The sequence below is a fragment of the Lemur catta genome, chromosome 3, assembly GCF_020740605.2.
Source record: "Lemur catta isolate mLemCat1 chromosome 3, mLemCat1.pri, whole genome shotgun sequence".
NCBI lineage: Eukaryota > Metazoa > Chordata > Mammalia > Primates > Lemuridae > Lemur > Lemur catta.
In genome coordinates, this window is record NC_059130.1 from 15,435,668 (window position 1) to 15,561,401 (window position 125,734).

General features: G+C 39.6%; 3 protein-coding genes across 17 annotated transcripts; 1 reads left to right on the top strand and 2 right to left on the bottom strand.

Annotated features, from left to right (window-relative positions):
* Positions 1-15,875: 15,875 nt before the first annotated feature.
* On the bottom strand, positions 15,876-34,547 carry DRAM2 (DNA damage regulated autophagy modulator 2). 11 transcript variants are annotated; one of them, XM_045546773.1, is made up of 11 exons: positions 34,426-34,547; positions 33,905-33,942; positions 33,202-33,331; positions 32,104-32,167; positions 28,386-28,530; positions 24,577-24,644; positions 23,091-23,230; positions 18,434-18,611; positions 17,824-17,906; positions 16,747-16,839; positions 15,876-16,235 (listed from the first exon to the last, which is right to left on the bottom strand). In XM_045546773.1, exons 5-11 carry the CDS (start codon positions 28,514-28,516, stop codon positions 16,128-16,130), a joined length of 801 nt encoding a protein of 266 aa, XP_045402729.1. In that variant the 5' UTR covers positions 28,517-28,530; positions 32,104-32,167; positions 33,202-33,331; positions 33,905-33,942; positions 34,426-34,547; the 3' UTR covers positions 15,876-16,127. The 11 variants fall into 11 exon arrangements, with proteins under 11 accessions (XP_045402729.1, XP_045402725.1, XP_045402733.1 ...); XM_045546769.1 differs by having other exon boundaries at positions 33,202-33,334; XM_045546777.1 differs by having other exon boundaries at positions 33,202-33,334; positions 33,900-33,942.
* Positions 34,548-34,584: 37 nt separating this feature from the next.
* CEPT1 (choline/ethanolamine phosphotransferase 1) lies at positions 34,585-83,339 on the top strand. 4 transcript variants are annotated; one of them, XM_045546785.1, is made up of 9 exons: positions 34,585-34,646; positions 41,542-41,951; positions 50,681-50,828; positions 52,437-52,578; positions 66,044-66,128; positions 80,654-80,785; positions 81,248-81,406; positions 81,830-81,955; positions 82,570-83,339. In XM_045546785.1, exons 2-9 carry the CDS (start codon positions 41,613-41,615, stop codon positions 82,687-82,689), a joined length of 1,251 nt encoding a protein of 416 aa, XP_045402741.1. In that variant the 5' UTR covers positions 34,585-34,646; positions 41,542-41,612; the 3' UTR covers positions 82,690-83,339. The 4 variants fall into 4 exon arrangements, with proteins under 4 accessions (XP_045402741.1, XP_045402742.1, XP_045402740.1 ...); XM_045546786.1 differs by lacking the exon at positions 34,585-34,646 and adding an exon at positions 35,113-35,141; XM_045546784.1 differs by lacking the exons at positions 34,585-34,646; positions 66,044-66,128 and adding exons at positions 36,222-36,373; positions 58,695-58,779.
* Positions 83,340-85,494: 2,155 nt separating this feature from the next.
* DENND2D (DENN domain containing 2D) lies at positions 85,495-103,227 on the bottom strand. 2 transcript variants are annotated; one of them, XM_045546782.1, is made up of 12 exons: positions 102,994-103,227; positions 98,192-98,367; positions 97,177-97,289; positions 96,441-96,510; positions 95,618-95,695; positions 94,345-94,485; positions 93,006-93,154; positions 90,602-90,779; positions 87,545-87,586; positions 87,053-87,137; positions 86,470-86,709; positions 85,495-86,007 (listed from the first exon to the last, which is right to left on the bottom strand). In XM_045546782.1, the coding sequence occupies exons 1-12, from the start codon at positions 103,049-103,051 to the stop codon at positions 85,919-85,921; spliced, it is 1,419 nt and encodes a 472-aa protein (XP_045402738.1). In that variant the 5' UTR covers positions 103,052-103,227; the 3' UTR covers positions 85,495-85,918. The 2 variants fall into 2 exon arrangements, with proteins under 2 accessions (XP_045402738.1, XP_045402737.1); XM_045546781.1 differs by lacking the exon at positions 102,994-103,227 and adding an exon at positions 98,944-99,241.
* Between the last annotated feature and the right edge of the window lie 22,507 nt (positions 103,228-125,734).

Sequence of the window (125,734 nt, forward strand, 5' to 3'; positions counted from 1 at the left end):
TTAGTCTAGCCAGAGGTGTGTCTATTTTGTTTATCTTTTCAAAGAACCAACTTTTTGTTTTATTAATCTCCCTTGTGGTTTTTTTGTTGTCCTGATTTGATCTTAATAATTTGTCTCCTTCGCTGGGTTTGAGGTCGGTCTGTTCTTCTTTCTCCAGCTCTTTGAGCCTATTCATTAGGTTGTCTATTTGTAAGTTTCCTGTCTTTTTGATATAGGCATTTATGGAAATAAGGCTTCCACTCAGGACTGCTTTAGCTGTGTCCCACAGATTTTGATAAGTTGTGTCTCCTTTGTCATTTAATTCAAAGAATCTTTTGATTTCCATCTTGATTTCTTCATTTATAAAATAATCATTCAGGAGAACGTTGTTTAGCTTCCATGACTTTGAGTAGGAATGAGAATTTCTGTTAGGGTTCATTATTACTTTTATTCCATTGTGATCTGAGAAGACGCATGGTATAATTTCTATTTTTTAAAAGTTTTTAAGACATGTTTTATGTCCTAGAATATGGTCAATCCTGGAGAATGTCCCATGAGCTGATGAGAAGAAAGTATATTCAGTGGATTTTGCACAGAATGTCCTGTAGATATCAGTCAAGCACATTTGTTCTAGCATTCTATTTAAGTCCATTATTTCTTTGTTTACTTTTTGTTTGGAGGATCTGTTCTGTACTGTCAGTGGTGTGTTAAAGTCTGCAGCTATTATAGTATTGTTATCTATCATTTGGTTCAAATCAAGTAGGGTTTGTTTTATGAATCTGGGTCCACCTAAGTTGGGTGCATATATATTAAGTATAGTTATGTCTTTTTGTTGAATTGTACCCTTCACCAGTATATAGAAACCATCTTTGTCTTTCATTACTTTTGTTGATTTAAAAACTAAGTTTTTGGAGATTAAAACCACCATGCCAGCTTTCTTTTGTCTTGCATTTGCTTGAAATATCGATTTCCACTTTTTTATTTTCAGTCTAAATGCATCCTTGCAGGTTAGATGAGTTTCCAGAAGACAGCAGATACTTGGCTTATATTTTTTTATCCATTGGGCCAGTCTATGTCTCTTGAGTGGGGAATTCAATCCATTCACATTTAATGAGAGAACTGATAAGTGAGACAGATTTTTGTTCATTTTGTTGGGTAGAACTTGATTGTTATGTTTTCTCTCTTGAGCCATTGTGATAACTGAGTTTGGATCTTTATCTCTTGAGTAGTTTTGCATTCATGGGTCTTTCTTGTGCTGGTCCATGTGTAACTCAGTTTTGAGTACTTCTTGGAGAGCTGGTCTTATCTTGGTGAATTCTCTGAGTTTTTGTTTATCTGAGAATATCTTAATTTCTCCTTTGTATATAAAACTTAGCTTAGCTGGGTACAAGATTCAACGCTGGGCATTATTCTGTTTCAGAAGAGTGAGAATGGGGCCCCAATCTCTTCTTGCTTGTAAGGTTTCAGATGAGAAATCTGGCATAATTCAGATGGATTTTCTTTGCATGTTACTTCTTTCTTTCTCCTTACAGCTCGAAGAAGGGCCTCTTTAGTGGATATTTTGGTCAGTCTGATGACTGCATGATATGATGTCTTCATATTTGGTATGAATCTCCCAGGGTTTCTTTGAGTTTCTTGAACCTGTATATCTAGAGTTTTGGCAAAGCCTGGGAAATTTTCCTCAATTATGTCTTCAAATAGCTTATCCAACCTTTGCTTATTGTCTTCTTCACCCTCAGGAATGCCGATAACTCTCACGTTAGGCTTCTTCACATAATCCCACATTTCTTGTAGACTCTGGCCTTTTCTTTTATTTCTTTGCTCCATCTCTGTGACTGACTTATTTAGTTGGAAAATGTTATCTTTGATCTCTGAGATTATTTCTTCTGTTTGATCTACCCTGCTCTTGAAACTTTCCACTGTGTTTTGTAGCTACCTGAATAAATTCTTCATTTCCAGGAGTTCAGTTTGAGTTTTCTTCAATATTTCGATTTCTTTAGTGAATTTTTCTTCCAAGTCCTGGATCTTTTTTGTGGTTTCTTTGTGTTGGTTATCCATTTTTTCTTGCATAATATTCAGCTTATTTATGATCCATGTTTGAAATTCTTCCTGTGACATGTTGCTATTTTGAATATGGTTTGTATCAATTCATAGAGAGCTGGTAATCCTCTTTGGGGACAAGATTCCAGTTTGATTCTTTATACTCCCAGAGTTCTTTCTCTGAGCCCTTCCCATCTGGATCAATCGTTAGATCCCTTCTTTCAGCTTCTTTCAGCTTTAGTCTGGATAGAGGCATGCCGTGCATGCCGTTCTTAGGCTGTGTAGCAGCCCAGGTGAGCTGCCTCCTCTGTCACTAGGGGGAACCCATCACGTGTTGTTCAGGATTTTGCTACCTCAGCTGGGGGGCTGCTCCTGTTGGGTCCAGCCCCAGAGAATTAATTTGACCCAAAACCAGTTTGAGAGTCAATTCACTGGGCTGTTCTGATTGCAGACAGAAAGCGTTTTTTTCTTGCCTCTTCCTCTCCAGAGGTGGTTTCTGCCTGTCTCCATGCGAAAGACAGTGGCTATGGAGAGGGGGCAGTCCCTTCGTTCACCCAGTGCCCCAGCTGCTGCAGCTCCTGCGTGCGATGGTCTGCCTCACCCCAATGTCCGCAAGGTCCACGCTCCACTCTCTCATGACTGGCAAAGCACTCAGTGTTCACAGAAAGGTGGATGTCCTAGTGGGAGTCCGTGGACTAGGGGAAGGAGCCATCTGGTACCCAATCGCTCCGCAGCGGCTAGGCTGTGGACCCCGACAATGGCACCTGCCTCTTCGCAGATCGCTGGCGCTGGGGGTGAATGTTCAGGGTCTCACAGGGGCCAGAGGAGCCAGGGATTGAGAAAGCCCAGCCGCCTGCAGTCTCCAGGCTAGAATTCCACTGAGAAAACGAGACAGTTCAGCATCTCCTAGCTGCCTTTCACTGAAGCCTAGAGTAAACCCTCCCCTATCAGGCGCAGATGAGGCCCAGATTTCCGGGATCCAAAATGCCTCCCACTAATGTCTCCTCTCCGCAGAGCCCGATGTCTCCCATGATGATTCTGCACCGGCTTCAGGCAGATCCCTAATTGAGTGGGTGTGTGGAGGTCAGTGGGGAAACAAGCTGCTTTCCTGTGGGGCTGAACCCACTTCACTTGCTAGTGAGGTGGGTACAGCTGTCCCATGTTCCCCTTTCTATTGTCCATCCCACACTCTCCAGATTTTCACGATCTTATTTCCCGTTCACCTCAGTCTTTTCCTGCTTTCTGTGTCCCACACTGAGTCTCCATGGATTCACACTGCTGTTCTTGTGGGAGAGCGATCCTCTAGAGTTGTGGCAGACCGAGATCCATGCCTTCCTCTCCAGGGGCATGAATCCAGGAGGTCACCTCCACTCCGCCATCTTCCTGCTTTTTCCGATGGAATTTTCTATTTGGCCACCTTACTGCACCTTCCACCCATGATTTTGGATATATTAGTCATGTTTTCTTTTATTGAGTAGCATTTGATTCTATGGATACAGCACATTGTGTTTATCTGATAACTCACTCATAGGCACTTGTTTATTTCCAGTTTGGGGCTATTGAGATGTTAGGAGATTTCAGGGACAAGTCTGTGTGGACAACTGTTTTCATTTTTCTTGGGTAAAAACCTACCTTGAGGAATTGCTGGTTCATTTAGTAATTGTAAAATCACATTACTACAAAACCTGCCAAACAATTTTTCAATGTGGTGGTATGATTTTACACTAACCTGAAATGTATAATAATTCCAAGTCATGTTTCTTAAAAAAAGAATATCAATTGACAATGTAGCATTTGTCTATTTCAGGACTCTACTGTTTCATTGGTCTATTTGTCTATCTTCAGGGTGGGAACCTTTTCACGTTGGAAGGCTGCATTAATTTAGCTGTAATCAAATAAGGCCACATTCAAGAAATGTCAATTAGATATACTTAAAAATGCACATTATTTTGTAAAAGTCTAACCACTACATACTTAATAATTTCAAAACTGAGGACTATTTATTAATTTTAAAGCTAACTTTTTTTTTTAGACAGAGTCTTACTCTGTTGCCCAGGCTAGAGTGCCATGGTGTCAGCCTAACTCACAGCAACCTCAAATTCCTGGGCTTAAGCAATCCTTCTGCCTCAGCCTCCTGAGTAGCTGAGACGACAGTCATGCACCATGATGCCCGGCTAATTTTTTCTATATATTTTTAGTTGTCCAGATAATTTCTTTCTATTTTTCAATAGGGACGGGTTCTCGCTCTTGCTTAGGCTGGTCTCAAACTCCTGACCTCAAGCAATCCTCCCACCTCAGCCTCCCAGAGTGCTAGGATTACAGGCGTGAGCCACTGCGCCTGGCCTAAAGTTAACTTTTTAATGACTTTGTTGTATCTTTTTGTTGGAAAACATTTTAATATTTAGTTTACAGCATGGTGGCCCGCAGTTACCATTGAACCTCCATATTGATATCAGTCATTTGTGATTTTAGGGGCATCATGATTTGGATTAGGTAGGAGGATGTAGATTCCCAGCAATGTGTGGTTGAAAAGCAAGAATGCATTTTGGGGGGCATGTCACCAAAGGTGTGGGTATTCTAGTGCATTTTTTCGATATTTCAATTGGATCTTTCTTAGCATCAAACAATGACTTTAAAATGTCATCTACTGAGGGCATCAATTCCATCTGTAGCTCTTTAGGTGCCTTGGTGATATCAAATAGGTGAGGCTGAAATGCTAACTTGAGTGTGATGTCATGATTCTCAAAGTCAGTGAACCTTCATTGTATTGTTCAATTAATAGGTCTCTAACAGCTGCATATTCAAATGGTTAGCATATATCACACTGCTCATCAACGTCCTTTGCTAACTGAAGAAAATGTTCATGCAAAAGTTCCTTTTGAAGAAGAAACGTTTTCCATAATAGCTGGAGACTTCAACACCCCACTGATGGCACAGGAGAGATCCTCCAAACAGAAAACAAACAAAGAAATAATGGACTTAAACAGAATGCTAGAACAAATGGGCCTTACTGACATTTACAGGAACTTCTATCCAAAATCCATGGAATATACGTACTTCTCATCAGCTCATGGGACATTCTCTAAGACTGACCATATCCTAGAACACAAAGCATGTGTTAAAAAATTTAAAAAGACAGAAATTATACCATGCATCTTCTCACATCACAGTGGAATAAAAGTAGAAATCAACCCTAACAGAAATTCTCATTCCTACTCAAAGTCATGGAAGCTAAAAAACCTTCTCCTGAACGATTATTTTATAAATGGGGAAATCAAGATGGAAATCAAAAGATTCTTTGAACTAAATGACAAAGGAGACACAAGTTATCAAAATCTGTGTGACACAGCTAAAGCAGTCCTGAGAGGAAACTTTATTTCTATAAATGCCTACATCCAAAAGACAGAAAATTTATAAAAAGACAACCTAATGAATAGACTCAAAGAGCTGGAGAAAGAAGAACAGACTGACCCCAAACCCAGTAGAAGGAGTAAAATTAATAAGATCAAATCAGAACTAAATGAAATAGACAACAGGAAATCTATACGAGAGATTAATAAAACAAAAAGTTGGTTCTTTTAAAAGAGAAACAAAATTGACACGCCTTTTGCTAGACTGACTAACAGGAGAAAAGAAAAATCTCTAATAACCTCCATCAGGAACATGAAAGGAGAAATTACAACTGATGCCACAGAGATATAAGATATCATGTATGAATGCTACAAAACCCTTTATGTACACAAACTGGTAAATGTGGAGAAAATCGACAAATTTTTAGAAACACACAGCCTCTCTAGGCTCAACAAGGAAGAAATAGAATTCCTGAACAGACCAATATCAAGAACTGAAATCGAAACAGCAATAATAAAAACCTTCCCAAAAAGAAAAGCCCTGGATCAGATGGTTTCACACCTGAATTTTAACACACCTACGAAGAAGAACTGGTGCCTATCCTACAAAAGTTATTCTACAACATCAAGAAGGACAGAATTCTCCCCAACACATTTTATGTGGGCAACATAACTCTGATACCAAAACCAAGACAGGATGGAACAGAAAAACTACGGACCAATATCCTTTATGAATGTAGATGCAAAAATTCTCAATAAAATCCTATCAAATAAAATCCCGGTGCTTATCAAGAAAATAATCCATAACGACCAAGTGGGCTTCATCCCAGAGATGCAGGGATGGTTCAACACACACAAATCTATAAATGTAATTCACCACATAAATAGAAGCAAAAACAAAGACAATATCATCCTCTCAATAGATGCAGAAAAAGTATTTGACAAAATTCAACACCCTTTTATGATAAGAATGCTTAACAAAATAGGCATAGATGGGGACTACCTAAAAATGATACAAGCCATATATGACAAACCCACAGCCAACATCATACTGAATGGGGAAAAACTGAAAGCATTCCCACTTAGAATTGGAACCAGATAAGGTTGTCCACTGTCCCCACTGGTATTCAACATAGTTTTGGAAGTCCTTGCAAGAGCTATCAGGCAAGAGAGCAGAATCAAGGTGTCCAAATGGGGACAGAAGAGATCAAACTTTTACTCTTTGCTGATGATATGATATTATATCTAGAAAACCCTAAGGATTCAATCAAGAGACTCCTGGAATTGATCAATGAATTCAGTAAAGTCTCAGGATATAAAACCAATACACACAAATCAGAGGCATTCATATTTGCCAGTAACAGTCAAACTGAGAACCAAATCAAAGACTCAATACCCTTCACAATAGCAACAAAGAAAATAAAGTACCTAGGAATATATTTAACTAAGGAGATAAAAGACCTCTACAGAGAGAACTATGAAACACTGAGGAAGGAAATTGCAGAACATGTACACAGGTGGAAAAACCATACCATGTGCCTGGATCTGAAGAATCAACATTGTTAAAATGTCTATACTACCCAAAGTGATCTATATATTCAATGCAATCCCTATTAAATTACCAACATCATTTTTCACAGATATAGAAAAAATAATTTTACACTTTGTATGGAATCAGAGAAGAGCTCGTTTAGCAAAAGCAACTTTAGGCAATAAGAACAAAATCAGAGGTATTAATTTACCAGACTTCAAACTATACCACAAGGCTGTGGTTATTAAATCAGCTAGGTATTGGCATAAGAACTGAAACAGAGACCAGTGGAACAGAACTGAGAATCCAGATATAAAACCATCCTCATATGGCCATCTAATCTTTGATAAAGCATACAAAAACATACTCTGGGGAAAAGATTCCTTATTCAATAAACGGTGCTGGGAAAACTGGATAGCCACATGTAGAAGACTGAAACAAGACCCGCATCTTTCACCTCTCACAAAAATCAAATCATGGTGGATAACAGATTTAAACCTAAGATGTGAAACTATTAGAATTCTAGAAAAAAATGTGGGAAAAACCCTTATAGACATTGGCCTAGGCAAAGAATTTATGAAGAAGACCCCAAAGGCAATCACAGCAACAACAAAAATAAATAAATGGGACCTGATCAAATTAAAAAGCTTCTGCACAGCCAAAGAAACTGTCACAAGAGCAAACAGACAACCTACAGAATGGGAAAATTTTTTTGCATGTTACACATCTGATAAAGGGTTGATAACTAGAATCTATTTAGAACTCAGGAAAATCAGGAAGAAAAAAAATCAAACAAACCTATCAAAAAGTGGGCAAAGGACAATTACAGAAACTTTTCAAAAGAAGACAGAACAATGGCCAACAAACATGAAAAAATGTTCAACATCTCTAATCATCAGGGAAATGTAAATCAAAACCACAATGAGATATCACTTATCTCCGGTGAGAATAGCCTTTATCAAAAAGTCCCCAAACAATAAATGTTGGCGTGGATGTGGAGAGACAGGAACACTCATACACTGCTGGTGGGACTGCAAACTAGTGCAACCTCTGTGGAAAGCAATATGGAGATATCTTAAAGAGATACAAATAGACCTACCATTTGATCCAGCAATCCCATTAGTGAGCATCTGCCCAAAAGAACAGAAGACATTATATAATAAAGACATCTGCACTCGAATGTTTATATCAGCATAATTCACAATTACAAAGATGTGGAAACAACCCAAGTGCCCACCAATACATGAGTGGATTAATAAAATGTGGCATATGTATACCATAGAGTGCTACTCAGCTATAAGAAACAATGGTGATATAGCACCTCTTATATTTTCCTGGATAGAGCTGGAACCCATTCTAATAAGTGAAGCATCCCAAGAATGGAAAAGTAAGCACTACATGGACTCACCATCAGATTTGTTTCACTGATCATCACCTAAGAGCACACTTAGGAATAACATTAATCAGGTGTCAGGCAGATGTGGGGAGGGGATGGGTGTATACATACATAATGAGTGTGATGTGCACTGTCTATGGGATGGACATGCTTGAAGCTCTGAGTCCAGTGGGGAGGGGGTGAAGGGCAATATACATAACCTAAGCTTTTGCACCCCCATAATATGCTGAAATAAAAAAAAAAGAAGAAATGTTTAGTAAAAAGGTAGCTTTCTTTGAAATGCTTGGATTTTTTGCCACATACCACATATAGACTTAGTTTTACCTTGCAAAGAAATATTCAAATCATTTTGATTTGACAAGATATCACACAGAAATGTTACATTCCTATAGAAATCTTATTTCAATAATTCACATTACTGATTCTGTTTTTCATAAATTTAACTATCTGTTCTTGCAGAAATAAAATTTTGGCTAACACCTGTCCCTGGGATAGTCAACACACTTTAGAATGATACAGCATATCCACACTGAATACCTCATTGTTCGACGTTATCATGTTATGAATCTGAGGACGCTGTGTGGCACTTGTACAAATATAGTTAATATTTATCACTTGTTGCAAAGTGTCACTTAAAACAGTAGCTGACACACAGAGATTTTGTGGATGCAAGATATAATGGAAAGAAATGAGAACATCTGGATCTGTTAGTACTTTGTTTTAATCTGTGTAACAAACCCTTCATGTTTTCCTGCCATGGAAGGTGCACCATCTGTATACACACTCACTAAATTTACAAAATTCAGTCCAACTTCACATTTATCTTGAAAGTTGTTGAAGATATTTATTCCCTGTGTTCTGTTCACAAGAGTTCCCAAAGCAAGTAACTCTTCATAACAAAAAAAAAAAAAAAAAAAAAAAAAAAAATCTTCTTTATCTCTAGGTCATGAAAAAAAAGAGAAAATCTTCTGTTATGACCCAAATGAAATATAAAACCTGAGCAAAGTCAGTAGTATCAGTTGATTCATACAAAGCAATTTAATAACATTATATATATTTTCCCTTTGAAGTACTGCATGAAGTTATTCTGTTAACTTGGACATTAATTCATGCTGCCAATCAGTTATTGTTTTCCTTGAAAGAGGAAGTTGTTTGTACTTTGAAACGTTATTGGGGTCTACGCAACCTACAACTTTGACAATGCATTCTTTCACAATTTCTACATCACTGAATGGCTTCCCTTTTTTCCTGAGTATAGAAGCTACTTTATAAGTTACTTCAGTGGCATTATTTCCAGGTCTTATTGCTGCTTGAAAGAACTGTCTTTGCTTATGCTTTTCACCTTTTAATTTCTGCAATACACGCTTTCATGCCTCTCCCTCTGATTTAAATCTTGTAGTCCTTATGAGGGTTATTAATGCTGATGAGCACTGAATTTCTTTAATGTTGATATTGCAGTATTACAAAGGAAGCAAATCATTGTATCTTCAGCAGAAACAAGATATTGCAATTTCCAATTCTCATTTTAAAAAATCTGTTTTTGGCTTTCAGTGTTCTCTTGGTCTTCTTTGACATGATAGGCTGTTAAGCAGACAAAATTAAAAAATACTGTCGAGCTGTGCAAACTATTCACGAATTCCACTTCAAAGAGAAACAGTGCACCATTGTCAAAGCTGATAACAGGGCCAGGTGTGGTGGCTCGTGCCTGTAATCCTAGCACTCTGGGAGGCTGAGGTGGGAGTATTACTTGAGCTCATGAGTTCAAGACCAGCCTGAGCAAGAATGAGACCCTGCCTCTACTAAAAAAAAAAAAAAAAAAAAAAATAGAAAAAAATAGGCAGTCAACTAAAAATAGAAACAAAAAATTAGCCGGGCATGGTGGCTCACACCTGTAGTCTCAGCTACTTAGGAGGCTGAGGCAGTAGGATCATTTGAGCCTAGGCGTTTGAGAGGTGGCTGTGAGCTAGGCTGAAACCACAGCACTCACTGTAGCCTGGGCAACAAAGCAAGACTCTGTCTCAAAAAAAAAAAAAAAAAAAAAGCTGGTAACAGACTGGCATACTTGACCCCCATAAACTCGCCAACCAGCCTTGTGCAGTATTGGCACCACTCATGAAGAAGTTAGAACTAAATCATGAGTGTAACAGCTGTCAATTTAGCCTTTATGGCTTACTAATATTCTAATTGTGCCAATCAATCTGGGAGGATTATTTTGTTGAAACTTATTTTATTCTTTGGTATATATTCATTTTAAAAATAAAATTAAAATATAAAAGATGAACAAAAATGTGTTAATAAAAGTAGAAGGATTTGTTCTGTAAAATTTGGATTCAGTCAAACAGCCTCGCTTAAGGACCTAGAAGGCCACAGGTTCCCCACCCATGGTCTATCCTATGGCAATATTATATTATCTTAATTACTGTAACATCATAACACATCTTGAAACCAGATACTGTAAGTCCACCAACATTTTCAAGATTTCTCTGGCTATTCTACATACTTTGAATTTCTAGATTTTAGAATCAACTTGTCAGTTTCTTTAAAATATACTGCTGGAATTTTGCTGGGGTTATACTGAATTCATAAATCACCAAGCAGACATTTGAGCAAATTAACAATACTTAATTTTGCAATACATATATGAGACATCTTTCCACTGATTTCAAATTTCTTCTCAGCAATATTTATCTTTCAGTGTAAAGGTCTTGCATATATGTCATTTGCATTGTTCTAATGACTATTTTATGCTATTGTAAATAGTATTTTGTTTCACTTTCCAATTGTTCATTGTTAATACTGGAATGCAGCTTATCAATTCTGGCAAATTATTTTTACATCTGTTGATATAATGACATAGTTTTTCTCACTTTCATAATGTGATAAATCACACTGCTGGGTTAAGCTTCACTTAGTAATAACATCCTTTTCACATTGCTAAATTCTATTTCCTTTTATCTTAAGCATTTTCACATCCATATTCACATGGATACTGATTTTTAATTTCCTTTTAATATTTTTGTCAGGTTTTGTTATTGGAGTTATACTAGCCTCATAAAAGAAGTTGAAAATTTTCTCCTCTACTTTTTAAGAGTTTGTATAGAGTTTTGCATTTCTTCTAAACTAAATATTTGATACAATTCTTCAGTGAAGTAACCAGGGATTGGAGTTTTCTTTTTGGCAAGGTTTGTAATTACCATCTAATACTTTAATATAGAGTTAATTTTAGATTTTTGTATTTCTTCTTCCATAATTTTGACAAGCTGTTTCAAAAGTTGTTTTAAAAGATGAAATCTATCAATTTCATCTACACTACTAAATTTATTGCCATAAAGTTATTTATAACATACCCTTATTGTCTTTACTGTCAATAGGCTATGTAGTGACACTCCCTTTTCATTTTCAACATTTGTTGTTTTCTTTTTTTAATTTGATCAGTTTTTTTAGTTTCCTAGGCTGCTATAACAAATTAGTATAAACTGGGTGGCTTGAAACAATAGGACCGTATTGTCTCACAGTTGTGCAGGCTACAAGTCTGAGATCAAGGCTTCCTCTGAAGGCTCTGCAGGAGGATTCTTCTTCACCTCTCCCTTACTTCTGGTTGCAGCCTCTTTGACATTGCTTGGGTTGCAATTGCATCATTCCACACTCTGCCTCCCCCATGGCCTTCTCTCTATGCAACGCCTTCTTATAACAACAGTCATTGGATTTAAGGCCCACCCTAATCTATTAACAGTATTATCTTATCATAACTATTTACATCTGCAGAGACCCTATTTCCAATAAAGTCACATTTTGAAGTTCCAGGTGGACGTGAATTTTGGGGGGGATACTATTCAACTCAGTGTATCAGTCTTGCTAGGTGTTTCTCAATTTTAATTACTTCAAGAAAAACTCTTGACTTTGTTGATTTTCTAATTTCCATCAACTTTGAAAAGGTTCTTAGTTAATATCTCTTCAAACATTTCGTCTATAGCATTCTCTCAATCTTCTCTGAGACTTAATTGTAAAGATGCTAAGCTATTTCATTTTGCCTTCAAAGTCTCAGACACTCTATTACTTTTACTCCTTCTCTTTGATTTTCAGTTTGTATTCTTTCGGTTCCCTGTCTTAAAATTTATTGATCCTTTCCTCCATGTACAGTCTTAGATCATATTCATTTCGAGATTTGTGTTTTTTTACGTTTCCATGCCGTCACTGAAATTCTCTCTCTATATATACGTTTTCCACTTTGTTTTAGTACATCTTTAGGCATTTTTATCACATTATCCACCCCTGATAACTCAAACATCTGAGAAATCTTCAAGTTTCCTTCCATTGACTGTTTCCTCTCTGGATCAAATTTTTCTGCTCCTTTGCATGTCTTACAATTTTTTACTGTGTGCTGGATATTTTATATAAAAGGGTAGCAGGTATTTAAGAAATAAGTTACCTCCAGAAAACAGCATGGCTCTTCTTTTGCCAGGCTCACACAGTATGAGGCTGAATTAATCTGATCTACAGCTGAGCTATAATTTGGTTTACTTTATCACTCCTTTCAAATATTTTGAGTGGATGGACAGGATTTCCTTTCAGCAGGAATTGAGACTTGAGCATCAGTGAGATTCTAGTGCTTTTTCAGCTGACCTGTTAGTTTCCTAAACAATAGGACATTTTTCTCCGCACTAATCACAATTCCATACTTTAGAATTTCTGGGGCATTCTCTTTGTAATCTACTCATGTACATGGCTTTCTGTGCTTTGGGTGAACTCTTGGTCACATTATCAAATCCCTTGGAGGATAAAGTTGTTACACTGTTAAACAACCCATAATGCCTCAGAAAAACTTTTCCTTTGTTTTAGGTCTGTTTTATCTTCTTAATTTCCTAAAAATGAGTACATCTTTTCTAAAACCAGCATTCTTGTTATTTGAAAACAGGAAAGACGTACATAATGAGACTTAGAAGGGTACTAATAAGCCAGTATTTACTGAGCTTTTATTTTGCAGTGAGTCTCTTCAATAAATTCTTTGAGCACTTAGAATATATAACACCTTTTAAGAAATATACAATGTAATCTTAGTAGCTTGAATGAATAAAAACTAAGTTCCTAAATTACATTAGATCTCAGTTTTGATTTTCTAAAATCTGATTAAAGGTGGACTAGTTCAGGTTCCCTCTACCTTGTGATAATGCCATCTCCTACAATCTTGTCATCAATATCCAATTGGTACAAACAGAAAAAATAGGAGTATTCCTATTAATATGAAAATAGCAAACACATCCACTCTAATTTCTAAAATTCAGTCTTATGCCTGTATCTACTTACAAGAGAAGCTAAAAACTGTAGTCTTGTTGTATACCCAGGGCAGAAAAGATACAGATTTTCACTGTCACTTCACAGCATCTGTCAATTCTGTGAGTCTAAGTCCCCTTACTCTGAAAGCTAAACGTTCAACACAAAAATGTTGACTGAATTAAAGAGAAAAATGCCTTGTCCATTCATCTAAGTTACTGTATCTGACAGTACAGACAAGGCATGTTTTGAAGGAGAGCATGGTTGCCACCTTCTGCTATTTCAGCTGCAAGGTTAGGAATGAACTTACATTCTAAATTTCTCTTTACTTATAATTCCATCTTATATCGACAGTAGCCGCCACCCCCCACCATCTATGGGGATATGTTCCAAGACCCCCAGTAGACATCTAAAACCACAGATAGTACCAAACCCTATACATGCTGTTTTTTCCTATACATACAAATATACCTATGATAGTTTAATTCCTAAATTAGGCACAGGGAAAGATTGATATCAATAACTAATAATAAAATAGAACAATTATAATAATAATATGCCAGGATCGCTACCCTTGTGCTTTTGGGCATTATTAAGTAAAATAAGAGTTACTTGAATACAAGTTCTGCAATACCTCACCAGTTGATCTGATAACTGAGATGGCTACTAAGTAACTATCAGTCAGGTGGCATATACAGCATGGATATACTAGACAAGGGATGATTCATATCCCAGGTGGGAGGGCATGATCTTTCATCATGCTACTGAGAATAGCATGCAATTTAAAATATACGAATTATTTATTTATGGAATTTTATATTTAATATTTTCATATCACAGCTGAGTATAAATAACTGAAACTGTAGAAAGCAAAACTGTGGAAAAGGGAAGAATACTGTATTAATCTATTTAGCCTCTGCTGTTTCCAAGGATAAGAGTTATACTTTGATGAACTTTGATTCTATCAATCTCTTTTTCACTATACTTCATAACTTAAATCATAGTTTCTTTGATAAAACAATCAGGACTGGATGATATTTCCTGGGTGTGCTTACACCAGGATTTTCAAAGACATAATACTTTTATGATTTGCATCGAAATTTCTTCTAGTCAATCAATGTTTATTAAATGTCTTCCATGTTCACTGTCGCTTGATACAGGCGTAGTATTTCATTCCATTCTCTGTCTTATGAGTCCAGAAGTCTTCAGAAATATTATTTACTGATTCCTATATCTAGCAACTGATTTATAACTGAGGTCTCCACCATATAAGTATTTTCCCTTAAATTGCTCCTTCTTACATTTTAAAATTTTTTCCACCACATTTTCTTCTGGCCATGGAACTATCTCTTCTAAAAAGATAAATCTTGTTAATCTTATTCAAATATTCTTTTGCAAACCAGTTTTCCACTGAGCACTTTCTAAATGAGCATTTTCTTCTTTTTAATTTCATCAGAGATCTGTAAACCATTCTTTATTTGCACAGATACAGATCCAAGGAGAAACTACTCAAACACTTGCATGGCCAGAAAAAGAGACAATTATTTGGTAGATGCACATATTACAATTATTTTATGTATAGTTTTTATAGGATTGCTGATTTTGTTCTTTAGAATTTGTGCCTTACAAAGATTACAGCCCATTAAAAAGGCGCAATACTTACCTGTTCAAGGACTACTTTTATAAGTAATTATACTTTGCCATAAATGAAAATCTAACAAGCTCTTGACTGCAGTTGACTTTTGTTTGATATTAATCATATCTGCTGTTATTAACAAACTTCTCAGCCTTATGTATTAATACTAACCCTTGTTTTATATAAAACATAACTGGTGTAAATTTACCTACAGGAACCGCTCTTGTTCCTTGGTGATTAAAATCTCGTAACAGAGACTGAGCTTCATGAAAGTAGTGCAAGCATGTGTGATAGACCAGATAGCATAGTACCTGGCGTGGTAGCCAGAAGAAAAATCAATACCCACACAATCTCTTCAGCAGAGCTTAAGCCATGAAAGAGCTCACATGAATTCAGGTTTGCTTTCCTTTATAGGTAGATTCCAAAACCAAAAAATTTTAAAGTCTATAAGAAATGTATTAATATGGTAAAATTCCTACTTCAAAACCTAATTCCAAAGGATTTAATGACCAATACTGATTATTTGGAGTTGTGGAAAATGTCTCCCATAAAACTGCTCCCAAAAAAACATGCTTTATGATGACTTACAAAATGTGAAAGGCTGGGTTGTGCAGACTGCTTGGTGTACTTAAAAGCTGTTTCTCTTAAATAAAGTATAAAAAAACTACAATGTTATAGTCCTTTGGTTTTATTTTCTGGGATAAAAAAGTATAGGCATAAATGTTTTTAAAGTCATCTTGATGATATCCTTTAAAACAACTCATCAAATGGCTTAGTTCATGTTTCCTGATTATCAGTATTCACCAATGTCACTGTCAGCCTTGATTAACCGGTTGAAAATTTCAGAGCAGAATAAGCAACTTTTGTGAACCTTTCCCCAATCCCTGAGAATCATAATCGTTATAGAAATATTTTATCCTTTCATCAAAAATCTCTGGAAAGTAGTCGTGTTCGTTCATTATTAATAGGGCAAGGAGCAGTGTCATAGAGGGTTAATCCATGTAAATTGGCTTCCACCCGTAAAGAAATTTTCTGGAACAGAAAAGAAAATTATATATAGAAGTTTTCTTCTTCAAGAGAGATCACCTCTTCAACATGTTCTGTAACCTATATTTTGTGATTAGGAATGTAAATCAATTCTAATGGGTAGTAAGAGTGAGATAGCTGTTGTACTGCCAAAGGGATCACCTTTATTACCAATTAATTCAGGAAAATCAAGCTTCTCTATTTAGAAAGTTCCTTTTCTTTGGTTTCTACTAAGAATCAGTAAAACTACATGTTAAGAATGGCCTATCCAAATGTACACAGACTTGATGAAAATTCTATGAAAGAATTTCTTGAAATTGGTTTTACAACCCCATTTCCAAGGCTGGATCTTACTAGCAAAATAGTACTTCTCCAAACACAAAAACAATTTACCTGAAAAGTTACCTGTTTATTATGTCTAATTATTAAGCACTTAATTTTCGAAAAGGTTGGAGACTTGCCTATGGAAAGTTCTCTTATTCCATAACTGCATAAATCTAATACTGAGTTTTCTTACCTGAAAATCACGAATGTAAGTCAGGAAAAAACCAAAGAAGGAAAATGACATAGACCATTCTGCTGCAGTGGTGATCATGTGAATCACATAACCCTTGAATGATGGGGGTAAAAAGAATAGTTTTGTGAAATTTCATTCAAATGATCTATACTACTTCTCAAATTAAAAAAAAAAACATAATTCTTATAAACCAATCTGCCTTCTGAAAATCAACACTTGATTTGTTGAACATATCTGGAGAATTAAAGAGCAGACATTAGGAAGTCCTCATAAATGATATTACCTATCTTTGTTCTACCTAGAGCAAATAAAATTTCCACTTAAATAAGACAGAACAAGTGTTTCTAGTCCATAATCAAGAAGTTATGACTGTCTTTCCCAATACCATAAGATTCATAAAATGCCACTAAGAAAAGATTAATAATGCTTAGGATAAACTTAGTAAGTGCTATTTTTAGAGTATTAAATAATATATGGGCTATAATTAGGAGAATTTAGTAAATTATTTCATTTATTCATTTTCACATGTCCTATTCAGGGCTAATTCTCAAAAAATAACTTAAATTGAAATGCCACTGAGTGGTTTGTGAAAACAGATGAACTCATTTTATTATCTGTTAATATTTAATACATGTCCTTCCTCTTATTCTCAGGATCAAAGATGCTATCTCCATGCAAATATCCACCATATGGAAACCCAAATGCAGAGTCCATAATATATTTTCAGATAAAAGTAGGAGAATACATCTTTTCAATTCAGAAATCAAGTATTCTAAAAACAAAAGCTCTCAGTTAGGTACATTGTATACTATATCCACATTTAGGAGAGTCAATTTCTGAGAAAACCCTTTTGCCATCACAATTCTCTTCATGTCTTGAAAATATCCACAGATCACAAGTGACAGGAGAATATGGATGGCTCTACATAAATTCTACCATATCTAGAAAATAATCCTGATATGTAACTGATTATACTACTAATATAGTTTGTAAGTGCTAAAATGAAAAATACATCAAAATCAATGAAAATAGCCATCCTTAATATAAAACTAAGTTTTATAGACTCTAAATTCTTACTTTGTCCTCAGGGTTCCAATGGAGTTTCAGTACTAAATCAGTCCCAAAATTGCCACTGTACAAAATTGATGAGCAAGTCAGCACTATAAAAAATAAGTCAAGGAAGAATCTCAGAGAAGATCTGTAAGTTTAAATTAGATTCCAAACAAAAATCACTTTAATGGCCCCAAAGGATTACTCGTACATTTATTGCCAAGGTCCAAACCCATTTTCTTGAAGACTTAATGTTATATAGCAATAGTACTATAAAAATAAAACTGTGCCCAGAAGACCTCTACAAAATGGGTCTCATAGTCAATCCCCTTCTTTGCTCAGAAAATTAGCAGTTCAATCATAAACTTCTGCTACATAATTGTTCTTAAGGAGGGGATTCACTCTTCTACTTCTTTGAAGTGAGAATGATCAGGCCTTAAACATTATCTGCTCCTGGCTCAATTACTGAGGTCCTATGTACAATCTGAATTTCATGTTTCAAATCCTTTAATGTAGGGTTATGAACCTAAGAATCTCTCCTACAAATAAAACTGCATAAAACACGTCAGTAGTGTTCACTTAAATTCTGTTATTCAATTCCTTCCCAAGCACAGCCACATTTTACAGTGAAGGATACTGCTAAATGCACTTACTCCACACCAAATAACGAACAGTAGTCTGATCCAGAAGACTTGTTTGCCATGAATTTTGGGCTGCATTTGGTAGGAAAGGATGGTCTGAACAAACATATATAATGAGCCCATACCAAAAGTGAGCACAGCTCCACTTACATGTGCAACAAAAAGTGTTGTTTTCTAAGAGGCAGAAGAAGAAATAAGTCAATAAAAGAAACTCAGAACACATTGGCAATATAATATCTAGAAGCACAAACCAGAGATTTCAGTAGGACATTCACTGAGAAGAGAAGCTCTGTAGATTCTACAAATTACTTTCTGAAGTAATTTTCTCTCACACTACTCAGCATAAACCTGAGGATTATAGTAATACCAAACTGTTTCATATGCCACCATTGAAAATATGACAGTAATTATTCATTTATTCTTTTACTCATTTAATAATATGTTTATTGGGTGCCTATTAGGTGCCAGGCACTGTTCTAAGTCTTCAGATACATTATAGTGAATAAAACAGACAAAAATCCAGCCCTCATAGAATTTAGTGAAGGTACACAAACAATAAATAATAAACTTTAGAAATAAGGAAATTTCACAGGATGTTAGATGGTGATAAGGGTTATAGAAAAAGTGTAGTGGCAAGGTAAAGAAGATTAGGATGGCCTGGAATACTGGGAATAGGGAGTTTCAATTTAAATCCAATCTAAATTTAAATACAATTAATAAAAATAGCTAGAAGAGAATAATTTGAATATCTCTAGCATAAAGAAAAGACAAATATTTAAGGTGATAGATATCCCATGACATTGATTTGATCTTTACGAATTACCCCCAAAATATGTGCATCTATTATGTATCAAAAGATAAAATTTTTAAAAAAAAAGTAAAAATATATCCCTTAACAAAACAAAGACAAACAAGAGAAATTACATAGGTTATGGGTGGTCAGAAGCAAATCTTTGATATAGAATTTACATATTACATATTGATTGATCTGTAATCTTTACTTTAAAGCAGTAAGTGAAACTTAGGAACTAATCTGCTTACTTATGTCTCCTTGAGGATAAATTTTCTAGGAAGGGAGAATGCCACGTCACAACACAGGCATAAATTACAGACTTATGCTGCCACAAACCAAGGAACACAAAGGATTACTGGCAACTGCCAGAAGCTAGAAACAGATTCTTCGTCTGAGTCCCCAAGAGAGAACCAACCCTACCAACACTGTGATTTCAGACTTCTGGCCTCCTGAACTTTTGGAGAACAAATTTCTGCTGTGTTAAGCTACCCAGTCTGTGGTATTTTGTCATAGCATCCCTAGGAAACCAATACAGATTTCTGGTTACAAATCCCTTTCAAGTCTCCTTAAGGATAAATTTTCTAGGGAGGAAAAAATTCCACTAAGTGGACACTGAGGACATTCACCATGTATTTGTTTTGTTGAACACTATATACACACTTGTTTTTAAAGAAATTCTATTTATATTTTTTAAGTTAGATTTTTCAAATACCACATTAAAATGATTAGTAGGCATTTCTTTAAATGCAAAGACAGAATTTTTTCCAATCCTGCTTAGTCCCTTTAACCTCTCTAAGTTCCTAAATAATTAACAAGAGCATGTTTGTGCTAAGTACTATGCTAGGTGCCAGAGATACATTGGTGAACAAAACTATGGTGGTTATAATTAGTGGAGAAATACATCAACTAAAAAAAAATCAAAATATAAATTTAAACAACCCTGGATATAAAATTAGATTGTAATAAGAGCTATGAAGAATCAGTTTTTGGAGGCTTGGAGAACACAAAAAAGAAAACAAAATATATTGCAGCAAGAGCTGACAGAAAAGACTTCCCTGAGGAAGTATGCTCTGTGCTGAGATCTTAAAGATGCCTAAGTTTATACAGGCTTGGGGGTCAGGGCATACCAAACAGAGGAAATAGAATATAAAAAGGACTTAAATAAGCCTCTTATTTCGGGAACAAAAAAACGTCAGTGCTATATACAATGAAGACATTAAGAAGGCAAATGATGCAGAATGAGACTAGAGAGGTAGATATGAGCCCAATCATATAAGATCTTTGAGTTGATTAGGTAGTTTAGCAGTTTATCAAATTACTTTTTTCCTCTCTGGATTATATCTCCTTTCATGCAATTTTGGAACCTGTTGAACTTTAGACAAGGGTACAGGGAAACAAAAAGTGAGATGTATACATTTCCAAAAGACCACTTTGGCTCCAGTCTGAAGAAATGCTTAAAGGATTGTAAGAGTGAATGCGGAGGAAACACTGAGGAGGCTATGGCAGCAGATTAGATGAGAAATAATGAAATCTGTATCAGTAGAGAAAACAAGAGTAGGCAGGGAAGTAAATACGGAAAAGAAGAGAAGTAGATGCATTCAAGAGAGATTCAAGAGGCAAAACCAGTAAGTTCCTATTCCATTCAAAACACAGTGCTAACCTCTCTTCCAAGCCAAGATCTGTAATGGCAAACCATTTATAATCTCTTTTGTGTACAATTTTTCTTGTATAAATCAACTGGAGTTTGCCTCTGTAAAAGAAAAGAGGGAAGAGGAGGAGCTGGCAATGCACTCACCACTTTAAATAAGTAGTGAAAGTTTACATTAGAAAGGAAGAAGAGTCATAAAGGTCTGCTTATAAACAGGGCCCAGCGATGAAGCCATCACTGAAAGATGAAGAGGACATCCAAAGTTGCACGAAGAAATGTAGTCAAGAGAGAAAAAGTAATTTCATTCAAAATTACAAGGCCAAAGGGACTCCTGCGGTAAAGATAAATTAGAATGAAAGCTGAAAACAATACAACAAAGAAAGTACATAAGCTGTCTTAAGTGAATGAGATAAGGTGGAAAGGGCAGTTTGTGTGGGTGCTATGAGGAGCTGCTATTGGAATTTACTGGGTTGTGCAAACAAATGTTTGAGATTCATCTTTACCATATGGGTGATGATACTGTTAAATTGATCATGAGAAAACTGGAGCAAAGAATCACTATCCATAAACTGAAAATTCCCCAAAACATTTTTAACACTGAGCTACAGAAACTTATTAGGAAAGGCAGGATCCTATTTGTGGCATCGACAGCCAGCTAGCTGTCCACCAAAATTTTTGTTTTCCTTCCATAGTACAGAGTTGCTCCTGGGAACTAATGCCCAGCAAAACTACATTTTTTTCCAGGGCTCCAGCCTGCCTGCACTCTCCCTCCACCCACCGCCATGCCCCTGCATCTAGCAAATGAATGTCAGTGCAATGATGTGAGTCACTGTGGGTTGACAAAAATTCTCTCCTTGACCAACTCTACTCAGGTTCACTGAACTCTTTTCCCCACTAGGGCATGATTTCTGGGTTTCTGTGTTGGTCTCTGCAGTGTTCAATTTTAGCAAGAATCCTATTAAGTCAGTTTAGCCAAAATTTCTGTCCTCGATATCTCATCACCTTCAGTATCTGGGTTCCTCAACTTCCACCATCCCCTAGGTGATGTCTTATCATCCTGGCCTCCCTTCTAGCAAGAATCCTGTTAGGTCAGTGCTATAATTTGGATGTTTGCCCCCTTCAAATATCATGTTGAAATCTGACCCCCAATTTTGGAGGAAGGGGCCTAATGAGAGGTGTTTGGGTCACAGAGGTGGCTCTCTCATGATTAGATTAATGATTAGATTAGATGAAGGGGTGGAGGGGTATGAATTCTTGCTCTATTAGTTCTTATGAGAGCTGGTTGTTCAAAAGAGCCTGGCACTTTCCTGCTTGCTCTCTTGCTTCCTCACTCGCCATGTGATCTCTGTACACACAGGCTCCCCTTCACCTCCTGCCATGAGTGCACGCAGTCTGAAGCCCTCACCAGAAAAAGATGCTGCTGCCATGCTTCTTGTATAGCCTGCAGAACCATGAGCCAAATAAAACTCTTTTCTTTATAAATTACCCAGCCCCAAGTATACTCCTTTATGGCAACACAAATGAACTAAGACAGTCAGTCACTTTAGCCAGAGTCCCTCATAACCATTACCCCTCATGTTTTCAGACTAGTAATTTACCATACACCAACCTCTGCCCTGCTCCTTAGCTATAAATTCCCATTTAGCCCAATCTATCTTCCCTACTGCTCTCTGTGCAGAGTTTACAAATATTTGGGGAAGGCTGACTGCTACTTTTAAGTATTTAACATTATTTCTCCTTGAGAAAAAGCTAAAAGAGCTACAGATCTTCCCTTTATCTCCTCATATACAAGGATAGGCATCTAGGAATGCAGGCAATCAATCAAACATCTAAACAAGTACATAAAATAGGTAAATAACTGTACCTTGTAAGTCATATTAAAAACAAAGCAATTGTTTAAATCTGTAATTGTGTCACTTATAATTTATACCAATTCTGTTTGGTCTTGAAGTAATCTCCAACTAAGTAATAATATAAGTCTAATAATTGTCTTATGGATCTTAAAAAAAGATTGTTTAAATTATTAAATATGAATTTTTCTAATTGTGAATGTAGCTATTTCTAAAATGGTCAAATAATTTAAAGGCCATGAACTCTATTTTGTTAAGGTAAAGAAACAATACCAGCATATAACTCAATGTTTCAGGTTTCTTTTTTAATAAGTATATTTATGTACTTCAGGAAAATACCTATGCTGGGCTAAAACACAAACCTGGAAGTTTGCCACAATAGAAAGTCCTAAACAACTCAGTATTCCAAGTACAAGGCCAGCCTTGTTTAATTTGATGATATGGTTCTCTTCAGGATTCAGAGCATGAACTTGCTTATAACGAACATAAATGGTAGCAATGCCTGGGAAGAGATAATCCGAAAAACAACAAAGTAATAAATAACCAAGAAATAAAGATGACGACGAAGAGTTCACAAAAGTCACTGCTGGGATTTTCAAAATTAATCTTACAGAAGAAAAAACAGCTGTAGGTTTTCTTGGTTTTGTTTTTTTACAGAGACGGGGGTCTTGCTATGTTGCCCAGGCTAGATTCAGACTCCTGGGCTCAACCGATCTTCCTGTTTCAGACTCTTGAGTAGGTGGGACTTACTGTAGATTTTTTTAAAAAATCTTAAGATTGCATATGGCACTGCTAATCTCTCCATGTGACTGTGCAAATCATTTGCTTTCCATGGGTCTCATATTTACAAATATTTAGGATAAAACTTAGATCTTAAGTTTAATGTCTTCTGAAAATTTCTAATGACAAGAGTTACACAAAACACAAAGCATTTTTATGATAAACACCAAATCAAAAGTAAGTAGTTCTAGAATATGGATGGGCATGCGAAAAACAACAAACCAAAAGTTTATTTGCCTCACTTTCATATCATTTTATTTCAAATTACAACTTAATCAGATATAGTAGCCAAGTATAAAGGAAAAAAAAGCCTACTTTGCCATATCTGTTAGTCAAGAATAGGCCAAATTGAATTTTCTATTGCAGAAATATTGCCAAAGAACTCAGCAGTGTAGAAAACATAATGGAGATATGCTTTTATAGACATGTTTCTGAAGAGTTTAGTCGCAAAGATGAATTCCTGTAAATTGAATCATCTTCCTTTCTATTTTTGACCCAAGCAAATATCACATGGAAGAATGCAAATATTTAAAACAATCACACTTGATAGGAAAAATATTATTTTAGTAAACCATTAATAAAAATTTGGTTCAAAATAAACAAACAGGAATGTAAAATACCAGAGTAGCAACTTTATCCATTGGCATTACCATATCACTCAAATATCAAAACATGGTTCCATCTCTATTCTGCAACATCTAAACTGTTTATTCCAAAGGAATTTAGGTGGGATTAGTTGTGGTCAATTGTGTCTACAGCCCTTTGTTCCCTACTGGTTGCTTAAGAAGTCCACTTAAGGCCTCAAGAAATATTTGGTTATACTTAACTTCCATTTGAATCAGTAGTCAAACAGCTCTCTCTCTCTATTTTTTTAAAGATTTCCATAATTTAGGATTTCTAGAAAAGTGTTTTTCTTTTAAAACGAACATAATGCTGATCAATAATTTACTGACATTTCCTCAAGTATAACTAGAAAGTAAAACAAGTAAAACAATAGTGTTTAAAGAAGAAAATACGGTAGCAATTTAGCTATTAATTTTCATTGTTAAAACCACTCTCATTACTTACCTAAAACTGCAGCAATATTTAGCATTACACCAAACAAGCATTTTTCTGGAGCTACGGTACCAGTGTCACTGAAAGAAAAACAGGAGGTATACAGATTTCTCACATTAGATATACACATGTATTTTTTCTCAGGGATAAAGAGTAACAGGAGTTACTTGAAACCCTTTATCTTTTGTAAGTCTATGAGCTCAACTCTTATATCACTTTATAAGGAGAACATGACAATCTGAGCTCACAAATATTTGCCTACTTCACTTTCTACTTATTTCAGATTATTTCTTTTCCACACAATAGAAATCAATATACATTAATTTTAAAAAAGCTATCCTTGGTATGTTAAGACTGTGTTATTTACTTACCATCAATCAGGCAGACGAGTTTATCCATCCCACCAGAATATCCCCTAAACACCAAAGGCACTTTCATAACTCTGTCTTTCTGTACCTGTTGTTGACTCTGACTATAATTCAATTAATACCTTTTCATCTATTAATCAATTTAAAAAGTATTTACCAAGCACTTACCATGTGTCAGACATGATTTCAGGGATAGGAATATAGCAGTACATAAAACAGACAAAGCCCCTGACCTCAGGTAGCTTCCATTCAAGATCAGTTTTGAGCCCTCTCCTCTCTACAGCCTTGGACAACTCCTCTAGTAGATAGTGACTCACATAGCACACTGTCCAGACTTTTATTAAAATCATTTACTTACACTGCATTGCAATGTATCTGTTTATACTTCTTTCTTCCATGGTAATATGGAATACAAAGACCCAGATTAAAAAATAACCATTTTTTTGCAAGACCTTAGGTATAGTCTTTTATCTCCCTAAGACTGTTCCTTCATCTGTAAAATGGGGCTATTCATTCCCTCCCAGCTTCATCAGATCAATACAAGGATGAAATAAAAAGTGGTAATGCATGTTAAGTATTTAGCATAGTAGCATAGCAGGCTCATGGGAGACAGCCATTAAATATGAGTTATTTTCTCTTCCCTCAAACTACTATAAAGATTAAAAGGACAAAGTCTTTGGCCTTGAATTGAAGCCCTGTAGGAAAGAGAGAATCAGGATCTCAAAAATGCCAATGCAATGGGAATAAAAAAGAAATAGAAAGTCATGTCTGAAAAGGAATCAATAAGATTTGGTGACCATTTGGATTTGGGGAGTTAGGAAAAGGAAAGTATCAAACACGAATTGTAAGGATTGGTCCTTCTAACTTTACAATTCCATGAGTTTTTCTCTTAAAAAATAAAAATCTGCAATGAAAATGGAGAAACAAAAAATAATGTACTTGTAAAGAAACAATTATAAAATAATAAAATGTAGTTTTACATACAAAAGATTTTGTTACTTTTGATCATCTTCAGGAATTGGGGAATAGAGAGGTTTTTTTTGTTAATTCTACCTTTCAAATTTTCTACAATGTATAAGATATGTATTGTTCTTAGAAAACAAAATATAACTATAAATAGTTATATTCCAAATGATGCTCCTGTTTTGGACTACCCCATAAGTAAACAAATGCATGCATTTCCAAGAAGGTTGGCTAAGGGTGTTCCTTGTTTTGGCAGAGGAACAGAATGACATTAAGTAACCTAAAATGAAAACAGCTATGCCATCACCTCATTAGCATAGTACGACACCCCAGTGGTCACCAAACCATTTTGATCCCACGCCATCACAAAAACAGTCTGACCATGTAACTTCAAAATACTTATATTATTGTTCCACATTAAACTCCAGTAAAGTTTAAATATTTTTAGATTAAAAAATACACTGCTGTTATAACATTTTCTTCCCATATCCCAGTGGGTGGCACCCCACTTGGGTATCCACTACTTGAACCAACTAAGAGAACACATGAAGCTCACTTGCAGTGAAATTTCTTTTGAAATGGAATTTACATTTGGTTACATCCTTTGGGGCTATAATAACTAAACCTTTTGGATTGCATCTATGTATCAAAACAAAATTTGCAGAGTATCTAGTTTAACTTAATCATTCTGTGGATGAAGGAAATGAGCCTAAGAGAAATAAAAATAAGTACTAGAGTTTAACATATATTAGAATGTTGGAGAAAGACCCCAGGGTAATACTAAGTTCATCAGCAGAAAAATAGAAAAGCAGAAGGAAAGGACAGAAAAGGAAGTGACTAGGGTTCTATTAAGAAAATCACATGCAGTACCATCAGAGAACTGAAACTCCGAAAAAGAACTCAGTGGCCTCTTAAATTATAGTTGTCCCTTGGTATGGGTGGGGGACTGGCTCTAGGATCCCCCTTAGATACCAAAATCCAGGGATGCTCAAGTTCCATACATAAAATAGCACAGTATTTGCACATAACCCATGAACATCCTGTCATATACTTCAAATCATCTCTGGAATACCTAATACAATACCTACACATCACTTCATTCGTGTGGCTTCAATGCAGTACTTGGCAAATGGCAAATTCAAGTTTTGCATTTTGGAACTTTATGGAATTTTCTTTTCCAGGATATTTTCAATCTGTGATCACTTGAATGTATGACTGTGGAACCTATGGAGGGCTGACTGTGGTAAAAGTTCTTTAAAAGGAAAGTAGACAAGTTCTAAGAAGAAAAAAAAAATATTATGAAGGGCCCTCATCAATTTTAAATATGTATTTTCTCTTGGAGTTACTAAAAAATGGTCAGGCTCCTTAAGCCACATGTTCCTTTAGCAGAATGTAAAGTTATAATGTTATGAGATCTTCATTAAAGCATTATTTGTAACAGCCAAAGAAGGTGGGGGGGAGAAGAAATAAGCAATTTATATATCAACATGCTATCAATTTTTATAAATGAAACAAAATGAAAAACCCAAAAAATGTTAAAAGTACGAAAGGAAAGAGGAAAGAAGGAGAGAGAAAGAGTTTTATATAAACATAGATAAGACAAAACAAACCAAACTCTGGAAGGAAAACTACCAAACCATGAGTCACCCCCACTGGTGGGGGTCAGGAAGAGACTTTCACTTTTTATTTTTATAATCATTCTGATATTCTTCAAAATTTTGCTGTAATAATTACTTATTGCTTTTGCAATTGACAAAAAGGGTTATAGACATAGCATATGCAATTGAGTATCCCTCATTACATCATTATTAGTTGTGAGATTTCAAAAATATTGATAAATTTTCATAGTTCATGTGTCAAATATCTAGGCAGCATGTCATAAAGAGTAAGAGCATAGCCCCTAGTGTCAAATTGCCCAGGTTTAAATCTTAGTTCCAACACTTCCCGAGTTATGTGCCCTTGAGCAAATAACTTAATCTCCCCAGACCTCATTTCTTCCTCTCTCTAATGAGGATAACAGTTCCTACCTCCTATAGTTGCTGTAAGGATTCAATTAAGACATAGAGAATGCTTAGAACATTACCTTGTACATTATAAGTAGATCAATAAATGTTTGTCATTACTACTATCTTTTCACATTACTGTTGTTGTTTCTAGTGTGTTTGAATTTTAAGGGGAGAATAATTCCAATTCCATCTTCTGAGATAACTTCAAGTCCTTATTTGGAACACAAGATACTAAGGAATCACAATTCACTAACCAATTCACTAACTGAATCTTACCCTGCTCTCTCTACATTAGTCTGTCACATAGAAAAAGCCAAATTCAAGTTTCTTTTTATGTTCCCTTTATTGTTGTAATGCCAATGTAAAACCTGATTTCTAAAAGGTTGACATTAAATGTTGATTTCACATAAAAAGGTTAACATTAAATGTTAAAATAAGAATGAGACATAAAGATTCTTCTATACAAAGAATATATTCCACTGACCTGATGTAAGGCAAAGCAGGGTCTACGTGGTGGAGTGTTACTGCAGTAATGTATGAAAATATGAAAGCAGCAGATGTCCAAATTACAAGAGCTGAAGGAAGGAAACTGAGGCCTTGCTGAAACCACCACATTTCCAACAGGTCTTCTGAAGTAAAAAAAATATATATATTAGAGAAGTTAATTCACAGGTTTTCCTCCATCCTACTTTAGCTATTCACGCCCACGACCTTGTACTTACCACGCTGAGCTGTTCCACTTTTCAAATCAGCCCCCACAACATCCCTCAACACCTGCTCTTCTTCCCTTTCTCAGTGAATGGAACCAAGATTCATCCGCTTGACGTAGCCAGAAACTTTCTTTCTGTCCCATATTCCCACACATAATCAAGTATCAAGTACTGTTTATTCTACCTCCTAAATTTCTATCAAATCTACCCCTACTCTCCATCTTTATTGCCACTACTCTACCTAAACCACCATCACCTCTTGGCTAGATTATTATAATAACTTCCTAAGGGGTCCTTGTGATATTGTGAAATATATATTTATTTGTTCTTTCTTCATCCCACTTCCAGGCAAAAAGTTCTCAAAACCCTTGGAATTTGCAGAGTGATAACAGTGTCTTTTATATGCTAATGAGATGACTGGGGGCTTGTAGCCCCTAGGTAGCTTCAGGATGGGAGCTGGTTACAGGAAAGATCAAGGCATGATTAGAGGGTTGGGACTTTCAGCCCCACCCCAACCCCCCGAACTCTGGGTAGAGGCGAGGGGATGAAGGTTAAGTTGATCACCAACAGCCAGTGATTTAATCAACCATGGCTACCTAATAAGGCTTTCGTAAAAACCCAAAAGGACTGGGATTAGAGAGCTTCCAGATAGATAGCTAAACATATGGAGGTTCCTGAGGGTGGCACACCTGGAGAGGGTGTAGAAGCTCTGTACTCCTTCCCACATGCCTTGCCCTATGCATCTCTTTGTCTGTATTCTTTGCAATAAACTGGTAAATGTGTTTCCCTGTGTTCTGTGAGCCAGTCTAGCAAATTAATTGAACCCAAGGAGGGGATGACGAGAACCCTATTTTATAGCCGGTCAGCACAGGTAAAACCACCTGGGGTGCACGATTGGCATCTGAGGTGAGGGGCAGTCTTGTGGGACTGAGCCCTCAATCGGTGAGATCTGACACTATCTCCAAATGGATTTTGCCACAATTGAATTGAATTAAGGACCATCCATCTGCTGTCTGTTGCAGAACTCATTTGATTGCTTGCTGGTGGTGTCAACAGAAAAGAAGCCAAACTCTATAAAATAATTTAAATAAGTTTATTCTGAACCAAATTTGAGGACCATGCCTGGAGCCATGCCCAAGAAGCCTTGAGGAAGTAGACTCACTGTAACTGGGTTATAGTTTGGTTTTATACATTTCAGGGACACAGGAATTACAGGAAAAGTCATAACTCAACACGTGGAAGGCATATATTGGTTTGGCCCAAAAAGGTGGGACATCTCAAAGCGGGGCCTCACAAATTATAGGTGGGTTTAGGGATTCTTTAGTTGACAATTGGCTGAAAGTGTTAGGTTTCAAAAAGACCAGGAATCAGCGGAAAGGAGTTAATAAGATAAAGGTCTTCTATCTTTCACGTGATGCTATACTGCAATCAGGTTGGGAATAAACCACATTATAATGGGTTAACAAGACCTGTTTTGTGAGATTTTATCATTTGTAGGCATGACTCTCCAAGACCCCTTAGAAGGGAATTCAGTCCTCGGTAGGAAGAAATCCCCACACACTTCTTGGTGACTAGAGAAGTATTCTGCATTGATTATTGAGTGAGAGAATAGGAAAAACACTTTTGTTTTTCCTATATTACCCATTCCTCCTCCAGGCTTGACCACAACCAATCTATTATAAATTCCACTCTAAAGCCAAAGTGATCCTTCTAATTTTAAAATACCCAATCTGAAAAAAAAATACCCAATCTGACTACCTAATGCTCCTATAAAGAATCCTTCAATGGTTTCTCCGGTGCCCTTACAAACTGTCTTTCCTCCTTAACATAAGGTCTTTGCCTCATATCTCTACTTAACTTTCTACATTCACTCCTGGCCACTCTTTGCTGCCAATTCCTTACTCCAGCTACCATCAATGCAAAAGCAAACAGGGTTTACTACGCCTTAGTAACATTTACTAAACACCTTAAATACATGATCTCATTTACTCTCAACAGAATTGGAAATTAAGAGAATTGCCCAGGGTCACAGACCTGGACCCTGGTAGCGAAGATTCACATTAAACCAATTTCATTCTAACACCAAATCGTGTTTGAAGGAGAATCTTAAAACAGTGTGATAACCTAAAAAAAATTTAGTATTTCCCATGAAATTTGTAAATACTTACCGCTTCCTCATCTCAGACTGAACTTCCAAAGAATGAAATCTCAGCCACTTTTGACTTGTATTTGTCATTTACTCTGGTCATCTGACTTATTGCTAAATATGTATATTTACATATTGCTACATAGGTTTTTATTTTATCCCTAAAGTCACCATTATAAGGTTGATTTAATTTCCTGCCTGAATTACCATGATCTCCTCTTTTCTGTTCTTTTTTCCTTATCAGTCCTTAACATTCCACCCACATTTTTTTTCCTCCCTTTATTTAGTTAATTATGACAATTCCTTGCCAAAATCCTATAGGTGCTTTCCCCAGCACAGGCTTCTGGGACAATAATTTGCAATTTGTATACATTTTGAATCACTTCTAAAATGTTTAATTTTTCATCTTTCATCTCTTTAAATGTTATTTTGTTCCTGATAAATCCTATCTAAAGTTCTTAGGAGTCTCTGCTGTTCAGCTGACTCTTGCACATATGCTTTATGGTTTTTGACTGTGAGCTTGTATTTGGATGATCTTAAAATCTGGGAGTATTCTAAAAGGCTTAAATTAAGGGTGAATCATTAGGAAAGGGTATTTGTTTTTGCCAGGTACTCTGTCACATTACCAACCTGCGCCAGCTTTCTGTTATTTTCTTGGCTTCCAGTTTTTTAGACCACGAAGACACATAAATTTGAACCTTGTATCTGAGTGATGGTAGACTCCATAGTTTTTAAGTTTTCAGGTGGTATCTTTATTCCCCCACCTGAAGCTGTGGTACAAATGAACAAATTTCTTTGTGCTCTCCCTTTGCTAGGGGGTAGATATTTTTCTGGCCCACTTTCCACTGAGTGTGTGGACTTTTGTATGTTCTAGCTGAATCTACGGGGAATGGTTCTTCAAAGCTACAAGTTATACACTTTCAAGTGGAAATATTTAAATTATATTTTATGAATATGTCACCCCCTGAAACATAGGCACCAATTACACCAACTACTATGGAACAGTGCCTGTTTAAGTTGTGTACCTAGGAAGTCACAGGGGTATGAATTCAATCCTTCTACCTTGGGTAGGAAGCAGGGGAAGTCTATCAGCAGTCCCTAGTTGTGCTTTATTTCCACTATTAGCCAAATGCCCTGAAAGGAGGCACTGCTACTTTACTATTATGGTTTCAGCTCTCTTGACTTTTTAGCATAATAAATGGTAGCTTTTAGTATTGTGTGTTAAATGGTCTAAAATTATACCTGCTTCATAGAGGTTTATTCAAGTACTAAGTAAGATACATAATGCACTATCACAGACACTCAATAAATATTTGTTTTTCTTTTAGAATGTGCAAGAAAATTACCTGTTTTACAAATTCACAAACTGTCAGTCTTCAGATCTGCCCAAATCTGCACCTTCTGTAAATCCTAAGAGCAACATACAGAGAAAATAAGAGGTTGCTCTTTCAATCCACATGATTTTAAACGTGCAATTTCAAGTCAACACATTGAGATTGTTCATGGGCAGAACACTAGGCTACATAGCATTATTAATAGGTTATTTTTCTTTAAAAAATTGATACTTGGGCACTACAAGGATTTGGTGAACCATTCACAGCTCTTAAGAAAGAGAAAATAAATTTAAAAAAATGAAAAAAATAACAAGTTGACACTTGACTTTTTATAATGATGTCCCATCTGGAATTAAATAATGTTTTAATTCTAGGATATCCATTTTCTTATCCTTTCTCACATCATACATCTTTTACTGGCCTCAGAAAAGGATAAAATAAAAGGGAAAACACTGGGTTTCCTCCTATAAAAAGAGAGACAAAATAAGGAAAGAATGATAGCTTACTATCAAGCAAAATAAAGCACTTACTAGTCCATGTGATACAATGTAAAGACAGCTGTGGGATCAGATTGAAGTAAGTGCAAATACTACCTTTACCACTTCCCAGCTACATGATTTCAAGCAAGTACTTAGCTTCTGAGTTACAGTATTCTAATTTGTAAAACAGCCAAACTCTCAAAGGGAATCACTGGAATGGAACAGAGTAAGCATACAATAATGATAGCTGATTTATTAATTCTGTACAATTATAACTAGCCACAGGTATGGGGAGCAACTGCTATGTATGGTATGAATTCTTTCTATTTCCTTAGGCTCTGAGAGTTCTAGTTGTTTAAAATGACAATTTAGAGGACAAGTAGGACTTGAAATGGTTTACTAGGTTGCTAGTAACAACTGAGAAATTTAAGCACATGCACTAGATGAGGAACATTACTAATTGCCCACGTATTTTCAGCTTGGACCTGAAAGCATCTGGGTAATTGCCAACTGAGTAAAACTAGAATTTTAATAGTTACTAATTCAAGAAACCTTTTGTAATTGAAAATATACAGGGATAAACTTCACAAAGCAGTGAAAGTGTTTAACGAAATGTTCTTGCATCTCTTACCTATCTTCTCTGCTTTCTTTGAGGTTCCATGAATCAAAACTGCAGGTTTTGTTTTTTTGTTTTTTCCCACAAATATTTAACTGCCACTGGTAACGAGATGAATTTCTTGTGCTGTCTCCTCTAGTGGTAACTGCTAAAAAATAATAAGAAAGTCAATTCTGGATGTTCCAAGTGAATAGACAGAAAGTCCTAAGCTGCTTTTAGGGTTACACAGAACCATCAAGACCAAGGCAAAGTATAATTAAAAAAAATTATTTCTCTACACTTTAACCCGGCCTCCTGACAAATGTAATATTCTAACAGTTATATCCTAAAAAGTCTAGAAGATTAAGGAATGTTTTTATAAGTTGGATCAACTATTACATGGAGAGAAATGAGAATCTGATGATGTAACACAAAATACAAAGTTGCATTTGGGTACTGATTCATAAATTAAAATTTGGGAAAGCTGTAAAGATTATTTCTATGGTGTATTTCCAGTGGTTTTCAAATGTATCCTACTGTAAAGCATGGTTGTGGGGATACCCAGGACTGGCAATTTTCTTTCTGTATGGGGCCCACTCTTGCGATAGAGTTTTGAGTAGCTGACTGAGCTCCACGTACGAACGAGGTCACCACGGATCTCAATTTCAAACATAGCCCCGACCGGTCCAACCACCAAGGTATCTGAGCCCAGAAGTGACAATAGGAACGCGTACTCAACTGTAGTTTTTGTGGGACTGGGGCGAAGGTTCTCGGTAACTGCTTAAACAAAACCAGAAGAATTAATTAGTCATCTGCTTTTATCCAGAGGCGCGAAACACTAAGGCCTTTAAAGATCTCGACTCCGTTTTCCCCGGGGCCAGGGAAAAATGCAAGACAGAGCTTGGCACTAGGCACCGCTTGGGGCATGCAGGGAGGTGGGACAGCGGCGGGAGACAACAAGGAAGGGGACACAAAGGTGGAGCCCGGAGCCTGCACTTACCCCCGACACACCCTACTCCCCGGGTCCCAGGAAGCCCGCCCGCGGCTCCCGCCCCCAGCTGCTTTCCCCAGCGCCTCGCACAGCGTAGCCCCTGGAAGCAGGGGGAGCCGCCTCTAGTCTCGCGCGCCCGACACGCGGGTTGGGGGCTACAGGCTGCGCCCACTTCCCCGACCCGCCAGCTGCCATGCTCTGACGCACCCTTCTAGCGCGGGTGGGCTCCCGGCGCCAGTCCTTCTCCCCCTGCTTTCTGCTTCCCTTACCAGGCCGACCCTGCCAGTGCGGGCCGCTACGTCGGAAGGGCACCCGGCGGATGGAGGCAGGGTGGGGCCCGGCGCGCGCTCCCGAGCAGCCAGGCCCGCCCGGGGCTGTGAGCGCGCCCGCGCCGCCGCCCGTTCCGATCCTGTCTCCCTTTACGGCACTCGCGGAAGTGTCGCGAAGGTGCTGCTGCCGATCAGAGTCACCCAGTCGGCCGGAGCCGGAGGTGTTATTACTAGGGGTGTGCTGGTAGGGGTCGGGGTAAGGCTGCGGGGCTCGGTTACAGGGGGTGAAGGATGTTGGGGGGTGCGCTTCTGGACGCCCTGGGACGGGGCACTAGGCCATAGCTGTGATGGACGCGCGCGAGGCGATCGCCGTCCTTCTTCCCGGCGCAGGGTGGCCTCGCGCGCGGAGTTGTGGGGACGGCGAGGGGCGACTGCGCCTCTGACCCGGTGTGGGGACGCGGGGTGACGGAGCGCCGGCGCGGGGGACGGGGACTGTTGTGCGGGAGCCGAGGATAGGGATGGGGAGCATCGCTGCGACTGACGCCGAGCGGGCCGCGGGCGGGGGGCGCTGCCAGCTCGGAGCCGACCTTGCCTGTCAGGTCCACGCCCTCCGGCCCGGATGCTGCCGAGTGCGCAAACCGTGCGGCATCCTGGGCCGGGTTCGCCTTCCCTAGGGAACGCAGTGCTGGGGTTCCGTGGCTGGGCCTTGATTCGTGGTCAGCAACTTTTCTAGAAATTTCAGCCTATCTCGACAAGCTCTGAGATTGCCAGCTAGAGTTTTTTTTTTTTTTTTTTTTTTTTTAGCAGTATTCTTGGAAGGAGAAGGGACAGTTGTGTTGCTAGTGTTTGCCGGTATTCCTAGGAGCACTGGATGAATGGGATCTTTACATTTAGCCGTGTTTAACTTGTTTTCTCCAATTCAGTGCTTGGCATTTTTTGTGTCGTTTTGCCATTTTGCGTCATTGGTATTGAATATATAATTTCGTTTGAAATCTTTTAGTTCATCAGCGAGTCCATGTTACAATAGTGAGCAAATTCTTAGTTGTCTTTTAACAAATATTAGTGTCTTATCTTGTATGTGGACAAAGAATAAAGATTGAGCTCCTACTCTAGAACTAAGGAATGTGTTCAAATCGTGTATATTGTACTGACTGACTTGCAACACAAGTTAGACTGTGATAAGGGCATTTAAAGCATTACTAATTTAAAACGATTGGCGTTCACATAAGATATGAGATTGATGTGTTCTAAGAGCATTTTGCTGTGTATGCTGTGCTGAGAAAAACTAGTTAAAGCCTCTTGTACAACTTGTCTTTACAATCCTTCTATTTAAGAAATAAGTAAATCTGCCTCTCTTATTAAAGCCAATTACACTTTATTGCACAATTTCTTTGTATTTTAGGCTGCAGATTTGTTCTTTAAGCTGACTAAGGGTGCTGGTGATGTTTTTTCTGAGGATCATGCTGTGCTATTTTTTTTAAGGGACTGGGAAAATCTATAAAATGCCAAACTTTTGCTGTTTTTTAGGGGGCAGAAAGTTATTTCCTTCTTTAAGGAATGCAAGATTTCACTTCAGCAAAACACTATGTCTAAGTTGTATTACGCAGTACTGTTTTTGCTTCCAAGTCTAGTGAAAAGGCTTTTGTTTTTGTAAACTTGCTGTATGTATCACTTGTTAAATAGTGCCGGACTTGATCCTGTGAGCCTATTAATTTTCTTTTTCTCTTTTTTTCCCTTTTTTCTTTTTTTCCTTATTCTTTATAATTTGCCCTGCCTCCCTAATAGTGTCAGTCATGACTATTTTTCTTTAGTAGTGCCATAAAGGTGGGAAAGAGAATTCCCTGTGAAAGGACCATAAATGTACTGCTGGATCAGTGCAGATCAAAACTTGGCACCCTTAGACATGGGGGGATGGAAATTCTGGAATTTCACACAAGTTGGATATTGTGTAAGCTTACCTTATGCTCTGCTCAGCAGTTGGAGATTTTTTTTTTTAATATGATACTTGTCAGATGTTCCCCATGCTGAAGTTCTTACAGTAATAAAGTAGGCAATATGCCATTATCCTCAGCTGCTATAAGTGCAAGTGTTTTACATGATAGACTTTTTAAGGCCCACAAATTGTGTATAATTTTAGTACAAGTATTAAATATCCCTAATTATATTTTTGTGCCTTTATTGGGCTTTTCACATAAATATCCATGCCTGCACAGAGAAAATTCTTTGTCAGACCATATGTGTTCTCATCCTTTGACTTACAAAACACTTTGTTGACAGCATATATAACTTGCATATAACTTAGCTATTTGCAAGACTCTCCCATTATTGAGCTTCTCTGGGTATGGAATGGTATATTTCAATCCTTCTGTTTCCTCAGTGTCTAGAACAAACTAAATGTTTGTTAAATACTAGATGAGTTATTTGTTCATTGTTCGGTAAGTACTGATTACCTACTTAGTATGATATGAGATTGTGAGAAAAGAACATTAACAGGACTGGCATGGCCCCTACACTCATGGAGCATACAGAGCAGTGTGGGGAAAAGACAAAAAAAAAAAAAAAAGTCAAACAAAAAAGTTAAAAAATGTGATAAATGATATGAAGGGAGCAGAGAACCAGAGCCAGGCTATAACAGAGAGGGGAATTTACTAATTACAAGTGGAAAGGTTACAATAGCTATAGGACTGTGGTCAGTATTATCATAAACTGAATTACAGGTGTTGAGAGTTTTATATAGTTCAAAATATTCACTTTTACTGCTATGACTTATGAAAACATCTTCAGTTAACATAATTTTGGCTGTGCTCCAAAATTATAGGTTTCTTAAAAGCTCATTGGTTGCTTTTCATGACATCAGAATAAAATCTCAGCTCTTGCCATGGTCTATAAACCTTTGCATTATCTGACTCTTCAAACTTGCTTGTATTATGCTTTCCATCTGGTTTACTCCTGTGCATCCACAGTGATCTCTCAGGTACCTGAACAAAGTAAGTGAACTCTTTTCTGCCTCAGGGCCTGTTCCACTTTTTCTGGACTATTCTTCCCACTGCTGTTAAAATGTCTGGCTCCTCCTTTTCCTCTAAGTTTGGTGTAAAAACTACTTCAGAGACTTCAACCACCCTATTTAAAATGCATACCCCAAATATTTCTGGCTCAGAACTTATTTTTCTTCATAATACTTATCACAATATGTAGTGCTATTTGCTTATTTATAAGTTTTTAGTTATTCTCCCACTGTACAGGAGAGCAGGGACCTTTTCTGTCTTGTTCATTCAGATATTGGAACTTGTAGTCTATTTTCTCATAAAAACTGTTATGACTGGTGTCTAGGTTTCTAGGCTAGCTAGCAATAATTTAATATATTTATTTATTTTACTTTTTTTCTCTTTTTGTTCCTTGTACTGTGGTAAGAAAAGGACATTTTCTGCTCACTCTTTTGAGCATAGACCTGACTCCATATAAAAATCTCAAATGGCTAAAATAACTTTTGTAATATTTGTACCTCCTTTACTTATTTCCATCCTACATCTTTTTTTTTCTTTCTCTCCACTAACCTTATCCTACTCCCTTGAGATATGCTTGCTTTTCATTTGTTAAAATTCAGACACTCCTGTTTTTTCTGAAATGGTTTTAATGGCACTAGCCCCAATCTCAGATATGATGGGTTAAAGGAAGAATGGAACCAGACCTGTGGCAGTGACATCAACCTCTGTGGCCGTTTGTGTGTGTTGAAAATAAAGTAGCCATCTGTATGTCAGGGGCTACATGTATCTGAATTTATATTGGCAATATTGTTGCTAATAGCTTTATAGAGACAGTGTTGCCAAACTGAAATGTTGGCAGTGTTGGCAAAGAAAACTCACTGCCTCTTTTCATGTATGAATTATACAATGGCTACATTTTGTCAAAATGTAGATTTTTCTAAAAGAGAAATAGAAGGTTTAAAATAAATGTAGGTCACAGGGGAAAAACACTCAGAAGGAAAGTATCAGTTTATCAACTAGTCCTGCCAAATGCTCAAACTTAAAACCATTAGGATCAGTTGCTTATAACTGTTTAGTGCCAAAAGCAGGCTAGCATCCTCAATATATTTTTGGGTTTTTTTTCTTACACTGGGAAGTGGAACATTGCAATAATAAAATACAAATGGAATTGACTAAACTTTTAGTTCTTATTTCAAGTAAAATTCCATAAGAGTTGATTATAGCTTACCAAATATAAAAATGCATCATTCAGTTTGATTATAGAAAATTTGGCTGCTATAAAGCTAAGTATTTTGGTGATTATCAGTCTGTCATTTGATCTCAGGTGATCTTGTCACCAGTTACTTAACATTATATAACCATTGCTTAAAAACAGTTTTAATAAATAGCTGTGTGATACAGTAGTGTGGAAAAATTCTTAGAAATAGGAAAAAAATAGCTTTGATTTGCCTTCTTGGTTTGAAATACTAAATATTTTCATTTCAGGGTACCTCAGTTAAATTGTGACACTGATGATTCTTTGAGATTTTTGAAAATTTATTTAAGGACATTAACTTGATTATAATGACTATTTTCTGAACCAAATATTGAGATACATGATTGACAGAGGCTTTGCGTGCCACTTTAGGTCATTAGTGACATTGAAATTTTGGAATTTGATATTTATGGGGGATATAGGGAAGGAGTCCTGGGTCTGTATGTGACACCAATATTGTGTTTACACATCCAGCCTGGCATTGGCTGGGTGTCCCTTTGGCCTGCGCCTACTTGTCTGTGTACTTATTCATGAGCCATATACCTATATTTTATGTTCCCTGTCATATGACCCTGCGCCCTGCTTCTCAGAGTGCCCATGTGGTATGGGTTCAGAGTCGTATAGCCATGACGAAGTCCCAGGCTGATTCTTTATACCTTGGGGGACAGTGGCACCCCCCTTGGGCCTATCACAGCTGCCTCCAGGCTTTGGTCTGGCTTCACTGCATTCCAGGGGCTACATGCTACCCTGCTTCTCCCACCACTGGCCCTCAGGCCCTCTCTCTACCTGGGACAGGGTAGAACCTTCCACTCTCGGGACCACCTTGCCAAGGCAAAATAAACTGATCCTGTCGCAGCAAAATAAAAAAGTACAACTGGGCATATTTTGTTACTAGGTCATTATTGAGATGTCCAAGACCCTATATCACATTATGTATTTCCAAAAGTGCACCATTTCTGGAAATTTAATCTTGCTTTCTGGGTAGTTTTCAACCAGAAGATCAAAACATATGTATGCCACTGCCCTTTTATATTAATAAAATAGTTTCTAAGACGCTTCCACCTCACACCTGTAATCCTAGCACTCTGGGAGGCCGAGGTGGGCAGATCCCTCGAGGTCAGGAGTTCGAGACCAGCCTGAGCAAGAGTGAGACCCCCGTCTCTACTAAAAATAGAAAGAAATTATCTGGCCAACTAAAAATATATCTAGAAAAAATTAGCCAGGCATGGTGGCACATGCCTGTAGTCCCAGCTACTCGGGAGGCTGAGGCAGTAGGATCGCTTAAGCCGAGGAGTTTGAGGTTGCTGTGAGCTAGGCTGATGCCACGGCACTCACTCCAACCCGGGCAACAAAGCGAGACTCTGTCTCAAAAAAAAAAAAAAAAGGAACCCTCTTTCCTCCCTCCCTCCCTCTCTTTCTCTTCCTCTTCTTGCTCACTACATATGGGTTTCTCACAATGTTCTTTATTCTTTTCCTTTTCAGTTCATACTTAATTCCTTTGATAACTTTTCTACTTTCTAGTTTTTAACTAGACTTTAGCTTTTAAGTGGATGACTTGAAATTTTCATCTCTTACACAAACTCCAGTCTTGTGATTTTTGTCTAAAACATCTCTACTTAAAAGTTGCATGTATATCTCCCTTCCTACCTGATCCCCAGTTCCTCTCTTACCTGCCAACCCAAAAGCCAAAAAATAACAAACTGATTTTCTTCCCATCTTGCCCCTTTGACAGCAGTACCACTAGCCTCTAGCTGTTGACTCCTTTTTTCTTGTGCGTTTTCACCTTTCATCTCTAATTCTAAGTACTTTCTGCTGATTCTGCGTTCTAAATAGAAATTACTTATAAAAAGAAATTGTTGTCTTTCATCCTTCCATTTTTAAACACCCTACTTTAGGCCCTCACCACTTCAAACCATTGAGATCACCATACTCATTTTTGATTGTTCTCGTTACTTTCTCCATTCTGATAAATATATATAGCTACCCTATTAATCTTGAAAATACTTTTGTAATTAATTTCTTATGCTGCTTAATTGTTTATTATGTTATCACTAATCTTTTCTAAATCAAGTACAAACACTTCATGGATTAAACTTAAAGTCCTTTATCAACATCATTACTTAAGACATTTATTTATACTTTTTTTCCTTATTGCTTCCTCAGTTCATCAGGTCAATCTGCTAATACATATATACTGTCTTCTTAAAGTTATTTTTTTCATTGCTATTTACCCCGACCTAGAATACTATCTATATACTTTTCCACCAATAAGAAGTTTTCTCTTTTGATTTAATATAAACGAAACCCCTGTGTTGTTTGAATACCAAGTGGTATTCAAACTGTGTAGCTGTGTGATTTGAACAAGTTAATTAGCCTCACTGAGCTTTAGTTTCTTTTTTCTGTTAAAAAAAATGGGGATAATTAATAGTCCCTACTTTGCAGGGTTATTGTGAGGATTAAATAAGTTAACATGTAAAAAGTGCTTAAAGTTTTTGATATAAAGTATAGAAAGTGCTCAATAAATATTGTTATCATTAAATAAAAATGTAGCTTAAGATTCATTTTATTCAGGTCATTCCTTTGATATTAATACTAATTTGCCAGCCTTGGGACCTCAATTTCCACATATGTGACATGATTGTGAGCTTCAAAGTCATACAAACAGGAAGCACATTTCTATTGAAGTCCCTTAATATTTCTCATTTAAAGGTGAGGTTATATAGCTTGAATAGGAACTAGAACCAAAATCTGGTTCCTGGTTCTGATCTTATTTGATATTTATTATTTTATTAGCAGTTTAATGTTTTTTTTTTTTTTTGTTTACTGCTACTGGTATAAGATATAAGTAGTGGCTGACATATGTATCTTGTTTTTCAGGTAAGCACCAACCACAGAAAGCTACAAAACAAGGTAAATTACTGTCTCCAAATACAAGAAAACTAAGATCCATGAGTGGGCATCGGTCAACAAGGAAACGATGTGGAGATTCTCACCCGGAGTCCCCTGTGGGCTTCGGGCATATGAGTGCTACAGGGTGTGTATTAAATAAATTGTTTCAATTACCCACACCACCATTGTCAAGGCACCAACTAAAGCGATTAGAAGAACACAGATACCAGAGTGCTGGACGGTCCCTGCTTGAGCCCTTAATGCAAGGATACTGGGAATGGCTAGTTGGAAGAGTTCCCTCCTGGATTGCCCCAAATCTTATTACCATCATTGGACTGTCAATAAACATCTGTACAACTATTTTATTAGTCTTCTACTGCCCTACAGCTACAGAGCAGGTAAGAGGAATTTCTTAGCAAATCTCAATGTTTGTTATATACCAGAAACACTGTAATTTTGGCCGTCATTTTAACTAAAGATAAAATAGTCTGACAGCTATCAACTATTTTAAAATACCTATCACACCTAGTGTGATAAAGCTCATTACGTACAACCTAGTTTATACACTATTGCTTATTAGAAACCAGAAGCAAGGGTAGATTCTGATCCTAGTAGGTAATTAATGTTAGCAGGCATTAACATGTAAAATGTTTCTTTTAAAGTCACAAAATCTCAATTCTTTACAGAAGAGTTTTATCTCATTTATTAAAATGGCTGAATAAGATCTAAGAAAAATTTAAAATGATTAGAGAGAAACGCCTGGTATTTGAGATGACATGACTGTAAACCAGTCTTATCAAAAGTGTTTTCCTCTTCATTCCACTGAGAATTGTTAAATTTCCCTTTTCTCTTCCTGTAAACATGTGTGGCTGATAGACTTCAGGTATGTTGTTATAGTTCTAACAACTGCGGCAAAGGAAGTATAAGAAAAAGTCGATATAATGTATTTCCTTTTCCATATCCTGCTCTGGCTGCTATTAAGAAAGGAAGCATGGTATTGCTTACGCAGACTCTCTCCCCAGGCCTTCTCAGATCCAAGCCTGTCTTCTGCTTTTATCCTCTATTACCCTCTGTACCCATTACTTGAAACCGTAACTAGAACTCTTCATCGCAATGGGTAAATTGATGTTTATTTCTTTTGTTTTAAAATCTTCTTATCAAAACTGAAGTACGGTGGTTAGGCAGATGAAAGAGAATCAGAAACATTTATTCTGCCTGGATTAGTCAGACTCATCAGTCTGAGGTAACCCAAGAAGATAAAAGGTGATCCTCAACTAAAGATGTCAAAATGACTCTGAACTATATGAAATCATAATGGCCACAACAATCCTTATCTTGATTTAAGCTTGAAGTAATATATTTTTTTTTTTTAGAAAGTAGCCTTTTCAAATGATTTGTCCTTTGAGATAAAATTACCACCACCCAATTCATTATCCCTTTCTGTTTTCATCAATTCATTTGTTTTCGCATGTATTTCTTAAAGTGAATAGCTGTTGAGGGTCACAGTTACCTATAAAATATGTGATTCGTTTTACAGGTGCCCATTTTCCTCCACCGTTGAATACCTTTAATTTCTCTTGCTATATGAATACAGTTAATACAGATTTTACGGATGTATTTCTGGTTTTTCCTCATTTTAACTATCTTGCTGTACCTCAATCAGGATGCTTAAAAAACAAAAACCAGTATGGTTGTTTAAATATGTCCTGAGATCTTTTATCACATATCTGTTGCTGTTTCACCTCGGGCTTACTTGACAACCTAACTGCTATTTCCAGAGAAGTTTGCTCCAGATAGCATGTATCCTCAGGGATATAATAGGACAACAAGGAGGTGACTTGATTCCAGTGGAAGATGTACAGTAGTCCTAAGCTAGTTCTGGGATAGGGATGAGGGAGTGAGAGCAGATTCAAAGGTAGCTCAGCCACTAATAGTCATTTATTGAATGCCTCAGTATACCAGGTGCCATGTTCCCCTAAAATACTTTTCCTTGGCCTCTGTTCTTAAGTGATTTGGAATTACTAGAGTAACCCTAGAATTAGTTAAACCTTTGGAGAAACTTCTAGAATGGGAACTACTCTAATCATAGGGAACTTTTCAGAATTGCTGCTGGGAGGAATCAAGGTGGAATATGACTGAGCTGCTGTTTGTTGCTTTTCAAGGGAAGGTAATGTTCTACAAAGGATACACCTGGATGCATGCATAGCTGCATGGTAGAAATCCTTGTTAGGTTCAGATCAGAATGTATTTTTTTTTTATAGCAGCATATTATGGGGGTACAAAAGTTTAGGTTACGTATATTGCCCTTGCTCCCTTCCCCCCCACCCCCCGAATCAGAGCTTCAAGCGTGTCCATCCCCTAGACAGTGTGTATCACACTCATTATGTAGGTATACACCCATCACCCCCCCCACATCTGCCCGACACCCGATTAATGTTGTTCCTAAATATGCACTTAGGTGATGATCAGTGAAACCAATTTGATGGTGAGTACATGTGGTGCTTATTTTTCCATTCTTGGGATACTTCACTTAGTAGAATGGGTTCCAGCTCTATCCAGGAAAATACCCCGTTTAGCAAAAGCAATTTTAGGCAATAAGAACAAAATGGTAGGTATTAATTTACCAGACTTCAAACTATACTACAAGGCTGTGGTTATTAAATCAGCTTGGTACTGGCACAAGAACAGAGACACAGACCAGTGGAACAGAACTGAGAATCCAGATATAAAACCATCCTCATATAGCCATCTAATCTTTGACAAAGCAGACAAAAACATACTCTGGGGAAAAGATTCCTTATTCAATAAATGGTGCTGGGAAAACTGGATAGCTACACGTAGAAGACTGAAACAAGACCCACACCTTTCACCTCTCACAAAAATCAAATCACAGGCTGAGCGCAGTGGCTCACGCCTGTAATCCTAGCACTCTGGGAGGCCGAGGCGGGTGGATTGCTCGAGGTCAGGAGTTCGAGACCAGCCTGAGCAAGAGCGAGACCCCGTCTCTACTAAAAATAGAAAGAAATTATATGGCCAACTAAAAGTCTATATAGAAAAAAAATTAGCCGGGCATAGTGGCGCATGCCTGTAGTCCCAACTACTCGGGAGGCTGAGGCAGTAGGATCGCTTAAGCCGAGGAGTCTGAGGTTGCTGTGAGCTAGGCTGACGCCATGGCGCTCATTCTAGCCTGAGCAACAAAGCGAGACTCTGTCTCAAAAAAAAAAAAAAAAAAAAAAAATCAAATGATAGTGGATAACAGACTTAAACCTAAGGTGTGAAACTATTAGAATTCTAGAAGAAAATGTGGGAAAAACTCTTATAGACATTGGCCTAGGCAAAAAATTTATGAAGACCCCAAAGGCAATCACAGCAACAACAAAAATAAATAAATGGGACCTGATTAAATTAAAAGCTTCTGCCCAGCCAAAGAAACTGTCACGAGAGCAAACAATGTATTAAAATAGGTCATGGCTGTCTTGCATGATAGGCTCTTACCTCTGTGATCTTCAGTAAGATCTGTAAATTCATTAAGTCACACTTTATCTTTTTAAATCTTATTTTATGGTATTATGGGGATTAAGTAAGATCATGCATTCAGGGTTCCTAGCATATAATGCTCAAAATGGTAGATGGTTATTGTTTCATTGTTCAAAAAGATAAAGTATATAACCTATTCTTCTTTCCCACAACCTCCCTCCCATTCCTGATAGCCTCTAATAATATATAATACATGGAGTCACAAATTTATCTAAGTTCTTAATGAATTTCTTACATTTTTTCTGTATCAGCATTTTAGAGTCAAAGAGTTCCATAAATTTTTCACCCAGGGAAATTCTTATTGGTTATATCTTCAGTTCTTTTGGGCCTTATACCAGTGAGTGATTACTAAGTTGCATGTCTCTATGTACAGTATTATGAACTTTTCATATATTTTTTTATGTTACAAATTTTTTTGAATGGATCAGAATCTCAGATATCAGTCTTTCTGGTGGAAAAGAAGGTCATTATTGTAATAGTTTCAGCTGAGTTTGTTTCTTAGTAGATAAAAAAGGAAAATTCTTATTTTTCAAATTCTCAGAGTAGAAATCTAGACTTCTTTTATACAGTTCCAAAATTTCCCCTTACTAAATACTTAGTAACAAATGGGCTTGTTACTTCATTAACTAGTAGCTTTGGTTTTAGTATCATAAATTAATGTGGAATTTGTCTTGCAGTTTCATATATGTTAATATGCTTGAGTTACCCTTGCCAGAGTTCTATCAAATTTAAATGTCTTTTTGAAATATGATCATAAGAGTTTTTTTGTTTAAATCCTCATTTGTTTTTGTTTTTATATTGCTGGGTTTAATGCTTTTTATTTAACTTACTAAAAAATAACTTTTTAGATATTTTTAGCATAGCAAAATGAAAAGAAAATTAAAATGCACCTTACCTAATCTCACTGCCTAATTAACTTCTATTGACATTTAAAAAGGAAGGGGAAAAAAATTACCTGGAAAAATTTAAACAAAGGAAGGTGTGAAACAAAAGTATTTATTGTTTCTTTTTTACCTGCCTTCCCTTTCCCAATCCCTTACCCCATTCTCTGTCCTCAAATGTAATGATGTTTAACAGATTTTTTTTTTTGACAAATCACACCCCTAATTTTATTGAATGGAAAAACAACTTGCAAAAGGATGCATATAGTCCACCATTTATAAATTGTTTAAAATAGAAGGCATACATACAAAATAGAATGTTTGCTCAAGGCAAACATGGAAATAATTAAGACAAAATTCAGGTTAGTGAGTACCTTTGGGGGAAGATTACATGACAGTTTCGAAAGAGTTATTCATGGAACTTCAATCATATTTTTTAAGCTAGGAGGTTTGTCTGGGTATTCATTATTTTTTAAAAACTTTTTGTATGTTTGAAATACTCAATAATAAAACTCATATGTATCTGCCTATACATATATATATGAAGAAACGTCAAAATTTTAGGAGTGTCTCTTCTTGCTTTTTATTTTTACTTGACACATAATATTAATAATTGCACATATTTGTGGCATGTGGATTGACATTTCAATGTACGTATACAATGTGTAATGATCAAATAAGGGTAATTGGCATATCTATCATCTCAAACATTATCATTTCTTTGTGTTGGGAACACACAGAAATCTTCCTGTCTAGCTGTTTTTTTTTTTTTTTTTTGAGACAGAGTCTCACTCTGTTGCTCTGAGTAGAGTGCCATGACATCAGCATAGCTCCTCCTGTCTCAGCCTCCCTAGAAGCTGGGACTACAGCCGCATGCCACCACGCCTGGCTAATTTTTATATTTTTAGTAGAGACGGGGTCTCACTCTTGCTCAGGCTGGTCTTGAGCTCTTAAGCTCAAGCAGTCCTCCTGCCTCAGTCTCCCAGAGTGCTAGGATGTGAGCCTCCATGCCCGGCCACTTTCTAGCTTTTTGAAAATGTATAACAAATAATTGTTAACTATATTCACCCTATAGTGCTATAGAGCACTAGAACTTACTCCTCCTATCTAGCTGTAATTTTGTATTTGTATTTGTTAACCAACCTCTCCCTATCCTCTTCTTCCCCAACTCTTCCCAACCTCTAGTAACCGTATGAGCTCTGCATTTTTGAGTTGAGTGAGAACATGAGGTATTTTTCTGTGCCTGATTTATTTCACTTAACATAATGTTCTCCAGGCTCATCCATGTTGCTGGGAATGATGCGATTTCATTCTTTTTTATGACTGAATAGTATTCCATATGTACATATACCACATTTTCTTTATTTATTCCTTTGTTGATGGACATTTAGGTTGATTCTATATCTTGGCTATTGTGAATAGTGCTGCAGTAAACATATTTCTTTTCCTCTTCCTTTTCCTTCAGTATACCAATGTCCTTTTCCTTCCCAGTAGTGAGATTGCTGAATTATATAGTTGTTCTATTTTTAGTTTTTTAAGGAACCTCCATACTGTTTTTCCATATGGCTGTACTAATTTACATTCTCACCAACAGTGTGTAAGAGTTCCCTTTTCTCCACATCCTTGCCAGCATTTGTCATTTATCATTTTGATAATTGTCATTCTAACTGGAGTGAGATGATGTGTTATTGTGGTTTTGATTTGCATTTCCCTGATGATTAGTAATGTGGAGCATTTTTTTCACATTGGCCATTCATACGTCTTTTTTTTTTTTTTTTTTTTTTTGAGAACTGGCTATTCAGATCCTTTACTGATTTTTAATTGGATGATTGGAGGTTGCTATGAAGATGTTTGAATTCTTTGTATTCTGGATATTAGTCGATTGTCATATGTGTAGTTTGCACATACTTTTTCCCATTCTGTAGGTTATCTCTTCACTCTGTTGATTGTTTCTTTTGCTGCTCAGAAGCTTTTAATTTGCTACAGTCCCATTTATCCGGTTTCAGGTTTTTTGCTTGTGCTTTTGAGATTTTAGCCATAAAATCTTTCATTAGACCAATGTACTGAGGCATTCTCCCATGTTTTCTTCAATTAGTTTTATAGTTTTGGGTCTTAAATTTAAGGCTTTAATCCATTTTGAGTTAATTTTTGTATATAGTGAGAGATAGTGGTCTAGTTTCATTCTTCTGCATATGGATATTCAGTTTTCCCAGCACCATTTATTGAAGGGGCTGTCCTTTTCCCCAATGTATGTTCTTGGCACCTTTGTCAAAAATCAGTTGACTATAAATACATGCATTTATTTCTGTGTTCTCATTCTGTTGGATGTGTCTATTTTTATACCAATACTATACTGTTTTGTTTACTCTAGCTTTGTAGTATATTTTCAAGTCAGGTAGTGTGATGCCTCCAGCAAGTCAAGATTGCATTGGCTTTTCAGCATCTTTTGTGGTTCCATATGAATTTTAGTATTGTTTTTTGTATTTCTGTGAAGAATGTCACTGAACTTGTAAGTACATCAACTTGTAAGTACAAGTTGGTTAATTGCCAGATTGTGGTAAGATTATTTGCTTATGCCAGTTTTTTCCTACCCATCTATCAGAATATGTAATGATTTTCTGACTGATACATGAGTTCCCTCATTAATTCATTGTCTCTCCCAGGCTCTTATCCCAGCTGAGACCGTACATACTTCTTGTTGAATTAGAAGGCTTTCTTGTTCAAATACCTCTGAAAGTTATGAAACAGTAGGAATAAGGAAAAAGTATATAAATATTAGTTTAGTGTTCTGCAGATTCACAGGAAGAAAGGAAAATCCAAAGACAAAAAAACTTTACTCTCTCTTCTATGTATATAATTATTATTTTGCTGTTTTCTAGTATTATATGTATACTAATAGTTGAAGTTGACTCTGTTTCAGAGTAAAACTTTGCCTCGTTAGAATCCTAAGATTAGACCCTGAGAAGTGCCTAGCCTTCTAGTCTCCTAAAGCAGAGCTATCCAGTACAACTTCCTGTGTTATTGGGAGTGTTCTATGTCTTTGTGATCCAGCATAGTTGCTCCAGTCATATGTAGCTATTGAGCATTTGAAATGTGCCTAGAGTAACTGAGGGACTGAATTTTTAATTTTATTTAATTTTAATTAATTTAAACTAAAATAATCATACATTCCTAATGGCTGCTATACAGGATAGCATAGTTCTAGAGCGTTATTGAATTCCTTTAAGGGCAAGAAGCAGTAGACCCAAAGTTCAAAAGAAAGGGTTCTTAGTCATACGGGATTAATTACTCCATTCAGTGTGCTTACATGTAAAGCATTGTTACATAACCACAGTTATGGGGAGCTATGTACTACAATGCTTTTAATAACCTCTGTGACCCAAAATGTGGAGATCCAAGAAAAAAAGTTTTTTAAGAGGCAGAGTCTTGCTCTGTCACCCGAGCTGGAGTGCAGTGGCGTGATCATAGCTCACTGCAGCCTTCAACTCCTGGGCTCAAGCCATCCTCCCACCTCAGCCTGCCAAGCACACGCTGCTAATTTTTTTTTTTTTTTTAATTTTTTAACAGACAGAGTCTCACTATATTGCTCAGGCTGGTCTTGAACTCCTGGCCTCAAGCAATCCTCCTGCCTCAAGCAATCCTCCTGCCTCAGCCTCCCAAGTAGCTGTGATTATAGACATGAGCTACCACACCTGACCCAAGAAAGTCTTTAAGAGAAGATCCTTACCTTTTAATAACTGAGTACTAAATAGACCTCTATCAGAGAGAAACTCCTTTGCAGTACAGAATCTACTGAATACTATTTGTAGCTCTAAGTGTTTAATACAGTGTAACTTGATAACTAGTATCTGAGAAAATACCTTGTGATTATAAAAACTTTTTCATGTCCTGGACACGGAAAAATAATGAAAAGTGATATAAAACGCTCTTCTACATTCTTAAGTATAACCCGAAAGAAGTTCCCCTTTTCTAATATACAACATTTAGATTCAATACCAGTGATTCAATTTCTCTCTGGGGAAAGAGAAACTATTCTTGAAAATGTGACTATAAATATTTGAAAAATAATGTTCTGAGCACTCTGTGCACTAGATCATCTCCTAGTTTTGTCCTATGGACTATTAAAGAGGTATGTTTCAAAATAAGTTACATACGCAAATAAATTTGGAAAATGGCAGCATATTATGTCCCCCTCTCGATTATTGACAGTGTGTTTTAGCAATATAAAGGGCTGGGAAGAAGTCCAGCGGTAGAGAAATCTGTTTAACATCATTTGGTGTTTAACCTAATATTTCCTACATTAGGTTAGCATGAGATTTTTCTTTTCATGTCATACTTGTAAACATTTTGAAAGATACCATTTGGAAAAAACTGTACTTGATCATTCATTGATCGACTCAGAATCAGAATGTTGGGAAGAAATCTCATAGAAGATACTTAGCCAAGTCTCATGGGATTTCTGTAATATCATGCTAAGTACTTGCCCAGCATCTGCTGGAGAACTTTAAAAGCAAGGAATTTAATTCTCTTACAATCCTAATTGTTTCAATTAGTTCTTCATTATGTAGCACTTGGATCTTCTCTTTCATAACTTCTAACCAGCAGTACTTCTTTAGAGAATGAAGATAAAATATCTTCAGGTAAAAATATATTAGCCAAACATGGTAACTAATATGTCTGAATACCCTTGCCTTTCTCTTATTTCACAGGCACCTCTGTGGGCATATATTGCTTGTGCATGTGGCCTTTTCATTTACCAGTCTTTGGATGCTATAGATGGGAAACAGGCAAGAAGAACCAATAGTAGTTCTCCTTTGGGAGAACTTTTTGATCATGGTTGTGATTCACTGTCAACAGGTATTGTTGATGTTTAAATGTTGATGATTATTAACAGTGATAATAGCAATGTGATAAGCAATGTTAGTGTAAAATAAGAAGTTTGTTTAGTTAGCAGAATAAGTGATTTTGTATTAAATTTTATTTTTCAAAGACTATGAATCTGGTTGATATTTGTTATTATTGGCAATATTGGGAAATTTAGAAATTAAGTTAATTTCTACTTGTTATTTCTAACCCTAAATATTGTTTTGGCATCTTTTATTTTTAAAATGTTAGGGCATAATTGTCATCATCAAAAGTCATATAAACTATGAGAGTACAATAGTGAGAGATTAGTTAGGTAATTCATGGTCTTTATATTTAAATGAATGTTATGTGGACATTTAAAATTATGTTATAGACTTAGATTATAACTGTGGTAATGGGCTCAAATAAAAAGACTAGGACAAATGAGGAACTATAGTTATTAATATTGTATATTGAAAATTTGCTAAGAGTAGATTTTAGGCACTCTTCCCACAAGGGAAACAAAAGGTAGTTATGCAAGATGATATATAGGTTAATTTGCTTAACTGTAGTAATCACTTCACTATATATATATGTGTGTGTATATGTATGTATATATGTGTATATATACACATATCATAGCAGCATTTTATGCACCTTATATGCAATTTGAAAAAAGACTAGAAAAAGATAGACTAAAATGCTAGCAATAGTTGGGTTACTATAGTTAGGTTATACGTGATATGTCCTTATTTGCACTATTTTGCAGATTTTTAAAATAATGTTTTAGTATGTTTTTAGAGGGGAAAAAGAGATTTAGAAACTAAATGACAGTTTCTAAATAGTCTTCCTGACAGGAACTTCCTCCCCTTATTTAGTTGTTTTCTTGTCATTTTACATGACATTTAAAATATTTAAAAAGAAACAAATGAAAACCCTTGATAGGCATACAGATTTGCAGATGTAGGTCCATATCAAAATCATTCCTTCAATGTGTCCTAACAGCAGCTTACTTAGTAGAAGAGGAGCAACTAAGCTCTTAACAACTTTTAAGTGTCAAGTCAAGAAAAACTCAAAACTTACATTGAAATAAAGAGTAGTTTGGTATCTTGAAATGCTAGTTTAACCAGATAACTGCCAAATGACAGGTTACTATTTTAATTGGCAGTCATTATTGCATTGTAGGATTTTTTTTTCTATATGTCACCCATAGTGATATCTGCTAAGTAAGAAAAGACAGTTATAAATCTGAAGCAAGTGGGTCCTTTTGGGGATTATATAGGCCCATTGTTTTTTTTTTTTATGTCTCTCTTCCTTGTAACTTTTTTCTGCTCATTAGTACCACCGTCACTAAGGAGGATACTCCAAAATATGCTAAAGTATTTTAGTTGCTTTTAAGAACTTTAGTTCCACTAAATGGTTTAATGAAAAAAGAGATTGAAATTATGGGGTAAAAGATAATGTAAAAGATTACATCATACTTTACTCTTATCATAGATAACTGAGAGTAGATTGTGCATTTACAGCTTACCTTGTTTTTGTCTCATCTAAAATCATTTCCAGCCCAGTTAATGTTTGTTATTCCATTGTTCACTTTCCATTGTGATCTTTCTTCTGCAGTTTTTGTGGTTCTTGGAACTTGTATTGCAGTGCAACTGGGGACAAACCCTGACTGGATGTTTTTTTGTTGTTTTGCTGGGACATTCATGTTCTATTGTGCACACTGGCAAACATACGTTTCTGGAACATTGCGATTTGGAATGTAAGTAACACTCAATGGTGATTTTGTTTTCTCTGTCAAATATGGAGAATGTTGCTTATAGGTATTTGAGTATTAAGAATTTATTAAATTACTAAATTAGTTTAATAAATGAAAGAAATTTTGAGGCTTCATCATTGTAATTATTTTCTGGTAGTCTCTGTCATATATCCCTCTGTCGTACTTTATTAAAGGAAATATCACAACCTCCCAAGTATTTTTAAAGCGATATGAAAAGTAGTAGCCCCTCCTCACTTACCTACATTTGTCTTTCTCACAAACAAATTTACTTTTTTTCCCTACTATTATTTACTTGAATTCCATGTTTTATTTTGACATATAAAAATGCATTTTCAGGAAAGATAAGATAGTTTCTTATAGCAAAGAGCAACTCTTATCTCCAAATATCATGGCTTAATTAGGTTTTATTCTTTTACCATTGTTTTATCTATGAATCTATACAAATCTAAGTTCTTGATAATTCAGTTGACATAAGCACACCATATAGATTATTACTGAATGTATGAGAATTTAAAAATGAAATAGAGACTTCTTTCAAACCCCAAAATGAATAGTTCCTACCTGGTGATCAGTACTTTTCCATAAATATTAATGAGAAAACCAGTCTTGGAACAAAGTAAAGGATGGCATGCACCAGCTGATATTTAAGTATCACAGATCCCGTTTACACCACCTGAGTTATTCTTTCTTTTTTCATGGTGTAAAATTCAAAGAGAAAAAACTTGATAAAGACTGTATACTTCATGAAGTGTCAAAAGAAAAATTTCTGGCAAATGACAGGAAATCATCTCGGCCTAGTCTCTAAGATGAATCGTTAATAGATTTTTTTTTTTTTAAGTTTTAGATCCCTGGTAAACTTAGTCTTCTAGGCTGGGAAAAAGCCAGAATATATAGAAATTCAGCTAGTCACTACAAGTTCAGTTTAGATGATTTTTGCTAACTTTATTTAAATAGAATTTAAGATGTTATTATGACAGTAACTGAATAATTACCAGTACTTTGGATATTAACTATTTAAAAGACATGTCTCAGAATAATTTCAAAAGAGAGTTTAGAGAATATTTTTAAGGCCCATCTTAAGGTAGTATCTTTATTATTAGACACAGTAGCAGACATGAGTGTCCATGTGAAAACTATACACCTGTGCATTTGTCAGCAGTTTATAAAATGATCAGTGCTTAGAAAATATTTAAGAGTTCTGATATAAAAGAAAACAATTGAAAAGTATACAGATCTTTTTCTCAATATTTTCAATTTTTATTTTCATACTATTCTCATGATCTTTCTCTACATTAGATAAAAACACAAAATGTAATAGACTTCTAAGATCACTTGGTTTGCCCTAAATCAGTCTTAATCTTTAGTGTTGTTACTGTTTTCAAAAATGGCAGAATTTGTAATATCTGGATTTAACATGGTTATGTTTTGTCGGTTATTATTTCACAGTTAACTTTCAAGCCCTTAGAAAGCTTAACAGTCAGCCCTAATGTATTCTCTTTCCCTTTCAAGTAATGCAGCACCAACCATATGCTATGGGAACTTAAGGAAGGAAAAAGAATTAATCGTGGAAGTAGGAGAAGAGTAAATAGACAGTGTTTTTAGGAGTGATTTGATATTACAGCTTTCTTTCTGCCAGTCTTTGAATTTCCCTCATGGTGTTTTCCTTCAGTGGAGTATGTATTTTGGAGAACTGTAAGCAGGTCCATATGGTTGGATCATAAGATGCCGGTAGGGAAGTAGCAGGAGGTAAGGCTGGAAAAGATCCAGAAAATCAAGGCCCTTCTACACTCTGCCAAGAAATGTTGGCTTTTGTCCTGAATCTGCAGGGAACTTTTGCAGGACCTGAAGCAGGGAAATGACGAGAGTACCTTTTAGAAAGATCAGTCTGGCAACATGGCACAGAAATTGGAATAGGCTGTGACAGAAGCAAGGAGACCCATTAGGAAGCATAATTAAGATGAGGAATGAAGCCTGAACTAACACAGTGGCAGTGTTATTGCAGAGAAAGTGATAGGTTGGAGAGACTTTAAAGGGAGAAACTATAGGACATAATTTCCACTACTATGTAGGAAATGAATGAGAGAGCAGAGACTGGAATGACTCCCAGTCCCTCCTGTGGGGGGTTGGATGAAAGGTGGAGAAAGGCTCAACAGGAGGAGGAACCTATTTAAAGAGAGAATTCTACCCAGAAAATGTATGTGAGGGATTCTAGACATCCAAATAGAATGAGAATAGCGGAAAACTTAGAAAGCAAAGTTAGACAGAAGCCCATGAAAATTATTGAACAGCCAGGGTAAGAGGAGGCATACTGGAATGAAAAGCCAGAAGAGGGATGAATTTCAAAAAAGAACAATGCTAAATACTGCTGAGTCTCAAAATGAGGACATTAAAGTGTACATTGAATTTGGCAGTATAAGCTATTCCTAGTAGTAGCTGTGTAATAGTGGAATAGAAGCCAGACTGTAGAGGGTAAGAAGTGATGGAACAAATACGTAGACCGCTACTTATTATACATTATATAAGGTTACTTATAAAATCTGGCTGTCACAGGAAGGAGAGAGGCATTGGTTAGAAGAGAGAATATACACTCAAAGGAAGGAGGGCTTTATATTTTTAATGAGAAAATTTCAAGCACACAGAAGAAATCCACTACAGTGAAATCCACTGGAGTGTTTCCTTATAATGCTGTAAAAAAAAAAAAAATCTAGAAATATTGAGACTAGTTTAATTTAACATCTAAACTTAAATATTCATATTATAAGGGATTGGTTTTGATTTGGGAAGTTGTATCCAATTTTCAGAAATCCTACATTTTCATTAAGGTAACACTGAATTTATTTTTTCAATTAAAACAGACTGCAACACTCATAGAAATGTGCTATGAATGCTTTACATTTAAAGAGATATTTATCAAAATACCAACACAGTGGAGGCATATAGAACACATTTAGATATCTTTAAAGAAGTCTTAAAAATGCCATTTTAGATTTCACTTATTTTTTCAAGAGCATGTAGAATATACATATATAATAGATTAAATATTGAAGTTTGTATGCATGGAGAAGAAAGCCAAGATTTTATTTTGCTTAATAAGGAAAGAACAAGGTGAACTCTCAAAAAGAAATTTTAAAAAATCACTTGCATTTTCTTACTCTTTTCTTAAAGAAAAGCAAGAACATCTTTTGAAATATTTTTTTCTATTTTTATATTTTTTTAGAGACAGGGTCTCACTCTATCACCCAGGCTGGAGTACAGTGGCGCAATCATAGCTCACTGCAGCCTCAAACTCCTGGACTCAAGATATCCTCACCTCAGGCTTCCCAGTAGCTGGGACTACAGACACACACCACCATGCCTAGCTAATTTTTTATTTTTTGTAGAGTCACTATGTGGCATAGGCTGGCCTCAAACTTCTGGCTTCAAGCAATTCTCCCACTTCAGCCTCCCAAAGTGCAACTTAGAGGCATGAACCACTGTGCTTGGCCTGAAAGCATATTTAAGTATATTAGAAGTCTTACTTTAAAATGTTTTTATTTGAACTATTTTATTTTGATGTTTATACACATGAATAAGAAGAATCATGAGAATTTCTTTTTTATATATGATAAATTCAGGTTGTTATTCTTTTAATAATCTTACAGAATGTTTGCCAAATAAGAAATTTTTGTTCTCCTTGGTTTCTTTAATATTACTGTTTTTAATTGTTAAATTTGCTCCTAGTATCTTGACCAAAAGTAGGCACAGGATTTTAATTCGTTTGTAACTACGTAATTCCCACTCAAAGAGCAGCATTGTGAGAAAGCAAATATGCTTTGGATACATCTTCACTGAGATTATGAGCTATGTCTTCCAGCAGTTTGCTTTGATAACAACTAAAAGCTGCCTTGCATAGAGAATATTAGTACCTGTCACATCCAGACAGACCTCTGTCCTCACAGTGCTCCTGGACTGAGTGAGCAGAGATCTGACAGAAATGAGCACTGTTTATTGGGACCCTTCCAAACCAGCTTATCCCTTTAGGATTTTTACTAACCTGGATATGAAAGATTGGGAAGGAAAATGGGATTAGGGGGTAGCTAGAACTTCATGAAAAGATTGTGGTTGCTAGAAAAATATGAGTTGAAGCTCATTTGTAAACATTTGTAAAATATACTTAAAAATGTATAAATGGAAGAGTTCACATTTCCTCTCTTAAGGTTTTAACCCTTATTTCTAGGTATGTTTAAGTTTATAACTTGTATATATAGAATCATTTTTATAAATTAAGTGTTTAGAAATCCTAAACAATCTTTAATAAAACTATACTTATGCAAAACATGAGTCTTAAAAATTATCTTCTATACTATAAAAGCAGAACTCTTGTTTAAATTATTATCTCAGGAGAGAAAGACTCTTAAATTATGTTTTCAAGTGAAGAAAAGAAAGAAATTGTAATAAATTGAACTCAGGCCAGTATAACTAAGCTCAAGTGTTAATCTCCAAATTGTCTTGTCTATGTATCAGCTTGGGCAAGGCCCATAACTTTCATGAGGCCTCCTTTCCTAATTGCCTCATTTCCTGATTTGTAAAATAAACTTTGAATTAGATGATCTCTAAGGTTCTATTTATAAAGTCTGTGAGTCTATTAATTTTACACAGATATTAATTATAGTATTATTTATAATTATAGTAGACAGAGTATTGATCTTCACTTTTATTACATTTTTCAGTTCATGCTTCTAAGATTTCACATTTACATTAGCTAAAAACCCTGCCACCAAGCATTTATGTAGTTAAATAACTTCTACTTTTTCTATTGTATAGTTAAAGGGAAAAAGTTGATAGCCCATTTATTACATTGGTAATCTGACAAATCCAGTTCATCTTCTTATTCTAAATTTAATTTCTAAAACATAGTTATTTGAAGACCTCATGGTAACAAAAAAGCTGTTGTTTGTTGATGTATAAACCATTTTCTGTGAATTCAGAATTAGGAAACTTTCTACCAAATACATACATAGAATCTACATATCTTTAAATGTTTAAGTCTTATCACAAGAATTATTAAATACCAGAGATTTTCCTTTTAGTTTCTAGTTTCCCTGTCTAGTTTTCTTTCAAGCAGGGATTTATTTATTGGACCTCTGCTCTGTTCATTTAATTTTACCAATTGTTATAGATAATATCCTAAAGCAACCATTTGTATTAATGTAAAGCCTAGATTGCGATTTGGCCCCTCAGATAATCAGGTAAATTGTGAACATCTTTCTGTCTCATTTGCATTCTTAGTTCTTAATTTGATTGATACAGTTTTTATTTGAAGCCTATTCTATACTGCTACTCTTTTTCTGTTATTATTTGTGTTCTCAAACTTCTTTAGTGATTGAACTGGATGCTTTACTTTTTACCACTAATAAACTAATCCAATGTAGTAGAACATTAAATACTAGTGTGGAATTAGGGAAGAGAAAAGAAAAAGGGAAAGAGTCTGAATTGGAGAGTATCAGGAAATAGGACAAGGAAATGCCCAGTTTGATTTTTGCTCTAACCACATCCGAAGAGAAGTTATTCCTGGCTAGATTCTCTCCCACTTACCCTCCACATATGTGCTAATCTTTTGAGCTAGAAGAGGTAGCAAGAAGTGTGATGAGGTTTGGGGCAGTGAGGAAATACGAGATGATTAGTGGTTTTCCAAAATGTACATTGGGGCTTCCCGGAAGAATTCCTTATCTACAAGTCTGGATAAGTTCCGGCACTAAAGGGACCTGTGCTGTAGTGTGATTATTTGGCAAGTAGTATTCACCACTCTTAGGTAATTGAAAATTGACTCTGTTTTTAGTCTAGTGTTTAGTGTTCCCAGCTGCCTACTTAAAAGTCATATTTTCAGTGTTACAGTTTTAATTTTTTAAACTCTTCTTATATTTTGATTTGAATAAGAAATACGTATATGTATATATAAGGATAGTATAGTACTACATAGATTGTATCATTGAATCTTTAGGTGTCTTTATAAGGAGAATGCTACCTTTTAAATCTATTTTTGCTACCTGTTTAAGTAGGGTTCTTCAGAAAAAGCTCTGAGTAAAGTTATTTTGAAATGTTTGTTTCCTTATACATAGATTCGATGTTACAGAGTCCCAGATCATAATTATAATATGCCAGCTTCTCACAGGAACCCTGGGGCCTTGGTTCTGGAACTTCACGGTAACTGCTAGAATATTCATGCTGTCTGATGAACAATGGTGTGAACTCAATAAAGACAGCACCTTTGTCATGCACAGAGTAATTAAAAAATGCAAAAATCAAAAGTCTTCCTGTTGGTATTTCACAAACAGGCTATTAAAAAACAATTTTAATATATAATAGGGCAATAAAAATCCACCCTATTAAACAGAATTTTTTTAAAAGTAGTATTTGTGTTGATTTGATGCTAAAGCCAAGTCTTTCTTCCATTTGCCTCTTGTGCCTAATACAATTTTTACTCTATGTAATATTTTTTAAAACAAATACCTTTCCACCATTAAATAGAATTTTTTTTAATTTCTATTTTTAAAACAATAAAACAAGCAGAGTTTTTCTTAGTAAGTTGAGAATATTCTTTATATTGATGTAGGAAAGATTCTGCTTAATCTCTTAGCTTCTTTAGCATATCCTTTAAGCATTCTAGTACTAGTTCTTCTGCTTGGGTTTACAGAGATCTTGGTGTTATAAAATATTCATGCTAGAAGCTGTTCTCATTTCTATTTGTTTTGTTCAATGTTTTTCTCTCAGTTGTGCTTTTAAAACTAAATATCCTTAGCTTCTCACATCACTAGAGTCACCCTTTGAATATCTTCCTTTTTCAGTTTTTTTATTTTAGTAAATACATATTTCCCTAATGTAGTACTGAGTATAACATATCTTTTTTCTGTTGTATTAGAATTGTAATTTTGACTTTATGACTTTTTTTTTTTTTTTTGAGACAGACTGTCACTCTGTTACCCGGGCTAGAGTGCCGTGGCATCAGCCTAGCTTATAGCAACCTCAAACTCCAGAGCTCAAGCAGTCCTCCTGCCTCAGCCTCCCGAGTAGCTGGGACTACAGGCATGTGCCACCATGCCCAGCTAATTTTGTGTATATATTTTTAGTTAGCTGGATAATTTCTTTCTATTTTTAGTAGAGACGGGGTCTCGCTCTTGCTCAGGCTGGTCTCGAACTCCTGAGCTCAAACGATCCGCCCGCCTGAGCCTCCCAGAGTGTTAGGATTACAGGCGTGAGCCACTGCACCCGGCCTATGACTTTTTAAAAGTTAAAAAATACATACTAGGAAATGTTTTCCCAGTAACATAATCCAGAATCCTTCACACTTTAGTATTAAAAAAAATAGAGCATAGATTCAGTTCAGGGAATGTTGGGGAATTGTTCATATGAAAATCTGACAGATCATTATGTCAACACAAGACTGCATTAGGTCCCCCTACCTAGTAAAAAAGAATTGTGAACATTTTAATATTGCTTCAATAATATTGAAATAGTGAATCCCTTGATAGCAGAGTTCTTTCTGAAAGATATATTGCAGCATTGTAAATCCAGTTATTCACTGGTGATAATGATGGCTTTGGGGACAAATTAATAGGGATATTCGTCATCTTTTTAAAATAACTTTGGAATGTGGAGAATACAGTCATCCCTTGGTATCCCTGAGGAATTAATTCCAAGATCTCCTGAGGATAGCAGAATCCAGAATCCATGGATGCTCAAGCTCCTGATATAAGATGGTGTAGTATTTGCTTATAACATACACACATCCTCTCATATACTTTAAATCATTCTAGGTTACTTACAATACTTAACACAATACAAATGCTCTATAAACAGTTGTTATACTGTATCGTTTAGGAACAATGACAAGAAAAAACATCTGTACATGTTCAGTACAGATGCAGATTTTTAATATATATTTTCGATCCATGGTTGTTGGTCAAATCCACAGATGGGGAACCCACAGATACAGAGGACCAACTCCACTGAGAAGTAGTGTAGACATGTGGTAGGAGCAAAACTAAAGCCATTTTCAACTAAATATACAATGTATTTGTACAATTATTTGTCAGATTTACTCCTAGGGTAGAATAATGTGCATAGTTCAATATGTGTCTTTGGCCTTCGTTTACCTTTACCCTGTCTTCTCCAAAGACCTGTAGCTTTATGCTCTTTGCAGTTGTAGAGATTTATAATTTTTGATAGCTCATTTTTTATTATTGTTGGTTATACTCACCAAAAGTCTTCTCCACCGGTGTTCTTAATGAAATGAAAAGTTGGAATATTGACTATATTTACTTTTACCTTGTTTGTCTGTGATGACAAGGTGCCCTGTATTTTATAGAGCCCTTTCTATTATAATGTTGCTGGAAACTAATGCATTTTAACATCATAAAAAATGTTTTTGAAATGTGTTCTGTTTTCTCCAGATATACTGTCTTTACTCTTACCAGTTGCTAACCTGCAGAGATTTTTCCTTTGCTTTTAATACTTGTTGGCTTTAACTGACTTAATCATTGAAATGAGATTGTCAGATATACTCTTTTTTTTTTTCAAAGTTTGAGAAAAAAGCTTCAGAAAGAGTTGTTCTTACTAATTTGTTTCTAAGTGAATTTAATTTAAATTTAAACTTCCTATAAGCTATTGCCTGTCATATGTTAGCATTTTTGGTAAAATTGTGTTAGAATACGGAAGCACATCCTGAAATGTATAGACATCTTAGCAATAGCAAGTTGAAAACTTAGGACGAATGTCTGCCCCCATTGATTGGTAAACTGAAAATTAAAAGAGTTTTAGCACTGCATAGGAACAACACTCCCAATTTCTTTTCAAGGTTCTACCTCTTGTTTTTCTCTATAACCTTGGAAAAGTCACTTAACCTTTCTAAATTTCCTTATCTATAAATGATGATATTTCCTGCCTCCTAGAATAGTTGTGAAGATTAAAAGGATTAAAAATGTAATGTGGAACTACAGTGCGTAGCATGTAGTAAGTCTTCATCATCATCATTATCATTAGTATTATTATTATTACATTAATTTTAAGACTTGTGTTAGTAACTCCAAATAGTTTGCAGATTTCTTCCAGAATTGATTGTGCTAGTTGAGAGAAGGAATAAGTCTGTGATCCCTTTATTTAAGTCTAAGGTTGTGAGAGGACTCTTACGGTTCTTCTGTTTCCAAAGGTGATAAGTAGTGGTTGCCCCTTAAATTTGAGACCTACGCTCTAGTTCCTTTTACATTAGGAGACTTGTTCTATTCTAGCCTTTGGCTGTATTTTTCTCTTCTCACTCAAAGTTATTTGATCTCAGAAAATCTGAAGATCTTTATAGTCATTCATGTGTTATGTAATACTGTTTTTAATAATTAAGCTTATTTCACAAATAGACACTTAGATGTGTCTGTTTTCCCTGTACATAACAATTGAATTAAAAATACTCGAAGTTATCACCCAGCTGTATGGTTAATGTTATTTAACATTAACCTTGCCTTGCCCGTTTTGCCTCTTATCAAGGGTAGAAAGTAAGATATTATAAAGCAAGTACGGTGAGTTCCTAGGATACTCTATTTCAATCCACTAACACTTCACCCCACTCATGGTATTTCTGGTAAGGTCTATAATGAATGCCATGCTCTGGTTATGCATAAGTTACCTAGAACTTCACACATATTTACAAATAATTGCAAATCTGTAGTTAATAGCAATCTAATCCTTGAATAGGATTCTAGACATTTTCAAATAGATGACTTCAAACAAAATGTTTCTGTTTAACAATAGTTCACACGTCAAATTATACAAGTCAGGGATTCTTTGACATTGTGAATATATCGCTAGTGCATATTCTATGTCAACCAAACTAATAGCCAACCCAAATTACAGCAGTTATATTTATTTACTATTTATAGTTTAACAAAAATATTTATGTTTACAAATTAACTATAAGTATATATTTGAAATGCATACGTCACATATAAAAGAGAAAATAGATTGCCTTATTTGTAATTTTAGAGGGGAAAGACACATTAAAAATTCTGGGGAAAGATGATTAACATACTTATCAGCTCTCCCAGAATCTGTCATTTAAATCCCTTCACATCCCTCAATTAATACTGTGTCTTGGAATTCAAACCAAATGTGTTTGTTGGGTATCTCTTTCAACACTGAGAAATAAAAATGAAACTCAGAATAGTCAGAAATTTTTCTTACCGTTAAAGTTAACTTAAATAGTTTGGAGTTGTTACACTCCATTTTCACTTTTAAAAGCTGTTTTATATTTCTGATGTAATAACTGCCCTGATTAGGGAGTCTTATAAGCTTCCTTTTTGTGGTGATAAAGTCCCCTTAAAATCCTTACTCCAACTAAAGAGATCTTCTCTTCCCTTACTTAAAAATTAAAATTATTCATATTCACTTAGGACACTTTGTTCTCTTAATTAATAAACCATTAGGATGTTGTAAAGGAATGATTGACCCAAAGGGTTTATTAGGGGTGTTGAAGGTTATTTTGACCTTGGACTGCCACACTTATAGCCTCCCCATCAGAAGAATGGGAAAGCTTAGGCTCCACAACTGATTTGCTTCTTTCCATACTTCTGTGCCAGCCATTAAAACAATGTTTGCTTCTGGCTTGTCATAGTAATTTAAGTATGTCCTGACAAGAGTATTCATTATGTGTTATCCACAGCAACTGGGGGAATTGCATTTGTCCTCTGACAAGCTATATTAAAATAAAGTAGAAATAGGAAATTATTTGAAAACAAAAGCAGTCAAGATGCTACAGCTAAGAGATTTGTTTTCCCATTTTTTTTTTTTTTAATTCACTCTGGTGTTTTGAGTGCTTTTCTACCCCGTATCCCTTGTGTCTTCAAGGCTTTTATTTTTTTTTTTGTGGAGGGGAGAGGATTGGTGTAGTAGTGACAGTATTATTACCCATGATTCTCCATTTTTTAAAATAGTAACAATAGTAAAAGGAAGTGATCACAGAAATGCTGAATTCCTGCTTTTATATAATATTCTCCCCTCTAGATAACTATGGAATTCCTGCATAGCCAAAAAGATTAAAATCAGCTCCCTCCTAATATATGTTACTATAAAGTCAGCCCATACTGAGAGACTTCTTAGTGGAAAGGTAGAATAGATTCATATAAATAGTTCTTGTCTAAACAGAATCATTAATTCTTTTGTTCATTGTTAAGCATTTCTGCCACCTGTCCCTCTTAGATTGCTTTAGTTCCCATCCCTGGGGATGGTTTACTGCACCCTTTTTCACTGACAGTCAAGATTAGCACCACATTCCAGGAGTGATCATAGGCAGTTTTCATGATTCAAAGGAGAAGGGACTCATCCTGGACGGAGTTCAGAGTATTGTTTTAAATCAGATGAACAAATAAGAAAAAATATTCTTAAATAACTACCAACTGGTAAGTAAAGCTTTCCCTGGCCCTCTCTCCTAACATTAAGGCATTGTTGATCTAAATATAACAGCAGTATCACAATGGTTTAGAAAATTCTGTCTTCGAAAATTTTAAGCAGGCTATTCCATAAAACTTACCCTAAGAATCCCAATTTGAGACTTTGTAAAGATCATTCATGTTTCCTGTTCTCTTTTATATTCCACAGTACAAAGATTAATTGCATGAGGTTCCCTCCATTTTTATTTTGTAATTCTATACTTCTGGCCCTTCCCCTTCCAAAAGGCTACTTCATATATACGGCAAAATGTTGTAAGATGTCTACCCTCCTCCACCCAAGACAGAATCGATCATCTTTGACACCTACCTGCTTAGTCTCCTGAGTCTGCTACTGAGTGTAATTCCCCTTATTGGCAACAACACTCACCAGGTCAGCTCTACAGATTCTTTTTAGCCTAATTCAGTCCATTTTTTTCCATAAATGTGTATATCAAGATAACTACATCATGTATGTTTGCAGCTAAATAAGCTTCTGTTTAAAAAATATTCTTGGACAAAGAAAGATCAAATTTTTTTAGTTGCAACAGACTAGTTTCAACCCAGTTATTTATCATGGGCATGAAAGCTTATGTGTCTTAAGCTCACATTATAGATTGCCTGCTTTAAGTGTCAATTTTAGAAATGGGGGCTCTATTCTGCTCTGGGAATTGAACCCCCTTGCTGTTATTGATACCTGTTTTTCTTAGACTGATTACTTTTCATAAATATTCACTTTGTTGAAAGACTAGCATTACAAAAAGGTGTGCAGTAAAAAGTCTCCCCATCTTTATCTCTCAGCTGCCCAGTTCCTACACTGTCCTCCCCAATAGGTAACCATTATTCTTAGTTTGTAACATATCCTTCCAGAAATTTGTTATGCAATTACTGGGAAAAATAAAAGTAGAATATTATTTTTCTTTTTGTTAACACAAAAAATAGCCTATACATATTTTGCAACATTTTTTTTCACTTACTATATCTTCGATATTTTTTATATCAGTATATAGGGAGCTGCCGCACTCGTTTTGAAAGCTGCAAAATATTCCATTGTGTGGAAGTACCATAATTTATATAACCATTCCCTCATTGAGGGAATTTTTAAATTTTTCTTTATAAATCTGTAGTGAATAACCTTGTATAAACATTATTTTATACAAGCATGTCTGTAGGATAAAGTCTCAAAAAACATTTGGATCCAGTAATCCTAAAAATGATAATCGTCTCGAGATTGTATGTAGTGCTAATCTACAGAAGGAAAGGAACATCAGCATATGTTTCACTCTCCAATCTTTTTGCCCATATTCTTTTTTTCAGACTTTCAGGCTTCTAATTTCTACTGCCCTGTTTTTGCACAAGGTTTGTCTCTTCTTGACTGATCATTTTCAGCAACCCCCAACCTAACTCTTTGGCTGCTATCAGTATCATCTTTGCAGAAATCTTAAGGTAGTTAACCTAGTAAGAATAAGAATTTGAGAGATTTTGATGAATTTTTTTTTACATCCATACCAAAGCAGGCATTAATTGAACGTATCTAAAGGGGCAGCAAATTTTGCAAGGTCTCAGTAATTTATGTTACTTTAAAGCTCACCATTTCTCTCATCTGATACTACTATAGCACTTATTTCAAGGTTTCGTATTATATATGTAGCAGTGCAATGTAATCCTCTGCTTGATAATCAAAGTTTAACACACACATACCCCTTTTTTTGGTGGGAAAGGTTAAGCTGTAATTTCAGCTCAACTTCAATAAATCAGAAATTTCCTTTGGAAAGGAGGGGTTTTTATTGCTCTGTGAAATTCATCAAATTAAGTTAAAAGGCTCTGGACTTTGTATAATTTTGCTCATAACAAATTTTTGACACCTCCTTTTCCCCTTTCCTCAATATTTGAGATTTTTTTTATTGTGCATGATAGAGGAATGCTGCTAAGCTTTGCAAGTCATTAACTTGAAATTGTTTTGAGTAATTCTGCTTTCTTGGGTTTTTGTACCTAATCAGAATTGATGTGACTGAAGTGCAAATCTTCATAATAATCATGCATTTGCTGGCAGTGATTGGAGGACCACCTTTTTGGCAATCTATGGTAACTTTGTTCACATTGTGTATCCCATGTAATGCATGTTGTCTTTTGCTTATGTTTTCTAATATAGGATAATCCAGTTAAAGGGTAGTATGTAAAATTCTTTTATTTTTTTCTGAAAATGAAAAGTCACAACAAACAGCAGTACACAAACTCCTCTTTAGAGCATGATGATTTGTACTACTTAGAGTTACATGGAACATTAGATCAATTTTAGGGCTGTAATTTTTGAAGGCCATTGAGAATCTGAATTACTACTGTCATCCCATTTTACAGATGAAGAAACAGTAGCAAGTTAACCAATGACAAGATTAAATTAGACCTTTTATTCTCTTTCTAACTACATGAGTCTGCCAGTTTTTCTGTCATATGCTTAAAACTGGATAACAAATTTGAATTTGTAATTTAACTCTGGCCCAAAAAACAGGATAAATGCCTATTGAATTAAATCAGTGCCGTGGGATTGTTTTAACATGCTAGGACCTTGATTTTCAGCCTGACCTGCAATGTAGTAACCACTGGAAACACAGATTCTTTCCCACAAACCCTCTGGGCATAACATGAGGGCCAAGAACACAGGCTTTGAAACCAGACTGCCTACATTTGATCTAGGCTCCACTGCCTGTTGTGTGAACTTAATCTGTTATGTAACAGAGGAAGTATACTTAATAGACAATAAAAATTGTTGCTACTCTTACAGTTTGAATATATTCTTCCAGACTTTGATTGACATGGTTTGTACTCTCTGGTCATCATTTAACTGCTGATCACCACCATCACCCCTTTATAATTTATTTGGTGTGATCTTACCAAAAAAGATTTACCAAGCCTAAATGAATATAATTGTTAAAAATCAAATGAATTTTAAAGTAGAAGAGAAATTTGCTGAGGAAGATTTTTCACTTACCTCACTAACTTTATGATGGTAAATTAGGTACTTGAGGAAGTATAATTGAGACACTACTGTAAGTATTTATTACAAAAAGTTGTTGAGTGTCTTTTGTTGCGAGGATGAGATTGTGAGGACAGAAAAGATAAAGGAATAAAAATAATCCACAGTTAATTAGGAAAATTCTGAAACTATTCAGTTGTGTACACAGTGTCATCTGTAAAAATAATCCATAATTAGGAAAATTCTGAAACCATTCAATTGTATACACAATGTAAATTCATGTAGATGTCTTAGATTTTACTGTAGAAACCGTATTGGCTTTTGAGACTATCTGTAGGAAAGATATGGATTTTATTACTTAACAAGTTTGCGTTATAGGAAGGAAAGGATAGATTTTGTTTTCCTGAAACCAAATCATAAAGCCTAAAGCCTACCTCCACCCCCATTTAAGCTTTTTAGATCCCTTGACTATATTACTATATTATTATTTTTATAGGCCTTGTATACCAAAATTTCTCCCCAAATTATTTTGAACATCTTTGTGTATGTGTGTATGTATATATACACAGTCTAGTTATACATACATACATACATATATACATATAGCCTATAAAGTTTCAGCAAATATCAAAAAAAATGGGATTTCTGGCTTGATCATTGGAAAATAAGTCAGCATCTGATTAATACAGGTTGAGTATTCCTTATTCAAAAATCTTGGGACTAGAAGTGTTTTGGATTTCGGATTTTTTTAGATTTTAAAATATTTGCATATACATAATCAGATATCTTGGGGATGGGACCCAAGTCTAAACATGAAATTTATTTATCTTTCATATACACCTTATGCACATAGGCTGAAGGTAATTTTATGTAATATTTTATTTTATTTTATTTTATTTTATTTTATTTTATTTTATTTTATTTTATTTTTTGAGACAGAATCTTGCTCTGTTGCCCAGTAGAGTGCTGTGGCATCAGCTTAGCTCACAGCAACCTCAAACTCTTGGGCTCCAGCAATCCTCCTGCCTCAGCCTCCCAAGTAGCTGGGACTACAGGCATGAGCCACTACGCCTCGCTAATTTTTTTTTTTTTTTTTTTTTTTAGTTGCCCAGCCAAATTTCTTTCTATTTTTTAGTAGAGACAGAGTCTCACGCTTGCTCAGGCTGGACTCGAACTCTTTTTTTTTTTTTTTTTATTTCAGCTTATTATGGGGGTACAAAAGCTCAGGTTATATATATTGCCCATGTCCCACCCATCCCCCTGAGTCAGAGCCTCAAGCGTGTCCTTTCCCCAGACAGTGTGCCTGGCGCTCACCATGTAGTCATATCTCCATCCCCTCCCCCCACTCCCCACCTCCCCAAGTCAGCACCTTCAAACATGGCCATTCCCCAGACGGTGCGCAACGCACTCATGTAGGCATACACCCATCCCCTCCCCCCACCCCCTGCCTCAGTCTGATATCCAGTTGGTATCATTCCCCAATGTACATTTAGGTGATGATCAGGGAAGCCAATTTTCTGGTGAGTACATGTGATGCTTGTTTTTCCATTCTTGGGATACTTCACTTAGTATAATGGGTTCCAACTCTCTCTCCAAAAGAACCAAAAAGATGTCATATCACCATTATTTCTTATAGCTGAGTATAAGAAATAATGGTATACATATACCACAATTTACTAATCCATTCGTGAATTGATGGGCATTTGGGTTGTTTCCACATCTTTGCAATTGTGAATTGTGCTGCTATAAACATTCGGGTGCAGGTGTCTTTTTTATAGAATGACTTTTGTTCATCTGGGTAGATGCCCAATAATGGGATTGCTGGATCGAATGGTATCTCCATATTGTTTTCCATAGGGGTTGCACTAGTTTGCAGTCCCACCAGCAGTGTATGAGTGTTCCTGTCTCTCCGCATCCACGCCAACATGTATTGTTTAGGGACGTTTTGATAAAGGCCATTCTCACGGGGGTTAAGTGGTATCTCATTGTGGTTTTGATTTGCATTTCCCTGATGATTAGAGATGTTGAACATTTTTTCATATGTTTGTTAGCCATTTTTATATCTTCTTTTGAAAAATTTCTATTCATGTCCTTTGCCCACTTTTTGATAGGGTTGTTCGATTTTTTTCTTACTGATTTTCGTGAGTTCTAAATATATTCTTGTTATCAGTCCTTTATCTGATGTTTAGTATGCGAAAATATTTTCCCATGCTGTAGATTGTCTGTTTACTTTCGTGACTGTTTCTTTGGCTGTGCAGAAGCCTTTTAATTTGATCAGGTCCCATTTCTTTATTTTTGTTGTTGCTGTGATTGCCTTAGGGGTCTTCTTCATAAATTCTTTGCCTAGGCCAATGTCTGTAAGAGTCTTTCCTACATTTTCTTCTAGGATTTTAATAGTTTCCCACCTAAGGTTTAAGTCTGCTATCCACTGTGATTTGATTTTTGTGAGAGGTGAAGATGCGAGTCCTGTTTTAGTCTTCTACATGTGGCTATCCAGTTTTCCCAGCACCATTTATTAAATAAGGAATTTTCTCCCCAGAGTATGTTTTTGTCTGCTTTGTCAAAGATTAGATGGCTATATGAGGATGGTTTTATATTTGGATTTTCTGTTATGTTCCACTGGTCTGTGTCTCTATTCTTGTGCCAGTACCAAGCTGATTTAATAACCACAGCCTTGTAGTATAGTTTGAAGTCTGGCAAATTAATACCTCCCATTTTGTTTTTGTTGCTTAAAATTGCTTTTGCTAAACGGGGTCTTCTCTGGTTCCATACAAAACGTAAAATTGTTCTTTCTATATCTGTGAAAAATGATATTGGTGATTTAATAGGGATTGCATTGAATCTGTAGATCACTTTGGGCAGTGTAGAGATTTTAACAATGTTGATTCTTCTGATCCACAAGCATGGTATGGTTTTCTACCTATTTACATGTTCTGCGATTTCCTTCTTCAGTGTTTCGTAGTTCTCCCTATAAAGGTCCTTTACCTCCTTAGTTAAATATATTCCTAGGTATTTTATTTTCTTTGTTGCTATTTTGAAGGGTATTGAGTCCTTAATTTGGTTCTCCGTTTGACTGTTATTGACATATATGAATGCCTGTGATTTGTGTGTATTGATTTTGTATCCCGACACTTCACTGAATTCATTGATCAATTCCAAGAGTCTCTTAGTTGAATCCTTGGGGTTTTCTAGATATAACATCATATCATCAGCAAACAGTGAGAGTTTGATCTCTTCTTTCCCTATTTTGACTCCCTTGATTCTGCTCTCTTGCCTGATAGCTCTCGCAAGGACTTCCAATACTATGTTGAAAAGTAATGGGGACAGTGGGCGGCCTTGTCTGGTTCCAGTTCGAAGTGGGAATGCTTTCAGTTTTTCTCCATTCAGTATGATGTTGGCTGTGGGTTTGTCATATATGGCTTGTATCATTTTTAGAAAGGCCCTGTCTGTGCCTATTTTGTTAAGCATTCTTATCATAAAAGGGTGTTGAATTTTGTCAAATGCTTTTTCTGCATCTATTGAAAGCAACATATGGTCTTTATTTTTGCTTCTATTTATGTGGTGAATTCCATTTATAGATTTGCATATGTTAAACCATCCCTGCATCTCTGGGATGAAGCCAACTTGGTCGTGATGGATTATTTTTTTGATAAGCACTTAGATTCGATTTGCTAGGATTTTATTGAGAATTTTTGCATCTATATTCATAAGGGATATTGGTCTGTAGTTTTCTTTTTCTGTTGAATCGTTTCCTGGTTTTGGTATTAAAATTATGTTGCCTTGGTAAAATGTGTTGGGGAGAAGTCCATCCTTCTCGATATTGGAGAATAGTTCATGTAGGATGGGCACCAGTTCTTCTTTGTAGGTATGGTAAAATTCAGGTGTGAACCCATCTGGTCCAGGGCTTTTCTTTTTGGGAAGGTTTTTTATTGCTGTTTCGATTTCAGATCTAGATATTGGTCTATTCAGGAATTCTATTTCTTCCTGGTTGAGCCTGGGAAGGCTGTGTGTTTCTAAAAATTTGTCCATTTCCTCATTTTCCAATTTCTGTGCATAAAGATTTTTGTAAAATTCATAGATGATGTCATGTATCTCTGTGGCATCAGTCGTGATTTCCCCTTTCATGTTCCTGATGGAGGTTATTAGAGTTTTTTCTTTTCTGCTCTTGGTTAGCCTAGCCAGAGGTGTGTGAATCTTGTTTATGTTTTCAAAGAACCAACTTTTTGTTTTATTAATCTCCTTTATGGTTTGTTTGTGTCCTTTTGATTCAGTTCTGATTTGATCTTAATAATTTCTCTCCTTCTGCTGGGTTTGGAGTCGGTCTGTTCTTCCTTCTCCAGCTCTTTGAGTCTATTCATTAGATTGTCTATTTGTAAGTTTTCTGTCTTTTTGATATAGGCATTTATGGAAATAAATCTTCCTCTCAGGACTGCTTTAGCTGTGTCCCACAGATTTTGATAAGTTGTGTCTCCATTGTCATTTAATGCAAAGAATCTTTTGATTTCCATCTTGATTTCTTCATTTATAAAATAATCTTATTCAGGAGAAGGTTGTTTAGCTTCCATGACTTTGAGTAGGCATGGGAATTTCTGTTAGGGTTCATTATTGCTTTTATTCTGCTGTGATCTGAGAAGATGCATGGTATAATTTCTATTTTTTTTTTAATTTTTTAAGGCATGCTTTATGTCCTAGGATATGGTCAATCTTGGAGAATGTCCCATGAGCTGATGCGAAGAAAGTATATTCAGTGGATTTTGGGTAGAATGTCCTGTAGATGTCAGTCAGGCCCATTTGTTCTAGTATTCTATTTAAGTCCATTATTTCTTTGCTTATTTTTTTGTTTGGAGGATCTATCCTGTACTGTCAGCGGCGTGTTAATGTCTCCGACTATCAAAGTGCTGTTATCTATCATTTTGTTCAAATCAAGTAGGGTTTGCTTTATGAATCTGGGTGCACCTAAGTTGGGTGCATATATATTAAGTATAGTTATGTCTTCTTGTTGAATTGTACCCTTCACCAGTATATAGTAACCGTCTTTGTCTTTCATTACTTTTATTGATTTAAAAACTAAGTTATCAGAGATTAAAACCGCCACACCAGCTTTCTTTTAGCTTCCATTTGTTTGAAATATCGATTTCCACCCTTTTATTTTCAGTCTAAATGCATCCTTGCAGGTTAGATGAGTTTCCTGAAGACAGCAGATACTTGGCTTGTACTTTTTTAACCATTGGGCCAGTCTATGTCTCTTGAGTGGGGAATTCAATCCATTCACATTTAATGAGAGAATTGATAAGTGAGACTGATTTCTGTTCCTCATGTTGGGTTAATTTCATTATTCTGGTTTCTCACTTGAGCCATTGTGATAACTGGGTTTTTATCTTCTCTTGAGTAGTTTTATATTCGTGGGTCTTTCTTGTGCTGGTCCGTGTGTAGCTCTGTTTTGAGTACTTCTTGGAGAGCTGGTCTTGTCTTGGTGAATTCTCTGAGTTTTTGTTTATCTGAGAATGTCTTAATTTCACCTTCATATATAAAGCTGAGCTTAGGTGGGTATAAGATTCTGGCTGGGCATTATTCTGTTTCAGAAGAGTGGGGATGGGGCCCCAGTGTCTTCTTGCTTGTAAGGTTTCAGTTGAGAAATCTGGCATAATTCGGATGGATTTTCCTTTGTATGTTACTTCTTTCTTTCTCCTTACAGCTTGAAGAAGGGCCTCTTTAGTGGATATTTTGGTCAGTCTGATGACTGCATGATGTGGTGTCTTCCTATTTGGTATGAATCTCCCAGGGGTTCTTTGAGCTTCTTGAACCTGTATATCTAGAGTTTTGGCAAGGCCTGGGAAATTTTCCTCAATTATGTCTTCAAATAGCTTATCCAATCCTTGCTTATTGTCTTCTTCACCCTCAGGAATGCCGATAACTCTCACGTTAGGCTTCTTCACATAATCCCACATTTCTTATAGATTCTGATCTTTTCTCTTATTTCTTTGCTCTATCTCTGTGACTGACTTATTTAATTGGAAAGTGTTATCTTCGATCTCTGAGATTCTTTCTTCTGTTTGATCTACCCTGCTTTTGAGACTTTCCACTGTGTTTTGTAGCTCCCTGAATAAATTCTTCATTTCCAGGAGTTCAGTTTGATTTTTCTTCAATATTTCGATTTCTCTAGTGAATTTTTCTTCCAAGTCCTGGATCTTTTTTGTGGTATCTTTGTGTTGGTTATCCATTTTTTCTTGCATAATATTCAGCTTATTTATGATCCATGTTTGAAATTCTTCCTGTGACATGTTGCTATTTCGAGTCTGGTTTGTGTCAATTGGTAGAGAACTAGTAATCCTCTTTGAGGGCAAGGTTTCAGCTTGATTGTTTATACTCCTAGAGTTCTTTCGCTGAGCCCTTCCCATCTGGATCAATCGTTAGGTCCCTTCTTTTAGCTTTAGCCTGGATAGAGGCAAGCCGGGCGCGCTGATCTTGGGCTATGCAGCAGCCCAGGCAAGCTGCCTCCTCTGTCACTAGGGGGAGCCATTCACATGTTGTTCAGGATTTTGCTACCTCAGCTGGGGGGCTGCTCCTGTTGGGTCCAGCCCCAGAGAATTAATTTGACCCGAAGCCAGTTTGAGAGTCTCGTCACTGGGCTTTTCTAATTGCAGATGGAAAGCGACTTTTTCCTTGCCTCTTCCTCTCCCGAGGTGGTTTCTGCCTCTCTGTGGCAGTGGCTAGGGGGAGGGGTGTGCCTGCGTTTGCCCCGCACCCTGGCTGCTGCAGCTCCCGGGGGCGATGGTCCGCCTGCCCCAATGTCCGCAAGGTCCACGCTCTGCTCCCTCGCGACTGGGGAAGCACTCAGTGTTCTCGCAAAGGCGGAGCTCCTAGTTGGGGACCACGGACTAGGGGAGGGAGCCGCCCAGGGAGCCGCCCGGTTCCCAATCGCTCCGCAGCAGCTAGGCTGTGCACCCTGACAATGGCGGCTGCCTGCCCGCCGGTCGCTGGCGCTGGGGGCGAATGTTCACGGTCCGGCAGGGGCTGGAGGAGCCGGGGATTGAGGGAGCCCAGCCGCCCGCGCAAAGGAGACAGTTTGGCCTGGTGTCGAACTCTTGAGCTCAAGCAATCCTCCCACCTCAGCCTCCCAGAGTGCTAGGATTACAGGCATGAGCTACCATGCCCAGCCAATATTGTAAATAATTCTGTGCATGAAAGAAAGTCTGTGTATATTAACCATCAGAAGGCAAGGTATTGATACTTTAGTCACCCATGTGGACAATCTGTGATTATTTGACATCACCATCATTCCTGACTCTGAAGTTATATATTACCAATAAGCAATCATTTTCTTCACTTATTCACAGATAAATATTTAGTAAAAAATATGATATACCATTAATACAGTGAAAAAATAATGTGTTCAGAGTAACTAAGCAGCATAGTAGCATCACCAGAATACCTGTATCTTATCACTATTACCCATAGAGGTACCTGCAGACCTTTGTGACACTTTCAACAATATCTTTCCCACCACAGAGCAGAAGCTGAGCAAAACAACACAGGGAGGGATGCACATAGGTCTTGGCCCCCTTTGGGGCATTGTGGGAAACCTGCAATTGGCGTGTCTGGCTGGCACATGTGCCATTTTATTACCTGTGGGCATGTTTGCATGGCAGATATGGGCAGGTGCAGGAGAGATGTATTGCAGCTGAAGAGGCTGGAGGGGTCTTTTTCCCCTTAGGGATGCTGAATAAACTGTGTCATGCACCCATGTTTTGACTGCAGCCTGTCACATGACATCAGATGTGGAATTTTATGCTTGTGGTATCATATTCAGAATCAAAAAGTTTCAGATTTTGGAGCATGTCAGATTTTGGATTAGGGATGCTCAACCTGTGTACCTAATTATTTTACAAAATATGGAAATGCATAAAACGTTGTTGTAAGTGAAGTTATCTATACCCACGTTATATACATATCCTTATTTCTTAGGTGGTGCCTGGCAGTAAGTTGCTTTCAGGTATACTTTTTACCTTTTTTCCAATAGGATTATACATATAATCTGTACATGTGCATAACAGATATAATTTTTTTCTTTTAAAAAGTTCAAATATTTTCTCCTGTCTTTACTTGTAAAATTACATGTTTTTAAAAGTTACCTGAGGAACTTTCAGATTTAAGACTGAAATGGAGTTCCCAGACCCAGCAATCTAATTCCAGGATTAGTGAGGTTAAGTTGCAGCAGGAAAACAGATCCTCCCTCTCACACACAAACATAAACACACACACACACACACACACAAACACAAACACACATATTATTAGCTCATTGGTCTTCCTGTTAGCATCATTAAACTAAAAGGGAAGGACCTGCCTTCTCTGATGATATTTGGAAACAATGAAATATTCTGGTTTTTTGCGCGGTCTCAGCACAGATTACCATAATTGACCTTGGGCTATTACTTTTTTCATTTGGCCTTGTGGGTTCATTACTGAATATGCTGTTTTTAATTGCATTTAATTGTAGAAACAATTACTACATGTAGTGCTGTCATTTATTTGTGCACCAAAATGGAGAAAAGATGTTTATTTAGGACTCAGATGTGAAATTCATCTGAGATTGAGGCCATAAAACTGAAATTGTTTTCCAAGTCCTCATTAAATGAAAAGGCTTTTGCTGGTATTCATTATTAAAAAAAAAAAAGTGCAAATGTCTTCATTAGGCTGATTTTAGAAGATCAGCTATTTTGCAAAGGTAAGTGATTTACATCAGTTGCATATGGATTACCCATTCATTGCTTCTTTTTTCCCCCAGAGAGATGAGTTTTTACGGAAGGTTGTAGTTAGTTGTTTTTATTGTTTGTTTTTTTTTTAAGGAAAGAAATTATTTTCATGCATGAAAGTCAGTGCATGGTTTACACATTGCATGAAACAAAAAACATATTTTTGTGTGTGTTGGTTCCCCAAAAGAATAACACCTTTCGGAGTGTCTTGGAATATCTTATATCAACTCTTTAAAAGAGAAAGAGAGGAAGAATATACTCTCACTTTGGAAGAGACTCACGTATAATCCATTCGTGTTTACTTTAACTCACGTTTGATTCTTTTAAATGTAGTAGTGGATCAAATATGTATTAAGTTATGAGACACCTTCTGGAATCCAGTTAAGGTATCTGGGTGAGTGCTGCTACTACACATGAAGTTGCAGGATTCATTTGGTAGGACTGAAGAATCACTAAGTAGTGTAAATTAATTATACCTCACTCTTGAACTAAAAGTGCCCTTACACTTAAATAATTCAGACATAGTGATTTTCCTTAAACACTTAGTAGACACAGTGATTATGCTAACATTTGCTGTATTTTGGTGGAATTTACTTTTATTAATATGATTACAAATAGGCATTCCTGCATTCTTTGGAAGAAAGTGTCTACTCTCAAAATGATGCGTTCTATTTCTGCCCAAATTTACAAAGCCTATAAGAACATTTTATTATGCTAATAAGAAAACTTGTCCAACAGGTTAATAACTGATATTACTCTGCATGAATCCAAACTATTCCACCAAAATATGTCCATCGTAATCTGGTAAAGGTGATGAGGAAGATTTTTTTTTTCATCACTAATTTTTTTTAAAATGAATCACATTAGATTGATATTATTTGAGTGCATACTTTCATGGCATGAATCTAGGGGGTTTTCACCTGGCCTATGACAGATACCATGGCCCACAGGAGTTCTTAATCTTCCCAAGTCTTGAAGACTACTGAAATTTCAGGCAGGCCTGAGATAAAGGTGTTTTCAGTATAGCTCTTTGATTATTTCTGTAGAGTGGATGCACTTTGACCACCTTTGAAGAGGAAGGTTAGGAAAGACAGAATGTGCCCACTGTTTGTGACCTGGCGGAAAGACAGAATGTGCCCACCCTCTTTGATCTTGAATGTGGGGTAAAAATGGCAACACTTGTCATATTTTTTATAAGTGTTTCAGTTGGTGCCAGATTTTTAAGGGATCACCTCATGAGCCTTGCTTGGAATTCCTCTAACTCTAGCTTTCTCGCTTTCCTCATATTTTCTTGTGGCTAATTTTCATTTTCATCCTTAACATGGGGGCAAGATGTGTCTTCGTAGTCTCCAAAAACAGGAATTCTACATAGAGAAAAGGAGATCTTAATCTACATTCAACAAATGTATATTGAGCAACTATAATAACCAGGGTTTTAGAGAGAATGTAAAAATCAATTCAAACAAAATCCTTCACTTGGGAGCTTACGTTTTGGTGTGTATAACTCATATATAGAACAGAAGTGATGAGAACCTTAAGAATGTTTGATACTTTCCTCCTAGGTCTGTAGCTTGCTTTCTTACTTTGTGGGCCAAGCCACATACTAATTTGCCTGGCATTTTTAACATTTGTGTTTATTCCTCCTCCTTTCAAAAGGCAACAATTTTTATGATTCTAAAGCAGTTTCACCAAATTATAAATACAGTTATGATGCTCATTCAGTTCATTCGTGATACAAATTACTGTTATACAGAGTTGGCACCCATTCAATACCCTGACCCTAAAATAGGGATGCCCCTGTAATAGAATAATGCTTTGCTTCTTTTGAAATCTGGAGGAGTGTAATATTTTCCCCTTTGCCAGAGCAGTCCTTTCTCTTTTAAGAAGGAAAAGTGGGAGGGGTAGCAGGAGAGGCTGGGAACCAGGAAACTAGTGATAGTATTGAATATCAGCCAGGTGCATCAGATTTAAAATGCAATGTCTGTAGTTTTCTGAACTAGAGCAGAAAAATCTCTTGGAATTCAAAGCAATCATGGTGTGTTGACTTTCTCCTTTACTGAGTAACCAAACAGCATAATATTGGTACAAAAATAGAGACATAGACATAGGCCAATGGAACAGAACAGAGAACCCAGATATAAAACCATCTACCTACAATCAACTGATCTTTGACAAAGCACACAACAATGTACACTGGGGAAAAGAAGCTCTATTCAATAAATGGTGGTGGGAAAATTGGATAGCCACATGCAAAAAATGAAACACAACCTCTACCTCTTCCAAAAATTAATTCAAATTGGATAAAAGACTTAGATCTAAGTAATGAAACCATAAGAATTCTAGAGGAAAATGTAGATAAAACTCTTGTAGATACCAGTGTAGGCAAAGAATTTATGAAAAAGACCCCAATGGCAATCATGGCAACAAGAAAAATTAATACGTGGGGAGGTGTGGAAAAAAATTAATAAATGGGATTTGATTAAACTAAAAAGCTTCTGCACAGCTAAGGAAACAATCAATAGCAAATAGACAACCTGCAGAATGAGAGAAAATATTCACAAACTACGCATCCTTAAAGGGCTAATATAATAACCAGAATCTACAAAGAAGTCAAGCAAATCAGCAAGAAAAAAGCAATCCTATTAAAAAGTAGGCAAAAGACATGAACAGAAGCTTCTCAAAAGAAGAAAGACAAATGGCCAATAAACATGAAAAAATGCTCAACATCACTAATCATCAGGGAAACAGAAATTAAAACTATAGTGAGGTATCACCTTACCCCAGTTAGAATGCCATTTATCAAAAAGTCCAAAAACAGTAAATGCTGGCATGGATGCAGAGAGAAAGGAACACTTATACACTGTTGGTGGGATTGCAAATTAGTACAACCTCTATGGAAAACAGTATGGAGATTCCTCAAAGAACTAAAGTAGACCTACCATTCTATCCAGCAATCCCACTATTGGGAATTTACCCAAAGGAAAAAAAGACTTTTCATCAAAAAGACGCCTGCACTCGAATGTTTATTGCAGCACAATTCACAATTGTAAGGATGTGGAATCCAAGTGCCCATTGATTTATGAGTGGGTTAATAAAATGTGGTATATGTACACCATACTACTCAGCCAAATGGATTAATACTATTTGCAACAATCTGGATGGAACTGGAGACCATTCTCCTAAGTGAAGTGTATCAAGAATGGAAAAACAAACACCACATGTACTCATTAAATTGGAACTAACTGATGAGCACACATGTATACACAGGGAAATAAAACTCAGTGGAACTCAACCATGGGGGAGGGGGACTGGGAGAGAGGGGCCCTACCTAAGTGGTACTGTGAACACTATTTGGATGATGGGCATACCTTTAGCTGGCACTCAGTGTAACTAGGATCCATGTAACCTGAAACATTTGTACCCCCTTAATATTTTGAAATTTAAAAAAAAAATTTAAGAAACAAGTTTTTAACTTAGGCTATAGGGGGTTGAAGATTTAGGGAAGGAGGACCATTGAGGATACTCCATAAAGTTCTGGACTTGATTTTAGGTTGCTCTATTTCATTTTAGCAAATTAAACTTTGTTATAGTACAACTTGAAACTTGAACAGTTGATTTCAGTTTTGTTTTTTAGAGCTGCAGTTTTGCAAGAGGTCATTGAGTTGTGTAAACAAAGTGACTTATTGAGAGTTTTGAAGAGATGGAATATGCAAACATTAAGATTTATGTCTGCCAATTTTGCTGGAGTTTTATACGTACAAAAAAATAGGAAATGTCATATTTCCTATTTGGTTTTTAAAATGTAGACAGATGACAGCCCTACAAAGTGTAAATAGCCCTAATTAAAATGTTTTCATTGTAAAAACTCATTGCTTATCAAACCATTATGGGTTTTGGAATCTTGTTCTTATAATCATTTTTTTTCTTTTACTAGAACATATCATTTATTTTACTGTTGCTGTTTTTTCAGTCCATATTGGACAAAATTTGAGACCAAAAAAAAAAAAGCTTAAGGAAGGCTACAAAAAAGAGAATCTTAAATGATTTTAAAAATTTGTATATTTCATTTTAAAAGATGGATATTGTGTTTGCAAGATTAAATGTATGGTATCAGTCCACTCTGCCCCCCCTTACTTTAGGCAAATCAATCCATATTTTCAGTGTACTATAAGAATATATTATTTCCTTTTCTGAAAAGTAAACTTACATGCTAAAATTTTGAATACACAGTTGTAGAGCTTTACCTGTTTGGATGTCCTCAACCTGTTTTTTTTCCCCTTTCTAAGAATGCCTTCTTAGTTGCCCTCTGCTTTTACTAGCTGCCTGTATTCTAACAATTTGGACTTGGGAACTCTTCTGAACTTTTCTCTTTCATTCTCTACTTTGCAGATTTTTAAATCTAGTTGCAAATATTTCTATTCTTTTATACTCCATAATTTGGAATGTTCTACATATTTAGAGGTAGAATTCAAAAAATGCACAAAGAAAAAGGCAAGGTGCACTCCTTATATAAAAAGTCCAGAAGACAGCCTGGTTCACTGTTGCCAGATCTCTGGGATGCGTTAGGAGAACCTTACTTAGGGTGTGACACAAGTTAATGAAGTTGAATTAGTTTTTTTATTTTTTCTTGCTCACAGGTCAAAGTGAAAGAGATGAATCAGTGTATTTTTAAAAGTGTATGTCAGAAGTGAGATTAATTTCTATACAGCCTCATCTCTTGAGACTTATTGCTCATAATGAAGAGGAGCAGGAAACTTCCCTTACTTTAAGTATTTACTAAACTGGAGGGAATGAAAAGTATTTGGGAATATGAATCATATAGTAGACTGCTTTCTTAATTTGTATATATTTTAATTGTTCTTTCTCTCTACTCATTAAAGATTCCAGTGCTGAATATTCAAATGAAAATTTTTCCTGCACTTTGTACTGTAGCAGGGACCATATTTTCCTGTACAAATTACTTCCGTGTAATCTTCACAGGTGGTGTTGGCAAAAATGGATCAACAATAGCAGTGAGTATATCTAAAGATTTTCAATAATTGTTTACACTAGGACTTGGTTTTGTGGTCACTTTGTTTTTCATTTGAAATCTATAAAATCATTTGTTAATTTAGACTTTCTGCTTAGTCTTTAAAAAATATAATTTTTTCCTCAGTTTAATAAATCCTTACATGCATTTATATGCTTACATATGCATATTTTTGTCCATACACACACTTTTGCACAAATATTTTTTAAAAGTATGATCTGCTTTGCAAAAATAAGCCTGCCTATATAAATGAAATCCTCAATTTGTGCCTATCCAATTCATGCTGCTGCTTTTCATTAGCTATTCTAGTGTTCGGTTTATAGAAATTGCTGCCTATCAGGCACCATGAGGTTCTTGAAAGTTTGAGTTGAACTATTTTATAGCAGTTCTATTTAGTATCTGATGAGTATTGAATACTCTTAACTTTTCTCTTCACTCTGTGCAGGGAACAAGTGTCCTTTCTCCTTTTCTCCATATTGGATCAGTGATTACATTAGCTGCAATGATCTACAAGAAATCAGCAGTTCAGCTTTTTGAAAAGCATCCCTGTCTTTATATACTGACATTTGGTTTTGTATCTGCTAAAATCACTAATAAGCTTGTGGTAAGCACCTAAGTTTTTATTTGTTCTGTTTTTCACCTTCATCTTATTGTGGTTTTATGGCCATAGTTTTCACTCTGTAGCTTCCTAAGCAGTCCTAGAATTTGCTCTCCTCCAGTCACAATCTCTTGACATCAACAGGGGAGCTGTTTTTACTATTTTGTGAAGCTACAGTTTGAGGTTACCAGTTCTTTGAACCTCTACAACTTTTCACCCTTTTATCTACTGTTGAATTCTGTTGTTCAGTTTATCTACACTTTTCATTCTCAATCTGAACATTCAACTTAAGGTTCCTTGTGGAAAGCATCTTTTGTGGGCTAAATAATTTTTGAAGCTTGATATTTGAACACAATACTGATTTACTGTGTAGCTCACAATTGCTCTAATATGAAAATGCCCACATCATTTATTCTGTTTTATTCATAGGTTGCACACATGACCAAAAGTGAAATGCATTTGCATGACTCAGCATTCATAGGTCCAGCACTTTTGTTTCTGGACCAGTATTTTAACAGCTTTATTGATGAATATATTGTACTTTGGATTGCCCTGGTAGGTATTATACTATATCTTATTTCATAATTTGGAGGCTACCTGTTTTCTTGTTTCAGTGGCCCAGTCCTGAGAGACAGATCATATAATTGTAATGTTGTAGAATGTCAGAAATCTGCATATGGGGCTTTCTGAGAGTTCCTTGTAGCTTCATATTTGAGCCATTTTTGCATTATTTTTACTAGTCTTGCCTGCATCAGGCAGGGCTCATAAATTCCAAATTTCTAACTGTGTAAAGCATGAGTCAGCAAGCTACACCCTGTGAGCTCCCAGGGTGTTTTGGTAAATAAAGTTTTATTGGAACACAGCCGTGGCCATTCATTTATGTATTGTCTGTGGCTGCTTTTATGCTATTAATACAATAGCAGAGTTGAGCAGTTATGACAAAGACAGTGTGGCCCACAAAGCTTAAAATATTTATCTGTCTCTAAGAAAGAGTTTGTTGATCCCTAGTGTAAAGGAAAGATCATGAAGAAATTGAATTATTAAATTGTATAGAATTGAAGGTGAATCTGGAGAGAGAAGAAAGTCAGAGGCCACTCCTCTTTTCTTTCAGGAGTCTTAGGGAGGGCCTACGCAGGTGCTAAGAATCTAATAGTCTCTTTTCTTTCCAGGTCTTCTCTTTCTTTGATCTGATCCGCTATTGTGTCAGTGTTTGCAATCAGATTGCATCTCACCTGCACATACATGTCTTCAGAATCAAGGTCTCTACAGCTCATTCTAATCATCATTAATGATGTAATTGGTGTTATATAGGAAACTCATGTTTTCTGCAGGAAGGAATCTGAACATATTGAGAATGGGAGTGGTATGAACAAATATAATTTATAATAATCAATGTTGTATAACTTTTATTCTTTATTATCAGTAACACTCCCCACCTATCCAGTGTGAGAACAGGACCCATCCTGTAAATTGTACATGTTGTCATACAGGGTTTGGGCCAAGAAAGCATGCGGGAAAAAGATGCCATGTGTTTCTAATAATCCTGGATTCAGAATAATATTGTCATGGGGAGCAGATCCCCAGTGGTGGAGACTTCTAATGTAGACTATTTGCAGGCCAAAAGATGGTTGCTTTATAATTTTAACCAATCATCATCTTTAGTAACATCCTTGTTTAGTGTCTTCTCAAGCTTTCTTTACTAAGGGGTTCAGCTGTGACACAGATACATCCCACTAGCTTGTGAGGTGGAACTAGTGATAAAGACCTTGACGCTGGATTGAAAGGTTTCCTATCTTACATTGTTGAGGAAGTCATTTTTTTATTGCTTAAGAAATGGTATCTCTCATGGGCTTGGGAAATCCTGGTAGCATGCAGAATAATGTGGTAACTTTGTTGATCCATTTTATTTTTTTAAATAAATACATGATCTGAAAGCCAACTTTTTTCTCAGTTTTATTCAGTGGAAAGATAAAGAAAGTCTTAATGTCATTCTTCAAAATTTAAGCAAAATTTATTTCTGTTCTTTAATAAATAAGGAAATTCAGTATGCTGCATTGTTGTGATGTGTCCTGTGACCTTTCTATGTTGAAGAAACTTTAAAAAAGGAGAACTGTGTTCATTTTTACTGTTGATGGGTTCTTTATCTTCTAGTTGCCACCTATGCAATTATCAGTCATTTAGGAACATCACATCCTTCCCCTAAATTTTCAGTAAGTGCCTGGGCTTCTGAAAGGAATCACTTTGCACTCTGCTTTTTGGTACCTATACTACAGTTTGAAATGAGAACCAGGTGTCCACTATGCACCAGATTGTATACAGACTGGCTAAAATGAGGTATATTACTGATTTTTATCTATGGCCTATTCCATAATCAGAAATAAACAGTAGCTGCACTGCCTTGCCTGGCAGCCGGAGCCCTGCTTTCTTGCACTTTTAATCCCATGTAGATCTAGATTAGCAATGAGAGTTAAATATTTAATTTTTTTTTTTTTTTTTTGCTAGACTGTAGTAGGAAAGGGAAATCTCTCCATTACCTCACTTGCTAGCAATTTCTCCAACATCTGGGATAGAAAAATATATTAATATATAGGAAAATGCTAGGACAGATCAAGTTTTGAAAGCTAGAACAAAGAAGGAAGGATAATTCTACTTTTTTGGCACAGTTACATCTCTTGTCATATTGACACAGCAGGTGTTAATTACTTACAGTGGAAACTGAGGCCAGGAGAGGCTACATGGCATGCCATTGTCACTTGCTGTTTTTCAGAACGGAGACTAGAATCCAGATCTTCTGAATCCTAGTGCAGTGTTCTCTCCTACACCATACCAGGCATAAACCTAGATGTTGAGGGCTAATTGAAATGTGTGTATTCTCCTAAAATCTTTTTCAACTTAAAAGGGAATCTGAAAAGCACTCAGATATTTGGTGTGTGCTTCCTTCAGCCCTAGATACACCGTCAGCATCAGGTCAAGGGTATATTTGTAGTAAACCTCCGCTGGCCCTGATGATTCTTATATTCATATAAGTGGTTGGGCATCAAAATCTCCTGAGGAAGCTTTTTGAAAATACAGATTCCCAGGTCTTATGTCTAGAAATGATTTGGCTGGTTTGGGATGGCACCTCAGAGAGTATTTTCACAAGATTTCTAGGATTCTGGTTCCTGTTCTGAAGCCTTTTGAGGTATGACTAGGTTTAGGAACCACTGCCATAAACTACCAAAAAAGATGTAACTCTTAGAAGCTGTGAAGAGTTGCAGCACAGTTAGGAGTGGTGTATGGACAGTGGAATATCTGCTACCCACACTGTGTCTCTGCACTCCCAAAAGCAAATTACATTGGCTTTAACTTCAGTTTGGTAGCCCCTGCCCCTCTTCCATCCTCCAAAAACTTCTGTGTTCTTTGCATAGAATTCAGGGACTTCTGAGGGCCACACTCACACATGTTAAAAAAAAAAAGAAGAAGAAAGTGGAATTTTGAAAGATAAAACACTTCTAAAAAAGTTTCCCACTATTTGAACAGAAGATATTAGTAGAGGTACAGAGGGAGGAGAGACTAGGTGACCACTAAACTCATTTAGACTCTTTTCTCAAAGGGGAAAAATGTCAATGCAGGGATCCCTCCCCCTTTAGCTAAAGAATTGAACTTCTCAAAGACCCGTTGGAGGTAGAAAGTCTAAGAGTGAAGGGACCAGTCCAAATGAAGTGATGGAAGAACAGACTACTTATGGAAACCATGTAGCGTTCTTCGCTGGCTTCTGTTGACTGAAATTCCTACCCTCGAGTTACCCTGGACTGCAGCTGCTTCCCTCCGAATTGCTGCCTCTCCTCCCAAGATTCTGGAAAGCAAACCTGACTAGATCCAAGGACTCTGCTGCCCAGTATGCAGTGCTATTACTGCCTTTACCAATATCGCTTACCCTTCCTGTTAGAAGTGGAGCTGCTAACCTCTATGATTCTACCACTCCAAACACAGCCTCAGGTTCAGGGCCACCATGACCAGGGCCTCCACTTCTCGTCCACTCTATTCTCACATTTATTGTCTCATTTTCCTGGTTCTCCCCCCATAGTGGAAGCCAAAGACACACACATAAGCAATAAGATTTTCCTCTTTACTCTCATCCTCACATGTCCACAGACCTTTTTTTATGTGGAGGGGCTAAGCCTTTGGGTCACAACTCTGTTCTCTATTGAAGATTTTGTAATAGTGGTCCCCAAGAGGGGCAGTTGCAACAACTTTTAACCAAGCGTCTACAACACCTATACTTCTGTTTCCTGCTCTGTGTCACCTCTGCAAAAAATGCAGCTCTGGGCCCAGTTCTGTGAGCACGGAGTCAGAGCCCTCCAAACTCCTGAAAAAGCTGATACCAGGGATACCAAACTCGGGCACCAGTTTGAAGCAAGACCTGGATGGTGGACTCGGAAGGAGGCTGTGGATTCCGGGGGCTGAGAGCTTCCCTGATCCTACCACTCTGGCAGGGGCTCAAGTCCGGCACTGGCCTGTAGGTCTAGTCTCTCTTGTTCACACAGCTCTTATTTTCACAGTCTTTTCCCTTGGTTTCTTCTGTTTCTTCTGTTCCTCATATTCAAGTATTTTCTGTTGGAAATAGCCTGTGGGTTCAGATACAGGTGTTAGAGGCACCGAAGCTGGTCAGGCAGACTATGATGAGCTCAGGAGAACAGCCCAGAAATATCTTCTGCTCCCCATGCTCCTCTACCCCCACCCCACCCCCACACACGTGCCTCGATTCCCATGGCCTCACAGACTTCTGGAGATCCCAGTATTTGTTTGGCTCAAAAAGGGGCCCACAAGCAGAGGGTAATTAGCAGAAATTAGCTCTAGGTTAAAACAAAGATAAAAGGGCCTAGTCCTGCTGGCTGATAAATGGAACAACTTCTACAAAATATCAGCCCATGAGACATTATCTTAGGTTTCATGTTACTTCATTTCAACCCATTAATAAAATTACAGCTATTTTGTGAGCCTCTATAGAGAAATACTCTTTCCTCCCCTCCTCTTCATCCTAGAGGTGAGCATCTCTGGGCTTAGAACGATGGGGGCTGTCGCTGTACCTGCAGGGGGGTTCTTGCTCTTCTCGGCTTCCTGGATGAAGAGGGAGAAGAGCTGTGTCTTCACAAATTTCTTCACAAATCGGCGTTTGGTCTTGGAGGTCAGGGCCTTACAGAAGGACCGTTCTTGGAAGCAGCCTTGCCCATTTGCCTCCCGCTTGATATAGGAAGCATAGTGGCCCACGGTTTTGACAAAGAACTGCACAAAAGGGCCTGAAACATGCTCGTTGATTTCTTCTGAAGCTGCAGGGGACATATAAAGGCCATCTGAGAGGAGAGCAGAAGGATGAGACTACCCAAACTCAACCTCCAAGTATGGCTTTCATTGCAAGCTGAAAGCTCCTGGGGAAAGCTGTGGGGTAGGGTTCATGATTACTGACTGATTGAAATGGGAGCCTGGTTATGGGTTCTCTGCCATCGCTGAGGAAGAATAAAATCCCATATTCAAACTTCCCCCAGAATGTAGGCCTCTGAGACTGGCCTAGGACTGCTGAGCGAGTTCATTTTAGTTGTGGAAGGAAATAGTTGAGACTCAGACCCTCCGTCTCCCTGGAGAAACCCCAAATAAGAGGGGCCCAGGACTTACTCTTTAACTCATCGATCCCCCGACCAAGAGAAACTAAGATGTCCTCCTGAAGCTTTGGAGGTAGGATGTCTTGTTCGTCACCAACCTAGGAGAGGACAGGGTTAGCTCAGTGGTCAAGCAGTCAGGAAGGAGGTATGGAGTGAAGGGGGTTGGCAGAAGAGCATGAGAAGGATGTGAATTCTATACCCCACTCGACCCCGAAATTATCCACCACTTAGTAGAGAAACAACAGAAGCTGTTTCTTGGTCTTCAGTTTGACCCTGAGCATTAGTGAGGCAGCCTCTCGAATCCTGCGGTACTTGGTTTACACCCCCTGCTCGAAATGCACTAACACTGACTGCCTTGCAGTGAAGTCACCTGTATCTGTGTGGGCTGCTTGAGAGGAGAGTCCCGTTAGCACAGGTTCCCACTCCATAAAAGTACTTAATGTTGAAATAAATGGAGCATGACGAGACTGCTGGGCCTGCAGGGGATCTGAACCCAGATACTTACCGACAGTAAGAAAGTTCCTTCACAAAGATTCACCAACAGGACCTGAAATAAAGACATTATAGAATGGCTTTTTCTCTCTCCCTTTCTTCATAGACCTCAGGAGGACTCACCATCTCCATTTCCGCCTGTGGCTGTACCTTTCAGCCCACATAGCAACAAAATCAACACCAACTCTCATTTCCTGTCTGGCATTCTCCTTCCTCACCATTCCCTTCTGGAAATCTCAGTTCCCTTCCTGGGGAAAGGGTGTGGGTGTGTGGAGGAAGGTAGGAGAAAGAGCTAATGTGGAAGGGGAATACAATATGGGAAGCCACAGCCAGTCACTCCCTTAGTAAAACATTGACTGCAGACATTGCTTCTGTATGTGGAGCATTTAGTACGTGGCACACATAAGTGCTTTACTCATTTCATCTCATTTAATCCTCACAACAGTCCTGTGAGGCAGATAGATACTGTCTCCATTTTGTAGGTGAGGAAACAAATCCAAAGAAGTTAAGTTGCCTGAGGTCACACTGCTAACAAGAAGACCAGTTTGTTTCCAAACCTAGGTTGGTACTGTATTCCTCTCTCTACAACCTGCCTTCCTGCCACGTGGGACAAAGACTGGCGTCTTTTGATTTCTTTTAATGCTTGTAACAATTTTATGTACAATTGCCTGGAATTCTATGGGGAAAACTCCGAGCTTTGGGCTTCCAGCAGGAAACTCGGCAAGGGAAGGTAGAGGGAAGGAAAGAAAGTGAGGAGACCAGGCTGCAGGTGAGACAAGCACAGGGTTGGAACTTGGAGGACCTGAGTTCCAGCACTAGCTCCATCGCTGCCTGAGGGGCCTTCAGTCTAGACCAGGGATTACAAAGAGGCATCCTGCTGACTGATTTCAATGAGCCGATCTATTTCTTTGATCTTCAGAGTGTTTTTTAAATAATCGGATTTGTTTCCAATGTTTAAATTGGAATATTTCACACAAAATTTGGATTTTTGCCAGCCTGAGACCCTGCCTCTACACAAAATAGAAAAATTAGCCAGGCATGGTGGTGCACACCTATAGTCCCAGCTGCTCGGGAGGCTGAGGCAGGAGGATCGCTTGAGCCCAAGAGTTTGAGGTTGCAGTGAGCTATGATGATGCCACTGCACTCTAGCCAGAGCAAAAGAGCAAGACTCTGTCTCAAAAAAAAAAAAAAAAATTGGATTTCTGGCTTCTCCTGAAAAGCCAGAGCTCTAACACTGGTCCTGGTCCCCATTCCTAAAGGGCAACATTCAGATAGAACTGAGTAGCAGCTTCCCCTTTAGACAGGGTATGTGCTCACCAATTTACCATAATCTCCCAAATCCAGTCAATGTTGGTCATTTAAATGCCTGCTGGTCTTCTTTTCAGTTTGTGACCCTTTGTCTTGAAAATGGGGTAAATGAATTCTCCATGTCCCCTTCTTCCAAACACAAGAAAAGAGAGGGGCTGGAAAGTACGCCAAAAACCAGAGCATGCACTGTAATTATGCATCATCAGGGGAGGAAAACTGGACTAGTCCAGGCCTGAAACAACTTGTTATACATGGGCTCAGATGCCTTCATGCAGGCAAGGCTGTTAGGGGTTAGGAGGAAAGAGTGTGTCTGAAGAATTTTGTTTTTCGAGGTTGTTCCAGTATTTGGGCATATTACTGTCTGTAGAGTAACCCCTTCAAAAGAGCTTATATGGGAAGTCAGGGGATCCCCCCAACACCCATCCTGGCCACGTGGCCCTCCCCTTCCGCACCCCCTGCCCATTTCACAGAGTAATTGCTTAGGAATAAAACAGGCCAAGGCTCTTGCATAGTAGGAGCCGGACTCTGACTGGTCATCAGGGGAGGAGCCACAGCTTCAGAGGAGCTGGAGCTACAGAGTCAGGAAGTTTCATAACTTCTGAGGTTGGGACATTTATTGCTAAACACAGGGCTAATACTCTGTCTCAAGTTAGTCACAAGGCTAATGCTGGTTCAAAGGGCATGTGTACTCAGCAGTTCTGAGGAAGGGTGGGTGGACTGAGGAAGCAAAGAAGGGAAACGCAGCTAAAGAAGGGAATTGCTTCTTTACTTCCCAGCAATGCTTTCTATAGGAGGGGGTTAGGTTTTATGTGTGCTACATTCCCCTGTTGCCTGTGTGGCTCCAGATAAGTCAGTTGAGTTCCCTGGACCTCAGTTATCTCTTATGTAAAATGGGGAAACCCTTCCAGTAGGGCTGGCTCCATCCTCTTCACAGCGTACTTCCAGACCCTCCCTCTCCCCTTGGTAAGCCTTTCTCTGCACAGAGTGAGTCGGTGGTTAGCCAGGGCAGACATTCCCAAGTACCTCTTCTGGCTTAAGATGTAGTAACATGCTATGCTTTCAAAGTTCCCACTGACAGCTGAAAGCAGAGCACATGTTCTGAGTTGTTTTTCCAACACTGGGGATAGATCTATGCTGTCAATGCCCATTTTCAAAACTGAGGCCTCTGGTGTGTTTGGAGCACTGCCAAAAAATAAGAAACTGATAAAATCGAAGGGGATTGGGTCCTACATTCTCATTAGCCAACTGAGCTCTGAGCTACTCAGAAAGATGGCTTTTGCCGCAAAAATCTGCATTTTCAAGCCTCATAGTTTGCAGGAGGGTTATGTTAGCTCACTTACATGGAATCTGAACAAATTCCAGTGGGGTGTGTGTGATGTAGACCAGCTGTGTCATCCACTGGGGTGAGATGGGACACCCCAGAGACAGCTCATTAGGGCTAGCTGGTGGAGGACAATCTGATGACCCCTGAATAAGTGAGGTGCTGCCCCTTAAGTCTAAAGGGAAAGCCTTCAGGAAAAGGGGCCAGCATGTGTTGAGCATCAACTATGTGCCAGGTATCAGGTTAGGAGCTTTATGCAGGTTATTTCCCCCACTATCCCTAAGAACTGAACATCGTTATCCCCATTTCATAAATGAGGAAGCTCAGGCTTAACAAGGTTAAGTAACTTGCCCCTAGTCACACGGCTGTTAGTAGCAGAGCTGGGATCCGAATCCAAATCTGCCTGACCGCAAAGCATTCACTCTTCTCGCAGCATCATACCTCTTCCATGGGGCTGTCCATGACCTCCTGCCGAAAGCGCATTTGTACTCCAACCATGAAGGGCGTGGGGCAGCAGACGGTGGCCAGAAGGCTCTCGGGGACAACAGGGATGTAGGTGTGTGCCCAGCTGAAGGGGTAGAGCAGCGCGGCAGCGGCGTGGATGCACTGAGACAGGGTGCTGGGACAGAGGAGAACGGGAGTCAGAGGGGCCCCTGCACCTCCACCCCATGCACCACTGTAGCCCACTGCGGACGGCAGCGATCGCGGCAAGTCTGGGTGCCATGGTGGTCGCAGAGCCTGTAACTGCACATTGCTGGGAGGGGCGGGACAGAAACCAGGAGAGACTGAGACCCCACTAATCCAGAGAGGCACCTCTATTTGATCATTCTTTTCCCAGTGAGTCTTCCTCAACTCACTACTGGCCAAAAATAAAAGTGACTCCAAAGAAGGGAGGGAAGAGTGGCCTTCATTCAAGCAGATTAGTGATTGAGCCCCTACTGTGTGCTCACAGCTGTGCTAGGGGTGTGGATACCGGGAGGCACTGACCTGCTTTTAAAGAACTCACAGTGTAGCGAAGAGGCAAATGTGTAAACACGGGGGGCTCAGTGGAGAGGCAAAGCCTGTTTTTCTTCCTGATGTGCGGCCATCCTCATCCCGGCCCTTACCTCGCATGGCTCCCTCTGGCCACTCAAGCTTATTAAAGGTTACCAGGTTGGTGCCTGAGTTAACCTGGGAAATTCCAAGGTTCCAGGAACCTCTGCCCAGCAATTCCTACATGGAAAATCCCACAGAGGTAGCTCCTCCAGCCTTTCCAGTGAAGCATTCCTCGTGTCATTCCTGCCCAGGTCACAGCTCGGCCCCCACTCCTCCCCCTGCCACACACACAGCCCACTCTGTCTTCTCTGTTCTCCACTAGCTTTCCTGGCTCTTCACTCCTCCGGCCAAATTGCCCCAAAGCCAAGGCCAACAAAAACAGATGCGGGAATCCTGGTTTCAATTCTTGGTATCAAGCTAGCACTTCCTCTGAGAGTCTGCCCAAGGCTTAGACTGACTGGAAGTCCCCACCTTACATGAGCTTCAGGGATATGCAAAACTCAATGGGAAGGAAGTGGGGAGTGCTGGGATTTCCCTGGAGAGAGTTAGCGCCTGAGAGGTGAATCCTACCATCCTTCATGGCCCAAACTGATCTGAGGGAGAAGGGCCAGAACCCAGCTCCAGCCACACAGAAACTTCTGGTTTCCATACAGGACTGAGAGTGGAAGAGCTATTTCCAAAGTAAAAGATTATGCCACTTCCTTTAAGGATTAGCCTACAACTTGTTCCTTTTTGGTTATCACTGATTTTTATAGAATTTTTAACTCACAGACCCTATTCCCTGCCCAGGGTTCCTTTCCTCTGAAACCCATGACATTCGCATGCCCCTCTGACTTCTGTCATTTGAGTCCCTAACATCTTTTTCTTCTTCCCTAAAAGACAGAAGCAGGGTTGTCTGCCCAATATCATAAGTTCTCTCTTTCTGCAGATATGAATACAACCCTCACGCCTACTGTTTTGTGATTTTTTTTTTCTTCTCCATTCTGTCACATCTCACCATGTCTTTCTCAGACTTGAGCCCCCTCAGAGGTAGAGACCAAGACATGACAGTACCCTCCATCGACTATACACAGGGATATACTCAACTGTGAAGTTACTACAAATAGCAGCTAGCACTTACCAATATGTGCCTGGCAGGGTGCTAGGTCCTGACGTGCATTATTTCATTTAATCCCCACCATGGCTTTATGAGTTAAGTACAATCATTATTTCTGTTTTACAGATAAGGAGATCATGACTTCAAGAAGTTAAGAAACTCACTCAAGGGAAACCTCATAGCTAAAAGTGGAAGAACAAGATTCGAATCTCATTCTGCTGCTGTCAATACTTATGAAACACTATATTATTTTGCATCACCTTAAGGTCAAGCACCATTGCTTTGTTTGTATCTTCCCAATGCTTGGCACCTGGCAAACAGTTGGCATGCAATAAATGTTTGTTGAATGAGTGAATAAATGGATAGATGGGCCTAACCTCCATGCTATTATCTGCCTTCCTGCCCTGTCCTCCACCCTCCTTCCCTCCCTCAGCCTTGCAAGGGCAGAATCACGTCTGCATCCACCCTAACTGGTCTGCCTAGGCTGTCTTTCCTGCTCTCCTCAGACTAAGTCAGGAAACTTCTCCAGGCCCAGGCAGAAGGTTGGAGGCAGGAGAGGCTGTTTCTCTAGGCTTAAGGTGCAGATCAAGGAGCTGGAAGCAGGAGGGTGGGCACAAGGCCCCTACAGCCCGATTTCCTTAGAGAGCCTCGTTCTGTTCCCTGGAACTCGGGGATGCCAGCCAGTCACGTGAGCCATTCAGCAGCTGGGCCCACCTGAGACCTTCTGCCAGGAAGATGATTTTTCTCTCCAGCACCGCAGAGGCAAAGATCTGAAGTATCTGTTCAAAACTGAGACAGTGCAACAGAGAACTAAAATCCACGTGTTCCAGGTGGGAGTCCAGGGGCCGTGTCAGTGAAATGAACTGTGGGGAAACCAGAGAGAGAGAGAGGGAGGGTGTCACCACACTGCAAGATCAAGCAGGCCCGGGAGTGCTGGGCTCTACCAGCCTCTACTGCTTCTCTGGACAGGAGTGAATCTCAACCTTTCTCCCCTGCTAGAAGCCCATCGATGGCTTTCCTCTGGGCGAGAACAGCATGGCTATAATCTTGAGCATGGCCCTCAGGTCCTGCCCCCTCCCTCCCTCCCCTCCCTGAACACAGTCCCGCCTCTCCCCATGCTTCTCCACATCCACTTCTGTCCCTGGAGCACTCGCCTCTTTCCTACCTGCAGCACGGCTTGCGCTGGGCCCACCCCCTGCGTTGTCTGCTCCATTCATTCTTATCCCCCTTCAGGTCCCAGAGGCCCCCCTGGGCCACCTCTTACCATCTTTTTTCTCTCATAGCACCCTGGCTGTTTCTTTCATCACAGTTATATAATTCATAATTATATATGTACTGGTATGTTTGCTTATTTAATGTCTGTCTTCCCTACTGGACTTTTAGCTCCATAAGGTCAGGGCTCACATTCACTTTGGTCACAACTGCCTACCCAGAAAGTAGTATAGCGTGGCACACAGCAAGCATCTGGTACTTATTTTTTAAGTAAATGAAAACTTCTGGCTCCTCCCCTAATCTTCCTGTGGGGAAGCCAAGCTTCCGAGGAGCACACAGACTGTTCAGAGTTCCTGGGTCAGGACCGCAATTTGTAGAACAGTGTTCCATTTGCTGCCCCAGTCAGCTTGGTGCCTTAAAACAACAGCAGGCCCCTGTGGCTTGGGCGGGGACCGAAGGGCGGGGACAGATGATAAGAAATAGATAGAAGCCAGGAGGTAGAGAGAGAGGACAGACACAGGAGAATAAGGGCAAGTGACAGTTTGGGTGCTGGGGGCAAAGTCCTTTCTAGTACCAGAAGCCTCAACTTACATGGTTTATTTATTATACATAAAAGTCAAGGTGGCTTGGGCAGTAACTAGGTGCTCGGGGGCATCAGGTTAGAAGTATTAGAAAACTGGGGTTTGATTTTGAGCCCTGCCAACCATTCTAGCCAAGCCCAGCCCCCCTGGGCTCAGCTTCTCTGTACTTGAACCTGGCGAATGGAAGAACAGTGGTGAGAGGTGCCAAAGAAGCCCACCCTCTCCAGCCAGGAAGGGTTTTGCCCTTTTTGCTAACACACCTCGGTGCCCGAGTCTGGGATGAAGCTCTTAAGGGTGACAGTCTTCCCGGGAGCAGGGAAGGCCGCCTCTCGGAGGCCCTGCATGAACGGGTAGATGACAGCCATGGAGATCTGATGCCTCTTCTCCACTTCATCCAGGATCTGCAGGGAAAAGGACCACAGGAGGCTCAAAGGGATGCTACTGGGTGACAGAGACCCCATGTGCCCCTGAGCATCATAAGGTTCCCAGGCTGGTTCAGCTAATCCTCATGTGTCTCCTGGGCACCTCCACCAACTGTTCCTGCTAACTAACCTGCTCTCACGCTAAATAACCTGCTGTTTATCTCCTGCACGAGACCGGCTTGTTCCTGGCCTTCTTCTCATTCTCTCTCTACCAATCCATATTCCTCCCTTCTCTTCAGACCAACATAAAACTATGTCCCCATGAAGTCACACCAGGGGAAACTCATCATCGACAATGGTGCCAAGTCCATTCATGCTAGTTGAAGTGGAAGCCCAGAAGCCAAAGCCTCTCGGTGCCACTCTGTCCTCGAACTCCCACTGGAGACTCCCAGGGCCAGGGCCAGCCCCCTACCTCTGGACACTGCTCTGCCCAGGCAAAGGATGACAGAGTTTCCTCCTCCCCTTCTCCAAGGGTCCAGCTGGAGGCACAGCACAATGAAGCCCTTTCTGGCCACCACGGCAGGCCCCGTCCATGCTCTCAGATCCTGACTCGGGTGTACTGGCACTCAAATTAGCTCCAGCAGAAGTACTGGGGACCTCGGCTGCTCCCCTACCCTCGACGGAGTCAGAGGGAGTCTCACATCCCCTGTTGTATAATGACTGTCTTCATATCTGTTTAGTGCTCTGCATTTGATAGAGACTTCTAATAAATTATCACCTCATTTGAGCCTCACAGCAACCTGTGAGGTAGGAAGGTGAGGGATCATTATATCCACTTGGCAGATGAGGAAACTGAAACTCAGGGCAGAGGGCTCCTGTGGCTCTTCCCTGTGTCCTGCTTCAATGCCTTCCCCCTTGGCTAGAGTGGGAACAGTGGCTCTCTCTGCAAGGGATCCAGTCCCCTAGATTCAGTTTCCACTTTTCCCTAAAATCAAGGCGAGCCCAAGCCCTTCTTTGCCTCTGTTTCCCCAAGCGTGCTTCGCTGCCGACCCTGGCTGTGGGGGAAGAGCTCCACTGAGGGCTTGGGTTGCACAGGCAGGGCAGGCAGCCAGGCAGAACCCGGAAGCTGAACAGGCCTAGCAGGCTCTGAGGAATCCTGTTCCACCCCTACCTTGGAGAACAAGCCGAAGCAGCCGATGCAGCTGATGATGCAGTACACTTTGGGAAGGCGAGGGCCAGGGCCGGCGGGCTGGGGAGGGGCAGAGAGGTGCTTTCAGCGCTGCAGCCTCCCCAGGGGCTTCTCCCAGTGGGGCTGGTGGGGCACAAGGCTGGGGGTGGTGGGGGGTTATGGTGAATGGCAGGCCAGATGGAGAAAGGCCTGGCTATCCAGAGGCTCCATTCATGGGACAGGCTGCAGGGAGGTCAGAGCGGCCACCAAGGTCAAGAGAAGAGTCCTTGAGGGCTCTGGATGGGCTCAGGGGTAAGCACTGCCACTTTCAGTACCATCACAATCTGGGGTCCGCAGAGAGGAAAGCAAGTGTGTCTCAGAGATGAGGAAATGGCCAGGGAGGAAAGCACCATAAAGGGAACTTGGAGAATCCTCCTGAGACCTAAGATTTGAACCTAACTGTCCAAATCCCAGCCTCTGCTCTGGGAGGCTCCAGGGGCCAAGGCAAGCAGGCCTGGATGGAGAAGGCACGAGGAGGAGCAGTTGGAGCTTCTCACACAGAGGAGAGCTATTGAAAGCTAGGGAGAGCACAGCCCGGAGCATGGCCTGCATAGGTCCCCCGGGCGGGCCAGGAGGGGCATTGGTCAGGTCTTCGTTCTTGCAGGGTTACAGAAGGGGGCACTAACATGGCAGCAGATGCAGGGCTGTGCTGTCTACAAATACTGCTGCCAAGGAGCCTGGGCTTTTGCCGCTGAGGCTTGAGTAAGCCCAGCTGTGGAGCTGAGCAGGCTGCAGAGAGGAAGGGGCAGTTCTGAGCTGCACAGACCAAGAGGCGCCTGCAGTATCCAATCTTTCTGCTCCCATCCACATTGGTCAGAACGAAGGAGAAGGTCTCCCTAAGAAAGAGCAGACAGGCTTGGTTTGCATTTGCTCACTGGATTCTAAACAGGAAAGCAGTCAGCATGAGAGGGTAGAGAGGAGAGCAAAGGGGAGCTGCTGATTAATCACAGCAGCAATAACACTAATAATTTATTAAGTCATTGGTTGCAAGCCCTAAATGTATCATCTCATTTAATTCTCAAAACAACTCTTTGAGGTAGGTTCAATTATTATCCCCACTTTAAAGATAAAGAAACTGAAGCTATGAAAGGGTGTTTCTTTTCCAAGGTCATGCAGCTCAAAGGGTGAAGCCAAACTGCAAACTCAGGCAGTCAAATTCCAGAGCTCATGCTGCAAGGGCCTTTGCTATAGGGTCTTCTTAAGGCCACAGGCCTTCTGCTGAGTCCAGCTCCTGCCAATGGCAGAGTCAAAAGCACTGACTACCTCCTAGGACAGGTGGGAGAATACCAACCACCCTTATCTGAACAGAGGTGACGGGTCACACTGATAGCTAATATCCTTGGCCTTGAGAACCCCAGGCAAGATGTTTATACATGAATCAACTCCACTCCCTGGCAGGAAGTCAGCATGTGCAGCAGATGAGGGGGCCACAGGAGCCACACGGCTCACGCTTGTCCCTTCTCCCCCAGTCAGATACCCCTGTCCCGGGGCTGAGCACTTACCTGGGGTACTCGGTGAGCGGTGCCCACTCATTCCCATCTGGGAAGCAGAACAAGGGGATGGCTTTAAGCAGCCTCTCCTCCTCCTCCTGCTGGCCCCGAAGCAGGTTCTCCCGCTATAAGGAAAAGATAAAGAGACAAGTGGACTGTGGAGGTGGGGGCAAGGGCAGGAGGGGAGGGCTTGAGGGCTGGCGGGCTTCTTTTGAGGCTCGGAAGCAGTCTAAGTTTTTCCACTAGTACAAGGGCCAACAGGTGCCTTTGCCTGTCACTCTGCACAGTCTGCATTCTGAGTCTGGCTGGAACCAGCCCAAAGCAGAGACAGCCCACCCTGGGCCAAGTCAACATGAACTTGGGTTGCACTTCAGTATCTTGAGGATCTGCATAGTCAGAAAGGAGGTCAGGGCCACGCTGAATACAGAAAGGCCCTGAGATGACCCAGCCCTCTGGGAAGACGAAGTCAGAGAGGTGCCACATCAGAGAAGAGAAGCGGCCAGCTCAGTTGCCACACCTGCTAATGAGAGGGGTTAACGAGAAGGATGTCCTATTCCCACCCTCACCCAGTGCAGGATGAGACACGGAGTGTGATGCTGGGGCTGGGGCAGAGTGCTGTGCCTGCCCACCAGCTATGTGCCTGCCCCACCCTCTCCTTCCCACACGACCCATGCAGGGGACTTCTTCTAGGAGGTCTGGCAGAAGGTAAGCTTCTCCACAGAGAAGGATGACTGAAGATGGAATTTGGGAGAAGCAGGAGGTCCCAAAACGGGCAAAAGAACTAGCCTATTTTCCCTGCTAGGAAGCTTAGGTCACTCCCTCACAAAGAAGCAAGACCTAGATTCTGTGGGTGATAACAACAGAGAACTAGGGCTGAGCTAAGAAGGAAATGGAGAGCAGTGAGCCCTAGCTCAGCACAGCTCCAGACGCAAGCCCTGCCAGGGTGGGGAGAAGGAGATGGAACCCCACCCCCACCCCCACCTTTCAAACACCCCAGTCGGCTGTCTCCCCCTGCCCCAGTGCTTACCTTGGGAAACTGGTAGGTGATCGTGGGCTCATAATCATCCCCTGAACACTTTTTTTTTAGAGAAACCACAAGAAGGTATTCAAAGAAGTGCTGCCCTCCAGCAAAGTTGGGCAGAGAGTGCTCCCGGGCTCTTTCTGGTTCCTTTACAGCTTCCCCCGGATTGTCCTGGGGAGATCCTGAAACGGAGACACCAGGGCCCTTCAGTACCTCATTGACCCATCCCCAGAGTGGAGTCTGTGAGAATCTAGGTGACTTCCTTGCTGAGATGCCTGGAGCCTGGCCAGCACTGCTGGTCATGGAACAGGATCAGAGCCAGTTGGGCAGTTTCCACACCTAACCTGGGAGACTTGAAACCATGGGGACCCAAGAGGAGGAAGAAAGAAACCACCAATGTGGAAGCCAAGGAAATGTACTGGAGAGGCCACATGCAGGCCCTAGGCCCCAACGAACCATGAGACTCTGCCTACCGGCAGGGTGCCCAGAGCAGTCCCAGAACAGTATGCCCTGAGAGTAAACTCCTACTAAGTAAATCAGAACAGGTCCAAGAGGCATGAGACTGTGACCATACCAACCTTACCGAGGGCATGGCCAACTCTAAAAGCCAGCAGGGGAAGCCTCCTCGCCCAGTCACATGGGGGACCATGTGGAGGTCAAGATATAAAGGAAGAGGAAGAAGGGGCATTTCAAGAAAGAAACAGCCCTGACTAAATGGGTCGCCCTAAAAACAAGGAAGTGGGTAGTCCAGTCCTGACCTGCTCGGAGTCGAGGCAGCCTGTGTCGGAAGATCCTGAGCACCCGGCCTGCCACTTGTCCTTCCATCTCTGGGCCTTCCGGGCAGGGAGGACTCCCCTCTCCCCCAACACAGACTGGCTACAGAAAGCCTACTGCTTCAGTCTCCAGCCACAACTCTATGAAGCCAAGCCACACGTTGTCTTCCAAAGAGGGGAGAGGAGTTTCCATCCTGCGTGCCCCATGGTTGAGCAAGAAGGATGTGACAGGACCCAGGAAGGCAGCAGAAGCCGACACTGACAGAGGCCGCATCCTGGCACTGCAGCACAGAGCTCAGCTCCTCCCAGGAGTCCCAGGGTGTGGCGAGAGAAAAGGTCATGAGCAAACACCTCCAAGGCCCAGCTGTTTCTGGGCTAAGGGCTTTGAATTCTGGGCTGGCTGCAGATTGTGCAGGGAGTTTGTTTACAATCTCAGGACAGAGAAGAATGCCTGATAGCATCAGACTGTGGGTGCTGGAAACTCACCGGTCTCAGGAAAAGGATCTTGTACCTCTATAACTTTGACTGCTGACCTTCACTTTTCAACTTGGTCAACAGAAGCTGAAAACCCCTGCAAGGCCACTTGCTGCATTCTGGAACTTCCAGAACTTCAGGACGCCAACCAAGAGAACAGGACCAAACACTCCGGGCAACTAGGATGCCACTGCCCTCCCCTAATTAAGATGAATAATTACCCAAATGGATTAATTCTTCAAGCAAGAGAGAGAGTCCTGGAAATAATATGGACCCAAAGCCTCTTCGCCTAATGGTAAAGTAGAGAGCAAAGTCCATCTCTAAGCTGCGACTTCCTGATATATAAGAAATAACCACAATCCTGGGCTAAACGGAGAGTTCTATCCTCAACACTGTGTCCTAGCAGAGTCCCTCTTCCCAAATAAGAAGCAGTGACTCAGGAGATTGTCCCTAGCCTAGAGTAGGGGACCAGTTGTACCGGCAGCCTCGAGGTCATTTGGTGGCAGTGGAAAGCAACCGGGTGATTAACGCCCTCCCCTCTTCCTCAGCTGTCCCCCTGTTGGGCCAGGTCAATGCTTCTAACAAGCTACAAGCAGAGCTTCTAGCTCACTGCTTTGTCTGGAGACTGGGGAAGAGAGAAAAAATAGCAATAAATCACCTCGGCTTCTCACAGACACCCCTGAAAGAGTAAATGTAAAGGGAAAGAGGGAAAGACTATTGCAGGAAGCTCCCTCAAAGAGGAGGCAGGCGGCAAAAGGGTTTCGGGCCAGTGTCTGCCACTCCTGTGAAGAATTAGCAGCCCTTTGGAAGAAAGGGGCTGCTGGGTTGGGGGAGACAGCTGTCTTCCTCCTAAAAGCTCTAGACCTAGCTTTTGCGGGACTAGTAAAGGCCGTGACTCCTGGGGGAGCCCCAATCACAGTAAATTAGGAAGTTCCAGATGCTGGAATGGGTGAGAAGAGTGAACCAGAACACTCAGAGCCATCTCCACACCTTACTTGCAACCTACACAGATTTATTGCACAATCCTCACTGCCTGTCTGGGGAGCAGGCATCTTCCCGATACCTATGGGGAAACTGAGGCATAAAGTAATTCAGGGCCTATTCAAAATTAACAGGACCTGTTGGGGGTGGGAATTATGAAAGCTCTCCTGTCCATGCTCCTGCCTTCTGGGTGCATTCCACATCAAATGTCCCACAGATGTTTGCAAAGGGCTTTGAGAACCAGAATCTTCTCATCGATCATTCCAGAACCTCAGAAAATCATGCTTTTCCGTAAATTCTTTCAGCTGCATTTTCAGCTCATTTTCTCCTGATTTATCAGGATAGTCAAGAATATGGCAAAACTCAGATATCCTTGAGAAAAAAAGTAACTACACTTTTGGGATGAGGTCCAAGAAATTTAGCAAAAGACTGCTTTGTCTACCTACCCCCTGTTCAAAAGGAGTTATCAGCAGAAAAGGAAAGCATAAGAGAAATTAACATCCATAAAACTCATATGCTTCATATAAGTCGTCTTCATTAAATCCACAGTGCCCTAGAAAGGAATTATTATCCTGAGTTTTAGTTAAGAAGAGAGCCACTTTTTCTAGCGAAGGCGGGAGTCTGGTTACACTTGTTGCTCCCCGAAGAAGCCCCTCCCACAGCCACCTGACTGAAGCCCCAGAACCATCTAGAACTCTTGTCCCCAACCTCTGGGCCAAGGACCAATATCAGTCTGTGGCCTGCTAGGAACTAGGTTGCAGAGCTCTGCTGCTCCGCCCCCCCTTGGAAAAACTGTCTTCCATGAAATTTAAGGGGGTGGCGCACAGCAGGAGGTGAGTGCAGTGGTGGCGGAAGGCGGGGGTGGGGGTGCGGGGGTGGAGCAAGCAAAGCTTCATCTGTATTTACAGCCACTCCCCATCACTCACATCACCACCTGAGCTCCGCCTATCCTACACCCACCCTGTCAGTGGAAACATTGTTCCATGAAACCAGTCCCTGGTGCAAAAAGGTTGGGGACTGCTGATCTAGAATATAAGTGAGCAGATCTTCTAGAACCTTGACCTAGGAAGCTGGCCCTTCCTTTTCCAGTTCAGCTGCTCTCAACTCAGAGACACCACTCCTACCCACCAGAATAATTACACACACACACAGACACACACACACATACTCTCTCTCTCTCTCTCCCCTAATGCACAACTGTCCTGGGGCCAGGAAGGCAAAAGAGCGAGGAGAAAATCCCCAAGAAGGTGGAGGATGGTATGGAAAATGAAGAGAGACTGACAGATGCTAGAGCTCAGGGCAGGACTACTGACTGTTCATCTTACAGTTAGTTCCTCAGTGCTAGGAAGCTCCTACAGGCACAATCGTCAGCCCCTATGTGGGTGGGAACAACTGGAACATCTCCTCTGGGCCTTAGGGAACAGACCCCATCTGTCCACACAGGCTTCCTAGGGTCTAGGAAGACCAGCAAAGACCAGGTCAATGCTCCCCAGAGAAGGGAGAACGCCTCTGCCCCAGCACTGCGCAGCCCCAGGCCTCTGCCCCAGCCCCTGGTCTCTGACCTCCCCGCATGGTGCACGGAGATTGGAGACCTGTGTTTAGGGAGAACAGAGAAAGGGCTGGGGAAGGAACAGGAGGTGGCAGGAATGGGAATGGGACAAAGAGCATAACAGTCAAAGGTCACTGCAGTTCAGAGAAGGGAGCACTGACCATCCCCTGGAGTCCCCCAACTCTGGGGCTTGGAGTAAGAGAGGTGCTCACTGGGCTTCTTGACTTGCCAATGTTGGAAAGGGCGAGCTGCCTGGGAATGACCCCTGCTCACTTTCTAATTCTCTTTTTTCTCCTCAGAAGGTGGGACCTCTGGGCAAACTATCTCAGGGTCATGGCTGCTCAGCCACAGGACTAGCTAATGGTAAGCAGCAACAAAAGTTTGTCGAATGAATGAATAAATGAATGAAGTTCCCATTTCACTGATGGGGGTTGAGGGTCTGGGTAGTAGTGACTTGCTTGGGTCACACACTCTAAAGCTGAGCAGGCTTTACCCCAACTCTGCCCAAGGCCACGCTCTGCAGGGCACCCAGCTGCCCCTGCGTGCGAGTTCGGGAGACCAGTTTTTGTGGCCGATGACTACCTGCGGGGCAGGGGCAGGGGCGCTGGCTCCCAGGAAGTGGGCAAAAGCCACTGCCAGGTCTCGGAGCAGCGAGGTGGGGCGGGGCGGCGCCTCCGGAGGGCGCCGGGCGCTGCAGGCTCACTGCGGTTGCCCCACAGCTTCCTGGATGGAAGGACACGTGGCCCTGGGGCCCCACAACGGTTTCCTTTGCCCGGCGCCTCCCCCTCGCCCCCGCAGGCCCGGCCACTTTGCAGTCCTCCGACCCCGTCCAAGCCTGACCCTCCTCACCTTTACCTGCGCCCTCTCCAGCTCACCTGATCCCGGCGCAGGTCCCTTGAATTATCCCTCCAAAGGCTCCCGGACCCCAACCCGTGCCGCCCTCCCCCGCACATCGCCGGCCTCTAGTCCCCGCTGCCCCGTGCCCGCGCTGTCCCCGCGCCCTAGCCCCGGCGCACCCCGGCCGGACTAACCCCCGTGGCCGCGCTTCAGTCTCAGGCTGGCTCGAAGGCGGCGGCCGAGCCCATCCATGGCCCCTCGATGCCCGGCGCCCGCTCCCCGGTCCGCGCCGGCCCCGCCCCCCAATCCTCGACCTCCGCGGTCCCGACACTTTCACTTTCACGCGGGGGGAGGCCGAGGAGCCAGGTTCGGGGCGGGGCAGCGTACCTTCCGGGCTGCGGCCCAACCCCCGGCGCACCTGGGCGGGCCCGCTGTTCCCTCGCCCTGCGCGGGCGGCGCGGGGTGACCGAGGGCGCTCGACGCGCGTCCGGGAGGGGGCGGCGCCACCTCGCTCCCACCCTCCGTGGGGCGCCCGGGGAAGCTTGACTCTCCAAACCCCGAAGCAAACGCGCTTGTCCTGGCTGAAGTCACCGCCTTCCAGGTGGCTCCCGACTAATCCCAGAAGGGGATAGTTTTCAGATCCTCAAACCTTTCCGACTCCGACTCCGCTGCTTCTCTCCCCTGCAACTGTTTTAGCCACTTGGCCATCTCCAGGTCTCTTGCCATATTGTTCTTCACCCTTGGGACTTCTGAGGAGGGACTGGAGATGTGGGTTAGGGTCCTGACCCTGCCTTCCAGCCAACCTTGTCCTTGGGCAGATCAGCAAAATGGGGGTAATCCTTGCCCTGCACTCCACGGAGATGTGAAGTTAGGGAATGGAAAGCTTTTTGTAAGCTGTTATGTGATACAAATTTAAGGAACTATTTTGTCATCATCATTGCAGCTATCCCCACTCCTCTTCTAATCCCGAGTCCCAATGCAGCCTTTCAGCTCCTCCGTCTTCTCACCTTCATTGACTTTCAAATAAGCCCAGACTTCGGACTTCAGGTATCAAACATGACATTTTGGGTCTCCTGAGCCCACTTGCTCCTGCGATTCCGCCCTGGCTCCCCTCTCCCTCCCACCACACTTATCTGTAGGGGTAGGAAGTGCGTAGTCCATCTAGAGTTTCGCTGTTCACCAAGGTTTTAGTCTGAATTTCAGGAATGGCAGGCAGAGGGAAGAAGAGAGTCTGGCAGAAGTCTAAGATCTGTGGCCATGATCCCCAGAGCTACAGCCCTCTTTCTTCTCCCCATACATGGCCTCCAGGTGACTCTCGAGTCTCAAAATACCGGTGAGCAGGAGTTGAAAATCCAGCCCTAGTATTAAATGTCTAGTCTTAGTCCAGAGGTTCTAAAAGTTGACTGTACTATGGGCGTATGCAGTTTTGCACTTAATTACACAGTCTGTTTCTGTTCCCATTCTCTGTGTATTCTGGCACGCAAGGATACATCTCTTCCCCAAGTACCTTCTCTTGGCTGAACCCATGTCTTACACCTCTCTGTGTAAGAACAGTAGTTGCTCATGATGAATTTGCCTAATTGGTTATTTATTTATTTATTTATTTATTTATTTTGAGATAGAGTCTCTCTCTGTTGCCCTGGCATCAGCCTAGCTCACAGCAACCTAAAACTCCTGGGCTCAAGCAATCTTCCTGCCTCAGTCTCCCAAGCAGCTGGGACTACAGGTGCAGCCACCAAATGGGGCTAATTTTTTCTATTTTTAGTAGAGACGGGGTCTCGCTCTTGATCAGGCTGGTTTCGAACTCCTGACCTCAAGCAATCCTCCCGCCTCAGCCTCCCAGAGTGCTAGGATTACAGGAGTGAGCCACCGCGCCCGGCCTAATTGGTTGAATATTATTGTGCCTTCATTTTCCCAACCTATTCTGTGGTGTTCCCACCCAAACTACTTCCCTTCCTTAAAAACAAATGAAGAAAAATGTGCACATGTGCACCAAAAAGACAAGTACCAGAATGTTCATGGAAACTTATTTGAAATAGTCTGAAACTAGAAATAACCTCAAATGTCTATTAATAGTAAAATGAATGAATTGCAGTATATTCATACAGTGGAGTACTACACAGCAATAAAAATAAATAAACCACTGCTCTATGCAATAACATGGCTACATTGCACAAACATAATGCTGAGCAAAAGAAGCCAGACACAAAAGAGTACATGATGTAAGTTTCCATTTATATAAAGTTTAAAACAGGCAAAACTAATCTATGGTATGAGAAGTCAGGATGGTGTTACCTTTAGGGAGGAAGGAGGAAATAATGATTGGGAAAATACCATAGGACTTCTGTGGTGCTGATAATGTTCTATTTCTTAACCTGGTGCTAGATACATAGGTGTATTCACTATGTGATCATTCTTTGCACTGAACACTTAAGCACTCTTGTATATGTGTATAAGACTTTAAAAAGACTTTTTAAAGTATTCATTAGGATGTTAGGATGACATTAATGAAGGTAGTGAAACGGAGGTGGAAGCTAGTTAAGAAAGAAATAAGACATTATTGAGATGTGGGGAGGTGGAGTTAAGTATAATCTACACTTTTGAGAAGTGTGGATAACTATAAGAAAATGTTAATTTGGTGGGCTAACATTCGAAAGATTAGAGCATTTTACAGGTGTAGATACAGGAGCCAGAAAGGAAAGAGATTTAAAGTACAAGAAACTGTGCAGATGGAATATGTCTGAGAGGAGAGGGATGGGAGGGCAATGAAAGGCATGGATAGAAGTTTGGCTTTAAATGAGAAAAGAACTTTATTTGAGGGGGGAAAAAAGAGAAGAGAATGTGTATAGATAATGACAAATTTGCAGATAAGGAAGTAGGAAATTAAAGGATACCACAAGGGGCCCTAGTTTCTGCTAAGAAAAAAAGTTCTTTTTCTTCCTGTAGCTGCCATATCTTACTATCCCTTGGATAATTCCCCCAGTCTGGCTGTGAAGTGGAAGAAAATGACCCCAGCCTTCCTTTTTTGGAGGTCTTGAAAGGAAGCACACAAACAAGTTGTGTTCAGGGAGACAGCATGACATAGCAGAGTGAGCCTGGGCATCTGAGGCAGGCAGGCCTGGAACGGAGCCCACCCTGCCTCTACCATTCCCTGTAGCCTTGGATCAGGTATTGCTGTAAGCCTCACTCTCCTGAAATAATAAAATCAACTTTCAGGGCAGATGTGAAGATTAGAAAGAATATATTTGCAACCAAATTCCAAACTTTACACATACCTTTAGTCCTCAAATCATTGTAGTCTCAGTTCCATCTCTTTTAATTGCATAAAGTACAGTGTTTTTTGTTTTTTGTTTTTTGTTTTTTTTTTTTTTGAGACAAAGTCTCACTCTGCTGTCATGAGCTGAGTGCCGTGGTGTCATTCTAGCTCACAGCAACCTCAAACTCCTGGGCTTAAGCTATCCCCCCTAGTAGCTGAGACTACAGGTGTGTGCCACCATGCCCAGCTAATTTTTGTATTTTTTTTTTTTAGTAGAGACAGGGTCTCACTCTTGCTCAGGCTGGTCTCGAACTCCTGAGCTCAAGTGATCCTCCTGCCCCGGCCTCCCAGAGTGCTAGGATTACAGGCATGAGCCACCGTGCCTGGCCATAAAGTACTGTCTTTATAGGCTCCTGTCTCCAAGTATTTCTGAGAAAACTCAAAAAACACTTATACATTCCAAAGACCAATTCTGGTACTTGCTTGTCATCAGAATCTACCATAGGGATCCAAACTATTACTTTCTCCTTCTGCAGTAATATCTATTTGTTTCAGGACAGACTTATTGTTCCTCACTTTGCCATTTTGCCTAACCTGGACATTGACCCTATCTTCAATTCCATACAGTAATAGCTGAGATCAGGAATAGTTTTGTTAAGACTTTGCTGACGGTTTGTTAAGACTTTGCTTTGTGATAAGAAAAGTACATCACAAAAGGAGAACTTGAAGACAAAATATCACTGCTCTTGAAGTCTGTACAGGGGTCCTCTTCTGGGCACTTCTCTGTTTACTCCTATAGCTGCCTTCATGTTGCAGGGACCGGCTGATCCAACTCCAGTGGGAATGCCCTCGAGTCCAGCCCTGACTCAGTATTCACATAGTCCAGAATGATTGACAATGACGATGTTTATTACGTTCAGGGGGAACCCTGCCCCTGTGGCCATCAAGCCATCTGAAGCCTTGACTTCCTATCTCCTATGAGAAGTAAGTCAAACGATAACCTACAGATCTTCCAGAAATAAGCAGTGATATCCAGGATTAGGAAAGAACATCGGAAGATTGAAAACAAAGATGACCTTTTACATTACCACAAAGAGCTCCTAGAGCTAATGTTCTCAAATCTCTCTCTTCTGGAAAGGTTCTCTGTTCTATATTTGATAACCCAAAATCCACTGGGGTGATCCTCCTTGCAATAAAGTGCCTGTGTGATAGATATTCCCTTTTGTATTCTCTGGCCTCATCTTACGCAACTTTGTCCCTCTTTATATCATCCTTCTTTCCATTCATCCAAAGTGCCAAGACCTTTTGGATCCAAACATTTTGCACATGCTGATCCCTCTGCTTGGAATGTTCTTCCTCCCATTCCTTACACCACTAACTTTTGTTCCTTCTTTGTATCTTGCTTAAATGACGTTTTCTGAGAAGACTTCCTTGACCCCTTTTTCCATTTAAATCAGATCCTCCCATTACAACCTTAAATCACACCATTTCCTTTGTTTCCTTAAGAACATTTATGACAATTTGTAGTTACATGTATATTCCTGAGATTATTTGTCCAACTACTCTCTCCCTTTCTAGAGTTATTTCCAGGTGACATAGGTAGTGTCTCTTTTGCTCACTTCTATATCCCCCTTGCCAGGCCCACATTAGATAATCAGTAAACTTTTTTTGAATGAATGAATGAATGGATGAATGAATAGGTAGGTCGTCTGCCATAAACTTCTATCTCTAAGGAGACAGAAAATTAATTGAAACATTTTTCATCTTATAGGTTCTACTCAGGGCAAACTTGCCAAACACCTATTTTCCCTTTTATCCTTGCTAGTAGAGTCTTTGCTCAATGGTGTATCAGATGGGTGGAACCTGACCGTGGTAGTCCCAGTCTCCTTCCTTGAGACTGACTGATGCTAGGCATATGCTCCAGCTCTGGCCAAGGAGAGTTAAGGAGATGTTTATCCTAGTGTAAGAGACAAGGTGAGACATGTTGGGGATTTCTGGGATAGGTTTCTCCAGAAAAGATGTTTTCCTGCCTCTGGGCATCAGTAGATTTGCATATGATGACAGGAATTGCTGAGATGAAGCCAGAACATGCAGCTGAACAAGGTCAACATTCTCTCAGGGAAACAGAGCAGGAGCCAGGGATGGCTGGCAGGCTTGGAGCTGCCTCTGCTCTGCATTGCTTGCTACTTTAGGTAATTACTCTCGTATGGTTTAAGGCAGTGAGCTTTCTAAATACATTTTACATGGCATCCTAACACAAACACCCACACATGTAATATACAAATAAAACAAAAGTTTCACAAGGCAATACCACTCCTACTATGTGCAAGGTATGCCAATAGTTCTCCTTTTTCTTCCCCTCTGCTATTGCATTTAAAATATGCATGTTTGAGGCACCCTAAAATGATTTCATCCCCAAAAAATGTTGTGACCTGCAGTTTAAAGCATTTTGGGGTTTTCTGGTACTTCTTCTGTGGACTCTGGAGCCAGATTGCCTCGGTTGGTATCCCAGCTCTGCCAGTTACTAGTTTTGTTGCATCAGGCAAGTTTCTTAACCTCTCTATGATTTGGTATTGTCATATTTGATGGGGATGATAATGGTACCTACCTCATGGGGTTCTTTTAAGGATTAAATTAGCTCATACATGTAAAGTACTTGGAATAAGAAGCCATTGGGAAGTCTGAACAGACGACTGAGATTATCCTGCAAAGATGAGCAAGGTATGGTCCTCGTTCTCATGGAGTTTACATTCTTGCAAGAAAGATATAATGCAGAGGTACTGGGATTAAGATAAAAACAGAGTAGTCCAAGATCATGAAGGAGAAACATGCATTCTAGTCTGAGAAATCAAATCTACTCTCCAGGAGGTAAGACTGAGAGATAAAATGAATTGTGAAAATTCTAATTACTATTTTTAAATCAGTAGACTAATTTTTAGAGCAGTTTTAGAGCTACAGAAAAATTGAGCAGAAAGTACAGAGAGTTCACATATGTCTCCTAACCCTACCCACACAGTTTTCCTTGTTATTAACATCTTGCATTAGTGTGGCACATTTGATACAAAAGATGAACAAATATTGATACATTAGTATTAACTAAAGTCCATAGTTTACATTAGGGTTCACTCTTTATCTTGCATATTTTATGATTTTGACCAATGTATAATGACATATACCCACCATTATAGTATCACAGACAATAGTTTCACTGCTCTAAAATTCCTCTGTGTTCTTCCTAGTAATCCCTCCCTCTCCCTTCTCACCCCCAAACCCTGATCTCTTCACTGTCTCCATCGTTTTGCCTTTCCTTGAATATCATATAATTGTAATCATATAGTATGTAACCTTTTCCAATTGGCTTTTTCTACTTAGAAATATCTATTTACCTTTAAAAAATCTCTCTGAATACAGAATACATTCATAAGAAAAAGAACAAAGAATAGGAATTTAAAAGTGTATTGTGAGCACTATTCATGGCTTTGAGCAACCAACCAATAGGTATAACCAATTTTCTTAATAAATATTTGCTGAGCAAATGAATGAATGAACCCCCAGCACTATGATTACAATGTTACCAGATGGGCAATATGTATTTGTTGAACTCTACTATAGTCCTAACATCTTGATTGCATTTAGTAGTTTCCTGGTTCTCCTTGATCATTCACTTAAGAAGAACAAATAACTCTCCCGGCTTGATCATTTTATGTGTTTGAGGGACTATGCTAAATATTTTACAAACATTATTTCAAATCAGCATTATCAGTAATCCTGTGAGCTAGATATTACTATTCTTACTTTATAGAAGAAACAGGTTCAGAGATGTTAAAAACTTGCCCAAGGTCACACAGCAGGTAAAGTGAACCTTTAATTCACACTCAGGAGGAAATCTTTTATCCAGGAGCACCCTGATGAGTCAGTCCACCAATACTTGCCGTGGAGTTTTCCATGAAGCTGACAAGTGGCCCCGTACTCAAAGCCCACCATGATGACCTCAGACAGGTATCCTGTGTAACCACATTCAAGTCAGTCTGTTCCCAAAATGCCCCGCCCATTTCTACTTTCTATACTGAGGAATTCCCCAAAGTGGTGAGTGAAATTTTGTTTCGTTTTGTTTCTGTCTTCCCTATATGGGCCAGAGGTTCATCATAATAGGTGCCACAGCTACTGGAAGTCCTCAGAGAGAGGTGCATGACCCCCTAGAGATAAGGCAGATCATGTAGTTCTATCTTCAAGCTGGGGAAATAGGCACACCATTCACCAACGTGGGCGTAAAGAAGGTGCCAGAAGATCATGCAGGGCTTTGTAATTCATAAAAGATTCTTAGATATTTTTACCTACAGTTAGAAATTTAAAATGCCTGATTTTCTCCAACACTTCAAACTTCTGACAGAGATTTATAAATGTAACAAGCAAAATCTTTGTAACTGGAACCTACTCATCTGCAAAGTGAGGTAAGCAGAGTGCATAACCAAAGCAGCACAGCGAGGACAAATTACTTTCCCTGAATGAACATAATTTGCCAAAAGTCTCGATCCCATATTTGTTTCTTTATTGTCTCTCTGCTTACTTGTGCAATTTCCCAGAACTACACACTTTTCTCACCCAGTCAAGGGAAACGGAAAAATAACTCAGTCCCACGACTACATTAACTGAAATTTCAGAATCGGAGTTATGTCTGGGACTCTAGATGGGAAAACCAGGCTTGAGTGTCAGTCCCAAGTTCATTCTAGATGAGCCATAACTTAATAAACTCAACACTTCTTCTAGTACTGACTTCCTAATCCTATACCTTTTCTTTCAATACGGTGCACCCTTTATCACCTTTTCGGCTTTTTTGAACAGTGACCTTCGATAATACTTTTACCAAGAGGTTTTCTACATGAATTTTAATTGATTAATTTGCATTAAAATTCTCTTCTTCTTACCGGAATTGCAATGAAATATCTTTATTGCCTGCTTGAGTTTCACACCTGTTTTTCACCTGCACCTTCTGTGCCTCATTAACCTCTACGCTCTGGCCATTTATTGACAGAAAGAATGTGGAATTGTAGAATGTCAAGTTAGGAGGGAAGGTAGCAGAGGCATTCATGTGCCCCCAGGGTGTTCTTGCCAAGTGCTGGGCATGGTTTCAGTAGTGGGAAGATCACTGCCTGGGGGAACCTAGAGCCTGCCACGCGCTGGCCTCCCTGGCTGGGGTGTGAAGCATCATGATAACACAGTCAGTTAGTGGCTGTCAGGACCCAAATCCGTGAGATTCCTTTGTCCAAGCTCCTGTCTTCAGCCCAAGAAAGGGGTCTGATGGATAGTTAGTTATCTTCCATTTTTTTCTCTTTTCTCACCTGATGAGCAGAGACAGACAATAGAAAGCAGTGAGCTCTTAACACAGTCCTCGAACACAGAAATCAGGAAATACTTTAACTGACCCATTAATACCCGACTCCCACCTGCCCAGGTCACTCTAATAACAAAGCCCAAGAAGGAATGACACCCACACCCCCACAGTACTCTTTCTCTCCGCTTGCCCCTGCCCCACCCAGGAAGGAGCTGTGCTGAACAACCACGTTAGACAGAGGGCCATTCACCAAGTGACCACGGCATGTAGGCGGAGCCAAGGAAATGAGGAAAGGCTTTAAAGGACGACCATGGGAGAAAGAGGGACGGCCACAGCGGGAGAAGCCTGGAGGGAAAAGAGACAGGTGGTGGGGTAGAGAGGCTGGGTACAGGATTGCCAACACTCTCACAACCATGTCACCCACTTGGGTCTCAGAAACCACCCTCTTTTGCTTCCCTTTTGGCTCCCGCAGAGAATATCATTCCATCTTACGTCTCATGTCTTAGTTAAAGAGATGGAGGCACAAGTGTGTGTATGTATAGGTGTTCACATGTCTACTTACCATATGTACCAAATTAACACCTGTTCTAAAACTGAACTCTGCTGAGTAGGGTCACTCCAACTCGGAGCCCTCAGGGAGCTTGCACTCTTGGAATTGCATACCGAGTAGGGCGTCAGGGCTAGCCTCAGCCACAGGAGATGCCCTTATAAGACTTTCCTAAAAGCCAAAAGAGCTGCAGGCTACTCCCTCATTTCTCCACTTCTCTGTTCACCTTTATGTCTTCCTCTAAGAAGAGTTCATGCAGCTGTCATTTCCTGAGTGTCAAACCTTTGAGTGCTGGGAATTGAACCACACAAGCCTGAACTCAACTCCAGGGAAATACCATCCCAGCCCTCCGAGGAGTTTTCACAACCAACATAACTTGCAGGGTTCCTGCAAAGACCAAGGGAGATTTCATATGTAAAAATGCTTTAAATAATTGGAATATTTGAACTAATATTATTGCCATATACTCCAGTGGTGCATATATGGCAGAGCTCACTGGTGCCCTTGCCACTGAGAGGAAGCAGAATAGAGCAGTAATCAGCTTCTATGGGACGCTTGGGTCTCAGCAGCAATCAAGTGGTAGGTGTATGAGAAACCATGAGCTCAAGTTCCCAGGGTGAATGGGGCCATGTGATTAAAAACAGCTTTGTTTTGCTCCTTTCTCTCTCTCTCTCTCTACAAAGGAAACCAAATGTAAATTTGTGCTTATTCTATAGGCTCAGATACCAGTCTCCTTCTTATCAGGAAACTGAAAGTCTCGGTTTGCCTAGCAGTAAGCCAAGGTTTCAGGAGGTCGGGCAGAAGGTGGAGCTAAGATTGTTTGTCAGTTTGTTCTGGGGGAGGAGGTGGAACCGTCACCCACAGCACTAACCAGAGGAAACTGCCTGTTTCCCAAGGTCGTTGTGGGACTTCCTGCCAGAGCACCTGATAGACCAGGCAGCAGTGGCCCTCACCACCAAGTCTTTCCATAGACAGAGATGGGGAGTGGGAGGGTTTGTGAATGACCAAGGAACCAGCTCCCAGGTCAAGTCTGAGCTCCATGCTCACTGGGGGAGGCTTTGGGCAGAAAGAGCACCAGGCTTTGGATCAAGATGTTCTGCATTTTAATCCTGGCTCTGCCATTTGACCCCTTCCTGTAAAATAATGCCCACTGACTGTGGGGTACATGACTTTCTCTCCCATCCATTTAATTCTTCCCAGTTCCTAAAATCCTTGTATCCTTCCTCTTGCACTGCCAGCCAAAACTTAAATTTCTGCTTTCTTTATTTTGCAGAGCAATTTAGTTTTCTTCGTTTCATTTTTTGCCCTCAAGACCAGATCCTGGGACCTAATTTTTCAGAATTACATGGCCTTCCAATTACTTTGCTAACCAAAAAAAAGAAAAGGTTCTCCAAGAGAAATCCTGCCTCCAGCATTAAAACGCATGCATTTTTTTCTCACTATAGTAGTTTTTCACTCTGTATTTCCCTGGTTTCTCCAGATCACCTGCAACAACAAGACCGCCCAGCTGGTCTACCATCCTCTACGTGGACTTCATGGGTCCTCAGGACACTGTTCTCTTCATAGACCATTTTTCTATAATCTGAAATGGTGCCCTCCTCCATGTCCCTCCTGTGTCTTTCAATCAGCTTATTTATGAAGTCTTCCATTGTGCCAACATCTTATCAAAACATGTTTATTATATACACCGGCCAAACATGTAGGGGAGGAATTTTATAAGAAAATTGCAAAAAGTAATCAACAATAGAAATTATCCATCACCAACCCAACGTCCTTCCCACCATATGCACCTTCTTCCCTGCTAACAGAACTCCTATTTGCTAGTTACCAGTTGAAATCCATTGACTTTAAGGAGGGGACACCCCTACCCCAGCTGTATGGGATGAAGTGTAATTTACCTAAAGCAAATATATAATAATAATTTCATTCTCCTAAATTTGGCCACATGACCCAATGAGATATGAGGGGAAGTTTACTGGGTGTAGCTTTTAGGAAAGCTTTTGTTTTTCTGGGTAAAAAGGAACAAACTCAACTTGTAGGGCCCCTTTGGTCTCTTTGCCATGTTTTCTTTTCCTGGAATGCTGACATTATGCCAGGAAGTACAGCAGCAATCTTGGGACCATGAAGCACAAGAAAAAGGACAAAGAAAGAATCTACTAAAGTATGGTTTAGCAGAAAGATAGCAAGAACCTGGGATACTGATGGCAACCTTGAGTAGCTGACCAGCCTTGTTCTAACCAGTTATGTGAAACAGGTAAACTTCCATTTGTTTATGTCATTGTAGTTGGGTTTCCTGCTATATATAAATGCAGTCCTAAATGATACATAGTTCTTCTCTTTTTAAATTTTTTTCTCTTGATTCTAAATTCAGTGCATGGGCAAATCCTGTCTGCTCTACCATCAAAGTGTATCCTAGATTGCAACCATTTCTCACTGCCCTTGCTGCCATAAACCTAGTCTAAGCCACCATCATTTCTCGCTCATAACACTGCAGTATTCTCTTAACTGGGCCACTTGTGTCTACCCTTGTCCCCCTTCAGTCTGTTCTCAACATGGCAGCCAGAATGTTTCCATTAAGATAGAAATCAGATAGTATCACTTCTGTCATAAAAACCTTCCAGTGCTGGCCATGTTACTCAGATTAGGAGCCAACATCCTTAGAATGAGGACACCTGCCCAGTAGCAGTGGGCTCACCTCATTTGTCTTCACAGTCCTGAACTGCATGTTGCCTAAGGTCCGAAAACAATCACTGTTTTGTATATTTTGTATAGTTTTCCAGTTTATGGCGCAAGGGTCACTCAGTCATGACCGGAGGTGGCCACAAACAAAAAATGTGTGAAGCATGTCAGCTTCTGTGACACTAAGTGGGATATGAAGATGAGTTAAAGTACACTAGCATGTGACAGAGGAACTGAAACTCGGTGGTGGCAAATCATTTGCCCAAGACAAAGCTGTTGTTAGAATTAGGAGTAGAGCCCAGGTGCTTTGCATTCTGGGGCTGTCCTTCCCCACCCAAGCCGCATCCTCCCTTCCCCAGCTTAGCTGCCCTGAGCACTCCCTCCTCAGTTGCCTCCTCCTCCTCAGTTCCTGCCTTCTAGCATTTGGGATGCTGACTTGTTCAGCCAAGCCCCCTCCAATCCCTTCCCACAACCATCATTCAGACTAGCTGGAAAGGGTCTTTCAGGCCCAAGTGTATCAGAACATTTAGAAGGACTGAGAACCACTTGCTCCACCATGAGCCAGTGGCAAGAGCTTTCTGGTTGTCCTTACTTTGCCATCTGCTTCAGATTTGCCCAAAGGCCCCCTTACCAACATGCCACGTGCACTATGAGGCCATGTCTGTGTACGTGTGCTGTGAACACAGCGTTTAAGCAAATAGATTCTTCAAAAAGTAACTCGAGTAATAAGCATCTGCCTCTGTGTTCCAGGCCATGAGGGGCTGAGGGTCACAAATCAAGGAGTGCTTGTTGTAGGGACTGGCTGCCCCGCTGCAGGGGTGGAGTTAGCAGACAGCCCCCTGCTGCTGGATGTCTCCCGGTCTGCCTCAAATGCAGGTATCTCCTTGCCCAGGGTCATGCCCTTACCAGGGTAGCCCATACCTGGTGACTGAATGAGGTGGGAGTATAAAGGGAGTATAAAGGCCCAGGCATTCAAGTCTGAAATGAGACTACTCCAAGGAATATCACTTGTTCTAGAGCTTCCAGCCAAATTGCTGAAGCTCTGTCAGGGCTGCATCAAAACTCAGCTTCTCCCTCTGCCCAATCCTGTTGTCTCCTTTCCTTTCCCAGGCAATAATTCCAGGTAAACAACTTGTGCCCACCCCCCAATTCCACATCTGCTTTTGCAGAACCAGACCTGTGACGTAGGAAATGACAGCTGGGCTTTGGCAGCTCCAGGCCAGTCCAGTTTCCCTGCAGCCAGGGAAATGTCAGGCAGGGAACGATGACTCCACAGAAGGGTCACCCTGACACCACAGAACTCACAACTTTCCACCTCCCCTCTGTATCAATGTGCCAGAAAATTGAAATGAACATCCAGAAATTGTTGGGAAATAATATGAGATAATATTTATTGAGTGTACACTCTGAGCCAGATGCTATGCTAAGTGCTTCACTCGCATTTAATCTGCTCAAACAAACCTACAGAGGAGGTATGCTTATTATCCCCATTTCATAAAGACCCTGGCCTCTGTCTTGCGAAGAGTTGGGACAGGTCCATGGGCAGATGACGAATGATGATTTCAGATCCCTCCAGGGTCCTGGCCCACTTTTGACAGCATGAGTCCCTGTGGGTGGCTTTGTGTTTATTGCTGGCTGCTGCTTCCATCCTCTTTTTCCTCCTTCCTCCCTGCACTCTCAATTCTGCAGATCCGGCAGCCCCCTCTCAGGCCCCACTAGCAAATCAGAGGCACTTTCAGTGCCCAACCCCCACCCTCAAAAATAGGAAGAGGAGAGGCCCTCAGCCCACATCCTGCATTTGAGCAAAGTTCCCACCAGTGGTTCAACCCAACATTTATGCAACATCTTTCAGCTCACAACCAACCTAGGAACCACCAAATCTAGGCTCCCAAGAGGTCACTCATTCATTCATCAACAATGGACTACCAAAGATGGACCTGCTGTACTCAGGGGCCAGCTGGAGGTGCACAGATGAATGATTCATTCATTTATTCTTACACTTCTTCATTTAACAGTGACTTACTGAGGTCCTATTTTGTTTGAAGCACAGGTCCCAAAGATGCGGTGGGGAGCAAGAAACAGGCATGTCTTCATGTTCCACTTAGTGGAAGGGGTAAGGGTTACAGTCTTTCATTAAACAACTCTGTAACAGTCCAGATGTTCACAGCCAAAGTTCAGGAGAATGTAGGAGGGATTTTCAGTTCAGGTTTGACAGCAACTTCCCATGCACAAAGGGTTCTCAGACAAGGTGGATATTGGGGTACCTCCTGCGGTGTTTCTTCCTCCATCGTTCCTCCCTGGGCCGGAGTCTTTCTATTTGGGCTCTCTGGGTGCCTCACAGACCCACTGCTCTCTCTGGGGAGCAAACGCCTCTCTCTGAACTTGCTCCCTGCTGCCCCGTGGATACGTGGCCTCTTTAAACCTCCCTCCAGTGTCCAGCCTTGTGGATGGGCCTCTCCTAGCACGCATCCCATGTGCCCCCTGCCCAGGTGTGCTCCAGGGGCTGGCTCTTCCTCAGCCTTGAGCACATTAACAAAAGCTCCTTTCTGTTACACCAAGTTTAGGCTTGAACCCAGTCCCAGAAAGCAAGGCAGGGTGGTGCCAAGCCTCAGGAATGCAAGCGTGTTAGGGCAAATAAGAAAATCCACTTTGCCAAATCTAAAACAGAGCATTTCTACTTTTTTTTTTTTTTTTTTAATTTTCCCCTTTGGTCTTCCCTGGTGTTCTCCTTTGCTGCTTCATTTTTGGTCCATACCTGTTTCCACAGTGAGCAAGGTCATGACATCATCCCTCTCTCCCTACACATCCTCCCAAGGTTTCTGAGATTAGCCCCTGCCACGGAGGAACCCTGGAGCTGGGGGAGACAGTACCTTCCCAGGACTCCAGCTCAGCGCCAACCAGGTGTTGAGGCGCCCGCCACGCACCACCAGAGGGCGCTACTCCCCACGCCTCCTGCCGCGAAGGCTCGCGCTGGAGTCCGGGCTGCGGGTGGTGCCGATGCACCGCGGGGCCCTGGACCCGGGATTGCTTCTGGACGGTGACAGTACCCGCCTTTCCTCACTGACTAGTAAAATCCATCCTTCCTTGTTATTTCCTCCCTGGGGCAGAACTGGGCTCTGAATTTCTCCCCAAGCCAATCCCTAAAGCATATTTCTGGCCTAACTTTGGGTTAGTATTAGGGATTAAGGTCCTCCCTGGGTTTGGAACAAAGCTAGAACTTTCCTTCCCAGGCTCCTGTAAACCAAGGTTACCCAGGGCTGGCGTTTAAATCTGGCCTTATGTGCCAAGAGATGGACATCCTCACACTTCCACCCACCTGGCGAATCTCAGTTCCCACAACACCCCTAAAATCTCATTAGTCACATTTGTTCCCCGTGTCTGCTATAGGGTTACAGGTTCCCACCCTGGGGCTTCACTGAGGTTTGGCTTCAGTGTGTGTTTCTGCCTCTTCTCCTGACCCTCTTTCTAATCCTATCTTGGAACTTGCTGTGTGGAGGAAGCCAGCCCGGCTCCTACTGGGGCAGTGTGGTCCTTCGGTTCACAGTCCCCTGTCCCTTCTGTACCGCCGTGGTGCATGCTTAACCCTCTGCTCCTTCAACCCGCACCTCACGTGTCTCACACCTATGTCCTCTTTCCCGGGCTACATGCAGAAGCCATAAGTAAAGGCTGACAGATTGGACTGCATACAATGATATTTTTAAATTGCACAAAGACAATATAAGCAAAATAGGAAGTAAACAAAAAAACTGGGACAAATTATAATAAATATGATAGAGAGAAGATTAATTTATATAATACAGATAACTCCTAAAAAACAATACCAAAAAGGTGGACAATCCACTGGAAATGGGCAGGCAACTCAGAGAAGAGAAAATAGTATTGGCCAACAAATAAGTGAAAAAATACTTGCTCAACCTTTAATTTTAATAGAAATTTTAAAAGTTGCCAGTTTGCCTTGGGGCCTAATGGTTAAAATAGGCATAATTTATAATATAAAAGACTGATAATTTCCATTATTTATTAGGGTGAGGGTAAGAGGCTTGCTCCACACGTAGTTGGAGGGATCATAAACTGAAGCATATTTTGAAGAGTAGAATAAAAATGGTAAATGCATGTTCTTTATTTCATTGTAGCATTATCTATGATTGTGAAATTTGGAAACAACTGAAATATCCATCAATGAGGATGTAGCCATTGAAAAGGGCATACAAATTGATAAATCTATTTTGATGATGCTAAAGGATGCTTTGCCATAAATTGTTGAGAGTGTGTGTGTGTGTGTGTGTGTGTGTGTGTGCGCGCGCGCGCGAGCACATGGGTATGTTTGGGGAGAGAGACAAGAAGTAGGTTAGGAATGAAACACACCAAATTGTTAACAGTGATTTCTTCACATATTTTAGTATTCCATAGGGCTTTGCTGCAATGTAAATTTGCTACAATTAAATTTTTAAAATTTCCAGTTTTGGGAAAAAGGAACAATTTGTTTATACTTTTGTCTCCCCCCATTAAAAACATAATAATTATACAGTAAACCATATATAAATCAAATGTAATTTTTAATTCCAGCTTTCTAGTGACTTGTGTTTTTAGTGGGGGAGACAAATGTACAAACATAAGTCACTGGGAAGCTGAAATCAAATTATATTTGGTTTATATAATTTGGTTTACTGTATAAATCACACAGTGATTGACATAAACACTCCATTAAAGTTTTTGAATTGATTTTTTTTGGACATTTTAAAGGTGCATGCTCTATTTAGCATATGCTTCATTCCCTACAGTATTATATTTAACTGTATTTACATATTTGCCTCCCCAAGTAGAGTATGAATTTCTGAAACAGATCAAATGCATCCTCCGTAAGTCCCTAGCGGTTCATTAAAAGCTGTAGATTTTCCGTAAATGTTTGTTGGACTTGGAAGCTGAATGATTGAAAGCTGTATTTCTTCCCTGGGCTCCAACCCTTCCACTCATATTCCCTTCCTCTTCTGCAGTGGAGATTGGAGTCTAGAATATACTAATGCCTCTTGTGACTGGGAAACAGCATGAGTCTTGAAAGGAATGTCTCCAAGTTAGGTTTTGAGTGGGAATAGGCAATGGAGCAAAAGGAGACCTTGCTTGGGAGAGAATCCACAACTTGGAAGGAGACTTGTTTAAGAAGAAAGTCTGCAAACAATTGTCATGACCTTGACAAAGAAAGCCAAAATCTGATGACTAAGTTTCTTCTTTTAGTCATTGTTAGGTCCAGAGCAGAGAGAGAGACTCAGGAAGCCTCATGTGTAGCAAAATGCTGTTTATTTTGAGCATCTGGGTGCAGATGGGTGGAGGCGAAAAAGCATCCACCCAGAGGGAGGGGAAAGCCTTGGGTTTTATAGAGGGTTTCTTAGCGGGGAGTGAGTACCTGGGCCAGAACAGCCACTGCAATAAAAATTTTTTTTTTTAAACAACCAGTTCCTGGGAGCCCTAGGTCAGTCTCATCCTGTAGAGGTAAGGGAGGAGGGTAGTTCCTTCCTTATCAGTGAGATAGGAATGCCGGTGTCTGCAGCTGTTTACAACCTCTGGGGACTCTCCAGACTCCTGCGGCTATTATTTCACAAACCTCTGTTTTCTTTTTTATTTCAGCATATTATGGAGACACAAATGTTTAGGTTACGTATATGGCCCTTGCCCCACCCGAGTCAGAGCTTCAAAGCATGTCCATCCCCCAGACGGTGCGCACCACACCCATTAGGTGTGTATATACCCATCCCCTCCTCCCCCTCCCATCTGCCAACACCCAGTGAATGTTATTCCTATACGTTTGCACTTAAGTGTTGATCGGTTAAAACCAATTTGATGGTGAGTACAACCTCATTCCATCCCATACATACTTTTTGAGTTCCCACCTGGAACAAACCTAACAGTCATGAGGGCAAGTTTATCATTTTCTAGAATTAAAAGGAGAAAAAAAGATACATTTCTTCATCCACCAACATAATAAGACATAAATTATGTCAGGAAAGAGGAGACAAATCATTAATGACTTTCTTTAATGTACTCTCAGTGCCTGGTCATCTGATTAAGATACTGAGATAGACACACGCATAGAAAGGACAGCAAGTGTGCAATTCAAAGGCTTACTTGCGAAATACTACAGTTACCTTCTTCAGCAGGGCAGGAAGTAGCTACTGTAAGATGGAAACTCCTCAGTTCAACCTAACAAAGAATACTAAATTGAAGTCAGGAGGCCAGGGCCTTAATTTTACCTTTTGATTCTGACTGGATGTGGGATCTTGGACCTGTAACTAAACATTTCTGGGCCACAGTTTTTCTCCTATCAAAAATAAGGCAATTAAAATTGGTAAGTGATTTTCAAACTTTTTGTTGTTAACATTTCAGAACCCTTTTTTCACATGAAAATTTAGAGAAGCCCAATGGGCACACACATAAAGATGAAACTGCTCTGGTTGGAGCTGGTATGGGTGCCTGGAGCTGCCTCTTCTCATGAGGTGGCCCTGGATGGGGATACAGGGGACCCCAGGCTCCATGAGGTTCAGTATAAAAGTTCCTTAGCAGGATAATCCTTGAAGTCACTTCCATTTCTGTTGGACTATATAAGTCAAGGACCCTGATCAAATTAGTTGTTAAAGGTGTTGCCAATTATGACATTTTGCTGGTCTTTAGCCTGGGAATCATGGAGACACCAATATCCAATGATGACACAATTAGTTATTTCTTATGCTCCTTTTGTTCTGTGACAAAAGATCTTTCATAAGTATTAGGATATTTTCATAATATCACATCACCTGTTATAATTATAGCAGCAATTGAAAAGGTTTGAGATTTTTCCTATTGAAACTATTGAAATATTATTCTGAATATTGTACTAAGCCCCTTGCTTTACCAAGTTCTAAATCACAAATGTGATTATCTCAGGATGAATTCAAACTTTAGCTTATCATACCCAGGACTCTTAACTCTGACCACAACTAGGATACCACTGGTCCGGTGGCCACTGTCTGGGAACTGTTGACTTATGCTACCAAAACAAACCTGCTGATTTTCTGTGTAAACCCTTGAATCTCCAAAGAAGCTCTCTCTTAAATGAATGAACAAACAAAAAGTGATTTCTTAAATCTCATTTTCATTTGCAAAGAGAATGAATACATTTGTATACGTGAGAAGCTTAGTATTAATCCCACACTATATTTTGTTATCACCTTACCAAAGAAACAGGAACAAAATCTAGGCTTTCCACATCATTTACTTGGCACCTTCTCAGTTAAACTGAGTTTGTTTTCATACTGACCCAGGTTCTGCAAGCCTCTGGAACCCCTGAGAATCAGGGTAGTTAGGTGTCTTAGTCAGTTCGGGCAGCTGTAACAACATACCATAGATTGGGTGGCTAAACAGCAAACATTTACTTCTCACAGTTTTGAAAGCTGGGAGGTTCAAAATCAAGATGCAGGCATATTAGTTATGTGATTATGGCCCTCCTCCTGGTTTGCAGGTGGCTAACTTCTCGCTATATCCTCACATGGTGAAGAGGGAGGTCATTTCTTTTGAGTCTCTTCTTATAGGGGCATTAATCCCATTTATTAGGGCTCCACCCTCATGACCTAATTATCTCCCAAAGCCCCTTCTTCAAATAACATCACATTGGGGATCAGGGCTTCAGCATATGAATTTTGGGAGCATAAACATACAGCTCTGTTTCATGAAAGATCGTATATGCAAAGTGACCCCCAAATGTAGAAGAAGCTGAGAAACCAAACAACAAGGCAGACAAATCCAGTTTGATTGTAGAGGATGATCTATTGGGGAACTTACAGGCCAAAGCATGGTCTTGGGCAGCACCAAGACAGATAGATTCTGCACTGTTACCCCCAACACCCACAGCTAATATACTATAGGAAAAGGTGTACCTGCCCTACAGAGAATGTGCAGGACGATTAAAGTTGACCTTCTAAGAAATACAAGAATGCTATATGTAGCACAACATAGTAAGACCCCATCTCTAAAAAAATAAAAAATAAATTTTAAAAAAAGCAGTTGCTTAACTTATTGGTCAATGAGTATCTGAAAGGTCAACTACCCCCAAATGAAAACCATTGCTTTTGATGTATCCTGTCAAATGTAACAGGGCCTGATGAACTCTAAGGTTATCTTTAGCTTTAATATTCTATGATTCGGTAACCACACAAAATGGCTCCATTTATTTTATTTAATAATTTTGGGTTTATATTTCACCTAACTCATAAATATAACCTGGGGTTATATTTCATCTAACTCATCTGGGAGGATCCCTGTAGATATGGTCCCATGCAAAAGAAAATGTCCTCAAGAAATGTATAAGGTATAATATAATGTTAAACTGTTTAGAAAGCAGAAACAAAAGTATATATGAAATGCGTGACAATGTTAAGATGCACAGAATACAGGGATAGAGAATTAAGAAACTTACCCAGGCCGGTTGTGGTGGCTCACGCCTGTAATCCTAGCACTCTGGGAGGCCGAGGCGGGTGGATTGCTTCAGCTCAGGAGTTCGAGACCAGCCTGAGCAAGAGGGAGACCCCGTCTCTACTAAAAATAGAAAAATTATCTGGCCAACTAAAAAATATATATATACATATATATATATAAATTAGCTGGGCATGGTGGCGCATGCCTATAGTCCCAGCTACTCGGGAGGCTGAGGCAGTAGGATCATTTAAGCCCAGGAGTTTGAGGTTGCTGTGAGCTAGGCTGATGCCACGGCACTCACTCTAGCCTGGGCAACAAAGCCAGATTCTGTCTCAAAAAAAAAAAAAAAAAATGAAACTTACCCAAATAAGTTTGCCACTAGCAGGTGGCATTTCTAATCAGTAGAGAAAAGATGAATTTTTGATAAAGGATATTGAAACATCTAGCTACCTACTTGGGAAAAAAGGTGGACCCACATGCATTTTTAAAAATTCGATGCAAATCAAAGAATAAAATGTAAAAAATAAATCACAAAGTATTAGAAGAAAATATAAGTGATTTTAAAAAATATAATCTTGGATTAAGAAGGAATGTTTGTTTAAACAAGATACCAAAATCCAAAGTTCATAAAGAAAAAGACAGATTATTAAGTACATATAAACTGAAAACACTATGGGCAAAAGTAATAAAACCAAAAGATAAAAGACCAAATATAAGTATATATTTGCATCATGTTTGACAAAAGTCTAATTCATATAATATATATTAGGGATAATTCGATATGTATTTACTATATAAAGACAGGGCTAATTTATTTATTATATAAAGAATTCTTCCAAATAAAAAAGAAAAATCCAAAACAAAAATAGTGGACAAAATATACATACCAGCAGCACTCCGACACAGAAATACAAATGAATCACAAATATAAACAATCACACTCATTTAAAATAATGGAAGTTAAAACAATGAGGTAACATTTTTAACCTATCAGCTTGGCCGAAATACAAAGTGAATGATGGACAACTTCTTTGGAAGACAGTTTTGCAGTAACTCTCAAAATTTAAAACTGCCTTTTTGACCCATCAATTCTACTGCTGGGGATTTTTTTTATAGATGAACTCATACATATATAAAGAATAGATATTTCAAGGATGTTCATGTTAGCATTTTAAATAACAAAGAAAGGAGTCTAAAAATAATCTAAATGTTTATCAAAAGGAGGTGGTTAAGTAAATAATGGTATAGCCGTGAAATGGAATACAGTGAAGCCAATACAAAGAGTGAGGGAGGCAGGTGCCAATTTGGAAGGAGATCTATAGCACATAGGTGGAAAAAAGTGCAGACAATGAATATGTTGTGTTCTTATTTCTTCACAACACTAGATTTCTTAAAGGGTGAGCAAGTGGCTGGCACACTGAACGAACGGGACTTTACGGGTGTGATCATCAACTTTATTTTTGGCTCCACTGTCTCTTTAAGTCTGCTGCTCTGTGGGTTGTTTCCGTTCTGCCCCTGGAGTTTTCTGCTGACTTATTACAGTTTGACAGTCACTGTAGGTTGCGGACCTAATCTCGGTTTGCAGCCAGCCCCAGATATTAATCCAAACCCCCAGCTTGACTGAATGTCGAATCTGATTCCCTCCCCAGCCAGGCCTACTGCGGGTGCCACTTGCCCCCGTCGTTCTTTCCTCTTTCCTTGCCCTCTACTTCCACCCCTCATTTTCCATCTTGCTGTTATGATTTCTGAACCAGCTTTAGTCAAAGTGAGAGCAGAGAGAGGAGTGGCAAGAGGCGTGGGATATTTTTCACCTAACTGATAATGGTCTGAGTGGACTTCACGCCTCCAGGGCCTGGTGATGTTTTAAGCTGCCCTTTTCCCCTCATAGGAGTATTTGTGGGTTCCCCAGAATCACCCTTTCCCCAGTGCACACTGAAAGTCATCAGCTGCAGTGCACTTTCCTCCAGCCACTGCTCTCTGTCAGCCCCTCCAAACAGCAGACTTTCTCTGTTGGGATCCCACTGTACTGTCCTTCCTTGGGTGGGACTTAAGATGGATCCAGGCCATTTTTATTTCCCACGTGGCTCACGTCTGGTATGTGGGAATTGACACACCAGAGGCCCATAGCCTGAGAGAAGGCTGGTGGGGCTAGCGTGTGGTGAGAGAACAGAGAGACAGAGAGGGCCACAGATGAGCCAGTTACATAAGGGGAGGCTGGGGGAGCAGGCAGGGCAAGCACTCAAGACGTGCCATGCCTTGAGAATCTGAGCCTTCAAGTCTGGAGTGCAATTCCACTCTAACAAGTTCATGGAGGATCCTCAGCAAACATTTGTTGAGGTTTTTGTTTTCATTTTTCACATAGTTCTTGTACTGAGGACTGTGTAGTCCAGATGGGGACACAGACGTACACACCAACACATTACAATACAGGGTGAAGATGTGAAAAGAAATAGAATGCACCAGAACAAAGGAGTCAGCTAGTCCCAGCTGGAGGAGAAGAGGAAAGCGCTGCAGAGAAGGTGTCAGTTAGAGGTACCCAGTGAAGAGGAGCTGCTGGTAGGATCAACTGAGATGGAAGTGCTGTCTGGCCAAGAATGAGCAGGCTAGAGGTGGTGTGAGCAGAGAGAGAGGTGAGGGCAAGAAGGACACAGGTCCTGGATGGGGGACTTGGGGCTGAAG

Bases quoted from the DNA above. Each gene is read 5' to 3' on its own strand.
- DRAM2 (XM_045546776.1), bottom strand. From the start codon at position 28,516: ATGTGGTGGTTTCAGCAAGGCCTCAGTTTCCTTCCTTCAGCTCTTGTA. The intron at 24,645-28,385 runs GTCAGTGGAATA...TTTTTCTTTCAG, and splicing joins CCTGCTTTGCCTTACATCAG to TGACACTGGTACCGTAGCTC. The intron at 17,907-18,433 runs GTATCCTTCACT...TATTTTTTATAG, and splicing joins TGGAGTAAGTGCATTTAGCA to TGCTGACTTGCTCATCAATT.
- CEPT1 (XM_045546784.1), top strand. From the start codon at position 36,337: ATGGAAATTCTGGAATTTCACACAAGTTGGATATTGT. The intron at 41,952-50,680 runs GTAAGAGGAATT...CTTATTTCACAG, and splicing joins GCCCTACAGCTACAGAGCAG to GCACCTCTGTGGGCATATAT. The intron at 80,786-81,247 runs GTGAGTATATCT...CACTCTGTGCAG, and splicing joins AAAATGGATCAACAATAGCA to GGAACAAGTGTCCTTTCTCC.
- DENND2D (XM_045546781.1), bottom strand. From the start codon at position 99,010: ATGGAAGGACAAGTGGCAGGCCGGGTGCTCAGGATCTTCCGACACAGG. The intron at 97,290-98,191 runs GTAAGCACTGGG...TTTTCCTTATAG, and splicing joins TCACCTACCAGTTTCCCAAG to CGGGAGAACCTGCTTCGGGG. The intron at 86,008-86,469 runs GTACAGCGACAG...CTGAACCCACAG, and splicing joins GAGCAAGAACCCCCCTGCAG to GCTATTTCCAACAGAAAATA.